Source organism: Panthera pardus, unplaced genomic scaffold, assembly GCF_024362965.1.
Source record: "Panthera pardus isolate Hobbes unplaced genomic scaffold, ASM2436296v1 HiC_scaffold_3, whole genome shotgun sequence".
NCBI lineage: Eukaryota > Metazoa > Chordata > Mammalia > Carnivora > Felidae > Panthera > Panthera pardus.
The window spans coordinates 17786282-17925468 of record NW_026526876.1 but is presented as its reverse complement, the minus strand read 5'-3'; the positions used below and the strand labels follow the sequence as shown (position 1 = coordinate 17925468).

Below are 139187 nucleotides of genomic sequence, written 5' to 3'. Positions count from 1 at the left end.
GGAAATGGCCCAGAATGGGGCCTCCAGCACCGAAGGGCTCCTGACATGAGTCCCCTTGGCCCAGTGGCTTTTCCTATCTGATCCTTCCACAAGTGCTCAGAGGGCTGTCCAGACACTCCTCAGTGGGGACCCTCTGGGGTGACCGACGGTAGCATCACTCAAGATTTAAAGGTAGACATTGTCAAGAGCGTGTAAAGAGGGGGCGCCTGGCTGGCTCAGTAGGTTAAGCGTCCACCTTGGGCTCAGGTCACAATCTCAGGGTTTGTGGGTTCGAGCCCCGCATCGGGTTCTGTGCTGACAGCTCAGGGCCTGGAGCCTGCTTTGGATTCTGTGTCTCCCTCTCTCTCTGCCCCTTCCCACTTGTGCTCTATCTCTCTCTCTTAAAAATAAATAAACATTAACAAAAAATTAAGAGCGTGAAAAGAGAGTGGGAGAAAGTATTTGCAAATCATATGTCACGTAAGAGTCTAGTAGCCTCACCGCCCACGGCCAACTCTGAGAAGGGGCCTGGTTCCTGCCCCTGAAGAGTCTAGAATCCTTACCTGGTCCTGCAGGTAGAGAGAGGCTTCGGAGACTGAATGTTCCATGCTGACCTTGCCCCGCTCTTGGCTCTCCCTGAGCTCGGCCAACTCCTTCTCAATGTCGGCCACGGTGACTCTGAGAGACGGGCAGGAGGGATGGCCTGGCCCCACCGGCCGCCCAAAGGGCCCAGGCCCACCGGGTCCACCAGGGGCAGAGAAAGATGCACACCAGGGCTCTCCCAGCCACCCTGCAGCAGGTTCCGTCTAGGGAGTCCCAGGTGCCGCGTGTCCCGGAGGTGTGTGCCCGCCTGCTGGCCTGAGAGGTTTCTAGGGGGTGAGACCTGACATCACAAAGTGAGGGCTCTTGAGGGGCTCTGGCAAGTGCTCTCCTACAGCCTCCGACTGGGGAGAGAGACTAGCCTCTTTTTTCCTTCCTAGCCCTGGTGCTGAGCTGTTTTAAGAACTTAGGAAATTTTCACCAGTAACTTGAGCTAGACACGGACACCCTGAAGGGCAGACACAGCCCGGGTCAAAGACAGGGCCCAGTTCAGACTGTGAGTGAACCCAAGGCCCCTTGGCTGGGAATACGTGATGCCAGGACACAGGCTGCCCTTGGCAGGGGCGTTTTACCTGAGGATTCCCAGCTGCGTGCTCAGCTGGTCGTCTTTCATTTCTTTTCCGATTTCCTGTTCCCTTTCGCCCTCCAGGAGCCTCTGTATCTTGTCCAGCTACAAACCCAACGGAAGAGGAAGGTCAGGCAGGCTTGAGTTCTTTGCTTTCTGAACATGCTCCTGCAGCCCGAACAAGCCCCTTTCCCCAGTCCCGGTCCTGGTCCTATCCTCTAACAAGAGCCATCCATCAGGGTGTCCCTTCCGGACATCCGTCGATCCATCTATCCGTCCATCCTGGGCATGTGGACAGCTGGCATTAAGAGAGCAGCTGAAGGTCTAGCAGCTCCTTGCCATGACCACTGGCCCCAGACAGTCCCACAAACTTGGCTCCAAGGCTGCTGCAGAGACAGTGGGCTTTGCTGGAAGGGGCCCCATGTGATGCAAGGAGCACAGGCCTCCTTGTTGGCTCGGCTGAATCTTAACAGCTTTGGGCGTCAGGTTTTAGATCCAGGAAATGGACACGGTGATGCTTGAGGTGCGTTTCCTATCTGATGGGTTTGTAAAGATCCGACGAGATGATGTCAGCGAGAGGACTGTGTAATCTATCGAAAGACTAGTGCAAAGTGGGATTGCTGGCTCTCAAAGGCCAAGTGGGTGGACCCTCCCTTACTTACTTTGGCTCTTTCCTGCCGCACTTCTTTGGTCAAGGCCTTTAAGGTCTTCATCTGTTCCTGCAGGTCAGGTGGTATAGTCTTTTTGACTATGAAAATGGAGGCCTTATAGTCAGAAGGGTGGGATCTCCAGCAGGCCCCCCGTCCCAGCCCCCCACAGTGAAACTACCCTGGAAAGCAGCAAGATGTACCTGCTTTTCCTGGTGACTGGGTGGAGGCGATGGGAAGAAAGCAGAGGGGGGTGTTTTCACCCCATAAAAATCCACCTGATGCTTAATATTCTAAAGGGCTTTGGGACTACTGACCCACACTTTCCACCCAGCTCTCAAATCTTAATTATTCTCTGGTCCCACAGCTGTGAACAAAGGTGAAGTTGAATTCTTCCAGGTCCCCCCCCCCCACACACCCCTGGGTGCTACCGCCGCCCTTGCCCGCTGTCCTCAGCTGCTGTCCAGAGAGTCTGATGAGGCATCAGAGCCACCTTACTCTTCTGCTGAGGCTTCTTCACTTCTACTGGTTTAATTCCAGCTTTTGGACCCCCAAGGCTATGGTAGAACCCAGAGTGGCTTTTCAGGAAAGGATATGCTATTGGCAACGACTCAGGAAGAAACTCAGCTGCCAGGAGAGGAGGCCGGGGGGAGGTTACAACACAGTGGTCCCTCCTCCACATAAGTGGTACCTACCCATGAGTGAAAGCATGTACTGTAACTTCTCTAAGTCCGTCTGGCCAGCCTTCTCCTCATCCAGCTCCTTCATGTTCTCCTTGAGCTCTACATAAAGGCCAATGAGCTCTCCCATCAGACGAAATGTTTCCACTGCTATAGGGAAGCTGGGAGACAATTTATCCAGGGAATCATGTCTTTCGCTCTGGACATCGACCCTTTCCGATGAGACTCGGTAGAGATCGTTGAGAAAGACTGTACTCTTGGCAGAGGTGGCTTCTTGGCTTGGGGTAGTCTGGACAGAAATTCCAGCTCGGTCTGAGGTATGTGTTTGTTGTGGATCCACACTGACCTGGAGCTGATCTACCCCAGGAAAGCCTGGGCCCCGAGGGCCAGGGTACGTTAGGTCACGGGATTCTGGGATAGAGTATGACTGGTCGTGCTGGTCTGCACCTGGTTTTATTTGGCCGCCCTGGTCTGTGCCCGGATGTATCACGCCTGGCTGGTAAGTTTCTGATAAACCCTCTTGGTCAGTACCTGGTGGTGCCAAGCCTTGACCGGAGTGGAACGGTGACACCTGGCCATGCTGACCTCTGCTAGGAGGCATTACACCATGCTGATATGGATATGGTGATATAAATCTTAGCGACTCCGGGTGGAATGTTGGAAAGCCACGAAGCTCTGTGCTTGATGGCATTGAGCCTTGCTGATCTCTACCGGGTTGCCTCAAGCCACGCTGATCAGTAAGAGGCTGCATGAAACCACGTGGAAGTGCACCAGGCTGGACCAAACCGCGAGGATAGGCACCAGGTGGAACCAAACCTTGTGGATAGGCACCAGGCTCCACTGAACCGGGAAGATATGCACCTGGCTGTAGCAAACCAGGTGGATAGGCACCAGGTTGAAAAACGCCACGTGGACCTGGGCCAGGCTCTGCCAAACCACGCTGCCCCGCTCCACGTTGCACCAAACCAGGCTGACCTGCACCAGGTTGTACCAAATCGGGCTGACCTGCACCAGGCTGGACCAAACCACCCTGATCAGCACCAGGGTAGACCAAACCACGCCGATCCATTCCGGGTTGCACCAAACCAGGCTGACCTGCACCAGGTTGACCCGCACCAGGCTGGACCAAAGCAGGCTGACCCATTTGAGGTTGCACCAAACCAGGCTGACCTGCTCCAGGTTGGGCCAAACCATACTGACTCACTGCAGGTTGCACCAAACCAGGCTGAGCTGAACCAGGTGGGACCAAACCAGGCTGTGCTGCACCAGGTTGTGCCAAAACACGCTGATCCATTCCAGGTTGGACCAAACCACCCAGATCCATTCCAGGTTGCACCAAGCCAGGTTGACCTGCTCCAGGTTGGACCAAACCAGGCTGAGCTGCTCCTGGTTGCACCAAACCAACCTGAGCTGCTCCAGGTTGCACCAAACCAGGCTGAGCTGCTCCTGGTTGGACCAAACCAGGCTGACCTGCTCCAGGTTGGACCAAACCAGGCTGAGCTGCTCCAGGTTGGACCAAACCAGGCTGACCTGCTCCTGGTTGGACCAAACCAGGCTGACCTGCTCCTGGTTGGACAAAACCAGGCTGAGCTGCTCCAGGTTGGACCAAACCAGGCTGACCTCCTCCAGGTTGGACCAAACCAGGCTGACCTGCTCCAGGTTGCACCAAACCGAGCTGGGCTGCACCAGGTTGGACCAAACCACGCTGAGCTGCACCAGGTTGCACCAAACCACGCTGAGCTGCACCAGGCTGCACCAAACCAGGCTGACCTGCTCCAGGCTGCACCAAACCACGCTGAGCTGCACCAGGCTGCACCAAACCAGGCTGAGCTGCACCAGGTTGCACCAAACCACGCTGAGCTGCACCAGGCTGCACCAAACCAGGCTGAGCTGCACCAGGTTGCACCAAACCAGGCTGAGCTGCACCAGGTTGCACCAAACCAGGCTGAGCTGCACCAGGTTGCACCAAACCAACCTGAGCTGCTCCAGGTCGGACCAAACCACGCTGACCTGCTCCAGGTTGGACCAAACCAGGCTGAGCTGCTCCTGGTTGCACCAAACCAACCTGAGCTGCTCCAGGTTGCATCAAACCAGGCTGGGCTGCTCCTGGTTGGACCAAACCAGGCTGACCTGCTCCAGGTTGGACCAAACCAGGCTGACCTGCTCCTGGTTGCACCAAACCAGGCTGAGCTGCTCCAGGTTGGACCAAACCAGGCTGAGCTGCTCCTGGTTGCACCAAACCAACCTGAGCTGCTCCAGGTTGCACCAACCCAGGCTGAACTATGCCAGGTTGCACTAAACCACGCTGATCCATTCCAAGTTGGACCAAGCCACGTTGATCCATTCCAGGCTGCCCCAAATCGTACTGATCCATTCCAGGTTGGGCTGAATCTTGCTGACCCAATCCAGGTTGCATCAAACCAGGCTGATCTGCACCAAGCTGTACTAAACCAGATGGATATACATCAGGGTATACCAAATCAAGAGGATAGGCACCAGGCTGGACCCAGCCACTGGAATATGCACCAGGTTGAACCCAGTCAGGTAGATAAGCACCAGGCTGAACCAAACCACTTTCATCTACCACAGGCTGCACCAAACCACGCTGATCCATTCCAGGTTGGACCAAACCAGGCTGACCCGCACCAGGCTGGACCAAACCAGGCTGGACTAAAGCATTCTGTTCTGTGCCAGTTGGTCCCAAACCATGCTGATCGATGAGATGTGGAACCAATCCATGCTGATCCATGCCAGGCACTGCCAGTCCTTGCTGATCCATGCCGGCTATTAAAAATCCATGCCGATCCACGTGAGGAGGTACCAATCCACGCTGAGCCACATCAGGCTGTTGGTCTGTGCCAGGAAATATCATGCCGTGCTGATATGTGCTAAATGGAACCATACCAGGCTGATCTGTACTAGGTGGTTGCAAGCCTTGCCGATCTCTGCCAGGTACCAGTGGTGGCATCATACCACGCTGAGCCATGCCCTGCTCATCCATTCCAGGTGGCGTCATACCAAGCTGACCCATGCTGAGGGGTACCACACTGTGTGGGTAAGTGCTATGATGGAGCGATGCAAGCTGATCCATGCCAAGCGGTGCTGTTCCACGTTGGTCTGGCCTCGGATAGATTTGACCGTAGCTAACATGTACCCCCCCGTGCTGATCTGGGTACACATGAGGATGCTGATCTCTGATCGCGGTGGCTGAGGGCAAGTCCTGTTGAACTAGACCGGGGTGTGCCTCTCGTTCATCTTTTCTTAGATATGCTGAGGTGTGTGGCTGCAGCTCTCTAGTCCTGTGACGATCTGACTCTAGTCTGAATTGGGACACAGGTGGGTGATGGGACTTTGCCAAGCCAGCCTCGTCACGGGCCCTTGGGTGCTGTTCTCTACCAGGGGATGCAGTAGCGGGGGTGCTTTTCTTTCGTTCCCTGCCAACTCCTTCGGAGGGGTATCCCGTGGCACTGAGTCCTGATAAGGTCCGATCGGAACCATAACCATCTGCAGAATCCACAGTTGGGTCAGCACTTGAGTGCTTGGTGGAGGCCCCGTCATCTGATGTTAAGGAAGTATGCTTTTTGCGTTTAAGGAGTCCCGTTGTTGTCTCTGAGCCCTGGTTGGAGTGGAAGAAAGAGGTGAGTAAGTGTAAGTAGAAAGTCCTCACTATGAGTCACGAAGGAAAGAAAATCTGGGACGTCTGACAAGGATGACTTAGGGCCTTTGGAGAAACCTCTGGGCCCCAAGACTAAGCTGGACACAAAGACTTTGACGTTCTTGAAGGACAGGTCTCCAAAGCTTTGAGAATCTGCACATTTGCAAGTGGCACCATAAGATGTTATTTTTTAAGTTTCTTTATTTGAGAGAGAGAGTGTGCGTGTGTGTGCGCGTGCGCGCATGAGTGGGGGAGGGGCAGAGGGAGAGGGAGAGAGACGATCCCCGGCAGGCCCTCCACTGTCAGTGTGGAGCCTGACATGGGGCTTGGACTCACGGAACTGTGAGATCATGACCCGAGCTGAAACCAAGAGTCAGATGCTTCTCCCACTGAGCCACCCCGGTGCCCTGCCACCATAATATGTTAATTCCCTTCATAAAGGACAGCGGGAACGCTACCCAATACAAGTGATCCACTCCAACTATTGCTGGGTCTACAAACAAAGGACATGAGTCATTTTATTAAGTTTAAAATATAAGGTCTACCCCATCAGTGGCCCATTGCTGATGGTAAAAGTATACACGGCAGGGCGAGTAAACCATGTCTCCAAAATGTAAGCGCACCAACTCTTGTACTCGGAAATCCCATAGGTAAGATTTTCTCTGTGGACTCTTACAAAGGGCTGCCGGGATATATATACAGAGTCTGCAGCATTGTTTATGAAAACAGATTATCAGTAGGGGGCTGATCTAGTTAGGGGACACACCCATACAGGAGAATACTAAGAATCCGTTAAAAGAAAATAGGGACCGTTTCCATTTCCAGCCCAAATGAAGTGACAGGAACTGGATTTACCCTCCCGTCTGTAATAACCAAAAGTCAAAAACCAAAAGCAACAACAATGAAATAGACACGCTGGAAACCGGCTAGTGGAGGCTACCAACCCCTGAAACATGGGCAGGCCAACTACGTGAGCTCTACTGCCTTAAGAGAGTTTCCAGGCTACAGTGCCAGGAGAGGGACTCCCCGAGTTGAGGAGAGAGAGTTGAGCCTTCAGGGAGACTGAGGCCACAAGGGCTCACAGGACAGAGTATCAGAAAGAAAGGACATGCACCTAGAGAGGACTCCGGAGCTCTGCAGAGGGCCCCCTTTGGGTATCCAGCACAGAAATGATCAGCATGACTATGTGAGGAAGCTACCCAAGGTTGGGAAGGGAGCCATCTGCAAGGCTGGAGGGAACCGTGCCCAGACTCTCCTGGGGTTGGGAACGGTGCCGGTTTCTATCAGCCAGTTTGGAAAAAAACTCCTAATTCGGGGGAGAGTGCTCAGAAAGGTGTTGCCTCAGAAGTGGAGAATAAGCGGCTCTATGCCGAACACTGCCATGAACCCCCTAAGAAAAGAACCCCAAAACATATACAGAAAAAGAAACAAGGGAATGAAAACAGGGCACGAGAATACAATTATGTAACACCAAAGAGACGCGATTGAGGAATGGGGGAATGGAAAAGACCTAAGATATATGGAAAACACATAGCAAATGGAAGACGTAAATCTATTTCATCAGTAATTAAACACCCCATCCAGGAGGCGCCTGGGTGGCTCAGTTGGTTAGGCGTCTGACTCTTGATTTTTGGCTCAGGTCATGATCTCACAGTTCATAAGATTGGGCCCTGCGTTGGACTCCATGCTGATGGTGCACAGCCTGCTTGGGATTCATTCATTCTCTCTCTCTCTCTCTCTCTCCCCCTCCCTCCCTCCCTCCTGCTATGCCCCTCCCCTGTTCATGCACTCTCTTTATCTCCCAAATAAACTAAAAAACAAAAAAAAGGAAAGAAAAAAAGAAGCACTCCAGTCTGAAGTCTCCAATCAGAAGGAGATTTGCAGAATGGATTTAAAAACCTGATCATTGTGGGGCACCTGGGTGGCTCAGTCGGTTGAGCCTCTGACTTCGGCTCAGGTCATGATCTCGCGGTCCGTGGGTTCGAGCCCCGCGTCGGGCTCTGTGCTGACAGCTCAGAGCCTGGAGCCTGTTTTGGATTCTGTGTCTCCCTCTCTCTGCCCTTCCCCTGCTTGTGCTCTCTCTCTCTCTCAAAAATAAACATAAAAAGAAAAAAAAACTGACCACCGTGTGCAGCTTTTTCTTTCTGCATCTGGAGGCACATGAGACCTTGTCCACAGACTAGGCAGCCATGGCCAGGGAGGACACAGCAGCAAGCACCAGCGTGTGTGTCCTGGGCAGGGGTGGTGCCGGCACAGTACGTGTTCACCTTAAAGAGGAACGTGAGGCAGAAGTCCAAGGTCACTGAGATGCCTGTATCCAAGCCCTGCATCTCTGGATGTTGCATATTGTCTATGCTGTTGTTCTAGGACAAGTTTAAGAACAGAACTCGGAGTGCTTTTAAGGACAACTGACTAACCAAGAAATAACTAATAAAAAAATCTGCTGTGTATGTGAAAATGAGGTCAGAATTCCAAAAAAGTTCAGGTCATATCAGGAGCCTTATAAGAAATGATCTGTGGTCTTATCAAAGAAGGACCCTGCCAGCCTTCAGGTAATAATAGACTCTCATAGGACTCTAAGTGGGTTTTCCTAGTTCCTAAAAAGGGAAAAGATGCTCACCATGACAATTATAAGCTGGTGACAAACGGAGGTCCAAAAAAGTTACTTCAACAAAAAGGAAAAGATTATGCTACAAAAATTGATCCTGTTCCTACCATAGAGGAGAAGTACCCCTACTATGGTTGAATGGAACCCTAAATCACAGGGTTTGCTTATTGAACAAGCTCTACCAAGAGCTAAACTGAAAGAAAGAGAAATTGTGGCAGAATCTGATGTATGTTCAAGGAAGGACACAAGAATTTGATATTCTTTGATAGTCTTTGATAAGCTCCAACGACACAGTCTCCCTGTGTTCAAATTTCAGCTGGGTGCTGATGATGTACTGTAGGAAGTTACCCATCAGGCTGGCGTTTATCACCCAAATGTCAGAATCATGGCCGGCTTCATGGATTTTGATGACAACGGGGTGTTCGAAGGACTTAGAGGAGAACCAATTCATGAATTTAACAAACGTGGTGCCTTGAACACCACAGAACATTTTGATCAACTACAAGACAGTAACAACAAAATTCTGGGAGACTCCCAAGGAGGCTTGAGGTTGGCAGATGGACTATGGCCAATGCTGAACACATTCTGGAAACTGGATTTCAAAACGATAGGGTGGGTGAACTCTTAGAAAAGTACATGCACTCTTATGATATTCCTTTAGTAAAAGATGAATCATTGGACATAGCCACCACTGTCTTACAGAAGATTCTATAAACAAGCATTCTTCAAGAAGACCTCTTTCCTCTGGAGGCAACAGATACAAGAACCGCTTGTCCATTCATCTTGCTACAAAACTCTTATTTATAATATATTCTTGCCCTTGAAGGTTTCCTTTGCGCTACTCAAGTATCTTCAGACACACTGAATCTATCGACTGGAAGTTCCTTTTTCTTCACCTCGCTCAATACACTCCTCACCATATTTTTTGACAGATTAAAGAAACAAATAAACCTTAAAGCAAAATTTGAAAAGTAACGCCCAACTTATCCAAAAATTAATTTTGTAGTTCATGTTATCACAAAGTTTTTGAAGACTTTCTTTTTTATACTGGCCAAGTTGGTAGAAGTTAAAACAGAAGTTTTATGAAATGGTGAAATAATGTGCATGATTCTAAGTATTGTTCTTTTTATAATTTGGGTGAATTATGCTGATGCTATATATTATCCTGAAATTGTGTTATGTGTGATTATTTTGTTTTAGGAACATATTTATCAGAAATGATTGGCACTTGGTGTTGAAAAACTCTGGGTGCCCACATGTCACTGCTCTTTACAAAATGTTCTATAGCGGAGGTGCCTGGGTGGCTCAGTCAGTTAAGCGTCTGACTTTTGATTTTGGCTCAGGTCAGGATCTCAGGGTTGTGAGATTCAGCCCCTTGTGGGGCTCTGCACTGGGTGTGGAGCCTGCTTAAGATTCTCTCTCTCCCTCTACCCCTCCCCCCTCACTTGCACTCTGTCTAAAAAAATAAGTAAATAAAATTTAAAAACCCAAAATGTTCTATAATGAAGCACTGATAATACACATGAAATGAAAAGCAAAAACAAAAAAATAAAACTGATTCATGATCCAATTATATGCTGTCTGTAAGAGACATATATTAGAGTCAAAGAAACAAACAAGTAGAAAGTAAAAAGATAGAAAACAATAAACCATGCAAATACTAATCAAAAGAGAGCTGGAGGGATGCCTGGCTGGCTCAGTCAGTGAAGCATGCAACTCTTAATCTTAGGGTTGTGGGTTTGAGCCCCATACTGGGTGTAGAAATTATTCCCCCCACCCCCAAAAGAAAAGAAGAGAGCTGGAGTGACTGTACTAACATCAGACAACATTGTTAATAGAGACAAAGAAAGACATTTTATACTGACACAAGAGTCAATTCATTAGGAAGACCTAATAATTTTTAAAAAATATATGAACTGAGCAACAGAGCTCTAACATACATAAAAAACCGGACAGAATTAAAGGGAGAAATAAACAATTCAACAATAATAGTTGCAGACTTCAATACCCCACTTTCTTTTTTTTTTTTAATTGTTTAATATTGATTTTTGAGAGAGAGAGAGAGAAAGAGTGCAAGTGGAGGAGGGGCAGAGAAAGAGGGAGACACAGAATCTGAAGCAGGCTCCAGGCTCTGAGCTGTCAGCACAGAGCCAGACATGGGGCTCGAACTTATGAACCATGAGATACGCTGGGTGGGACACTTAACCGTTGACTGAGCCACCCAGGCGCCCTGATACCCCACTTTCAATAGGGATAGAACAAATAGGTAGAAGATCAACCAGGAAATAGAAGACTTGAACAACACCATAAACCAACTGGACCAGCAAATATCTGTACAACACTTCACATAACAAGATCTGAATAAACATTTTCCACAATAGACCACATATTAGGCCACTAGAACGCAAACAAAACACAAAACACAGGAAAAAATAAAGATGTTTTCAGTCATATAAATACAAGCTGAAATTCATCAGCAGCAGACTCACACTATAAGAAATGTTAAATGAAACCCATCAGGCAGACAGAAAATGATACCAGATGGAAACCTGGATCTACACAAAGGGACAAAAAGCACTGGAAATGGAAACTACATGGATGAATCTATAAGATGGTTTTCTTATGACTCAAATATCTTTGAAAGATAATTGACTGAACAAAATAAGAACAATGTATTGTAGGGTTTATAACACATGTGGAAGTAAAATGCACGACAACAACAGCACAAAGCATGAGCTGGCAAACAATGGCCACGGGCCAAATCCAGCCCATCATCTGTTTTGTTAATGATAGTTTATTGGGACACAGGCACACTGATTCATTTATGTATTGTTTATGGTTATTTTCACATAATAACAAGAGTTGAGCAATTGTGACAAAGACTATATGACCCACAAAACCTAAAATATTTACTTGCCTCCTCTAGAAAAAGTTTGCTGACCCCAGAAATAAAAGCCCCTGGAAATATGCCATTGTAAAGTCCTTATACTACGTGAAGGTGGACTGTGATTAAGCTAAAGAGGTATAAATCTATAAACCCTAAAGCAACCACTAAAATAACAAAGACTTGGAGCGCCTGAGTGGCTTAGTCAGTTGAGTGTCTGACTTAGGCTCAGGTCATGATCTCACAGTTCATGAGCTGCTGTCAGTGCAGAGCCTGCTTCAGATCCTCTGTCCCTCTCCCCCTCCCCCCACATGCTCTCAAAAAAATAAATAAAACATTAAAAAAATAACATAAAATAACAAAGACTTATAGCTAATAAGCCAACAAAAGAGGTTACAAACAAAAACATTCAAATAATACAAAAGAAGAAGACAAAGAGGGAAAAAGGAACAAAAAGCAGATGGAACGATAGAACACTAATAGCAGGATGATAACTCAACCCTAATGATATCAATAATCACACTAAATATAAATGATCTAAACAGCCGGATTAAAAAGCAGAGATTGTCGGATTGGTTAAAAAAGCAAGAACAACTCCATGTCACTCGTAAGAAAAAACTTCATATAGAGAGACACAAATAGTTTAAAACAAAAAGAATGGGAGAAAGTACACCACACTCACACATGTATAAGAAAAAAAAAAAGCTGGAATCACAGTATTAATATTAGACGAGGTAGATTTCAGAAAGAAAAATATTACTAGGGATAAAAAGGTGATTTCTTCATATAAGGAGATCAATTCATGAAGAGAGCATAACAATCCCAAATATTTGTGCACCTAATAACAGAGCTTCAAAATATGTGACACAAAACCTGACAGAACTACTACAAGGAGATATGGATAAATCCACAATTATAGTCAGATATTTCACTACCTTTCCCTCAGTAATTGACAAGTAGGCAGAAAGTCAGCCAGGACACTGTATTCATTTTCTGGAGCTGTTACAACAAACAGACTGGGTGCCTTGAACAACAGAAATTTGTTGTCTCACAGCTCTGGAGGCGAGGAGGTTGAGATCCAGGTGTGGCAGGGGTGGTTCCTTCTGAAGCTGTGATGGAGAATCTGTTCCATGCTTTCTTCTAGCCTCTGGTGGCCTCAGGCATTCACTGATGGCTATCTTCTCCCAACCATCTCCGGACAATCATCTCTCTATGTGTGTCTCTTTCTGTCCAAGTTTCCCCCTTTTATACAGACTCACTTATATTGGATTATGGCCCACCTTAATGACCTCATCTTAACTTGATCTTCTGCAAAGACCCCATTTCCAAATAAGGTCGCATTTACATGGCAGGGTTAGGACTTCAACACCTTCTGGAGGGGTGGGGGTGGGGGGACACAGAGTTTAACCCAACAGATACAGTAAACCTGAACAAAACTATAACCCATGTGACTTGACTGACATTTATAGGATACTTGCCCCAAGGATAGCAGAGGACACATTGTTCTCAAGTGCACACAAGCATTTACCAAGAGAGACCATGCTCTGGGCCATAAAATATACATCTAACAATTGAAAAGGATCCAGGTTGTGCACATTATATTTCTTGACCACAATGGAATTAGAAATCGGTGACAGAAAGATCCATGGAAAATCCCCAAATATTTAGAAACAAAATAAGACTGCTAAATAGATCATAGATGAAAGAAGAAATCAAAAGGGATATAGAAAGTATCTTGAACTGTATACTAGAATTTGTGGGCTGCTGCTAGAGCAATACTTAGGGACATATTTATATACCACTAAATGCCAATACTGAAATAGAAAAAAGGCTCAGCTTGCACTTCAAGGAACTAGCAAAAGAAGAGATTAAACCCAGAACAAGCAGAAGAAAGGAAACGTTAAAGGTCTGAGCAGAAAGCAGAAAACAACAAAGAAAATCAATAAAATGAAAAAACAAGCTATTTGGGTAAAGCAACGTGATTGATAAACCTCTAGACACACTGATGAGGAATAAGAGAAGACATAAATTACCAACATCAGGAATGTCATCAGGGAAATGCAAGTTAAAACAGGATACCACTACACAACTATGAGTATGGCCAAAATCTGGAACACTGACAACAGCAAATGCTGGCAAGGATACGGAGCAACAGAACTTTCCATTCGTTGTTGGTAGGAATGCAAAATGGCACAGCCACTGTGGAAGACAGTTGGCGGTTTCTTACAAAACGGAACATATTCTTTCTATATCCCAGCAATCACGGTGCTTGGTATTTACCCAAAGGAGTTGAAAACTTACGTCCACACAAAAACCTGCACGCAGATGCTTACAGCAATCTCATTTATAATTGCCAAAACTTGGAAGCAACCAAGATGCCCTTCGAGTAGGTGAATGGATAAACAAATTGTGGTCCAGCCCAGATAATGGAATATTATACAGCGCTAAAAAGAAATGAGCTATATCAAGTCATGAAAAGACATGGAGGAAACTTGGGGCGCTTGGGTGGCTCAGTGGATTGAGTGTCCGACTCTTGATTTCGGCTCAGGTCATGACCCCAGGGTTGTGGGATTGAGCCCTGCGTTGGGCTCCATGGTGAGTGTGGAACCTGCTTAAGATTCTGTCTGCCTCCCTCTGCCCCTCCCCTGCTCATGCTCTGTCTCTCTGTCTCAAAAACAAGTAAACATTAAAAACAACAACAAAAAAACTATGGACTTTGAGTGACATTATGAGTCCATGTAGGTTCACCAGTTGTAACAAACGTACGCTCTGTTGGGGGATGTTAGTGGGGGAGGCTATGCAGGTAGGTGTGGGCAGAAGGCAGATGGGAAATCTTTATACCTTCTTCTCAATTTCTTTCTTTCTCTTTCTTTTCTTTTCTTTCTTCCTTCCTTCCTTCCTTCCTTCCTTCCTTCCTTCCTTCCTTCCTTCCTTTCTTTCTTTTCTTTCCTTCTTTTTTTTTTAAGCAGGCTCCACACCTAATGTGAGGTTTGAATTCACAATCCCGTGATGAAGAGTCACATGTTCCACTGGTGGAGTCAGCCAGGAGCCCTTATGCCTTCCACTCAATTTTGCCATGAACCTAAAACTCTACAAAGTCTAGGGGTGCCTGGGTGGCTCAATCGGTTAAGCATCCGACTTCAGCTCAGGTCATGATCTCCTAGTCCATGAGTTCGAGCCCTGTGTCAGACTCTGTGCTGAGAGCTCAGAGCCTGGAGCCTGCTTCAGATCCTGTGTCTCCCTCTCTCTCTGCCCCTCCCCTGTTCATGCTGTCTCAAAAATAAATAAAAACGTTAAAAAATTTAAAAAAATAAAAAGATAAAGTCTATTTTTTTAAGTCAATTTTTAAACGTGGGGGAAAAACATGCCGTTCCATAAGCCCCACTACCCTCTTTCAGGCACATCTAATCCTGACCAGGGGCTGTGCTGTGATCCCCGTGACTATCATTTTTTAGTCAGGATCCAAGTTCCCGTGATTATAATCTTTATTTTTTTCTCCTTGATTTTTTTCTTTTAAGCAATCTCTACACCCATTGTGGGGCTCGAACTCACAACCCCAAGGTCGAAGAATGGCATGCTCTACGGACTAAGCCAGCCAGGGGCCTCCACCACCGCCCCCTCCCCCCAACCCCCAGTGATAACCTTAAATGTCATTCGCAACTTGTTCCACATCGGTTGAGCAGCATCTGTAAAGCTGCAAAAACGCACAGCTCTCGGTAGGGGACCCTGGCCAGGGTGAGGCTGGCACCGCCCAGGGTTAGTGTGTACTCCTTGGACCCTGGGAGCCCTTAAAACCTTTGCGAAACAATTTCCTACTATTCGAATCACCTACAAGATCCCAGGAAGCACGAAAGATTTACAACGTCTTAGGGCCTCACCTTGGCAGAGCGCAATACTTCCCTCTGAGGTCAGGAGCCTCACTGGTGACACTTGATGGCCCACCTGCAATCCTAGCTCTGGAACTACTCGGTGAGGCCCCAAACCATTTAACAAAAACACCGGTTCAACGACCTGGACTCGTTTTCTCCTGCCGTCTCACAAATTGCCACAGACATAGACACCGAAAACGACACGAGTTTAGAGTCGGTTATCTCACTGTTTCCATGGGTCATGAGTCTGGACATGTTTTATCTGTGTGCTCCATCAGGGCCCTCAGCCTGCAATCTAGGCCAAGCTGCGGCCTTATCTCAGGCTCAGCACTGTTGCCAGAACTCAGCTCCTCGTGCCCGGCTGTAGCTCTTAGCTCCTAGAGGCCACTCTCGATCCCAGCCACTCGGCCCCCTCCACAGGGGCCAGACTCGGGTTTCACTTTCTTGAGAAGGGTTCACCTGATTAGGCCAGGGCCACCCAATCCCTCCTGAGATTAACTCAAAGTCAGTGTATTAGCAGCCTAATTATGGGAGAGGTACCAAATCATATCCACAGGTTCTGCCCACACCCGAGGGGATTATACAGGTGTGCGCAGCAGAGGGCAGGAGTCTTGGCAACCATTTTAGGGTTCTGCCTGTCACCTAGAGAGGCCTACTGGAGTTAAAATCAATCACTACAAACAGCAACAAACAAAAGAGAAAGAGAGGGAGGGAGGGAGGGAAGAAGGAAGGAAGGAAAGGAAAGGAAAGGAAAGGAAAGGAAAGGAGGAAAGGGAAGGAGGGAAGGAGGGAAGGAAGGAAGGAAGGAAGAAAGGAAGGAAGGAAGGAAGGAAAGGAAGGAAGGGAGGGACGGAGGGAGTGAGGGAGGGGAAAGAAAACCGACTGCATGCAAAGATTTTGAAGGCAAATCTTAAGACACCCAGTGTATTAATGTATTGCTCGTGTCAGAAAACCATTCCAGAACCAATTGCTGTGAACTTTGTGTCCGTCCAGGTTGCTGCCTGACATTCGGAAACAATATCGGAAAAGTTCAGCTAAACCTACAAGACTAGACAACCATTCATGAACTGCCCTCAAGAGGAAGAAGGGGACTGTATTACCTGTTCCTGATGGCTGCCATTACAAACTACCCCACAACTTAGTGGCTTCAGAGAGCACAGATTTCTTATCGTACAGGTCGAAAGGGCAGAATTCCAAAGCGAGTTTCACTGGGCTGGAGTCAAGGTGACTGGCAGGTGCTGATTGTACAGGCTCTCGCCTTCTCCAGCTTCTTAGACTTGCTGGCATTCCTTGGCTTGTGCCTGCATGGCTCCAATCTCTGCTTCTGTGGCCACATTTCCTTCCCCTCCTCGGTAGTAGAATCTTCTGCCTCCCTCTCATCAGGACCTTTGTGATCACACCACTGGGCCCACCCAGATGATCCAGAATAAGCCCCCATCTCAAAATCCTTAACTGCTTCACATCTGCCAGGTCCCTTCTGCCATGTAAATCAACGTTATTCAGCTTGCCACAGCGCCTAAAACTAAAGCTACAGTTTACGATCCTGGAAAAATGGATATAACAGTTATGGTGGGGGGATGGAATGGGGTTTTTGAAAAGTTGGTCATTTTGGGGGCGCCTGGGTGGCTCAGTTGGTTGGGCGACTAACTTCGGCTCAGGTCACGATCTCGCGGTTTGTGAGTTCGAGCCCCGCGTCGGGCTCTGTGCTGACAGCTCAGAGCCTGGAGCCTGCTTCGGATTCTGTGCCTCCCCCTCTCTCTCTGCCCCTCCCCTGCTCTCACGCTCTGTGTCAATAATAAATAAACGTTAAAAAAAATCATTGAAAAAAGAGTAAAGTTGGTCGTTTTTGTTACTGGCATCAGATGAGACCCACATCATAGCTGAGGATCACGGGAATTGAAAATAACGGGTGCCAGGCCTGACCTCCTAACATGAACCGCACTTCAGACTCATCTCCTAGATTTCTGAACAACAAACTGTAACTACTCACCCCCCCCTCCAGCTGGGAAAATCTGGAAAACAGCCATCTGTTGCTCTGTCCCTTACACCCTGCGCCAAGTTCAAGGATCTTGGAGGCAGAGATGCCAGGTGCTCTATGTTAAGACAACTTATCAACTCTCACCTTCCAAGATAGTCAATACCATGGGACTTTCCTACCAAAGTGTATCTCGTGCCGGCTCTCCTCCTCACTTCAGCAAGCCTAAGGTGGTGTCGTTTATGATGGACCATCAATTTACGTACCGGTAGAAAAAGGGAAATGCTGCCAATCAATTACAAAATACCATCAACTCAAAGACACAACCTGATTTCAGAGACGCTAAAATGTGAGGGGCGGGGGCGGGGGGAATGTACATCTTGGAATCAATGGGTCTATTTTGAGTCAAAATACATTTCTTTTAAGCCCCTCCTTCCCTGTTAGCCTGTTAGGTTGTGATCTGAACGAGGAGGATGTAAGATGAACTCGTCTCTACACAGGATTCATCTAGCACTCCCTCCCGGACTGGGGCTTTCAGTCCTTCCCGCCTTAAATGAGATCTGCACCCCCAATCCACAGAACCTACCTACTATGTCCTTGACGCCGAGACATTACGACATTTTAATTTCTGTTTCCCCGGGGATGTGCCATTTTGCCCAGGTAGATGAGAGCAGGGTCAGTCTTGGGAAGCCCTTCCTCCCGATTGCGCCACTGTTCTTTGGGTCCTGAAGCAGAAGATATCTAAATGCTGATCCCAACTTCACAGTTGTACTGGAATACAACTTTTAATTTTTGCTTTCTACTCTGTTTAGAGGCCACAAAGCTTTGACGAGAAAATGCCCTTTATCTCGGACAGGCTATCTCTGCAAGAGAACGTCTGTGCTCAGGGTCCGTGGGCCTGGTAAAATGGTTGCTGAAAAATTCTTCCATTGTTAAATGCCCGTCACAAAGGGATCTAGCTGGAAATTCAGATTCAACACTGTGATGACAGGAGAGTGGGGAAGCTTTTTCCTCCCTTAACGAAAGTTTTGATTGGTGGGCTAGAGTAGGCTCTTCTTGGTTCTGACCCCTAGTAGTAGGACAGGAGGAGGGAAGGAGAGGCAGCAGAAGCAACATCATCATTCTTGGGTATATGTGAGAATTAAGGCCACCCACCCAATCAAAGGAGGGAGGCAGAGACTCCGAGCACAGTGAGGCGAGGTGTTGATCACCAAACGTTAATCAACGTCCTTGCAAGAGTGGGCATCTGACTGACGGGCACACTCTGGGCAGTTGCAGCAGACAATTTATCTCCTAGCACGCAAGTCCCTCCCCTGGTTCCTCATTGGCTGAGTGCTACAGAGGTAAGTCCCTCCCCTGATTCCTCACTGGCTGAGTACTACGGAGGTTACAGCCTTACCCGGAAGTCGCCTATACCCATGTAAGGCAAAAAGTAGTCAGACTGGAACAAATGTACATTCTTTGAGGTGACGCAGAGACTTCAGTTTTTTGGCGCATGCTCATTGCAAAGCCCACAAAAATAAGGCCTCGAATCAGAGACGGGGGGGGGGGGGGGGGGGAGAACCAGGAAGTGACGTGTCTAAAGGTTTGGGACTCCATTATGGCGGGGGGGGGGGGGTTCATACATGTTCCAATAGATTGTAAACCTACTGTTAGCATAGCTTTTATCTGGTATTTCTGAAAACGAATCATCTCCCTTACTTCTTATGGTATACAAAGTTGTAAAGAACACCCTGTTGCCCATCAGAATACGCCTTTGGCTGGCACTGGGCTGTGTCCCCAAGTACAGTCAACTCCTGGGACGGGCACCTTCCTCCTCAGTTCTGAGCTCCCATAACCGTAGCTGCTACGTGTGTGCTTGCAGCCTTCCTCCTCCAGATCAAAACACAACTCCTTTCCCATGTCTGGCGTTCCAGATATGATATTGACTCCTCTGTGCTGATCACCCCTGTACTCACCGTCCCCAGTGTGTGTCCTGACCCCCTACTTAGGACACAGGCAGATGCTGTGCCTCGGCATCGCCTCAGAGCTACCGCCCACCGGCCAAAACACATAGTTGACCTTAACGATGCTGAGTTTTGGGGCGCCTGGGTAGCTCGGTCAGTTAAGCATCCAACTCTTGATTTTGGCTCAGGTCATGATCTCGCAGCTCATGGGTTTAAGCCCTGCATCGGACTCTGCGCTGATAGCATGGAGCCTGCTTGGGATTCTTTCTCCCGTTCTGCTTGCTCTCTCTTTCAAAAAGCTTTAAAAAAAAACACGCTGATTTTTGAAATCCTAATTTCATAAAGGGTCCCACCAACAGTGCAAGAACGATGGGGCTCCGGCAGGTCTGTCGTGTTTTCTCAGCCTGACACAGGGACGCTCTCCACGCGTTCATTTTGGTCTGTGCGGCAGGTGGACTCGTCATTACCAGAACTTGTTCTCTTGCGTTCTCAAAGATGTTTTCATGTTTATAATCTATCCTCATTTGCTCCTGGGCTTGTTCACGATTACGAGCAACTGTCAAAACACACACACTTTCTTACCTCCGGAGAAGCGAAAATGTCTAAAGGAGCTTATATTGTGCTTAGTTATAGGTCTGGCAGGTGTCTCCTATGGCACCTTGAGAAAATGCGTAGTTCACTTAAAACAGATACTGGTACGTGCACAAAACCTTTGGCTTAAAACACACACACACACACACACACACACACACACACACACACACACACACAGAGCAAAAGCAGAGGCAACCTTTTTCCAGGCCATTCCTTTCGTTTGCAGGGTCCTCTTCCAACTCCTCTGAAGATGCACCCCCATTCAAAAAGCACCCACGTAATAGTGAACGTGCCCCAGATGGCCACTTGGTGGCGCCAAAAGGTCCATTGTCTCCCTGGTTTGTGTGAGTAGTGGGGTGGGGGGAGAGGGTGCTCCTTTCTGAGTAATCCAGAGGCACAAAGCCAGGAGAAGGGGAATGTCCAGACCAAAAGGGCAACTGATCCTCGTCCTTGAGGGCCATTTGAGAATACCCATTTTATTCAGGCGGAGACAGGGTGGGGATCTAAAAACGATTTGGTTACCCTGTGCACCGCCTGAGGACGGGCAGACGATTGCATGCACCCATGTGTCAAAGTCATCAGCACAGGGCCCCCTAAAGACGTTTTATTTCCAAGGTGGGTCATCTTTGTCCACTAAGAGTGAAGGGACTCAGGCATCTCAGAACAGACTGTAAAGGAACTTTGAAAAGCTACAAAAGCAAATCAAAACTATACTCCGGTACCATTTTCCATCCAACTGGGGACAAAAAGGGTACTGGAAGACAGGGCTGGTGGGGACTCAAGAAACAAGTTCTCTCCCACATTGTTGGTCGGGGGTTAAACTGGAAGCATTTCCGCGGAGGACTGTTTGGCAAAAATCAGCCAAATCACAAACCCACATTCCATTTCTGGGAATCTGCCCTGAGGGTATGTTTGCATGTGTGAAGGTCACATTGGAACGTGGTTTGTTACAAGATAGGAAAAAAACCACATAAAACACCCATAATAGAAAACATGAAATTATGAACATCCACGTAATGGAATATTGTGCAGTAGTAAAAAGGGAGAGAGGTTCAGGGGAGCCCCACCCGAGACCACGGCCCAGCCCCCCCCCCCAATTTGTTCACCGCTTGTGAGGACCTCCAGCCATCAGTAATTGCTTGCTCTAGCTCCTCCCAGGTGACCATGGTGACTTCTTCTCCAACAGGCATCAAACTCAGCTTCCGGCCCACTAGATCCTGACAGTAATCGACAACAAGAAGACAGACACACACACACCCCTAGTTTAGTCCCTGAAAGCTTCAGGAACAGAACTGAGCTAACAGAACCATAGCCCTAGCCCTGAGGACAAGTCACTGTCCTTCATGTGACCAGTGAGTCTTGGGCAGCCAGTTTCCTGTCCCACGAGGGCTCCTTGTGGGACACCCGGACAGGGATGGGAAGGATTTCCCCTCAATCCGGGGGCAGTGCCCAGAGGGCAGAGGGCATCATCGAACCCCAGAGGGACACAGACCTCTGGGGTGGGAGTCTAGACATCTTCCCCTGCTGCCTCCTTGAGGGCCCTTTGTCACAGAGCTTGCCCATATTACCAGGAATTTGTCCCGTTCTCTGATTTTCTTCTCTAGTTCATCCAACCGTTGGAAGGCTTTCTGGAAGAAGAGTTCAGAGACTGAGGATCAAAACAGCTCCTCTTGTGCCGCCCCACCCCACCCCACCCCACGCACAAGGAGAAGAAAGGAGGTGTGCTGATCTAGGAGGGGAGGAGGGTAGAGGTAGGGCTGGTTAAGTCAAGGCTCTTCTTTTCCTTTCCAGCCAACTAGAGGAAGGGAAGTGGGGGGAGGGCAGTGGAGGAGGGACTGGGGGACAGCGGGTCAAGAGCAAATGCTAGGGCAGGAATGGAGCCTTGGGTCCCGGGATTCATTTCATCCTACCCACCAAGGAAACATCCCAGCCCTGCTGACTGAGGCTGATTAAGCCTCTCAAGGACAAAAATTATCAGGCACTTCCAGGGTGTCTGAACGTTTGTGTGGTTGAAAGAGAAAAGCACCCCAAAAGAGCCAAGACAAATTGCTAAAACTTAAGTTGCTCCATAGGACTTCTGCAAACCTCCAGAATGTAGGAATCTCAAGGTAAAACAAGCCTTTAGTCTAAAAACAAAAAAACAAAAAACACAACACCCTACCCCCGCCCCCCCCCCCCCCCCAACACTACATTTCAAAAAGAAAAGCTTCCCAGAGTGAAAATGAGTCCCGCTGGGCGCTCAAGGCCTGGGACCCGAGGTAGAAGGTGGTCACTGGCTCCCACCGCCTTCTTTGAGCTGTTCTGCGCCGCCCCCCGCCCCCCACCCCAGCCTCGGCGGGAGAGGGGGAGGGGGGTGCTTCTTCCTAATTGCCCCTCCTCCTCCTTCCAGCTCCGAGCCCCTGGGTGGCCTCCTGAGGGCCTGAAATAAGAGCACTGCCTCGTGCTTCCGGTCCCTACAGTGCCACTTCCTTCTCCAAGGAAACCGAGACCCAAGTGCAGGAGCCGATGCCCGCGGCGGCTGTGTGACCACGGCGCTCTCTCCATCTCAGGCCCTCCTCTAGGACGGAGATTGGGCTTTCAACACCCACCATCTTACTTTATGCTTGTTTAAAGGAAATTGGCTCAAAGAATATTCTGAGAAGTTGTCAGCTCCCCCCCCCTCCCCCCCCCCCACCATGTCCCACACTGGGCCCGCTCAGGATCCCTAGGTGTCTGAGAACTGGTGGTGGAGCGGCGAGGAAAAGCGCCGCGTGGGAGGGGGCGACTCATCCGCGAGGCGGGGGTCCCCGCCTCCCTCACCAGGGGACCTCACCTCGGAATGCTCCTGCGCCTTTTCCTTGGCTTCTTTCAAGGCTTTCACATCTTCTGCGACATCGTGCAGCAGCACCGTGGCCTGCAAGGTCGAGAAGGGCCGCTCGGTGGCCTGGCGCCCCCGCCGCGCCCGCGCCTCCCTGCCGGGGATCCCCCTCCGCTTGGGGAGAGGCCTGTCGGCCACCCGCGCTCACCTTGGTGGCGCTGGCCCGCTCGCCGTCCTGCTCGCCGTCCTTCCCGATTTTCACCGGCCCTCCTCGAGCCCTGTCCGGCAGCAGCACGGCCATCTCCCCCTCCGGCCAGTCCTGGGAGTCCACGGGCAGCCGGCCCACGGGATAAGTAAGGTGCTGCACGTGGCTCATGATGCCCTGCACCTGGCTTGTGACGGTCTTGAGCTGCTTGCTGAGGTCCTTCACCTGGCTCTCCAGCGCCGGCGGCCTGGCCGAGCTGCTGCGCGGCTTCTCTTTGGGCACAGCCAGCTGCGGGGCGCTGAGCGCGGTCCGCGGGAGCTCGGAGGAGCGACTCGACTCGGGCGACGGCGACTGGAAGTTGATGCGCACCTCCTGCAGGTTGAGGCTCCGGAGCATGGCCACGATGAGCGTGTGCAGGGCCGTGAAGTTGACGGCGCCCACCTCCGGGGTGCCGATGGCCAGGTCGGCCAGCTCCCGGAGGGAGACCGTGGCGGTCGCCGTCGCGGGCGGCATCGTGCGCCTTCTCAGCGGGGGTCCGCGCCCGCCACGTCCCCCTCACTGCCCGCCGCGCCCCTGGCGCTCTCCGGAGCACGAGGAGTCACCGTCTGCAGCGCTCGGAAGACGGAGAGGAAGGGCCCGGCCGCCAGGCTTCCCCCTCTTTGCTCCCAGGGACGGGCGCCCGCCTCCCCGGCGGGGTCCGGCCGCCACCTACCCTGCGCAGTCCGGTCTCCGCTCTCCCGTCTCCCAGCTCCCCGAGCTCGAGCCCTGGGCCGCCCTCCCCTCGCGCAGGGTCGCGGCCGGTGGACGTTTGGAACGGGAGGGACCGCCCCGTTCGCCGTCCGGTTGTGCACGCACGCCGCGCGCGGAGGGTTCTGCCAATGAACAGGCCCCGCCGAGTGCCTTGCGGGACCTCCCCGTACACGAAGCCACCCGCAAACTCGCAAGGGGAGCCCATTCTAGTGGGGTCCGGGGAAGCCTTGGCCGTATCCCCAGCACACCACTAACTCTTATCAGTGAATGCTCCTAAAGGGGCTTCGGGGCTGTGCCAAGGCATCGCTATCGGGAGCACAGCATTTGGGGGAGGGGGAGGCCTCCTAAGGCTCACCTAGATTCGAGCCGTCCCTTAACCGCCCCATTCGTTCACTCAGCCACTGGGAACAAAGATTTAAGGGACACCACGTGTGTCCTTAGCTTGTTCCATTATTCAGGGCAGTGGCACATGTCTAAGGGGTGCAGTCCTGAGACCTTGGCCTCTTGGAGACAGTTCCCATCTCACTGTGCTTCAGCAGAAAGGAGGGGAACTTGGGAGAGACCACCTACTACCCAGGCAGCTCTGACCAGCCACCACATGGCAGGCCTTTACTGTGCCACCCTGGCCTAGTTCATCTCAAAAACGACTCATCTGGTCAAACGCCAGCATTTCAGCTCATTACGAGGCAGGATTAGACAGGACTAGAGGAATTTGGTGCTCTTGGCAATTGGGGCTCGATTTCCCCATACCAGAGTCTTCCAGAAAACAGAAAAATTCAATGTTTAGTATATTCAGGAAGGGAAAACCTGTGTATCTGTACTATTTGAACTACTTTTCAAATCCAGATTTTTAGTCTGAGCTGGTAAAATTTAATTGAAACCCTTCATGCACGCCCCCCACCCCCCAGCCCAAGTGTTCCCTGGGAGAGAGGTGAAACATCAGCCTATAATCTGCAGGAAGGTTAACACCCAAACATTCTTCTTCATTGTCATAGTCCTAGCACCTGACACCCCGTAGGCCTTCACACGGTTGCTGATACTGTCAAAAGAACAAATTCTTGGGGCGCCTGGGTGGCTCAGTTGGTTAAGCAACTGACTTCTGCTCAGGATGTGGTCTCACAGCTCATGGGTTCGAGCCCCACGTCAGGCTCTGTGCTGACAGCTCAGAGCCTGGAGCCTGCTTCGAATTCTGTTTCCCTCTCTCTCTGCCCCTCCCCACTTATACTCTGTCTCTCTCAAAAGTAAACATTAAAAATTTTGGGGACGCCTGGGTGGCTCAGTTGGTTAAGCGTCCAACTTTGGCTCAGGTCATGATCTCCTGGTTCGTGAGTTGGAGCCCCGCATTGGGCTCTGTGCTGACACACAGCTCAGAGCCTGGAGCCTGCTTCAGATTCTGTGTCTCCCCCTCTCTGCCCCTCCCCCACTCATGCTCTCTCTCTCAAAAATAAACATTAAAAAAAATAATAAAAAAGAACAAATTCTTTGTGTACACTTGAGGCCAGATCACAAAGTTAAAGCCTTGCGATAGAGCATCCGCTGTCCTGGAGGGAGTAGAACGTGGGCTTCTCAATTCTAAGTTGGGTGATTTCCAGAAGGATGTTACCCCTTGCTCCTGCTACTACTACATTAGCTCTGGCCAGAGCGTCAGCTCCCCGGGTCCTCATGGTTTCATTTCAGATCCCTGAGACTTGGCATCATGCCAGGCATGTATCAGGACCCACTAAATGGCAACGGAAAGGGCATATATGAATATATTCTAATTCTAATCTGAGGAAATATATTCTACTGAATGCTTCTGCTAAATAAGTACATATAAACACAGGAAAATGAACATTCACTGGACATATAAATGGAATTTTGGAATTGAAAAGGACCTCCCTTAGCTGTTGGATCCAAACCTCCCTTTTTCCAACTGATGACAGAGGCCCAGAAAGGACTAGTCATCTGCCCGACATTATGAATAAGGCCTGGTTTCCTGAGTAATAGTCTACGGTTCCTCCTCTACCATTTCACTATCTGATAATTAAGTTCTTGCTCAAAATGCCCCTACGTGGGACTCTCAACAGAAGGCGACATGTGTGCTGGAAAAAGCTAATGTGCTCAAAGTCTTGACTGTGGTTAGGGAATCTTTCAAGTCATTAGGAAAAGGGATAAAAATGTCAGGGAAACGTCCCTGCAGGGAAATACAATTGTACAACGAAGCAAATTATCTTATTGCCTCATAGGAACAGAACCAACAAGCAATTCCAGCTCGCTGCCCAAAAGACACTGCCCCTTCCTGCTACATTCAGTCCTGCCCTGGATTAGACGGAAGGTTTAAAAGGTCTACCTGGGGCGCCTGGGTGGCGCAGTCGGTTAAGCGTCCGACTTCAGCCAGGTCACGATCTCGCGGTCTGTGAGTTCGAGCCCCGCGTCAGGCTCTGAGCTGATGGCTCGGAGCCTGGAGCCTGTTTCCGATTCTGTGTCTCCATCTCTCTCTGCCCCTCCCCCGTTCATGCTCTGTCTCTCTCTGTCCCAAAAATAAATAAAAAAATGTTGAAAAAATAAAAAAATAAAAAAAAAAATAAAAGGTCTACCTGACATGTGTGCTATAACTAGAATTGTAATTTTATTATTTTTTTAAATGTTTATTTTGAAAGAGAGAATGCACGCACAGGGGAAGGACAGAGAGAGAGAGAGAATCCCAAGCAGATTCTGTTGTCAGCGCAGAGCCCAACGCGGAGCTTGATCTCACAAACCAGATCATGACCTGAGCCAAAATCGAGTCGGACGCTTAACCGCCTGAGCCACCCAGGCGCCCTGTGGCCAGGTAAGTTTAAATGCTGGGTAGAAAGGTCCAGTGCAGCCCTAGGTAATGCAATACATGTGTCACCTACCACCCATGAAAAAGCATGGCGAGTTCTATTTTTTTTTTTTTTTTAACTTAGATTTTTAAATCTACTATTCCGACAAGGACTGGATTCCGTTGCTTAGGAAGGGGATGGAACCTACAGGCGGAGGCTCACGTCTAGGGCTTGAGACCAGCCGTGGACCTGGAACACCTTTTATTTTGTACCCGCTGTCTCCTGCACAGCCTGGACAGAAGTCAGTCACCGGGAAGGCAGGAGAGTGGGCGGCTCTGCAAGGCAGCGAACAGACCGGCAAGAGCACAAATACTTTTATTTGCAGTTGAACAGCAACGCAGGTATCCAGAGACGGGATGCTACTCTCTAATCGGACCTCCTTGCTAGGGGTCGTGCCACACACGCTTCGTTGTTCAGCGGCCGGAGGCCCAGCAGCCTCTCACAGAAAAAGAGGGTTTTCTACGAAAGGCTTCTGTGACGTCGGACGGGGAGAGGACAGCTAGAATGGAAAACGGTGCCGGGCGCTCGGCTCCCCTAACCAAGCTCCACACCGACACACGCAGCTCCCCGCGGTGCCGACCGCCAGTCACGGAGTTAAGACCTTACCTGCCTTCAACTCCTTTCCCATTTCAGTAAGATTCGGAGCTTCTTTTCAGGAAAGCGTAACTTGTGTTTAAGGAACGGGATGAGGACGGCGGACGTTAAGGCCATTTATCCAGGAGCTCTGTCCTCCCCTTGACCAGCTCAATGCCTCCTACCTCCCGAACTTGGCAAGACAGACTACATGGCTCCAGGCTGTTTGCAGTCCTCCCCTGGAAGGAAACGCGGGGATGGACGTCGACGGCCCCGCTTTCCCCACGTTTTCCGCAGGGGCCCCGCGGTCCGGGCGACCGTGGGAGCTAGTCATCCACGGTGATGTTGCGGAAAAGGTAGGCCATGGATTCTCCGTTGTGGATTCTCCGAATCGCTTCAGAAAGGATCAGGCTGATATCCACGGTCTTTATCTTGGGACACTGCAGCTTCTGCACCTCGTGAGGGACGGTATTCGTCACCACCACCTAGTCGTTGCGGCAACGGGGGAGATAAACACGGTTACTGACGTGCGTGCCCCAACGTGGTCACGCGGAAAAGTTGAGCCAGCCGCCTCCCCGAGCTCCAGACTACAAGACCTCATTCCACTGAGTATATAGTTTTTACAAAGCAAACTCAACCGACATTACACAAGAAAAAGGCGACAGAGTCCGGAACAGAAGATTGTGAATGTCACGGTCTGCTTACGCAGGAATGACAGGGCCCGGCGCCTTGCTGAACCTTCCTGTGGTCAGGGAAGAATTCGAGGCTTCAGAGAAATGCCACCAGAGTACCAAATTACACCGCAATACAAACTACATGAAGTACATAAAGCAAAGCCTTATGCCAACAGACACATGTTCCCAACTACACGTCTGGCCCAACAAACGGCCGGCCGGCAAGGCCACTACCTCACAGGCCCTCCAGGGAGCAGCTCGGCAGTATTGATGGAGCCACCTTACTATTCACAGAAAAGAGAGAAGCCAGTTTGGACGCAGGCTCAGTGTGCTAAGAAGCCCCTTAAGAGCAGACGCACCTCGTCAATGGAGGACTCCTCGATCAGGCGGGGGGCCTCTGCAGACAGGATGCCGTGAGTGGCCATGACATAGATCTTGTAAGCGCCTCTCTCTTTCAGGATCTCCGCCGCAGCGACGAAACTTTCCACATCATCGATTATGTCATCCTGACAAGAGAGCAGACTTAGCAGTAAGGAGCCACCCTCTGTCTCTCTGGACACACGCCTCTCTGCTCTTCTCTGCGCTCGGTTTCAGAGGATCTCCAACTGGAGATCAGAGCTGTCCGCCTGGGCCCCAGACCGAACATCCCGCAGTGGCAACAGAAGCGTGTGGACGGTGCTTCGTGTGGCTGTCAGTACTCAGAGTCACATGTGACACGTACAGCTAGACGTCGGGACTGCCAAGGCGCATTTCTGTGTCCCATTTACTTGTTTCCTTTTTTTTTTTTTTCTTCAAGAAAAAGTGAAATGCCAGAACACAGAAATAAAGTGAGCCATTGTAACCAGGCCCAGCAACGGCATTTAGAGCTGGGAGCAAATCGGTCGTGCTAACGTACAAAGAACAAGGCACTTGTTCTCATTCGTAAAAATGGAAGAGCTCATCTTTAGTTCATCTCGTGGCCCTAAAGCTGAAAGTTGAGTCCCAGACCCCTGAAGACAAAGGTTATTTATGGGGTTGAATTCTCTTACGGGAGTTCCTGTGTTCTTTTTACATCTGTAGGTTGTAATAATCCCTGTTCAACTATATAAACATTCCTACTTGTCCTAAGGGAGTGTGGATGAGAAAGGACAGACGAATCCATTTAATAACTCTGTCATCCTCACTAGAAACATACTCCCAGAGTGGACGACCTCTAAGAGGCAGCAGTGTCCTCCCTGCACACGAAGGACGACACACGACCACGACCATACCACTATGATTGCGATGCGCCCGCCAACATCTCCGACTACAGTTATCGGTGGCTTCTCTTTGGCCATCATCACTAGCAAAACAAAACAAATCACAAGTTAGTCATGTGTCACTAAATAAGTATAATCGCAACCTCATTCCCTGGAAGTGGTGGAAAAAACCCCATTATTTAAAAAAAAAAAAAAAAAAAAGAGGAAATTCTCCGAAATGAACCTAGGGTCTCTGAAACAGACTGTCTAGAGCAGTGCTGTCCAGTAGAAACAGGTGAGCCATATGTAATTTTATGTAAAATTTTATGTAAAAAGAGGGGTGCCTGGCTGGCTCAGTTGGTGGAGCACAAGACTCAAGGTTGTGGGTTCGAGCCCCTTGTTGGGTATAGAGATTACTTAAAATCCTTTTTTTTTTTTAATGTTTGTGTGTGTGTGTGTGTGTGTGTGTGTGTGAGTGAGAGAGAGAGAGAGAGAGAGAGAGAGAGAGAGAGAGAGAAAGGGGGTGGGGAGGGGCAGAGAGAGAGGGAGACACTGAATCTGAAGCAGGTTCCAGGCTCTGAGCTGTCAGCACAGAGCCTGACGCGGGACTTGAACCCACAGACTGTGAAATCATGACCTGAGCCGAAGGTGGACGCCTAACCGACTGAGCCACCCAGGCACCCTATAGAGATTACTTTAAATCTTCAGGGGCGCCTGGGTGGCTCAGCCAGGTTAAGTGTCTGACCTCGGAGGTCATGATCTCACAGTTCATGGATCCAAGCCCTACATCCAAGTGTCCAACTTCGTGCTGACAATGCAGAGCCTGCTTGGGATTCTCTCTCTTTGCCTCTCCCTGACTTGTGCTTTCTCTTGCTCTCAAAATAAATAAACTTTAAGTAAAATCTTTAAAAAATAATAAAATCTTTTTTTAAGATTACTGTCGACTACGTTTTTTTAAATGTTTATTTTTTAAAATTTATTCTTTAATTTAAAAAAGAAATTTTTTTTTTTAATGTTTATTTATTTTTGAGACAGAGAGAGACAGAGCATGAACGGGGGAGGGTCAGAGAGAGGGAGACACAGAATCTGAAACAGGCTCCAGGCTCTGAGCTGTCAGCACAGAGCCCGACGCGGGGCTTGAACTCACGGACTGCGAGATCATGACCTGAGCCGAAGTCGGCCGCGTAACCAACTGAGCCACCCAGGCGCCCCTAAAATTTATTCTTTTAAACTTTATTTATTATTGAGAGAGACAGAGAGCGAGCACAAGCAGGGGAGGGGCAGAGAGAAGAGGGGACAGAGGATCTGAGGCAGGCTCCGGCTGATAGCAGAGAGCCCTATGTAGGGCTTGAACCCATGAACCATCAGATCATGACCTGAGCCAAGGTCAGCTGCTTAACCGACTGAGCCACCCAGATACCCCAAAATGTTCATTTATTTTTGAGAGAGAGCACAAGCAGGGGAGGGGCAGAGATGGAGGGAGACAGGATCTGAAGCAGGTTCTGCACTGACAGCACAGAGCCCGAGGTGGGGCTCAAACTACTGAGCCGTGAGATCGTGACCTGAGCTGAAATCAAGAGTCAGACGTTCAACCCGCTGAGCCACCCAGGTGCCCCTAAAATAAAATCTTAAAAAAAAAAAAAAAAAAAAAAAAAGAAAAGAAAAGTAAAATTAATAGATTTTATTTTACCCAGTATATCCAAGATATTATCATTTCAGTATGTAACAGATATGCAATAAATAAATAAGTAAATAAATAAGGGATGTTTTGCTTTTTTTTTTATACTAAGTCTTTGATATTTGGTGTGCAGTGTCCATAAATAGCACTGGCCATGTTTCAAGAGCTTAAGGGCTACACGTCACTAACAGCCACTAAGAAGTCTTCAGACAGCACAGGTCTAAGGACAGAGCGAAAGCGCGAGGAAGATCTTATCGGCAGGAGAAGCCACGCTGTGATGCCACGCAAGCCAGAAATATCTGACTCTAGCTGAGACTGATACAGAAATGTAAACTCAATCCCACTCTGTAGAAAACGAAGCTGGTAAAGGTGCCAGATAAGAGAGCCAGCTTTGCTTCACTGTCTTCCAAAGTGACTTTATTTGGACAATGTAACCTTATTATCAGATTATTATCAGATAACTGGCCTATTGACATCATCAGTTTCCTGAAAATTAGGAACTTGAGGACAATAACCATGACTCCATCATCTCTTCCTGATTTGACCGGTCCTTAAAGGAGAGGCTTCTTATCTCACTGGACAATTTACACGTGGGAAGGCCCATTCAGTACACAAACCTAACTACGGGGTAGAAAAGGGAAACAAGAATTCACCCTCAAACGAAAGTGAGCAAACAAAGAAAAAACAAATTTCAGAAGAACAGGCTAAGTAGTCTACTTTTTAAAGCTTTTCGTTATGCTGAAATATTAAACCAGGAGGGGGAGAGGGACACAAGAATAAAACTCGAGGTAGTCCTATAGGTTAGTAATTATCAGCAAACAGTCCATTTTAATGGATTCCTCTCTACAGGTACGGCGACCCTCAAAGAACAGGCGTGCCTCTCTACCTACCAGCAATCGGCCAAGCTGAAATCCAGCACTATTTTACTGGCCAATTTCAACCAACATTTCCTGATTTCCCATCCCAGAAACAAGGGCAATTTTTTTGAATCCGGGCAGTTAAAGAGGCTCTGCATATACATAGCACCTAAAAGAGGGAGAGAATAAGCCACCGGCATTAGGAAAGGCTTCCCTAAGCTCTGTCTTTAAATTAGACCATGTGAGTAGGTGGTTGTGTTGGCCTACCCGCTTCTTAGAGAGATGTGGTCCCTGTTCTTGACCATTTTCCTCTGTGAAAAAAGAATTGCAAGCCAGTGTCCCTCACCCAAGGCCAATAAAGACTCAGCTCAAGTTTGATGCAGAAAACATGTCACAGTACTCCTGTTTGCTTTTCTGTAATTCTGCTTCTCCCAAAAAACTTCTATCCGTTTGGAATGAAAACCAGGCATGGCTATAGGATGGAGGCTTAAAAGGCTTTTTTTCTTTTGAAAAGCAAGCATCCCTCCTGGTATGCTCATTCCCTGCTCTTAACTGGGTTTGAGATCCGGATAAAACTGAACATACAATATGGTCGCTACGAAAAAACAGAGACTTTAGTATAGAGTCAAGGGAAATGAACAGCACCTCACAAACCCAAATTTCCTAACAGCTTGCCCCAAAAATAAAACACTGAAAATTCAAATTTTTCAGTAAAAATTGTCAGACACTTTCTGTATGTACTGAAGTTTAAGGGTAAAAGATGCTAAAACTACCGTTTAAGATTCTGTTCTCTTGCCTCATTTTCTCCAACAAAACCCAATCTGTTTAAGGATGAGATGAACTGTGGGGTACCTGGGTAGTTCAGTTAAGTCCAACTCTTGATTTAGGCCCAGGTCAGGATCTCACGGTTCGTGGGATCGGACCCCGCGTCGGGCTCTGCACTGACAGCATGGAGCCTACTTGGGATTCTCTTTCTCTCTCTGTCCCTCCCTGGCTCATGCTCTCTCTGTCTCTCTCTCTCAAGGTAAATAAACATTTTTTTAAAGTATTAAAAAATTTTTTAAAGAATAAAATGAATTGTGCACCATCACTTGTGGCCAGAAATCACTATTAAAACTGTATCAACTCACTGCAGTGAAAATGTCAATTTACCAAATGACCTCAATATGAAGAAAGTAGGAAATTATCTTTTGCTTTTAAAATTAGCATTTTGCAAGCCACATTTATAACCATCCTTAAATTTTACATACTCTTTTACTCTTTCCCCAGAGTCAATTAACCAAAACTTCCCCTCTTGAAATATAGAGCAAGAAAGAACCAAGAGGAATTACTCATTCCTTATGCAGTTTGATCTCATTCTATTTTTAGTTCAATGGAAGGTCAAACTTTATCAACAGACTGACAGTAAAAAGAGATATAAGAAATAAAGGTCTCCGGTAGAACTAGAACTGAGGTTATTTTCAAGCTCGTGACTCGGTCCACACGCAAACAAGTCAAAACTTACATTTAATTGAGGCTCATGTCTGTTTTCACTTTAGTGGTGAAAACCACATCTTCACTTGTAAAATTAACAACCCAGGAAAACCAAGCCAGAAAAGGTGACTTTCTCTCCTTTTTGTGATCCAAACTCTTTAATTTTCACCAATGTGGCAAACACAGAGCTGTCTTTCGCAGAACCACTGGCCTATAATCCTTTCAAGTTCATTAGATGCCCTTGCCATCAGGACGGATTCAACTCTATCTTATAAAACAGAAAAATTTATACGACTTCACTTGTTTTTTAAAGTTTATTTTTGAGAGAGAGAGAGAGAGAGAGAGAGAGAGAGAGAAACAGAGTGTGAGCGGGGGAGGGGCGGAGCGCAAGAGGGAGACACAGAATCCAAAGCAGGCTCCAGGCTCCAAGCCGTCAGCACAGAGCCCGACCCGGGGCTCGAACCCACAAACCGTGAGATCGTGACCTGAGCCGAAGTCGGCCGCTTAACCGACTGAGCCGCCCAGGCGCCCCTCTAAGACTTCACTTTTAATAAATGACTCTTCATCCTCATTACCATTAAGCAAAGCCCTTAAGACGTACCGGAAGCATAACGGACATATAAATATAAAGCATATTTAATTTGGAAGGTACAATTACACATACAAAACTAGCATTTTTTTTTTTTAAAGCATCCCCTTGGCTAAATCTGTAAGAAGAAATCAGAAAATGATCCTACGGCAACTGTAAAAAGTGGTCATGTGAACACACCTGCATGTGGATGAAGGAACACACTGCTTCACACCAGCATAGAAAATACTACGATAATTTGGCAATATCTATCAAAATAAACTCTGACCCAGCATTTTGTTTGCCAGTCTCCATCCTGTAAGTACATTCGGTCACTCAAGAAAGAACAGAAGTCAAGGTTAGTCACAGGTAGTAATGTGACCCAAATCTTGGCTAGTAAATACCACTTTCCACCAAAGGAATCGGGGCTCCTTGTTAGGACGGTTGATTCCAGGGCTGAGGAAGTACACGATAAACATGGAACGTCTAGTTGTACCAGACAGTACGGAAGTATCAAAAAATGATACGGACGCGTCAAAAGAACGCGGGAGGTGGCTCGAAGGCGTCCTCTTTGGCCAAGTCTAAGACAATTTGAGCATTACAATAAACAGTAGCGATGGATTAGAGAACATGCTGAACAAAGTAAGATTCCATGAATCCATCCCGATATAAGTGAAGGAACGAACAGGGCAGAAGGGGAGTTGGAAACATCACCATGTGACAACATAGTAACTGATTCAACCTAATGTGAAGAAATACACAAGCCCCAGTGAAGGGATATTCTATAGAACTGGCCTGTACTCTTCAAAAGTGTCAAGGCCATAAGAGACCAAGAACAGAGGAGCCACTGCAGATTAAAGAAGACTAAAGAGAAACATCAACTGAGTCCGATGTATGATCTTATACTGGGTTCTGGGCCAGAAAGAAATGATTTCCCTTCGCTCTAAAGGATCCTGGTGGGACAACTGGTAAAACATGAGTAAGGTCTGCAGATTAGGTAATAGTATTGTAACAATGTCAGTTTCCTGAGTCTGATAACTGCGCAGTGGTTACCTAAGAGAATATCTGTTTTTATGAAATAGGTACCGAAGCATTTAGGAATACAGGGGCACGGTGTCTGTAAATCCCTCTCATACGCTTCAGAAAAAAAGAGTATGTACATAAATGTTAAATCCGGGGCTCTGAGTCAAGAGGAGAGAGGAATTCTGTATTATTCCTTCAACTTTTCTCTCAGACTGCAGTTTGTTCAAAATAAAAAGCTGAAATATGGATCCTGGATCCCGCTGCTTCACTCCAAGCCCTGGCGCCACCAGCTCCGGGCCGGGTCTCCGTGTCCTCACTGGCAGACTAAGGGATAACACGAGCGCTTTCACAAGGTCGTGTGAAGACCACATCTGGAGATCTACTAAAGGGCTTCGAATACCTCTTGACACATAATGAGAGCGCAAAAGATGTTTATTATTACTGGTGCCTTGTTTTTCATAACCAAAGCCTGGGAAAACTCTACATGTTCGACAACAGGGGACTGATTCAATAAATTATGGTATATCCAGGAAACAGGGCACCACGAAACTATCAAAGACCGAGAGATCTGTACAGACTGATAGGCAAGGGACAGAGCAATGTGATATACTACCACTATGTGAAAATGAGAGAACATGAGATGCATATAGTCTCTAAACGGATATAAGAAGCCAACTATCTGCAGGTCAGAGCAGCTGGGGAGGAAAGAGAAAAATCTAGGAGGAAGACAGGGGAGTGGGGTAGGAAAGTTTTTTTTACTGGAAAGAATTTTATACTTTTTGAATTCTGAAGTATTATCAATGTATTGCCTATTCAAGAACTTTAATTATGAAACCTTCAAATAAAGTAAAATGCTACGGTACCAAGAATTTAAATTGACAGAGTATATTGCTTGTTTGTCTTATACAGAAACCTCCAAAGTTGAAAACAAAGCAATGGAAATTCGATGGGGGAAACAAATCAGTTTACACCTTTGACGGGAGTCTAAGTAACCTGGGGTATAACCATTCTGGTATTTTCCCACTCTATTAACCTCTGTATGTTTCTGAGGCATGGCAAATAGATACAGATTTGAAAAAGAAATAATCTTTGGGGTGCCTGGGTGGATCAGATAGTTGAGCATCCGACTCTTGATTTCAGCTCAGATCATGATCTCACCGTTTGTGGGTTGGAGCCCCGCGTCAGGCTCCGCGCTGTCAGCGCGGAGTCTGCTCGGGATTCGCTCTCTCCCTCTCTCTTTCTCTGCTCCTCCTCTGCGCTCTTTCTCTCTCTCTCTCTCAAAATAAATAAGTAAACTTAAACAAAAGAAAGAATCTTCTCCCTCTAAAAAGTATGTTATATATTATAGTCTAGGATGCAGGACATTACCACTCAAAATCCATGGAAAGAAATAGCCTCCACACTGTTGGACTAATTAATAGCAAGTTAGTCAAGTATCAGGTCGAAGGGCTATATTACTAAAGTAAGAGCTAAAAGTCACCTGGGTCACCAAAGACTAGTGCCTGATCAGTGGCTGCTACTGTCGACCTGACCAAAGTATAGAAGCGTAAGATTTCGCACCATTACACATACAGCATTTTCATTAAAGCTAAAGTTATTCCACACTCTCTGAAGGCTAAGTGCCACCCAGATTAGTTCCACTGTCCTCACACATGTCTGCGAATGTAACACAATCTCCTTTTACCAAACGGGAGATCAATGCAATACCATTCAATTACTGGAAATACCAAGATAGCATACATCCATACACGTATTAACTCCTAGCCAGTCACACTACTCCAAACTTTCTTCCGTTTACAAGTGAAATAAAAACACAGAGCTAATCTTACACGGCAACTCCAGGCCCGGGTGGACGGTGGCATTTTTGACCATCGGGGGAGAATGACGACCGTCATCCATGTCCAACTCTGTACACTGGGCTTCTCCGTGGATTACAGCCAACCCCAGACGGAGTCTCTCCGCATATGACTGCGCCCTAAGAGAAAGAGGGAAGCAGCAAAATTCACGGGAAGAAAACCCAAGTGTCACTATCTCATTACTCTATTTATCATAAAACGGAAACATCACTCAGGCTTTTAGGGACACACAAAGGAATTATTTCTACAAATCAGAGGCCTTACTGAGGCCTAGACCAGAACGTTAAGTGCCCTCAAGAGGCCCAGGAGTTGACATGTGGGCCAGCATCTGATTCTGGATAATTTTGGTTCTACTCTTTGTCCAATATTGTAACACTCCTAGGGGCGCTTGGGTGGCTCAGTCAGATAAGCGTATGACTTCGGCTCAGGTCATGATCTCACGGTTCATGGGTTCGAGCCCCGCATCAGGCTCTGTGCTGACAGCTCAGAGCCTAGAGCCCGCTTCGGATTCTCTCTCTCCCTCTCTCTCTCTCTGCCCCTCCCCTCCTCGCACTCTCTTTCTCTCTCAAAAATAAATAAAACATTAAAAAAAACAAAAACAAAAAAACCCCACAGCCTGAAAAATGCTCATATCCCTTTGTTTTCCTTTTCCTGAGAACCTGAAAGGAAGAACTTCCTTTTCTCCCCCAGGAAAACGGAGTAATTCAGAGACTGATCTGTATGGTTGGGAGACTAGAGACAAAGCTGTGGTGGGGACAAGACAACAATGGGAAGGGGGGTGGGGGGCGTGCACTCAAGCCAAGGAGCCTTTCCGGGACACATTATGACAGACCCTAGATTCCAAAACAGCTCATTCTGACTCAGAAGCACCCAAAAGGAATTTTTACAAACGTCTAGCTTCTTTACCTTTTGGCCGCATCAGGAGACTTCGCTACAATGACTGCATTCCTGTAATTTGGGATCTAGATTTGGGGGAAAAATAAGAAAATACTGGAAAGTTATCAAAAATAACACCTGGATGCCGGCATGACACTTTTCCCTCTCCTAACAGGGACCCATTCTAGCAATCGGATACGCTAGGATTTCATTTACACATTTAAAATTCTTTTAACGCTTATCAATGAACATCATTGCCAAAGTACTGCTACGTCAAGAAGATAAATAATTAATTCTTAACACCTTCATTTAAGAAAACACAGGTAAATTGCTAAATATACTTAGAAGGAAATCTATTTTTAATGGCTTTACCAAATATGACCCTCCTTGCCTCTATGCTGACCCTATCCGGCTGCCTGAGGCAGGAAGACTTAAGGGAAAGATCATTCGATGTGCCCTTCCATATTGAAATCTGATACCAGAGGAAAACTACATAGGGTCTCTTTTGAGGAAAATGGGGTGTTTGCTCATGCTCCTCACTTCTTCCTGGATATACTGAAGCAGGAAAGGTGAGGCTCTAAGGTTGTCCACAGGAAAGCTGAAAAAGCCTTGTATTTCCTTTTGATGAAGATCCATAGTGATAATGTGAGTTAAACCTGAAATTTTAAAACAAACAATTACAAAGTTCACCCCTACAAGTTACTGGCTACAGTGGCCACAAACTAGACGCCCACTCCTGTTCCCTAACCGAAGGCTGAAAGCAGGGAACGGATTGCGAACAAACACCGTAAGCTACAGAGACTTTATTTGCGACCTCAACAAAACTGAATGGGCTAAACAATGGGTCAAGCCTCATGTGAAAGAGCCTATGCCTTCCACATAGACAAAGAGCGCCAAAGCAGAGAAAAAAGTGCTCTCCTCTACTATCATAACTAGCTTGGTCCCGAAAATGAAGAAAAACCAGACAGAAGCAAAGATATGAATATGGGATTAATAAATACTAAAGAAGTAATGGGTGTAAAAAAAAAAAAAATAGTAAGGCCTTGACTAAAGAGTCTAGGAAGAAATGTTAAAAGGCCTGTGGCTGAAGCAGAAGGAATAAGAAAACAAATCCAAAGTAACATACCTATTAGAAGAAAAACTCAGATAACACAAAGATAAGACATTGAAGTTAGGAACAAGTTCTAAATGTCACATAAGAATGGGTCAAGAAGTATTCTAGAAAAACAAGATACACTCTTATAGTCAACAGTGCTGATCGAAAAAAGGTACACGTATAAAAACATTACAAATGGCCAAAGGTCACTGCAAAACTTCTAGGGCAGTATTTCTTGTTCCTCCCCAAAACATTACACATTTTTAGAGAATGGAATCCAAATGTTTTTTCTCAGGACTCAAATATATATTAGAGTTTTTAAGTAAACACGCCAGGCAAAAATCCCAGTAACTAGAAAGTGTTTTTACATTTGATTCGTAGGCCAGAAAGCATGTTACCACTACAAAAACACAGAATGAAAGCAATTAAGAACGAGCTGCTAGACAGAGAGACAATCAGGGAGGGGGGAAAAAAAGAGCATTATATAAACTGGAGAAGTAGCAAAAGAAAAACCTGGTTTTAATATTATGCACACGAACGGCATTTAGCTAACCGAGGCAAATACATAAAACCTAGACCTGGAGCTCAAAAGATCCCCTACGGATGCCAAGATCACAGCTAAAGTTTTCATGGTCAGATGAAATGAAAAGAAGTGACAGATGACGGAAAAGCCCAAGATTAGAGAAGAGACGACGTCGCACTCAAGTAAGACAAAGAGAAAAGAAAAAGATGAGAATTTACACCTAAGCTCACATATCCCTAACCGGAACTATCAAAAGGGAACAGAAGAGAGTAATTAGTGAGCAACACTTAAAACCGGTCCCGAATTAGCTCTGAGGGAGGGACTACTCTCAAGCAGGAAGAGTCCTAAGTGAGCACCCCAAGGTCCGCGTCCACACTCACCTGCTTTCGCCAGCATGGACGCCAGGAGCTTGCACACAATGGAGCCCCTCTTCCTCATCTTGCTCTGCTTGCTGTAGGGGAAGTAGGGGATGACTCCGATAATGTTCCTGGCACAGGCCGTCTTCAGCGCATAAGCCATGATCAGTAACTCCATCACGGCGGTATTCACATCTCTGAAACAGGTAAAGTTTGTAATTGGGGGGGGGGGGGGTAGTTTCATTTACTAACCCCTAAAAGAGATCTGAACGTCAGCGATGGCACACGGGCCGCCAAGATGGGCGTCACGGGCATTTTTATCGTCACCTAGCTTATGATGGCACCTTGTGAATACAGGGGAAAGGCTGTTAGCTCTTTGCAGCTGTGGTTGTCACCTGTGGTTAGGTAAATCCATAGCACAGCTACCCACACTCACCTACGCCTGGCTGTTCTGTCAGTGATGTGATCGCTGGGGTGGCATGTGAGGCAGACGTCAACTGCTGGTGGCCAGAGTTAAGCAACACCCGTGGGCACCATCCCACGCACGGGGGACTCAGCCCCTGCGTCCTGCGAACGCCAAGGGAGGGGGGGGCCCACTGTCCTGCTATGTAGCTGCCATCGCCAGGAGGGATTTGGTCTGTTTGTTCTTCCAGGGGTAGCGGGTAGGGTGGAGGATGGGGAGGTCTTGGAACTAAGTTTTCAAAAATCTCATCCCTTTTTTCTCAAGTACACAGATTCCCAACAGAGGTTACTCAGAGAGAGACAAAGAAAGAAGTATGGATCTGAAAGATATTCAAAGGAAAGGCTACTTTCAATTTTAATGAATGTGGATTGCTACTCTTCGCCAAGGCTGATGGCGCCCAAGAAGGGCTCTGCCCTTAAAATAGGTGAGAACCAAAAAACCCAAAACCAGCCAAACACACACACACACACACACACACACACACGAGGTGAAAACCTTAGGGCAGAGGGAAGCTCCGAGCTGAGTCCCTTGTGTCACTCCACTCCAGGTCACCTGGGAAGGTCTGAGACTGGAAGCCAAAAGCGGCCCCGACAGGGTCCTCCCTGAGTTTCGTGGAGGCGAGTTCCCAGAGAATCTGAGACAGGGCCCACTGGGCAGGAGCCTGGGCCGAAGACTCTGCCCTTGGGGAGGGGCCTGGCAGATGCCTCCTTAGCTGTAGCTTGGAACACACTGGGCTAGCAGAGTGAGTTCAGTGGCTGCGGGGAGGTACTCTGCCCTCATAACCCAGTAAGACTACTCTCCCCTGTTCACAAAAAAGAAAAAAAAAAAAAAAAAAAAGAGGTGAGAGCCTTGAAATCCTTCAGGATGTTCTTCCAATGGTCCTTGGATTATTCAAGAATCGTCAAACACCCTCTCTTTGGAGTCAGGAGTGTATCTCCCTTGCCTTCCTGGGAAAGAGGATCATTTCCCACGTCTTAGTTTCTATCCATGTGCGCAGCCGGCCCTCTGGGGGTCAGTTCTTGAACTGTCTGACACACAGCAGTGACGCCCTCATTTATAGCAAAACGGAAAGCCTGCCATCAACACGGTACCGACTTCGTTGAATAAGATACTCATCATGGGGATTGCTTTCTAGCCTGAAGGGCGGTCGGGCCAATTCCTCTCAGTCTCTGAATTTGCGTGTGTCCCTCTCTCTGAGGGTATCCGTCCTCAGAGCATCTGGGAGTGACACGCTGCAAAGACATCCTTGCGTTCCGACAGCGTTTACTTCCACATTCAACTTCTAGAATTTCCGACCTCACCTTCGTAATTTGGATTTTTCGTAAATATTTCAGGGTTCGGTCACACAAGCATTTCTCCCAGAGCGTGGGTATAATGGACTCAGGGCTCAATTTTGAGACAACTCTGACCTTCCTTCCGGACTGCTGACAGGTTACGGTATTTTCCGGTTATTTCCTTCCTCTGAAATAAACTGGAACATTCTTCCTTCTCATGCTCCCAAACTAATACTGTCCCAAGTCGGGCATCACAAGGTTAGAGGACACACAATCTTTTGGCAATAATCAGGACAAAACATTTACCAAACACTTTCAAGGTACTTCGGAATTTGTTAGACCTGGTCAATTTTAGTTCATTCACATATTCAACAAATATTTATTGAGCAACAGGAATCAGGCACTGTGTTAGGTGGGGGAGTTAAAATGGCAAATGGGGCTGACCACAGGGGAAGAAAATGCCAGAGGCCCACACTGGATCACCCTCGTGGTAATCACGGGTCCCAAGAGGGGGCACGTCTAACTCCACGTTCCCCCTCCCAGACTTTTATTTTTTTTTTTATTAAAAAAAAATTTTTTTTTTTTAATGTTTATTTATTTTTGAGACAGAGAGAGACAGAGCATGAGCAGGGAAGGGGCAGAGAGAGAGGGAGACACAGAATGTGAAGCAGGCTCCAAGCTCCGAGCCGTCAGCATAGAGCCCGACGCGGGGCTTGAACTCACGAACCGTGAGATCATGACCTGAGCCGAAGTCGGACGCTTAACCGACTGAGCCACCCAGGTGCCCCTCCCCTCTCAGACTTTTAGACTTCATTCCACAGAGGGGAGAGCTGCTCTTCCCCCACTGGATCACCTGAACCGGTGCCTCGTGGGCTCTGAATGTTATGCTGGAAGGTTACACAGTACCTGGAGGACAGCGTGTAAATAACTCAGGCGTCCACATCTAGACTAAACACCAGGCATCACATCTACTATAGCCAAAGTCCTCTTCCGCATATAGACTGCTTGACAATGTTGGAAATACAATTAGAGCTTTCTTAACCTTCCAGGGGCGTGATACTGGGCGGTGTTGCAAAAGTTCCGCCGGCTGTGGTTTCTTCCATCAGACCTCAATGTCAGCAATATGGTTAGAGTTGAAGCTAATAGATTCCGAAAGAGTATCTGCCCAGGTGGCTGGGCTTTTAGCTGGCTTTGTAACAGCATTTATAACACACAACCATAGGATGCAGTGAGGTTTGGGCAGCACACCTCAAGGCCCGCCCAGATGGTAAGATGTTAACATAACAAAACGAACAATTTTCAAAGAGCCTGGATTTCAGCAAAACTTCCCTTTCACTAATTACTAATTTCTGCCGTGGGATTTCATTTTCTACTTTTTCCTCTTCCTATTGACCTATGCCAAGGGATTCAACATCCTCCAGCCCAAAGCTAAGGAAAGCCTCCCATGCCCCACCCCTTCGGTCAGGAAAGCAACAAAGGAGCCTCTGTCACACTGGCTCTCCCCGTTCCCTGCGGGACACTAGACAAACCGGACAGCAGGCAGTTAATCTGTGGGCTAGCAGGGTGAAGAGAAGCTGGCTGGCAGCCTCTGCTTTGTTTATCTGTTCCCTAAGACTGTTCCAAGTACATCCTGGCTAGTTTTCGTGGTCTTTGTATCTAAGTAGGACAATCTTAATTGTTTACCAACCGACTCGTTTTTCTTTCCCCTAAGATAATCACATCCTATATTAAATCCGACCCTTGTTGCTCTGCCGGTTTTGATAAACAAAGATAAATGAGACACGAGGAAGCAGACATGGTCTGTATACACCAGCCGAACGGCGCAGGACCGCAATGACAGGCCGACACCATAGATGGAAGGAGTGACAACACGCTAACGGGGTGGGATTTACCCCACCTCCGACCCCACGACTTAATCATCTGAAGCAAATAAGGTATAAATGTTCTTCTCTTTTTTAATTTTTAAAGTTGATTTATTTTTAGAGAGAGAGAAAGGCAGGGTGAGCAGGGAAGGGGCAGAGAGAGAGAGAGAGAGAGAGAGAGAGAGAGAGAGAATCCCAAGCAGGCTCTGCACCGTCAGCACAGAGCCCAATGCGGGGCTTGAACTCATGAAACCGTGAGACCGTGACCTGAGCTGAAACCGAGGGTGAGACACCCAACCAACTGAGCCACCCAGGCGCCCCGTAAATGTTCTTTTAATGACTCTTCTTACATTACATCAACACACTAGGCCTTGTAACATAAACACGGAAATTGTCCTTCAAAAAACACTCTGTAAGCTTCACATCCATTTTACTTCCTTCCCTCGCTCAGTATATTTGGAAGCTCCTGGAGTACTGACGTGAAATGTTGGGGTTCGGGAGCAAACGGTCAAGAAAGTATTCTTGAGACGTCTTCAGTGCAAAAAAGGGCTGTTTTATGAAAGCACGGGCACAGGACCTGTGGGCAGAAAGCACTGCACCGGGGTTGTGAGGAGTGGCTGATTATACACTTTCAAGTCGGGAGGGGGGTCAGGGACAGCGCTGAGTCTCGAAGGAACATGGAAGCAAGGTGTCCAGGACCTTGAGGGGCTAGCTCTTATGAGGAAGAGGTCATTTCCTCCAGTAGAACCGCAGTCATGAGACCCTGCAGATGTCTATCAGTAGGCCAAATGCTTGGAGAATGACTGCTAGTCTATATCTTGGGGCTGGGAGGGGGCAGTTAGAGATAAAGGAAGTTTCCAAAGGGATTTTTTATAGGATCCTGGAGGTTGGACGGACGTCAAGCTAAGACTGCCTCTTGCCTCTAGCAAAGTATTAACGTGGAGGCAGCTAAGCTCCCTGAGGAAGGTCACTCTGCGTGTCTCAAATACCTGTCACTGAGCTGTAAGCTGTGAGGAAGTTCAATTTTTTTTTCTTTCGCCTTTGTTCTCCACATCGAGTATCAGACATTTAAATCATGCAACATAGCGGTGCCCGGGTGGCTCAGTCGGTTAAGCGTCTGACTTCAGCTCAGGCCATGATCTCATGGTTTGTGGGTTCGAGCCCCGCATCGGGCTCTGTGCGGACAGCTCGGAGGCTGGAGCCTGCTTCGGATTCTGTGTCTCCCTCTCTCTCTGCCCCTTCCCCGCTCTCTCTCTCCCTCTCAAAAATAAACATTAAAAAAAATTTTTTTTTTAAATCATGCAACATAATCACTTCATTCAGAAAGGCTTTTTGCCATTTCCAAAAAATTGAATCCACCCTCAACAATAAAAAACGTGCGATTACTGGAGCAAAGGGAATATGTTGCAGGCTCTGGAGGGGGGTTTTGGAAGGTGAGCCCCGCCTCCGGGGCTATTGGTCAGCGGCACCACCAACAGGGGTGATGACATTAGTCTCCCCTGGCGAGCACAACACCAGAGGGCAGCCTCGCGGGTGACAGAGCTCCCACGCTCCCGCATTTCGCCCCCAGACAAGACCCTCAGGTCTTCCCCTCATTTAAAAAAAATTTTTTTTAAATATTTATTTTTGAAAGAGGGAGAGGGGAAGAGAGAGAGAGAGAGAGAGAGAGAGAGAGAAAGAGAATGAGCGGGGGAGGGGCAGAGAGAGAGAGACACAGAATCTGAAACAGGCTCCAGGCTCCGAGCTGTCATTGCAAATCCCGATGCGGGGCTCGAACCCACAAATGGTGAGATCATGACCTGAGCCGAGGTCAGGTCAACCGCCTGAACCACCCAGGTGCCCCCTCCCCCTCATTTCTAAGGTGCAGCATCGAACAAAAGCACGAGGCAAAAAGAGTGCCAGGACCGGGAGGAAACCGGCACAAAACCAAAATTGCCGGACGACTAGTGGGCAAAGTTACTATCAAAGTATCTATCAGAGGCGCCTCATCTACCAATACTACAGCGGCATGGATGTTTACACCCAGCAATTCCATTTCTTGGAATCTTCCTATGGAAATACCGGAAACACAAGATGTCCAGGCAGGGTATGTGCTGCAGGCACTCGGGCACAGGCTTCAGAGGACGGATTCACCCCCGTGGGGGAGGGAGGGGCTGAAAGTTCCCACCCTCTATCCTCTGCTGACTTCCCCAGGAGCCCCCCTCTAGTGGTGATCTAGAGGCTTCCCAAAAACCATCTCAATAACGTCAGCGCAGGAGTGGCTGTAAGGGGCTTGCTATGAATAACAAAAGACACCTTCATTGCTCTTATCGCTTAGGAAATTCCACAGGTTTTAGGTTTTAGGAGCTCAGCACTGGGAAAGGAAGACCAAATACACACACACACACACACACACACACACACACACACACACACACACACACACATCTTTTTTTTTTTTTAAGATTTCATTTTTAAGTGATCTCTACACCCTGGGGCTCGAACTTACAACCCTAACCGAGATCAAGAGTCGCATGCTCTACCAACTGAGCCAGCGAGGCGCCCCCAAATATATATTTCTTATTATAAGTCACATTTTCACTGAGGCTAAAAGTAGCTTCCATGTGGGATTTGGGTGAAGGATTAAAGAAGATACATGTAAGAGCCTCACCCCGATGGCCTCCAGCGCCGTTCTCATCTTTTTTTTTTAATGTTTATTTATTTTTGAAAGAGAGACAGAGCATGAGTGGGAGAGGAGCAGAGAGAGAGAGAGAGAGAGAGGAAGACACAGAATCAAGCTGTGAGATCATGACCTGAGCCGAAGTCGGGTGCTTAACCGACTGAGCCACCCAGGCGCCCCAAGGGCCATTCTTACCACGACCACAGTCTCAGGAATCTCAATAAACCAAGACAGGAAGGTCTGCACTTTCCAGAGACATACACAGATACCATCGACACCACAGCAGCTTGAAATGGGCCACTATGCCAAAAAAAAAAAAAAAAAAGTACAAAAACTGCATCCGCAGGGGCCATGCATCGGATTTAACAACAAAAAGCTTTTCGGAGCGCCTGGGTGGCTCAGCCCGCTGCAGATTCTGTGTCTCCCTCTCTCTCTGCCCCTCCCCTGCTCATGCTCTGTCCCTCTGTCTGTCAAAAATAAATAAACATTAAAGAAAAAAAAAGAAAACGGAAGTGTTGCTTCTATGATAACAGAATTCTATCGCTAAGATTTTTAGAGGAAATCTTACCTCTAATGCTAATCTTACCTGGGTATTGTTTGTATAATGAAAATATCTTGGCCACGAACAGATTCTTTTATTTCAACTCTTGTTTCTGAAAAATAAAAAAAAGTCCAATAGTTTAGGGAAAGCACTTCGTGATACACTAATGGGGCAGCACATGGACGGAGTCAAGATGAAATCTAAATCAACACTTCACCTAGCGCACCAAAATAAGTCTGCAAGAGATCTCAGAATGACAAGCACCCATATAAAAATAGTGAAGCTGAAGGGAAAAAAAGACCCAAAAATACGCTAAAAGGCAAAAAAGTAACACAAACAGATCCACATAAAATCTCGGGGTCCAAAAAAGCAAACCCATCACCGAAATAAAGACAGGACGCCTGGGGAAAAGTAAAGAGGTCAAAAGTTAACTGCCTTCTTCCCACAAACGCGGAGGCCTCGGGCCCTGTCCTGAGGTCCCCAAGTGGAAGACCTGGACCAAGTAGGCGAGGACTGATCCAGGAGAGACAACGCAACGCCAAAGGCTGGGAGACTTTTCAGGCTAATGTGACAGAAAGAGACCAAGAGATGGGGCGCCCAGCTGGCTCAGTAGGTAGAACACGCGGCTCTTGATCTCAGGGTCGAGAGTTCGAGCTCCATGTTGAACATGGAGCCTACTTAAAAACAACAACAGCAAAATACAAAGACCCGGAGAGCGAATAGTGGGGTTGGTTAAACCACCTTCTCGTCCTCAGGTGCTTCATCTCAGGAGCTTCCCAGATGCCATCACCATAAATTAAAATTGTCACTGCTAAACAGACTAGCTCGTCTATCTGCTTTCAGCTTTAGGTTTTTGAATACCAGTATCTCCTGACTTGTCTTGACGGTAGATGAAGTTTTTAAAGTCACCAAGTAGAAAGTTACTAAGTGCAGGGGCGCCTGGCTGGCGCAGTCGAGCGCGCGACGCTTGACTTCAGGGTCGTGAGTTTGAGCCCCACGTGGGGCGTTGAGATTACTGAAATAAATAAAACTTTTAAAAAAAGTTACTAAGGGGCACAGTGACTCTTGATCTCAGCTCAGGTCATGATATCACAGTTCATGAGTTCGAGCCCCACGTCAGGTTCCGCGCTGATAAGCACGAAGCCTGCTTAGGATTCTGTCTCTCCCTCTCTCTCTGCCCCTTCCCCACTTGTTCTCTCTCTCAAAATAAATTAATAAACTTAAAAAAAAAACAATAAATTAATAAACTTAAAAAAAAAACCAAGTTTCTAAGTGTGGAAGCGGGATGAAGGATATCTGGGGGTTAACATATTTTTTAAATGCTTATTTATTTTTAAGAGACAGAGAGACAGAGTGCAAGTGAGGGAGGGGCCGAGAAACAGGGAGTCACAGAATCCGAAGCAGGCTCCAGGCTCCGAGCTGTCAGCACAGAGCCCGACGCAGGGCTTGAACTGTGAGATTACGACCTGAGCCGAAGTCAGACGTTTAACCGACTGAGCCACCCAGGCGCCCCGGTTCCAAATTATTTTACGTTAACTTGTCTTCACAGGGCATTGTATGGCCTGAAGTACACAGCCCCACTAGATTTACGATGCAGCACTCCTAGGACACGGGCGATCAACAAAGTGCTTTGAAGCATTATCATTTAATGTCACAATTTTCCACGGAAACTCAGAGGGCAGCAAAAATGGGTTACCAACCCAGGATGAGAGTCTACAAGAGAACTGAGAAAAAAATTTAGGCTGAAAGAACTCAAAGCTGGGTTTGTTTGGTTTGTTTTTTATTTTTATTTATTTATTTTTTTAATTTTTTTTTTTTTTACATGTATTTATTTCTGAGAGACAGAGAGAGAGACAGAGCACAAGTAGGGGAGGGGCAGAGAGAGAGGGAGACACAGAATCCGAAGCAGGCTCCAGGCTCTGAGCCATCAGCACAGAGCCTGATACCGGGCTCGAACTCACGAAAAGTGAAATCATGACCTGAGCTGAAGTTAGACGCTCAACCGACTGAGCCACCCAGGCGCCCCTGGTTTGTTTTTTAATTTTTTTTTTTTTTTTTTACATTTATTCATTTTTGAGAGGCAGAGAGACACTGCACAAGTGGGGAGGGGCAGAGAGAGGAGACAGAACCCAAAGCAGGCTCCAGGCTCTGTGCAGACGGACATGGGGCTCAAACTCAAACCGTGTGAGATCATGACCTGAGCCGAAGTCGGACGTCAAAGCTGGTTTTTTAAAAAAGTCATTACTACCTGGTACCAGATTGCTCTAGATGCCATTTGATGACATAAGGAGACACAGATGTAAAGGGCATTTAGCAAACATAGCCCAATATAGGAGAGAAAACATATTCTTTACATCTCTCCTTTTTTCACTGTGAAATGACAAGACAGTCACATTATCCTGGAAACAGGGGAAGGAGACTTTAAGAAAGAGAACAAAGAAAGAAAGATTTAGAGGCAAGTAGTGAATGATCTTAAAGAAAAATGTTTTCATGTTACACGGGAATAGCATCAGCCTTTTAAAAACATGTCAGTTGAAGGGCTGCTGGGTGGCTCAGTTAAGTGTCCAACACAGGTCATGATCTCACGGTTCGTGAGTTCAAGCCCCACGTCGGGCTCTGTGCTGACAGTGTGGGGCCTGCTTAGCAATCTGTTTTCCTCTCTCTGCTCCTCCCCCACTTACATGTGCTCTTTCTTCCTAAAAAAGGGGAAAAAAAAATAGACCAACGATTGATTTTGGCTCAAGTCATGATCTCATGTTTCCTGAGTTCGAGCCCCATGTGAGACTCTGCACTGAAGCATGAAGCCCGCTTGGAATTCTCTCTCTCTCCCTCTGTTCTTCCCCCTCTTGCTCTCTCTCCAAAGTAAATAAACATTAAAAAAAAAAACCCACGTCAGTTGACTAAACAGTTTAGAGAACAAAGGATGTTTAAGAAATCATTTTCACTTACCTCCATTGGTCTCTTGATAGACCACAGATTTCCCCAATTCCGCACCAAGACGCCTATGGGGGGGGGAGGGGAGGTAAAGGCAATAAGCTCTTTAAAAAAAAAAAAAACTTCAGTTCCTATGTGTATGTTTAACAAAAAGGCTAAAATAACTAGACTAGCATTCTTTCCCCAAAACCCAGAAAAGTTCAGAAAGTTTAATGCATTAAGAACCACACACCCTCCACTGTTCCACAAGCAGCTTCAAGGGCCCACCATTTTGTAACACGCTGCTCTACCGGGGGGGCGGGGGGGGGGGGGGCGGGGAATCCACAGCCAAAGTTTAATGTCTAGTTCATTGTTTTCTGAACAACGGTCTTGGAAAACCATTCCCAAACAGACGCGTGGCTACCGACACCGATTCCAAAACCACGAGTCACAGGTAAATGCAATGGCCGAAAGCGAATAGACTCCAGTGCCATTAACCAAACGCAGTGTGAATGTTGCTTGGCATCCTGATTAGAATAAACTAGGCACAAAAAGCCATTTTTGACACAGGGGAGGGAACTATGAACAAGGGCTTGATACTAAATGATATTAAGGAATTAATGATGTCATAGGTTTTGCTTTTTTTTTTTTAAAGGATTTTTATGTAATCTCTATACCCTCTGTGGGGTTCGAACTCACAGCCCCGAGATCAAGAATTACACGCTCCACTGACTGAGCCAGTCAGGTGCCCCGTCATAGGTTTTCCTGGTTATCAGGTAGCATTACCACTTTAGTGAGTGAAATGCTATGATGTGAGGGGGGAATCTGTTTAGAAATACTCCAGCCGCGCACGCAGGACAGCGAGGAAGGCCGCTGGGTAGAGGAGGTTGTGGCTTTCCGGGGCTTTGAGGAAACGTCAGACGCGAGGCCTTCTGGCCAAGTGTCTGAGAGTTTAGACTGTGGAGGATTCTTACATCCTAGCGGGCTGCAGCCTTCTCTCCAGGTTGCTGCGGCGGAACCAAGAAAGAAGGCATAGGCAAATTTCTACAGAAATTATGATTCCCTGAGAGATTCTGAGGTGAAGACGGCTGGTGCCTCTCGGGGTGCAAAGTGGTTTTGGAATGTAAAGAATTTCTTCGGGTTGGGCTCCATGGAAGTTTGTCACTGACCTGGGTTTCCTAACTATGAAACACGGATATTGGGGTATGAAATAGTTTCTCTTGATAAGCAAAGAACTAACAGATACTGTGCACAGTATAAATAGAATTATTCCAGTCAAGTCTACAATAAGATATTATTCAGCCTTAAAAAGGAATGAAATTCTGATACATGCTATCATATAGATGAACCCTGAAAAAATGATTCTAAGTAAAAGAAGTCAGACACAAAAAGACAAATATTGCATGATTGCATTTATAAGAGGTACTTAAGAAGAGGCAAATTCAGGGGCGCCTGGGTGGCGCAGTCGGTTAAGCGTCCGACTTCAGCCAGGTCACGATCTCGCGGTCCGTGAGTTCGAGCCCCGCGTCAGGCTCTGGGCTGATGGCTCGGAGCCTGGAGCCTGTTTCCGATTCTGTGTCTCCCTCTCTCTCTGCCCCTCCCCCATTCATGCTCTGTCTCTCTCTGTCCCAAAAATAAATAAAAAATGTTGAAAAAAAAAAAAAAAAGAAGAAGAGGCAAATTCAGACACAGAAAGGAGAACAGAAATGACCAGGGATTGGAAGGGAAGGGATCGGGGAGTTAGTGTTTTAAGGGTATGGAGTTTCTGTTCCGGATGATGAAAAAGTTCTGGAAATGGATACTGGTGACAGCTACACAACACTGTAGATGTATTTACTGAGTTGTACTGAGTTGTATGCTTAAAATGGTTAAATGGTGTGGTGCTGGGGTGGCTCAGCTGGTTAAGCGTCTGACCTCAGCTCACATCATGATCTCGTGGTTTGTGGGTTCGAGCCCCGCGTTGGGGCTGACAGCTCAGAGCCTGGAGCCTTCTTTGGATTCTGTGTCTCCCTTGCTCTCTGCCCCTCCCCTGTTCGCACTCTGTCTCCATCTCTCTCTCAAAAACTGAATAAACATTAAAAATATTTTCAAAAAAAGGTTAAATCAATGGTACATTTTAAGTTATGTACATTTTACTGTAATTAAAAAAAAAAATCCTTGGGGGGTACCTGGCTGACTCAGTCGGTACAGCAAGCAACTCTTGACCTCCGGGTCATGAGTTCAAGTCCCACATTGGGTATAGAGCTTAGTTCACATTTTTTTTTTTTTAAGTTTATTTATTTTGAGAGACAGAGAGAGCATGTGTGCAGGAGCAGGGGAGGGGCAGAGAGGGAGAGAATCCCAAGCAGGATCCCTACCATCAGCATGGAGCCTGATGTGGGGCTTGAACTCATGAACCCTGAGATTATTATCTGAGCCAAAATCGAGAGCCAGATGCTTAACCGACTGAGCCACCCAGGCATCCCTAGAGCTTAGTTTAATAAAAAAAGAAAAATCTAGCACCCCCAAAAGTGAGAGATAGGTAAAGTAAATGAAATAAGACTAACAAAAAGTTGTTAAATTGAAGCTAGATGAAGGGGGTTAATTATAACACGTATGTAACTTACACACATCCTGGGAATCGAGCACACCTAACTTTTCTACTGATTCAAGTGTATAACCAAAAGTATTTGAAAATCGCTGCTTGGAAGTTCAGATCCAAAAGCAGTCATGGAAATAAAATATCCTAACGTCAGGGACCTTCACGCTTTGCTCAGTGGTAAAAGCCTTTTTTCTTTTTTTTTAATTTTTTTTTTTTAACGTTTTTATTTATTTTTGAGACAGAGAGAGACAGAGCATGAACGGGGGAGGGTCAGAGAGAGGGAGATACAGATTCTGAAACAGGCTCCAGGCTCTAAGCTGTCAGCACAGAGCCCGACGCGGGGCTCGAACCCACGGACAGTGAGATCGTGACCTGAGCCGAAGTCAGACGCTTAACCGACTGAGCCACCCAGGCGCCCCTAAAAGCCTTTTTTCAAATAAAGTCTTACTCAGAAACTCAACATACGAAACAGATAAAGGAAGTATTTACAAATATTATTTACAGTAATTTAAAACATTTCTGGGGGTGCCTGGGTGTCTTCAGTCGGTTGAGCGTCCGACTTCGGCTCAGGTCATGATCTCGTAGTTGACGAGTTCGAGCCCCGCGTGGGGCTCTGTGCTGACAGCTCAGAGCCTGGAGCCTGCTTTGGATTCTGTCTTCCTCTCTCTCTGCCCCTCCCCCACTCATGTTCTGTCTCTCTCTGTCTCAAAAATAAATATAACCATTAAAAAAAATTTTTTTTGATAAAAAAATAAAAATAAAACACTTCTGGGGGCGCCTGGCTGGCTCAGTCTGAAGAGCATGGGACTCTTGATCCCAATTAGGGTCGTGAGGTTGAGACCCACATTGGGGGTAGTGATTACATGAAAATTAAAATCTTTAAGTATCTCTGGAACAAGGCAGAGAAGAACCTATCATTAAAACAAAAAAGCAAAACCACTGACCTTTTAAATGTGCCCTCCTCCATCTGCTTTCTCTCAGCAAGGTCACTGTGGTGAATTTGACCCAAAACAAACATGAGCTTTATATTTAAAGTTAGCATTTTAGTTGGCCTCAAAAAGCCAACATTTATCAGGGGTTAGAAACAGAAACTAGGAAGTAGAGAGGATTTACTCTTCTAATCTCACTTCAAACCCCCAACTGAAAAGAAAATAGGCATCGCTGAGAAAATAGGACTGAAGTTTCCCTTCGACATTTCCATCTAGAATCCAAAATTATATCCTTGCAATTATTCATCAACTCTGAAAAATCCAGAGAAACTCTAATGTAAAACTGTTTCAAGATATAAAAATGACTTTAAACGTTAAAAAAGCAAGCTATTCATTTTATGCCTTAGGTTTGTAACAAGTTTATCTGGAAAGGGTTCCGAAGGCTCTTCCTTTGCATTAGAGCTCTGGGACTCTCCAAGAGCCAACTAGAAAAGAGTTATTATTCCGAGGGCCACTGTGAGCCTCTGCTCAGCTACAAGCTTTATCTACATGATTTTGTTCCTGCTCGCGATGTTCCTGCCGGGTAGATAACAACACCGTCCCTATCTTACCGATGGAATTCAGGAAAATCAAGTCTCTTGCCCAGGGCCACAGGGTTAGTAAGTGGCAAGACTGGGGAAAGACATCTCAGAGCTGTCAGACCCCAGAAGCCACTTGAGATCACCGGCTTCCTTGGGTTAAAAACACACGGAAAGGCAAAGAGCTCCTTTCAAATGACTGCTCGAATCCAAAGCTCACTTAAGAAAATACGGTTAGACTTATTTCTTTCTTTTTTTTTTTTTTTTTTTTTTTCCGGTTAGACTTATTTTTATCAGCAACTCTGACAAATCTGCTCCCCTGGAGTTGTCCTGTCCTCGCTGCTCTCTCCGCCACCCCGGCTAGGGTTGGTGCACCCGGCGCCTGCCACCTGCAAGGCCCTCCCGCCGTCCCCCGCCCCCGCGCAGCCCCCCTTCCGGGCGCAGCGCCCCCCATCGCCGGGTCAGCGTGTTATAGCCCGGGGACCTGCGGGCCTCGGGCCCACCGAGGAGACCGGGGAGTGGCGACGACCCGGCTCCGAGGTCAACTCCCACTGTGGGGCAGGGGGGCCGCACCCAGGGTCCCCCTCCGGGCCCTCCCAGCGGGGCGACGGCAGCCTCGCCCCTGCCCGGGAAGTGGGAGGGAGTGGGGCGAGCGGTGCCGCGCAGCCGGCGCGGGGAGAAGTCAGAGTCCGCCGATCGCGTCGCGGGTGCAGAATGGTCACCCGCAAGGGTCGGTCCGGCCCGGAACAGGCGGGCCCGCGGCTCCGCGGCCCGGGTGCAGGGCGGCGCCGAGGGGAAGGGGCGTCGGGACGCCCCCCCCCCCCCGGCCCCCGCCACGGCCAGGGGCCCCGCCCCGCCCCCTTACTCGGTTATGCGCTTGGCCAGCTCGGTGCAGGCGGCCGTGGAGTTGGCCGAGAAGACCCGGTAGCCGGTGCGGGCGGCGTTCATGGCCGGGCGGGCGGCGGGGCTGGCTCGCGGGGCGCGGAGAGTCGAGGACGCCGAGAGCGGGGGCAGCAGCAGCAGCTTCTTGGGCATCGTCCGGCCCGAGGCGCGGTTACAGCCGGCCGGCGCGGGGCGGCGCCCGGAGCGGCTGCGGCTGAGGCGGCCGCGAGGCCGGGGATCCGGCTGGGGAAGGGGAGAGGCCCGAGACCCCCCACGTCCACGTACGCGAGGCCACCAAGGGCCGGGGCAGAACCCACGCTCGTGGCGACCGGCGTTGCAGCAGCCTCAGAGCCAGTGGCGAGGCCGCCGCCCCCTCTGGGCATTGGAGAGGCGCCGGCTAGAGCGCCCGCGGAGCCGCCATCTCAGATGAGGGCAGGGCGGTGGGCCACTCTTTGAAAGCTTGTTCTGCCGAGAGGAGGCTCGCGGATCGCCCCGCCGCTTGCCTTTGTCGCTCCCACGGGAGCTCTTTTGCGCTCACGTTCCGGGGCGGTGCGGCCTGACTTGGTAGCGGTCCCCGCCGTTTCCAGCTCTTCTGCCAGGATCCAAAATGTCTGCGTCCGAGGAGGGTGACCATCTAGCTCCGCGCCTCTATGCTAACACAGCCAGAGCGCCCAGCTGGGATTGATTTGAAAAGCGGAGGGCGGGGTTGTTTTCCGCCGGTCGCGGGCACTGCTGAGACGCCCCCGAGGCGGTGTGTGTCCCGGAGCCTGATCTTTATTCCCCAAACGGACCCTAGCCTCGTATCTGCACTTGAGGCAAAGTTCCCTGAGCGGGTCAAAGCTACTCCTGCCAATTAGTGCTTTGCTCTCAAGCGCAAAAGCCCTTCTTCCTCTTCTCCCACATGCTCCGGTCCCTCAAAGACCTACTCCGTGTAGCATGGGCTCCGCGGAGTCTCGCTAGATCACCTCAATCAGAGTCAGCCACCCTCCGCCCCCCGGACTGTACCGTGGACGGAACCATGCATAGTTGCTTGTGTTTTGATTTACCGTTGTGAATTCCCAACTAGGAGGTAAACGCTCTTTGGGCAAGATCGTGTGTCACTTAGCGCTTGGGATTGCCCAGGGTCTAGGGCAGTGCTAGGGCGGTGGGTTCCAGATGCAGGCAATCAGTACGTGTTGAGTAACATCCGAGAAGAAAAGTGAAAATCGAAGGCTTTGAGTCGCTGGTTACCAGCTGCCCCAAGACTAGGGAGGGAGGCAGGTGGAGTGCTGCTCACACGCACAGTACCAGCTTCTGAAAATGCCTCTTAGGGACTCCGCCTGTTGCAACATTGGGCCAGAGGGAACAGTGGATTGTGACTTCTCACCTCAAGAAGCCTCACAATCCTGAAGATTCAGGATTTGGAAATCTGCGGCAGTCTGATCCACATGTGGCTGGCTCTCCAGAATTACTGCCCCACCCACCCCCTCTCTCCTTGGGGTAGGTTAAATTAAAAAAAAAAAAAAAAGTATGTGAGCTAAATAGCCTGGGCCAAATTATGGTTAACCATAAGCCTTGTTATCTTCTAGAACAGAAGGAAATCACTTCCTTTCACATTTTCCTATCTATATCCCCCAGAACCCTTGTACCATCTTCATTTTTTCAGGTCTCCTTGGAACTGTGCTGCTTCCTCTATTCCCGCTGTGACTGATCATAACCTTGAGTTGATTTCCCAGCCAATAAATCCTGGAGTTAACTTTTACCCCTTTCATTCCCCCCCACCTCCCATTTCTACATCTATCCGCTTATCCATACCTTAATGTTTACTGAGCACCTATTTGCCACGCCCTTTTTAGGTGTTTGGGATACTTAAGAAAAAACAAAAAAGCTCCTATCCTGGGGGTACAATCTAGCAGGGGAAGAGAGATAGAAAATGAACAGGGGCTGGGCGCCTGGGTGGCTCAGTCTGTTAAGTGCCTGACTCTTGATTTCGGCTCAGGTACGATCTCCAGGTTTGTGAGTTGGAGCCCCACATCGGGATCTACACTGACAAGGTGAAGCCTGCTTGGGATTCTCTCTGCCCCTCCTCCGCTCTCTCCCTCCTTCCCTCCCTCTTTCTCTCTCTCTCAAAATAAATGAATGAATGATTGAATACATACATAAAATAAGCCTAAAAAAATAAAAGCAATTAGATCTTCAAATTTAAAAAAGAAAAATGAACATTTGGGTTATACTGTTGAAAGTTTTGGGGGCACCTAGGTAGCTCAGCTGGTTGAGCATCTGACTCTTGATTTTGGCTCAGGTCATGATCTCTTGGTTCGTGAGATCAAACCCCACACTAGTCTCCACACTGACAGTGGGGAGCCTGCTTGGGATTCTCTCTCTCTCTCTGTCTCTCTGTCTCTCTCTCTGTCCCTCCCTCCCCCTCACTTGCACATGCCTTCTCTCTCTCAAAATAAATAAACATTTTTTAAAAAAGCTTTCCCCAGTTCTTTTCTTTTTGTAGATTTTTTTTTAAGTAATCTCTACACCCATGTGGGACTCGAACTCACAACCCTGAGATCAAGAGCTCATACCCTACTGACTGAAACAGCCGGGTACCCTCCCCACCCCCCCCCAACTCCCGTTTCTTTTCTTTTCTTTTTTTTTTTTTAACTTTTTAAAATGTTTATTATTGTTGAGAGAGAGACAGAGACAGAAACGGAATGTGAGTGGGGGAGGGGCAGAGAGAGAGAGAGAGGGAGACACAGAATCCAAAACAGGCTCCAGGCTCTGAGCTGTCAGCACAGAACCCGATATGGGGCTTGAACCCACGGACCCACAGACCCCGAGATTATGACCTGAGCCGAAGTCAGAGGCTTAACTGACTGAGCCACCCAGGCGCCCCTCTTCCAGCATTTTTAACCCACGTTCCACATCTGCGCCCCAGATCCCCTGGTTAAAGGTCTCTGGGGCTTTCCACCGCCTGCAAGATGGAACTTCTCAGCCAGATCTGGCCTAGGTCTCCGAGCCCAGCTCCTGTTTCCCACCGTAGGCCACGCGCTGGGTGTGTGGATTCCGGAACAGTTTGCCACTCGTTGAAAATAATGTAGTTTCTCGTGGCTGAGAAACTTTGCAGTTGCCCCTGTGATTTCTTCTTCTTCTTCTTTTTAAGTTTATTTATTTATTTTGAGAGAGACAGAGACACTGTGAGTGGGGAGGGGCACAGAGAAAATCCCAAGGGGGCTCATGAGAGTCACGAAACTCTGAGATGATGACTCTGTCCTATGTGTCTCGTGCTACTTTCTGCTGGGTTACTTGGAGCCTTGCCACGGATATGTACGGTTTAGGAGTCAGTGCAACTGCAAAATAATTTGTTCGCGGAACCGTGCGGTGCAGGCCTCTCCGAGAATTTGCCCCCTGGAGTCCCAGCCACTTTGGTGGCTCAGATTCTGACATCTGTCTCTTCAGCTAAAACTGCTGCTTTCTGCTTGGACTTTGCTGACCCTGGTTCACCCCCGCAGTGTGGACGTGAAGACGCCCTCAGGGCAAAGGCCAAGTGACTGGAAACTTTCTTCAGTGACTTTGCCCCCATTAAGGATCCCAGCTCTCAAGCCTTCTCTTCCCTGGGTGCTCCGTAGTGCTGTCTATTGAACAGGAGTTTCGTATGTTTGTCCAGCTTTTGTTAGGTGGAGAGATTAGTTTGGTACCAGCTTCTCTGTCATGGGTGGAACCAGAAGTCCTGAGTGTCTTTGGACGTGACATCTGGACTCAGAAGGCCCATTCCCAAGATCATGCAACCTGAAAGCTCCTTCTTCTTTTTTTTTTTTTTTTTTTTTAATGTTTATTCACTTTTGAAAGAGAGAGAGAGATGGGGCGCCTGGGTGGCGCAGTCGGTTAAGCGTCCGACTTCAGCCGGGTCACGATCTCGCGGTCCGTGAGTTCGAGCCCCGCGTCAGGCTCTGGGCTGATGGCTCGGAGCCTGGAGCCTGTTTCCGATTCTGTGTCTTCCTCTCTCTCTGCCCCTCCCCTGTTCATGCTCTGTCTCTCTCTGTCCCAAAAAAAAAAAAAAAAAACGTTGAAAAAAAAATTTAAAAAAAAAAAAGAAAGAGAGAGAGAGTGTGTGTGTGTGTCTGAGTGGGGAAAGGGCAGGCGCACAGAATCTGAAGCAGGCCCCAGGCTCTGATCTGTCAGCACAGAGCCCGACGCGGGGCTCGAACTCACGAATCGTGAGATCATGACCTGAGCCGAAGTCAAACGCTCAACCTACTGAGCCACCCAGGCGCCCTTGGAAAGCTCCTTCTTATGCTTGAAGACTCTGCTCCGGCCTTTCTTTTCCTTTCCTTTGCTGGTCCTGGCCTCTTGTCCTCATCCTCCGTCTGACAGGAGGGCTGACCCTGGGGGCTCCCGGATCCCCTGGCTTGCGCCAGCTTCGGCCAATGGGAGGTGCGGGCGGGGGGCTGGAGGTGGAAGGAAGGAAGAAGCCGGGGTATTTCTTCCCTTGGTCTCTGCCCCGCGGGTGTCCCCAGCATCAGTCGCCCCGCCCCCACGGCTCCAGTGCCTATCAGACATGACCTCCAAGCGTTTGGCAGCTACCCTTTGAGTGTCCCCGGGGGGGTCCGGCCCTCATCCCCACCAGCTGTTGTGCCGGGTTGCCTCACTGCCCCCCTGGCTGGTTCCGTGCCTGGGCCCCGCCGCCTTGGCACCTGCTGCACATAAGCGTCCAATAGATGCTTTGTCAGAAAGGGGAGAGCCAGGCCCTCGCAGGGGACCCCTCTCCCGGCACCGCCCGGGCTTTGCAGCAATTCTGGGGTGGCTGCTGCTCCCACCGGGCCCTCCCTGGGGTGTCACGCCTCAGCATCACGTGTGCCTGGTGGTCTTGGCCATGGTCTGGTTTATTGTCCCCTATTTCCCAGGTCTACGTCCTCCTTCCGAGGGGCAGTCATGTTCAAATCACTGTGGAACATTCGTTCTGTTTGGCTCCCGGGCTGATGCTTCCCCGGCAGCATCTCGGGGGCGTCCCTGAGGATAGGAGTGAAGTGCCCCCACGGCCCAGAGAAAGAACACCAGGGCTGAAGGGCAACTACTACTTTTAAGTCTTTTTTTTTAATGCTTATTTTTGAGAGAGAGAGAGAGAGAGAGAGAATCCAAAGCAGACCCCCAGGCTCCAAGCTGTCAGCACAGAGCTCGGCGCGGGGCTCGAACCCACGACCTGTGAGATCACGGGGGGCGCCTGGGTGGCTCAGTCAGTTGAGTGTCGGAATCTCGACTTCAGCTCAGGTCTCGATCCCAGGGTTGTGGGATCGAGCCCCAGGTCGGACTCCATGCTGAGCGTGGATTAAAATTCTCTCTCTCTCCTTCTGCCCCTCCCCAGTTCACTCTCTTGCTCTCTCTAAAAACAAAGTAAAATTAAAAAAATTTACAGAAACCGATCTGTGTGTATTTCTGTGCAAAGTACGAGCTGCCAGGTCTCAAGCACTCAGGCATCCTCACTGCTCACGCAACTGGGGTTTCAGACTGCAACCCCTGCGGGTCACAACCCGGAAAAGCCGGGGAGTGAAAACCCAGCCCCTCACCGCTCCCTGGGGACAACAGTGTCTCCCAGGGCTCCCCGGCTGTCCTCGGCCATAACCTGTGCAGTCACACAGCCCTCCTTTTGCCATCTTCTTTCTCTTCCTGGGTTCCCCCCCCATTGCTGCTTCCTGGCTTTGCTTCCCACGTAAACCACTCACACGTTCTTGTCTCAGTGCCTGCTTCTGGGCGGCCTCAAGCTAAGACAAGGTTGTACCTACAAAGCTTCTGCTCATTTCTTTCTTCCTTGGGCAAATTCCTAAGGGTCTGCAACGGTTCATTTGATGTATCAATTTGGCTGCCCATCCATGGTGCCCAGGATGAACATTTGAATTGATGGATTCTGAGTAGATTACCTTCTGTCATGTGGGTGGGCCACATCTAATCAGCTGAAGGTCTGAAGAGAACACAGATTGACCTCCTGGAGCAAAAGGGAATTCTGCCAGCAGCTGGTCTTTGGACTCAAACTGCACCTCTTTCTTGAGTCTCCAGTTGGCCAGCCTCCCCCCATCAGTCGTGGATGTACATATATATACAATGATATATACACAATGCTTGTACCGTATATAACATTGGCTCTGTTTCTCTGGAGAACTGTCACTAATACAGGGTCTGAAGTTAGGAGAAAGGGGCCCTCTGCTCATTTTGTAAAGAATGTCCTCTTTGGGGGCGCCTGGGTGGCTCAGTCGGTTGAGCGGCCGACTTCAGCTCAGGTCATGATCTCGCGGTCCGTGAGTTCGAGCCCCGCGTCGGGCTCTGTGCTGACAGCTCAGAGCCTGGAGCCTGTTTCGGATTCTGTGTCTCCCTCTCTCTGACCCTCCCCCGTTCATGCTCTGTCTCTCTCTGTCTCAAAAATAAATAAAAGTTTAAAAAAAATTAAAAAAAAAAAATAAAAGCATCGTGATTTAAAAAAAAAAAAAAAAAAAAAAGAATGTCCTCTTTGAAGTTGGAAGGGAGATTTGACCAGTTTCAAGTTTTGTTGGTTTGTTTGTTTCTCTGGCAGACCTGGCTCATCCTTAGGTCCCAGATCTGCTGAACGTTTCCTGCAGGAACAAAACAGCTCTGGTCAGCACAAAATGACGTTCCCCATATTCAGACCAATTTCAATTTTCAAGTCTAAAAACAATGCTGCCGCTGTTGAATGGGCTGCAGGTTCAGCAGGAGCGGTAGAAACGTGATCTCCTCTGTTCTTACAAATGTGTAGACCAAGGGGGCACGGGTTCAGATTGGACGGGAAGACTTGGCCAAGAATGGTCTGGACAAGGCAAAGAGAGGTATGTCTGGGATTGCTCAGCCTTCTCCCCCGAGGGACGGGCAAGGTCATCTCTGCAACCAAAGAGAACATTTCGGGCAACGATGCGGGACTTTTGCCTCCACCTTGCGCCGCTCCAACTTGAACTTGGGAAAAATACGAGGCCTTTCTCTGTTTTCGTTCCACGAGCAGGCCTCAGCAAGCTGAGAAGGAATGATCTTTATTTCTAAAAATAATACCAACTTGGATCTCTGAGCCGAATCTCGCAACGGGGCACCAGAAACCATGCTGGGGCAAGAGCAAAATATTGAGCAGACAGAGCCAAGCACGCAGGGAGTGACCCTTCCCAACTTCTGCAAGGACAGTGGTAGCGCGAGGCTGCTGGGATGGCCGCTGGAAAACCCGAAATGGAATCTCAGTGCAGGGTGTTCAGGAGGACAGAAGCCACCTATCTATGATGGGGTTTCCGTAGCTCTTGGTGGAGGCCTTTGGAGGCACGTACAGGATCTCACAAATACCCATACATCATCGAAGACTTTGGTTCAAGTAGAAACCATCTGGTGCTTTCTAGTGCCTTCTAGAGCTTCTGCAGGAGCTCCTGCCAAACAAGAGAAGATTCCTTGCCCACATCACCAGATTTCTAGCAGCACTGGCAAGATGGGATCAAAGAGAGACATGGAGTGGGGAGAGAAGCCAGGGGCAGAAGAGGCTGAGAGGGTAGGAGATGAACATTAAGGAGACAGGCTATAGCAACCCACGGGCCAAATAACTGAGAAAGTCACAAGGTTCCTGCCTTGAAGAATGCCAAATTCCAGGTTCAAGAGGATCTGGGCTCTACAACAGCTAAAATCTGCAAACAGTACAAATGTCCAAGAGTAGCTACGGTCCATTCACAAACTGGGACTTTGTTGGGGTGGGAGAGAGAAAGAGAGAGAGAGGGAGAGGGAGAGAGAGAGAGAGAGAGTGTGTGTGTGTGTGTGTGTGTGTGTGTGTGTGTAATGCCCCAAGGACTCTCCGCGAGGCCGCCGGTGCACAGAATGGGCATTGTCTTTGGGGAACCAGACTCTGGGAGGCAACTCTTATCAGCTGCGTGACCTGGAGAAAATCATTATGTCTTTGCCTCTGTTTTTCTTCTCTACAGTAGGGATAATAACAATTGCTACCTAGAAGGGCTTTGCGACGGTTAAGCTTGTTAATACATGTCAAGCAGTCAAAACGGGGTCTGGCATATATGAGTCTTTGAGTGAAGAGAGTTGGAAAGTGTTTGCACATACTTATTAGTCAGGAGGCAATCAGGAAAAGGAACCACATTCATTATTTTAACAAAGACTTAACACAGAGAATTGGTGAAATGGATATTGCAGGACGAAAATGGCAGAAAGGAGACGCTGGGGGAAGGGAGAGAGAGTAACGGCAGGGATCAGTGGCCCCACCTCAGCGCCTGGCGACACTGGACTGGAGGAGGAGTGGGACCCTTAGCAGTTGATTTGAAGGTAGGTCTGGGGGCGCTCGGCTGGCTCTGTCGATAGAGCATGCAACCCTTGATCTCAGGGTTGTGAGTTTGAGCCCCGCCTTGGGTGTAGAGATTACTCAAAAGAAATAAAAATCTTTAGAAATAGACGCACCTGGGCGGCTCAGTCGGTTAAGCTTCCGACTCTTGGTTTCAGCTCAAATCACGATCTCACGGTTCATGGGTTCGAGCCCCGCGTTGGGCTCTGCGCTGATGAGCACGGAGCCTGCTTGGGATCCTCTCTCTCCCCTCTCTCTCTCTCTCTCTCTCTCTCTGCCCCTCCCCCACGCATGTGCACTCTCTCTGTGTCGCAAAATAAATAAACACTAAAAAAAAATACTCTGATAAAAAATAATCTTTAAAAATAAAGGTAGGCCCGAATGAAAGTGTGGCGGTAGGTGGGAGGAAACAGGACAGATAGGCACACTGGACTTCGGCATTGGAGAAATGGTGTGGTCCAGCAGCAGCTGTGAGAGTCGGGGCTGAGGGCGAAGAATGTTCTAGGTCAGGGACAGATTGTGGCAGGGGTCCAGTTCCCAGATCCCGGATCCCAAGGTCCTACACATTCTCAGAAGCAGTGGGAGCCGAGAAGATGGTGAGCGAGGACCCGAGATGTCCCAGATGAGGAGAGGGGGAGGCCCTCACCCCCACAGCAGAGCGTCAGAGCAGGGACGGTTTCGCAGGAGGGAGATGGGTGGTTTGGAGGCTGTGTGGGGAGCCGGTGGGGTGAGGCCAGCTCATCCCTGCCTGTCAGGGCAGGAGGCAGGGCACCCTCTGCCCCCATGAGGGGGCAGCTTTAGGGCCCGAGGGGCCTGCCCTCAGGTGTGGTTTCTACTGGTTCACCTGGGCCGGTCTCCAACCCGCGCAACTGTGTTTCTTCCTCTGTAAACCAGTGCCCACAACACTACCCGCCTTAGGGTTACGAGATGCTGTGTGTGTGACAAGGTGGAGGGAGGGGCCCAGTGGGATCTCTCCTGTTCTCCAAGTATTACCAGACTCCACTACCAAGGAGAAAATGCACCCCAGATTTTAAGTTCAGAAGACTCCAGCTGGTGGGCTAGCTGACCCTATAAACCCTGTGTGTAATCAAGAACTTGGCTGGGGGGGTGGGGGGTGCGCCTGGGTGGCTCGGTCGGTTAAGCGTCCGACTTCAGCTCGGGTCACGAACTCGTGGTTCATGAGTTCGAACCCCACGTCGGGCTCTGTGCTGAGCGCCTGGAGCCTGCTTCGGATTCTGTGTCTCCTCTCTCTCTCTCTCTCTCTGCCCCTCCCCTGCTTGTACTCTGTCTCTCTCTCTCCCAAAAAAATAAATAGACATTAAAAAAAGAGATTAAAAAGAAAAGAACTTGGCTGGCCTTCGTCCCCAGGTCCTGAGAGGTCACCTCTAAATCCTTGGAATTTCCCGAGAGATAGGAATGTCTGCTATTCATGCTGGGCTCCCCAATCCCGCCAGAGAGTTTGTGATAAACCGCGTGATACGAGCTCAACCTGCCGGCAGGAGAGGGGGCTGGAGATGGCACTCGGACGAAGGTCAGGAAAGGAATCAAAGTGCCTACGCGACGAAACCCCAATAAAAACTCTTAGGTCGCAAAGCTGGAAGGGCCTTCCCGGTTGGCGTTTCTCTGTAGATGGTCACATGACGACGTACAAGAACGGGTGACTCAGGGGAGCCCTTTGGGAGAGAGTCTCTCGTGGGCCGGCCGGCGGGGCCCCCTCTCGTCCACAGCAAGTCTACAGAGCACTGGGTCTCAACCAGGTTGGTTGCCCCGAGGGACATCTGGCAATGGCTGCAGACATTTTTGGTGGCAAAGCTTGGGAGGAGCTACGGGCATCTAGTGGGCAGAGGTCAGAGGCATTGCTCCACTGTGCACAGGCCAGGCCCCCACGACCAAGAACGATCCAGCCCCCCCAAATGTCAATAGCGCGGAGGATGGGGAATCCTGTTCTAGAACATGAGCTAGATCGGCAGTGATGGCCCAGAGCCCGAGGACGACCACAGCACGGCCGCCGGCCAGTCACCGCAGGGAACACGGGTGGTTTTCCACTTCTCTCCTCTCGGCCTCAGCCTCATAGAAGAGCGCACAGAGGAGGGGACACAGTGGCATCAGAGACATGCATGTCCCTGCTTCCTCACGCTGGGGCCTCAGGCCTGACCCGCGTAGGGAAAGGTGGGGGGTAATCCGAGATAAGTTTTGGGGTTTTTTTTCTTCCACTTATTTTTTGAGACAGAGACAGTGTGAGCAGGGGAAAGGACAGAGAGAGAGAGGGAAACAGAGTATCCCGAGCAGACTAGGTGCTGTTAGCACAGGGCCCGATGCAGGGCTCGAACCCACAAAACCGTGAGATCGTGACCTGAGCCGAAGCCAAGAGTCGGGCGCTCAGACCGACTGAGCCGCCCAGGTGCCCCGAGACGAGTTTAAAGGAACAGATCCTAAACAGCAGAGTCAGGCTGTGTTAGCAAGCAGAAATGACCGGAAAGCAGACTGAGGTGCCTTAAATGGGGAGCCTTCTTCCCCGGGGGGAAAGGGGGATGTTGACAGGGCGCAGCTGGTGGTAGCCATTCGAGTAAGAGCTTTTGCTGATGTGCACCTTCAACCAGACCCATTTCCTTAGTGAAAGTGGCTGCCCGTGAACGCGGCTCCTCGGCGCGAGTTAGCGCACTGCCTGACACAAAATAAAAGCTCGATAAAGGTTAACCACTTGGAGTAACAGAGAAGTGGGAAATCAGCAGCGTCCGGCAGGGAGAGGGGTTTAAAGATGACTGTTGTCACAGCAGAGACAGCTGGTTTCAGTTAAAGCCCGAAGATCAAGGAAGCCGGGACCTTGACCAACAAGGCACCAGGGTTCCTGAAAACATATTTGAAGGAGTCTCCCCTTCTTCTTCTTCTTCTTCTTCTTCTTCTTCTTCTTCTTCTTCTTCTTCAGATTTTTTATTTTTAAGCAATCTCTATATCCAACGTGGGGCTTGAACTTACAACCCCGAGATCAAGAGTCCCATGCTCCACTGACTGAGCCACTCAGGCACCCCTGAAGGGGTCTATTCGTAAGCTGCAAACCAGTTTCCTGAAGGGCAAAGCAATTCTCTAAAGTTGCCCCATTTCTTCCTCCCTGAGGTAAGTTACCAGCTCTCCCAAGATGGCGGCCATCAGTTCCTTCTCTCTCTGTAAGCCAACCCTACTCCTCACACCAAAGGGAAGGGGTCCTAATTCCCTCCCCCTGGGATCTGGGCAGGATTTAGTGATTTGCTTGAGCAGGGGAGGGGCAGAGAGAGAGGGAGACACAGAATCTGAAGCAGGCTCCAGGCTCCGAGCTGTCGGCACAGAGCCCCACGCGGGGCTCGAACTCCCAGACTGTGAGATCATGACCTGAGCTGAAGTCGGACGCTTAACCGGCTGAGCCCCATGTTCTGGGACTTCTGAGGCTGGGGCATGAGAAGCCTCGTAAGTTCTGCCTCGGTCTCTTGGAATGATTGCTCTTGGGACATTCCCTCTTGGAACCCAGCTGCCATGTCACATGGAGAGGCCACAGGGAGTTGCTCTGGCTGACAGCCCCAGCTGAACTCTTCGATGACAGCCAGCCACAACTGTCACCACACGAGAGAGCCATCTCAGACGTTTAGCCCAATGACCCGGTAACCACATGAGTCCCCAAGTGAGAACCACCCATCTGAGCCTAGTCAGCCCAGGGTGAACCCAATAAATGATTGCTTCGAGCCACCAAGTTTTTGGGTGATTTATTACTCAGACACAGATAAGCGGAACACTTCCCTAGGGAGTACTTTCAGACACATATGTTCCTTTCTTGGATGAAAAATTAATTCTTTCTAGTAATTGCCCAGGAGTGGTTCGCACAAGTGGGATATCAGGGCTGATGGAAAGATGTAAGTCAAACACCAACACAAGCCCAAGTTCCAGCTTATGTATAGTACCAGCTCATAAGCCAGGTAACCTCTGATGTAAGAGCATTTCATCGACTCCCTTCCCTTCCCCACCCGACGATTTCTTCTTCCTTTCCATTCCTCCATAAATTTCAAACCGCCGTCCCCAGTCATGATAGAAACATAGTCAGGTGCTTGGAAATCTGATTCTGGAAAGAACGGCGTGGCACGGTGGAGGGGGCTGGACACTTCAAGGCTCACATCTGAGGCTTAGCCACCAGGGTGAAGTCTTTAAAGTCTTCATAAAGGGAAGGTAATCTTTCATTTACACACAAGGGAAAACAGAATCCCCTGGTAATTAAATACTAATTAGACATTAAGAAAGTTGTATTACGATTCAACAGGGAAATAAGACTTAACTGAGCTTTTTTTTAAGTTTTTTTTTTTTTTTAACGTTTACTTATTCTTGGGAGAGAGAGAGAGAGAGAGAGAGAGAGAGACAGAGCACGAGCGGGGGAGGGGCAGAGCAGACACAGAATCCGAAGCAGGTTCCAGGCTCTGAGCTGTCAGCACGGAGCCCGACGCGGTGTTCGAACTCACAACCTGTGAGATCGTGACCCGAGCCGAAGTCGGACATTAACTGAATGAGCCCCCCAGGCGCCACGACTTAACCTAGCTTTTTAAATTCCCCAATGCTCCTTTTTGATCCCACCTAGCCGGATTGACTGTAATAGCTGCCGAGACCCCTGTCCCCTCTACTTGGAGCCTGGCTGGCGGCCAGCTTTGTCACCCTTCCCACGTTCCCACGCTGGTGTCTGAGGGGATGTAGGGAGATTGTGATAAGATGCGTCATTTCTCCACTACGCCTGGTCCATTTCCAAACATGAAATAGTCACTGGGACCATGACAGTTCACGATGCCCTTCAAGAAGTTTTCTGTGGCATTTACAGAAATCTGTGCGTTCTTTGAGCTTGGCCACCTGCTTGGAAAACACGCTAGAAATCCCCCCACACGCCCACTTTCTTTTTAAGTTTCTTTATTTTGAGAGAGAGCACACGTGTGTGAGCACAAGGAAACTTGAGCAGGGGAGGGGCGCAGAGAGAGAGAGAGAGAGAGAGAGAGAGGGAGAGAGAGAATCCCAAGCAGGCTCCACACCATCGGCGTGGAGGCGGACGCAGGGCTCGAACCCACGGATTCATGAAATCATGACCTGAGCTGAACTCAAAGAGTCGGACACTCAATCAACCGAGCCATCCAGGCTCCCCAAGATTCGCTAAGTCGGCAGCTTCCAAATTTGTCTGCGCGCTAGATCTCCAGGGGGTTCCAACGTGCTGCCTCCTTTGGGAGCTACGGTGCTAAGTGACCCTGGAATTAGAAGGGGCCATCAGCAGATCCCGTGGCTATTGTCTGTGGCCTCCTCTCTGCTTCCTACTAGGGATATCCTCAGGCCGGGGCGCCTGGGTGGCTCAGTCGGTTGGGACCCCGCCTTTTGGTAATGGCTCAGGTCAGGATCTCACGGTTGGGTTCATGGGATCGAGCCCTATGTCGGGCTCTACGCTGACAGCTCAGAGCCCGTTTCGGATCCTCTGTCCCCCTCTCTCCCTGCCTCTCCTCCGCTCACGCTCTGTCTGTCTTTCTCGCTCTCTCAAAGATAAGTAAACATTCAAAAAAAATTTTTTTTTAAGAAATGGACATTTTGTGCATCACAAAAGAATGATCCTGAGAGAGGCACTGCCCTTTCCTTCAAGTTCCTTATTTGGAAAAAGAAATTGAGGTGAAACGCACAGGACACAAAATGGACAGCTCAGTGGCATCTCGTGCATTCAGTATTGTGCAAACACCGCCTCTGTCTCGTTCCAAAACATCTTCGTCACCCCCAAAATAAAACCCACGTCCAGTAAGCAACTACTCCCACGCCCCTCTTATCCCAGCCACTAATCTTCTTATCTTGATTGACTTGCTCATTCTGTACACTCCAAACAAATGGAATCACACAACAGGTGGCCTCTTATTTATTATTTCTTTTACTGTTTATTTATTTTTGAGAGAGAGAGACAGACAGAGTGCCAGCGGGGGAGGAACAGAGAGAGAAGGAGACACAGAATCCGAGGCAGGTTCCACACCCCGAGCCGTCAAGCACAGAGCCCGACGCGGGGCTCGAACCCACAGACCGTGAGATCATGACCCGAACTGAAGTCGGACACCCAACCGACTACACAACAGGTGGCCTTTCACACCTAGCTTTTTTCCACGGAACATCCTGGAGACTCGGCCACGTTCGGGCACGTGTCAGCACTTGCTTCCTTTTTGTGGCCAAATAACCACTCCACGATACGGATTTGCTGCTTCTGTCTATTCATGCGTCCACTGACGGACATTTGGGCTGTTTCCGCCTTCGGTTGTTGTGACTAGAGCTGCCGCGAGCATTGCTGCCGAAGTTTTGTGCGGACACGTTTTCGTTTCTCGCGGGTGCACGTAGACCCAGGAGTGCAACTGTTAGGTCACATGTTCAACGTTCCGAGGAACCTCATTTTAAAAGCTATTTCTCTCAAAGGCTGATGGGTAATCCTAGCTTCCTTTCCCACTTTGGTTAGGGCCACGTTTCCACGGTTGACCTGCTAGGCTTTGCTGAGTGCTCTCAACATGGGGGTCTTGGTCTAGAATGGCAGTTTCCAGATGTTTCTCTCAGGGTCTTCAGCATTGCAGAAACGCCCACGACTGGGGGCACCTGGGTGGCTCGGTCTGTTGAGTGTCTGACTCCGGGTGTTGGCTCAGGTCATGAGCTCACAGTTCGGGAGTTCGAGCCCCGAGTTAGGCTCTGTGCTGGCGGCGGGGATCCTGCTTGGGATTCTCTCTCGCCCTCTCTCTCCGCCCCTTCCCTGCTTGCACTCTCTCTGTCTGTCTCAAAATAAATAAGTAAACTTAAAAAAAAGAAAAGAAGAGCCTGGGACTGCAGGGACGTGGCCCTCCGTGTCCTGAGGTTTGCTGTGGCTCCCAGCTCCCGCTCAGCCTTGTCCCGGCCAGTGTGGCTCCCACAACGCTAAGGGCTGCAAATCAGAGTTAAGAGATCCAGCCCCTGAGGATTCAACGGGCTTCTCCCGTTGGGAATATCACTCGTGCCTGCCAGAGCTGAAGGAGGCGGACCCCGTCCCACGCTAATCATATTTTGCAGACATTGGGTGTTTTCCCTCCTCAAGGGCTCAAAGGTGTCCATCTGAGAACCGAGTAGTCACAGACACTTGTCACATGGTGCCTGGAACTCCGCCTAAAACGGTAGGATCTATGTGCTTGCTTGCAAATGCCCAGTTCTGATGCTATGGACTTTCCTAGGCCATCCGAGTCAGGAAGACTCAGATATCATTTTAACTCTGCCTCGGAGCCAACTGGCCGGCTCTCCCGGCCTGCTGTGCCCCGCCCGGAGGAGGTGGGGTGTGGGACCGCGCCCTTTCGGGCCCCCCGGCACCCCCTGGCACCGAGATGTGGCTCTCTCTCCTGGCCTCTCTGCTCCAATTGCTGAGGGGGATGCGGTGGGGAGAGGTCAGTCCGCAAGCATTTCTTGAGGACTTCCGTGGGGAGGACCACAATGACTGCAGTTCTAGGAAGGAGACGAGAAGGAAAAAGACGTGTTTTCCAGCCACCTAGTACACAGGAGCACTCTCCGGGCCCATTCCGTTTTTGGCTTAAAAAAATTTTTTTTAATGTTTATTTTTGAGAGAGAGAGAGAGGGAGAGAGAGAGAAAGAAACAGAGCGTGAGCAGGGGAGGGGCAGAGAGAGAGAGAGCGCCGCGGAATCTGAAGCAGGCTCCAGGCTCTGAGCCGGCAGCACAGAGTTCTACTTGGGGCTTGAACCCATGAACTGTAAGATCGTGACCTGAGCCGAAGTCCCACGCTTAACTGACTGAGCCACCCAGGTGCCCCCCCCCCCAATTTTTGCTTTTAAAAAACAAATTCAGGGGTGGCTGAGTCTGGGTGGCTCAGTCAGTTGAACGTCAGACTCTTTGATTTCAGCTCGGGCCGTGATCCCAGGGTCGTGGGATTGAACCCTGCGTCGGGCTCAGAGCTGAGCGTGAAGCCTGTTTAAGATTTTCTGTCTCGGGGGGCCTGGGTGGCTCAGTAGGTTGGGCTTCCGACTTCAGCTCAGGTCATGATCTCGCAGTCCGTGAGTTTGAGCCCCGCGTCGGGCTCTGCGCTGACAGCTCAGAGCCTGGAGCCAGCTTCTGATTCTGTCTGTCTCCCTCTCTCTCTGCCCCTCCCCTGCTCACATTCTGTCTCTCTCTCTTGAAAATAAACATTAAAAATTTAAAAAAAAAGATTTTTTTCTCTCTCTCTCTCTGTCCCTCTCCCCACATTCCCCTGAGTGTGCACATGTGCGCATTCTCTCTTTAAAACACACACACACACACACACACACACACACACACACAAGTTCACTAGTCTGTAAGCTTTGCCAGGTAATCACTTGTTTCCCCATTTCCTTTTTGAAAGTGAGTTTCAGAGAAGGCTGCTAGGATCATCTGACGGTGCCTTGAAGGAGAAATGACATCTTAACTCATTCTCAAGATGCTAGTCACGTGGCCGCGGCCAGGACTTCAGAGAACAAGGACCTGCTTTTGGAAATGGCTCTCCTGTCGGATCAGCACATCACTCCCCTTGATGCCCAAAGGCTTCGGGGAACACGTGTGCAATTAGGTTACAGTGTCCCTTGCCCCCAGCCCCCCTCCCCGGCCCCAGCTGTCCAGCCCATGCTGTATAATCATGGCTTAAATTACCGGGGCTGTGTCTGGAAAGAATCGAAGGGTTTGACCTTCAAGAGGCAAGCCTCCAGGGAAGAGGAATTTCTATTTTCAGGATGTGGATAATGAGCATCAGGGGTAGGCAAGCCCCGCTCCAGGATCCGTGTCTTTGTGCAGCCGGGCAGAGTAGGGCGCCCACGCCCCTCTTTTGCCCCCAAGCTACCACCCCCCACAGATGGCATCTATGGAGGAAGCCTGAGCAGCCGCAGGGTTCGGATGAAGGAGAAGGACGCATGTCCCAGGTGGCCACCAGGGGTCAGTGGGGTGCCGGGAGCGGGCGTTCCCAGAGGCAGGGCAAGCTTCTCTGGGTCCCGGTGACAAGGGACTTCACCTCCCCGGCAGCAGGCAGGCAGGGTCCACGTCAGGTTGGAGGGAAGGCACCGGACCGCTGGTGCCAATGCACCGCCCACCTCGGCCGGGTCCGGCCCACTCTGTTTGCTTTGGGAACGTCCCAAGGATGCATCTTAGCTTTTGAAAGAGGTGAGAGTGGAAAACATTGCACAACATCAAGCCCCCGGAAAATTGTGTACACACCCATCCCCTTGGCTTGGATCCTGCTTGTCCTGCTGTCCTGCTCCCCAACTTCAGAGCGCCAGGCCTCTCTTCCTGACTCCCAGAAGTTTCCCTTTGGGGAACTGCCGCGGGCGGCCTGACGTGGCTTTCCTTCCCTTGGATCAAGGCTCCTACCAGTTGCCCCCGGTCTCCGAACCAGTATAAATGAGCAAGTAGGCACAGTTGGGTGGGGTGGAGGGCCGGCTGCAGCCTCAGGAAGGGACAATCACGGCAAGCATCCAGGATGTGGGGTTGGCCACTGGCGAGCAGGCCAGAGGCTGCTTTGGGCCCAAACCGGAGCTGATGTCAGCCAGAGCCTCTGGAATGTTCCTAGCCACGATTTTCTGTGTGGCAGAGGCACACAGAGGGGCAGAGGCAGCAGGGCTGTTAGATCACATGATAGGGGCCGAGAGGACCACACGCTTCCTTTTGGTACCCGGGGGGCCCATGGCAAACCTTTCTGGCAAAGCCGAGTGGAGAACTCTGCCAGGCCGAAAAGGGATGGGCTGTTCTGCTTCCCGTCCCTTCCTCAGGTGAAAAGTTGGGGTTTTGGAATCCGGGAATTACTATGTGTAGCCAAGATGCCAATTTTTCTCTTGGGTAATTTTCAAAATTGGAAACCGGTATTCTTTGCAGGGAAGTCGACAGAATCACGTGTGGATACCAGCAAAAGTGTTTTCACCCCCACACGATAGACACTTATTTGGGGGAAAACAACCTCCTGGTGTGTGTTCACTTGGGGGTGCTGGGGGCGGGTGTCGGAAAGTTCTTCAGCCAAGACGCAGTTCCCAGACTTTCCCTAACTCCTCCGTGGTTGGCAGGATAACTGCCCCCCAAATGTCCAGGTCATAATCCCGGACGCGGGCGAACACGTTACCTTATATGGCAAAAGGGCTTTGGAAGAAGCTTAGGAAGCCTTAAATTAAGGCCCTTGAATGGTGAGACTATCCTGGGTTATAGGGGCGGGGCCGATGTAATCGCCGGGTTCCTTTGAGGAAGAAGGAGGTAGGAAGGTCAGAGACGTGACAATAGAAATAAAGGTCAGACGAAGATCTGAAGTCCTGTGCGACTGGCTTCGGAAGGAAGAGAGGGTCTGAGCAGAGCAATGCACATGGCCTCCAGAAGCTGGAACAGGTGAGGCAGGGCAGCCTCGCTGATCCATCTGAAACTTCTGACCTCTGGAGCTGGAAGACAGTAAATCTGGGCAGCAACAGGAACCTAATACGCTGACACAAAACTCAGCTTTGTTCTTCCAAGGGCCGGGGAAACAAACCCATCTTCTTAGGAAGCCAGAGACGCCATAAGTCAAGGTGTAAAGTAAGATCTGAAAGTCGAGGGAACAGTGTGCAAGCCTGGGCGTGCAAGGAAGTGTGGCAGACATCAACAACCCCTCCCAACGGATCGCACCCTGACAACGCCGGGAGAAGGGTGGTTCCGTTTTCCAGACGCCCGCTTTCCTCCAACACGCACGTGGACGCACATTATCTCCCTTTTTCAGGACACCTAGTATTTGTCCATTGAGGAAAAAAATGTTTTTTAAGTTTATTTATCTTGACAGAGACAGAGACCGCGTGGGGGGGGGGAGGGGCAGAGAGCGAGGGAGGGAGAGAATCCCAGTCTCCAGGCTATCAGCGCAGAGCCCAATGTGGGGCTTGAACTCACGAAACTGTGAGATCATGACCTGAGCCGAAACCAAGAGTCAGATGGTTAACCGACTGAGCCACCCAGGCGCTCCTAGTATCTGTACATTTTTATTTTTATTTATTTTATTTTATTTTTTTACATTTATTTATTTTTGAGACAGAGAGAGACAGAGCACAAGTGGGGGAGGGGCAGAGAGAGAAGAAGACACAGAATCCAAAGCAGGCTCCAGGCTCTGAGCTGTCAGCACAGAGCCCGATGCAGGGCTTGAACCCACAAACCGTGAGATCATGACCTAAGCCGGTCAGACGCTTAACTGACTGAGCCACCCAGGCGCCCCTATCTGTACATTTTTTAGAAAGTGTTTATTTATCTTTGAGAGAGAGAGTGTGAGCGAGAGAGGGGCAGAGAGAGAGAGGATCTGAAACCGGCTCTGTGCTGACGGCAGAGAGCCCGAGGTGGAGCTTGAAACTCACAAACCCTGAGATCGTGACCTGAGCTGAAGTCAGACACGCAACCTACGGAGCCACCCAGGCGCCCATTGTATTTGTACATTGTTTTGATCGAAAATGTGATACGCTAAAAAAGCCATACGTTAATTCACCCTAGAGTCCTAATAACTCATTGGTTTTTCCCCGCCCACAGTAATTTGCATTTGAAAAAGAACAAGCCCACAGAACAGAATACAGACCCCAAAGAACAAATCCAGGGGCGCCTGGGTGGCTCAGTGGGTTATGATCTCACAGTTTGTGAGTTTGAGCCCCACGTCCGGCTCAATGCTGTCAGAGCACAGCCCACTTTGGATCCTCTGTCCCCCTCTCTCTCTCTCTGCACCCTCCCCCCTCAACATACTGGTCTCAGACTCGGGACCTCTGGGTCGGTGAAACAGTAGATTTCTGGGAATTCACCCAGTTTGTGGTACTTTGTGACAACGACCCCACGAAACTAGAATTGTCTTCAGACGTTGGGCAGACATTCGAAAGGAGTGGAGTGGGCGTGGCCTGCAGGCCTCCACACTGAGGGCGTTCCAGAAGCTAATCACCGTGTCAGGGAGCTAGAATCAGCAGGCCAGCAGGTGAGGGGTGGAAGGCAGACCCCAGAGGAGACAGGTGTCCCCAGCCTTAGCAAGGAAACCCACGAGGACAAGGAGGCTGCCCGAAGGGTAGAGCTAAGCTGATCCCAACCACGGCAGAAACAGAAACTCTGAACACTCCCTGCGAGCAGCCAAGAATCCCGTGTGACCAGTCCGCCCTCCCGGATCTCCACAGGCGGCACACCCCACGACCCACAACACCCGGCACGGTCACGAGCATCTAGGAAACTCTCAGAACGGAAAGCCACATCTGGGACTGTCCTAGAACACAAGTCTTAAGGGGAGTTTGTAGAGTTGCACACCTCCCCTTCCCTGCCCTTGCGGCCTCTCAGGCGGAAAGGACTCAAGGTCAAGGGAGGCCTCGAGGCTCTGCAATTCAACTTGGGAGCTGCAATGTCCCAGGGAGGATGGAGGGATGGTGGGGATCCTATCCTAATAAAAGCAAGTCATGTGCCATCTGGCGGCCTTGGCCCCACGTTTCCTGAGAGCTGGAGCTGGGCCCAGTGAATGCCTGCTTTCTTTCTCTGAAGCAGAAGAGAGGCTCTCAGGAGTGTCTCCCTGGGGAGGCTGCCTGGGGGAGGAAGAGGTGGCTGGGAGAGATGGAAAGGCAGTCTCTCTGACCTGTGAGACAGGTATTGCCTTCAAGCCGAGCTACCCGGTGGCAATCTGGTCAGATCAAGCCTGGTGGGCCTTGCTGGGCACGGGGGCTGGTTGCTAGGACTAGGCTTGGGGGAGGAAGCCTGGAGAGGGCTTCAAGACGTTTTCTTTCTCTGGTTTTCTTTCTCATTTGGGGCAGGCCACCTACCGGGTCAATCGATAGGATACTCAAACTTTATCAGCAAGAGGCCTGTCTTCCCGGCCGGGAGGCAGGACTCCTGGATTTACTTCTCCGCTCTGTTGGGAATTGGTTTGACAGCTAGGGCAAGACCCTTCACCTCTCGGGGTTTGGGTGCCCCCGATTGTCAAAGGGCCACAAGCATCTTGTGCTTGCCCAATCCTGTCTCTTGGGCCAGGGCTGCTGATGGGTGAGTTTCTGCATCAGATAAGGTTCTTTAGAGAGAGGCTGGGGAGAGGCGGCCTGGGACCGGGAGGTGACTGACAAGAATGAGGGGGGTTACAGCGGGGGCCGTGGAGGTGAGGGGGGCAGGAGAAGAGGCGCCAGGGAGGACAGAGGAGCCATTGTGCAGACTGGAACCCGGGCCAGAGGGCTTTGCCCTTCACCTCCCTCCCACTGGGCCCCCGGAGGCCTGGATGAAGAGCCCAAAAGGCTGCCCCGCCTCCCCTCGCCCGCAAGGTTTCTGGTCAACCCCGCCTCCACCCGACTCCCTGCGACTCCGGCGGGGCTCCAGCCTGGGGCGCCTGGAGGAAGCGCGGGACCCTGTAGCAGGCGAGCTTTCTCACCATGGACTCATGCACAGCCACATCTTCCCTTCCCTGTGCCTCAGTTTCCCACCAGACTCCAAGGTTTAAAGCAGCGGCTCTTCAGGCCTGATGGGGGAAGGGGGAGGCTGGCCTGGCCTTCTCCGTAGCCACCTCCCTCCAAGGCCGAGATCTCAGGGGGAAAAAAGCGCGTCCCGCTTTTTCGAAAGCGCCTAATCCAGACTTAGACCCTAGCCTGCGCCGGAGGGGAAGAGCGGGGACGGAAGGGCGGGAAGGGGAGGAGGGGAGCAGGGGGGAGGGGCGGGTGGGCTGGATCAGGTCCTCAGGCTCCCGCACTGAGCCTCCTCCTCCGCCGCCGCCGCTCGCGTCCCCGCGTCGCGTGACCGCGGCACTGCGGCTGCAGCGCTGCCCTTCCCGTGCCGGTTTCCTGCGGAGTGGGGGTGGCGGGCCCGGAGGTTCAAGACCAGACCGCGGCCGCGGCGCTGCGAGAGGGTGATGGCGCTCCAGCTCCCTCCCCACGTTCTTAGTTTTACGGAGTTTCTCGACCCTCGAGCGCATCGCTGAGTCACTTTCTCGGAACGCGCTCGGGACGCTCGGGACCCAGCCAGGGCCGCCCGGGGGCCGCGCAAGGCGGAAGCGCGCACCGCTGCGACGCGCGCCGAGCCGCGGGTCCCCGGGCCCGCGCCTCCCTCCTGGCCGGCGACCGCGGGCTCCGCCCCCCCCCCCCCCCCCCCCCCCCCAGGTGCCGGGAAACCGGGACCCGCTGCCTGCGTTCCCCGGAAGAGACCCCGCGGAGGCGTGCCCGAGTTGCGACTTTCGGGGGCGTTGAGAAGTGCCAGGTGTGCGTGGGCCGCGTGGCTGCGGGTGCGGGCGCGCGAGCCCGCAGCAGCCTGGGCCCGGACCACCTCCGCCCGCTACAGGCGTTAGGCCTGTCCTAACTTTGGCCTCACCTGGTCAGGGCACCTAGTCGGCTTTGACCCCTTCCTCCTCCGGGTCTCCGCAGATAACCCCCCCGGGGACTCAACTCGAATTGGTCGCGGACACGTTCAGGTCAGACACTTTCTCCTGATGTGTATGTGTATCTCTCACGCACGCACTGACACGCGCTCCCCGCTCTGCCTCCGTCGAAGTGAAGGTTCCCCCGGCGCGCTTGCATCTTCCCACTGAGCCAGGGGAGGCGGCGGGGGACACTCCGCCGCGGTTTGGCTCTCCGATCCCGACGGGGACCCCTAGACCTTGTTCACACCTCACGGCGGGTGAGGGGCGTGGGACTGGATCGCCTGCTGCGGGACAGCTTCTCTCGCCCCGGTGAGCCTCGATGGTTCCCTCTGGGGGAAAAGATCCAAATTTTAAGGTTCTTGACAAGGCCCCCTCCTCCGGACAGCAGCCACCCCACCCCCCCACCCCCACCCCGGCGGGTCCCCTGTCCCCTCCCCCCGCCCCCCGACGGCGCGCCTGACTGCCGTGGGCTCGGTGGCTGCGCGACCGGGCTGTCGCGCCGGGAAGCCAAAAATAATCCTCCGGGGGAGAACGGGCGCGGCAGCAGAGACGCCCCGGCACAGAGGAGGGGTACTCGGTGGGGTCTGGGCCTCGAATTCCGGGGGGCTGCGGTGGGGCGCACGAAGGGGGAAGATCCCGGGACGGGAGGTCGCAGCGTCCAGGGGCAGCCGAGGGTCTGCCCGGAGCCCCAGAGGGGCGGCTCGGACTTCGGGCGGCGCGGCGAGTTCGCGCGGGGCCCGCGCTGCGCGTTCACCCTTGCGCGTCCGGGACTCTGAGCTCGCGGCCGCCGCTCGTGGCCGGACCCCGGGCTCTGCGCCTCGCCGACTCCAGCCGGGCCGCGGCGCCGCCTTCTCGCCGGTCGCCCAGTCTGAGCGGCGGGCGCGCGCGCGCGCGCGCGGCCGGGCCCCGAGATCCGGCCAAGCGTCAGCGCGGGGCCGAGCCGCGGGGGCCGACAGTGCGGGAGGCCGGGGGCGGGCAGGCCCTGGCCGCGCCAGGCGCCGGTTCCACCCCCGGGAGCGCGGGGGAGCGCGGGGTGTGGCCAGGCCGGGCGCAGAGGCACAGCGCCCTCCCAGCGCGGCGGCGCCTGGCGGCGAAGTTGAGCTAAAAGTTTGAGGCCAGAGGCGGCGGGGCCGCGGAGTCCGCGTTAGTCCGGCGCTCCGGTCGTCGCTCAGACGTGAGGCTGAGCCCGGGACGGGCTGAGTTCCGCCCTCGGCCACTGTAGGGAACGGAGGTGGCTCCTCCCCAGCAAACCGGACCGACTGGGTAGGGCCGCCCGCCCTGCCTTCTCGCCGCTCGTGGCTCCTGGGCGCCCACTCGGCGCTCGGCTGAGGGAGGCGACGGCCGGCCGCGGGGCTCGGGCTCGGCCCTCGCGCCACCCCGGCGCGGCTCCCACGAGCAAGGCGCGCGTCCGGGCAGCGTCGCGGGGCCCCGGGAGGCGCGCGCGGCGACCCCCGCCGCTCTGGAGCTCGCGGTTGTGGCCCCGGCCCGCCGGGGGTGGCTCGGGGCGGCGATCGCTCGCGCCCAACTTCGCGCCCCGCGATGCCCGCTCACGTTCTGGGATTTTTACGCAACCGGACTCCCCTCCCTCTGGCAGTCCCCGGGGGGTGAGGAGCTGGTGCGACCGACAGAGCCACGGGGCTGTGCCTCATCGTCGGGCCGGAACCCGAGGCCCCCAGGGAGGAGAGTCCCCAGGAAGAGAGACCCTTCGCCTCTGAGAGTGGAGGGGCGGGGGGGGGGGGGCTCAGTTCTAGGACGGGGGCGCCCTTGGTGGCGCCAGACCTCGGCTCTTTGGACCTCTCGGAGGACTAGGCGATGCCAGAGAGCGCGGCTCCCCGCGCGCGGCCCGAGGATCTAGCTGGGCGCTGCCCATCTCTGGGGGCCGCCCGGGACTCCGCCAGCGCTGTCTCCTCTCCCTCAGATCCCGCAGCCGCAGGGGATGACGCCGGTACCTCCGCGGCCCCGACTCCGGGCGGGAAGGGCGAGCCCCTCAGCCCGCACCGCGTCGCCCGCCTGGGCGGCACCGATAAGGAGCTGAAGGCAGGAGCCGCCGCCGCGGGCAGCCCCCCAACGGCGCTGGGGGCGCCCTGGCAGCTGGAGCCGCGGGACGAGGTTATGGATCCAGGTTTGTGGGGTCCCGGGCGGGGGGCGGGGGGGGGAGGGGCTGAGGGTGGGTGGCCCTTCCGCCCTTGCCAGGAAGAATGGCCAGAGTCAGCTGGGCAAAAAAAAGAAGGGGCTGGCTGGGGGACAGTCGAAACACTTTTCCCGACGAGGCCAGAAGCTGGCCGGGTGTGAGCCAAGAGCCGGGGTGGCAAGGGCACGGTGCTCCCTCCCGCTCCCGGAGCTCCCCCCTGGAAGGCCGCTGCCTCTGGCGGGGATCTGTTGGATCAGTTACCGGGGGAGTTCATCAGGCCCCACGTTTCCACCCCGAGTACCCCTTTTGTGATCCGCGGCCCCCTAGTGGCCGCTTGGGGACGCGGTCTTTTGGGGTTTGTTTTTACAGCGGGCGGCGGCGGGAGCCTGCTGCCCGAGCGGTGCCGCGTGCTGGTCCTGCTAAACCCGCGCGGAGGCAAGGGCAAGGCGCTGCAGCTCTTCTGGAGCCACGTGCAGCCCCTGCTGGCCCAGGCCGGCATCTCCTTCACGCTGATGCTCACTGGTGAGTGCCTCCCCGAGGGGTGGCAGGGAGCAACCCCGGCCACTGTCCCCCATACATACCCTCGGGGCCACCCGGTCTCTCCACAGAGCGTCGGAACCACGCTCGGGAGCTGGTGCAGGGGTTGGAGCTGGGGCGCTGGGACGCGCTGGTGGTCATGTCTGGAGACGGGCTGATGTTCGAGGTGAGGCCCGCCCCAAGAGACTGGGTGTGGGTGGTGGGGGGCGGGGTGCCCCCCAGGCTGAGGCCACCCGTGCTCCAACAGGTGGTGAACGGGCTCATGGAGCGGCCCGACTGGGAGACTGCCATCCGGAAGCCCCTGTGTAGCCTCCCAGCTGGCTCCGGCAACGCACTGGCAGCTTCTTTGAACCATTATGCCGGGTGAGAGCCCAGGGTCCGAGGGGGCCTCAGTTTCTCCTCCATGCCACCCTCCTGCCAGGTTTTCTTTTCTAAGTCCCCGTATCCCAGGGTAACTTCTGTTCCCTCTTCTCGGGAGCCTCCACGCTGTGTTCCGGGGCCCTCTCTCGGTCACTCCAGCTGGCTGCCTCCATCCACCTGCCCCCTCTGTCATTCCTACCGACTAACTCCCTAGGGACCCGGTGTTGCTTTGCCTGCCTCGAGTCCCCAGGCGGCGGAAGGGGAGGATGCGCGAGGGCTCCAGCCTCACTCCCTCCGACCTCTCGCCCCCGCAGCTACGAGCAGGTGACTAACGAGGACCTCTTGACCAACTGCACCCTGCTGCTGTGCCGCCGGCTGCTGGAGCCCATGAACCTCCTGTCACTGCAGACCGCCTCGGGCCTGCGCCTCTTCTCCGTGCTTAGCCTGTCTTGGGGCTTCATCGCTGATGTGGATCTGGAGAGCGAGAAGTTTCGGCGCCTCGGGGAGCTCCGCTTCACTCTGGGCACCTTCCTGCGCCTGGCGGCGCTGCGCGTGTACCGGGGCCGACTGGCCTACCTCCCCGCAGGAAGGGGGGTCCCCGGGGTGCCCGCCTCCCCTGCAGTGGGCCGGCAGGACCAGCAGGGCCCCACGGACGCGCACCTCGTACCCCTGGAGGAGCCGGTGCCCGCGCACTGGACGGTGGTGCCGGAGCAGGACTTCGTGCTGGTGCTGGCGTTGCTGCACTCGCACCTGGGCAGCGAGATGTTCGCCGCCCCGATGGGCCGCTCTGCCGCCGGCACCATGCACCTGTTCTACGTGCGGGCGGGCGTGTCTCGGGCCACGCTGCTGCGCCTCTTCCTGGCCATGGAGAAGGGGAGGCACTTGGAGCAGGCCTGTCCCTACTTGGTGTACGCGCCCGTGGTCGCCTTCCGCCTGGAGCCCAAGGATGGGAAGGGTGTGTTTGCCGCCGACGGGGAGTTGTTGGTCAGCGAGGCTGTGCAGGGCCAGGTGCACGCGAACTGCATCTGGATGGTCAGTGGCTGCGCGGAGCCCCCACCCGGCCAGAAGCCTGGGGGGGGATCCCCTCCAGAAAAGCCCTTATGACTCCACGGGCCTTGTCGTGCCTTAGCCTGCTTGGTCTACTCCGAGCTCAGGATCCTCTCCCCTTCCCCCAGGACCGGAGGGCCTGTCCCCAGCTAGTGTGGTGGTGGGGAGGAGCAAGCAGACCCCTGGAGAAGGTGGGAAGGCGGAGGATGTGCTTTGGAAGGCCGGGCTCTGCCTCCCAAAGGCCAGAATGAGGCTCTGGGCCAGGAGCCCAGCCGGTTGCCCCCCGCCCCTGCCTATGGGAGCCAGTCCCGTTTTGTCCTGGGAGCCCCACCCCATGAATCAAAACACAAATAAAGCGACCCTCCCAGCCTACTGGTGTTATTCCAGGTGTTGGGGGAGGGAGTAGGGTCTAGAACTTAACGTTAGCAATGCCCAGTGGTGCCTCCTGGATTGGACACGGCAGGATACTGACCCCTGCTAATAGTCATTTTGGTGGTGGGCACGGGACCAGGGCTAGTCCGGGTTTTCCTTTTTTTGCGGAGGTTAGGGCCCTGCCCCAATGATCATCCCGCCTTTGGCCTGGGAGAAGCCAGGGAGCTCAGCCAACTGCCTAACCCCATATGGAAGACAGACACTCAGATCTAGTGTCTTACCCAGGGCCACACAGCCAGTCAGTCTCCGCAAAAAGGGAAAATGTCTCCGATTTCGGGGGCATTAGGGAAATTGGCCACAAAGTCAAAATGGGAGGTAGTTACTCCCTTTGGAAAGGAGTCTTATCCCTCCAGTGAGGGCTCTAGGGCTCCCCCAGCCTCCTCCACCTCCTCTACCCTACCCTGCCCCTATCCCCCCATGGGCAGGAGTTAAAAGGAAACAGCAGGAGGGGCACATACCAGGCCCCCAAGCTGGTCACCGTTTTGGCGTATAGCCCAGGCCAGGTGCTCGGATGTCCGCTCCCCCAGCATCTGGAAGGAGTTGACCTGGCCTGGGCCGGTCAATTACGGGCCCCCGGGACCCCAGCCGCTGCTGGCAGACATTGCCCAACACTGGCCCTTGAAGAATGGGACGCGAGCCCTGCCCACGAACAACAGCACTGACCCGCTGAACTAGATCCCGGGCTCCCGGCCCCCGGACGCCAGCGAGTCCTAGGACTGGACGCGCAGAAGGCGCGGAAGCAGAGCGGGTGGGTGCAAGGTGCCGCTGCCGTGAACCTTCCTGGCAACCGGTCTTGCCTTCCCCTGGGGAGGTGTGCGTGAGGTGCCCCAGAGGGGAAGAAAGGCGACAGAGCCCAGATGAATGGCAGAGGCAGGTTTAATGGTGCCACCTTGTCTTTTTTGTACATTGTAATGAGCCAAACGAAAAAAATGCAAGTAAAAAAAAAGTTTAATCACACAGCACTTTATACAGATATCGTAAGCAGTAGGCATTCACATCTCCACATGAACAACGCACCGGGAAGCACAGCCCCACCACTCTAGATGTTTCTCAAACAAGATACCGACTCAGGGCTCCAAATGCCGCGGCCCGGCTCCGTCCTTCCCTGCGGCCGCTGCCCGCCGGGTGGTTACGGCACAGCACAGGTGTGGAGCCAGCGGAAGGCGGACAAGACGCATCATGCTTTGGCTTCTTTTTTTTTTTTTTTGTCTTTTTTTTTCTAATAAGAGTTAATATCTTTGCTTTTGAGATTTATTTTCTTTCAACCTTAAATATTACATACATACACCAAAAATTACATAGCTGCAATGTGCTCAACAGCATCCTCTTAACCTGGAGCTTCACATTATCAAAAGCTTAGAAAACTTGTAAACCTCTGGGCCTGTCTCTGCGAGGGAGGAGAACCCCTGTCGGCCACCTCTCTCTCCCCAGATTGAGCCTGCAGAGTTTGTAAGCAACAGGAGGCCTCATCCTCAACCGAGAAAGAGAGAGAGAGAGAGAGAGAGAGAGAGAGAGAGAGAGAGAGAAAGAGCCGGTTCCTTCTATGTCACCTCCCAGGGTTAGCATGTGATGGTGGGAGGGGCAGAGTCTGCGGGAGGGGCCCCGGCACCTGCCCCGGCCTGGTCTGTGCCGCTGCCCTGCCTCCTAGGGCCCCCGGGGCGGGACGGGGCAGGGAGCAGACCGGCTTCGGCCCAAGCGGTGAGGCCGGCATGCCAGCACTGCGGAGCCCCCAGCCACCTGGGACGCAAGAGCAAGGCACCTACAGCTGTCTTCTTTTCCAGCAGCAACCTGGTCCTCATTCCATGTTATGCGCAAGGGCCACCACCACCTCTCCCGGGTGTCACCCTGAACCCGGCCTGGTCCCAACCTCTCTGAGAGAGCAAGTTCAACAGCCTGAGGGTTATCCTGTGAAAGGTCCAGAGCAGAGCCAGGAGTCGGCGACGGCAGCCACAACTCCCCAGCTGGGGGTGGAGGGGGGTGGGGGGGGTGGGGAGACAAGGGAGGATCCGGTGGCGGTGGCAGCGGGAGGACCCAGGAACGGGGACGCTGTGGGGCACCGAAGAGGTTGAAAGGGACGAGGGGGGAAACGCTGGAGCAACCCACACTTCATGCAAGGCACACCCACTCGTCCTGCGGCTGAGCTGCACGGCTCGTGGGGCAGAGCGAGCCCCCGAGCCAGGCCCTAGGAAGACCCCACCTCCGCCTTGAGACGGGGACGGCGAGGGAGCAAGTGCCGGGACGCCCTGCCTGGGTGACAAGTGGAAAATCAGCAACAGGTTTCAGATTCTCTTTGCCACAGGGCACCGGCCTGTTGGAAGATTGCTTCGGAAAAGAAACGGCAGCATCTCGTGAAACTTCTTGCACTTCAGCATCAAACTCACCTCGGGGAGAGGGCAGCGAGGGGCTTTCGCGTTGGGGACAGAGGAGAAAACGGGAAGATGGAAGGTTCCGGGGGAGGGAGCGAGCGGGCAGCGGCTGGCCTCTCCCCACGCGACGCTTCTTCCTCGAGGGCCGGCGGCTACTGGTCCCCCGCGCTCTCAGGCATGCCCGCCTCTAGCAGAGCGGCCCGGAACTGCGCCAGGACGCCCCGGATGCTCTTGATGAAACCCTTAGAGAGTGGGAAGAGAGGGAAGCCGATGTCAGGGTAGCCGCTCTTCTCGGGCAAGAAGCTCCGGTAGCTCTTCCTCCGCTTCTTTGGTCTGACACTGGGGGGCACCGGGGCGTCGGGCGCTGCCTCCGCAGTCTGGTCTGTGCGGTCCCTGCTGGCCGAGGCCGGGCCCTGGGCGCCGCCCTCCGAGTCTGAGCCCTGGGAGGCCTCTCCGGGGAACAGCCCTCCGTCCTCAGCTTCCTCTCGGCCGTGGTCCGAGAGCTCGGCCACGGCGGGTGGCTCCGGGGAGCCGCCGTCCTTGGGGATCCCGTTGGGCAGCGCCTGGGCCCTCTCCGGCAGGGCGCGGGTTTCCAGCCAGGACTCGATGCGGTTCACCAGCCGCCAGCCACCGGTGCTGAAGTGTTGCCGGATCTCCTGCTCGAAGACCTCGGGCGGCCGCCGCACCAACTGGGTCATGGACTGCACCACGCGGATGAGCGCCATCTCGTTGTAGCAGCGACTGTTCTCATACCCCTCCTGCAGGCCCCGGTCGCTGTCGAAGCCCGCCTCGTTGTAGTACGGTTCATTCACCAGGATTAGACCTGGGGGTGGGGGGGGGGGGTGGGGGGGGGGGTGAGAAGCCCGTCAGGGCCGGCCCGAGAACTCCAGGGCCGGCCAGAGCTACAGGCGGGACGGGGAGGACACGGAGGCCAGCGGCACCGCACCCTCCAGCGGCTCTCCCCACCGGCGCCCCGCACCCTGCCCGCCGTACCTTGGATGGAGATGAGCACCTGGAGGAGGCTGGATTTGCTCGTCCACCTCTCTGTGCCCTGGAATGCACACGCGCACAGCCTCGTCAGCTCCGGCCCCGACACCCCACCCTCCCCCCCCGCCGCCCTCCCCCGTTCCCACCCGGCTCCTGGCACCGTAGTCACCTTTCCGATCCAGGTGCCCAGGAGGCTGACGCACACCTTCCCGTTGTCATACAGGTTGGGGTTCAGGCGGCCACTGCACTGGGAGAGGTAGCAGAAGTGGGGGGGCACGGCTGGGTAGATGTTGGGGAGCTGGATGTCAAACAAGTAGAGGCCGTCCTCGTAGGGGGTGCGAGTGGGGCCCTTGATCAGGGCTGAGAAGAGGTCCTAGAGGGAGGGAGGGAGGGCTGAGGTCGGGGGGGGGGGGGCCTGCAGCGCAGGTGCCCGCGTGGCTCCAGACTCTACCGGCTACGGAGAAGCTAAACGTAAATACCTCTGTGCAGAGCCACGCGGCGTCTTTTAACTCCAGGCGTAAATAGAATTATCCAAAGTTGTGTTTATTTTACCAGGCTTTTTTTTCCGTTAAGTCATTACTTTTATTTTAAAAAATTTTTTTATTAAAAGAAATTTTTTTAATGTTTATTTTTGAGAGAGAGAGAGAGAGAGAGAGAGAGAGAGAGAGAGAGATGGTGCCTGAGCAGGGGCGGGGGCAGAGAGAGAGGGGGAGACACAGAATCCGAAGCAGGCTCCAGGCTCTGAGCTGTCAGCACAGAACCTGATGCGGGGCTCAAACTCACGAACCACAAGATCATGACCTGAGCCAAAGTCGGCCGCTTAACCAACTGAGCCACCCAGGTGCCCCTTATTTTTAAAAATTGTTTTAAATGGATGCTTTTCTTTCTGCCTTTTAAAACGTTTTTTTTATTTATCTATTTTGAGAGAGAGCATGAACGAAGGAGGGGCAGAGGGGGAGGGATGGAGGGATGGGGAGAGGGAGAGGGAGAGGGAGAAGGAGAGAGAGAGAGAGAGAGAGAGAGAGAGAGAGAGAATCCCAAGCAGGCTCTGTGTTGTCAGCGAAGAGCCCGACGGGGCTGGCTCGATCTCACCACTGTGAGATCACGCCCCGAGTCAAAACCAAGAGTCAGACACTTGACCGACTGAGTCACCCAGGGGTCCTTCATTACTTTTATTTTTACTCTTTAAAACACCTGCCCTGACCTCCACCCCCATGAAGACCAACAATAATCACAACCAGTTAGAAAATGAAAGGACATCCTAGGGCGGCAAGGCTCTACCTGCTTTTGGGAACCGGAGGGATAGGGGATCTGGAATTCCAGCAGAAACGGTGGCAGAGTGCCAGAGACTCAGGTCACTAAGTCACCGGGCAGACGCCCCACAGACGCTCAAGATCTGTGCGCATGCCGGCGGAGGGGCGGCATCGGCAGCCAGACCCGCGCTCGGAACACGGGGTGACGGAATGGCGAGGGCGGAGTGCCGACTGGACCGACGGCACCCTCTCCCGCGCTTTCCCACGCGGCCGCCCTGTGGGCCTCAAGAGAAGGCACTACTTCCCCGTCCCTCCGAGTGAGGCGTGGAAAACATGCTAGTCCCTTCTGTCAGCACAGCTGAGACCAGCCGGGAATTTCACAAGTTTTACTAAAATCCAAGAACAAGCCAAAGTGTCGTTAAGAACCCGGAGCAGCACCGACCCTGTGGAGACCCCAGCCCTGCTCTGTGGTTTCCGGCCTGCGGCAAGAAGGTCTGAACAGCGCCTCTCTTCTGTCCTGGGGCCCCTTTCACCAGGGCTGGGCTGGGGCCCGGGTCAGAGTAGGGTTCAGGGTCTCGCACGAGGCCCAGCACACAGCAGGCGCCTGGTAAGCGTGCTGGATAAATGAGGGGCCCGGCGGACCGGGCTGGCCTGCGCCTGGAACGAGGAGGTGCTCACACGGCCTCTGGTGGCAGGACTCAACCCTGGGCCTGAGCCACGAAGACAGGAGTGGAAAACGCAATGCGGCATGGCCGCGTGACGGGACGCTATTCTGTAGCTAAAAAAGAACGAACTGGATCGACATCCATCAACATGGGGGGTGGGTCTAAAAAACTACCCGATTGAGTGAAACAAGCAACCGCAGGTGACATGTACGAGGACGGGCTGTTCACGTAAAACAAATCACACGGAGTGTCTACGGGGACACACGAGAAGGTAAAGACATGAAAAGAGGGTCTCCTATAAGGAGACCCACAAAACTCAGTCGTGACTCCCAGGGGCGGGGTGAGGATTGCTCAAAGGCAACTTTCGCCTTTTCCACAACGTTGTAATATTTCAAGAGAACAGGACTCAGGTAAAGCTCTGTGTTTCAAAACTGACTTTTAACAGGAGGGAGAAAGGGAGGAGCCATGCGATCCGGACACACGTGCGGGGGTCCTGCCCCGTGAGGGGTGCGGACGGCCTCCCAGGTGCTGCCGGGTCCCGCGGCCCCCCGGGTACCAAGCACCCACACGAGCACGTCTGCAGCTGCCAGGCCCACGCCGGGCTACTTGCCATTCTGTCCTCGAAGGTCTTGACCATGATGCCGTCAGGCAGCGAGGTAGCCAGCAACGCCATCTCCTTCCGTACCGTGCTGAAGAACTTCTTGGCTTCCGGAGGCTGGAACTCAATTTTCTTAAAAGAGTGATTTGCTACAAGGCAAGAAAGAGCGGTCAATCGCTACCGGCAAGCCCCTGAGAGCTCTATCTGGAAACACAGCTGCCGCCCTTGGGAAGCCCGGCCCCGAGGGAGCGGCCGGCTGCTGGGTGTGCGCCCCGGACGGGGGGATAACCCCACGCGCTTCGCACCCGCCAGCCTGGCATCGGCACCAGTGACCACACCGGGGACGTGGCCTCCTCCCCTCAGGCGGCAGCTGGCCACCCGGCCTCCAGATCCGGCAAGAAAAACAAGGTGAACTCACAGGGCGCGAACTCCAGCACTGAGAAGACCTCGCCCTTAGCGCTGGTGAAGGTGACTCCGGGCTTGCCGCCGCACTGCTGACAGAGCACCGGGGTCTCGCTGGGCCACTCGGCCTTCACGGGTGACTGCCCCTCCGGCTTCTCCTCCTTGCGCTCCGTGTCTGGCATCGCCTCCATCTTCTCCTCCTCTGCGATGGCCACGTTGTCCAGGGTCTTCTTGAGATTTTCCTGCAGTTTCTTGATGTCATCCAGAAACTTCTTCTCCCGAGTCGGTTTCTCCGGCTCCACTGTGGGGGAGGTGGGCGAGCCTGTCAGGAGCTGCTCCACAGTCATGTTCTTGAGGCTCTCCAGGATCTTGATGGCCTCTTTCAGCTCCCGGAAGCTCTTCGGGGGCCCGTCTTTGCCGGCCTTCTCCATCAGCCCAGCCACGGGGGCAGCCATGGCCACGGCCCCCTGAATGGCGGCCGTGGCAGCCTCTTCGCTGATCACTACCCCCTTGTCCTCCTCGGGGGCCGCCGGCTGCTCAGTGGGCGGGATGGGGGGCTCCTCTATCTTGGGGTGCTCGTCCTCCACCAGCCCGTTGTCCGTCTCCCAGCTGTCACTGTCGTCCTCCCACTCATCCGAGGACGCCCCGCTGGTGCTGCCTTCCACCGAGTCATAGTCCGACTCCTCAATCTCAGACTCGATGTTGTACAAGTGCTGGGGGGCGGGGGGGGTGGCGAAGACAGGCAATTCAGAGAGGCTCTGCTGGGCGCTCCGGGGCCCTCACTCTGGGGCCCGTCCCGACCCTCAGAGCGGATGGTGACTGGGTGCGTCGAGGCCTCGGCAGGCCCCTTCCACCCGTTCCCCCTCTCCTGTTCTCAACTCTGCAGTTGGGTCTCTCTGCACTAGCTGGTCCCCGGGTCTCTAGAAGGCGCCTCTGCCTGCCCCACACCCACTGCGGGGGGGAGGGGGAGCGGAGCTCAAAACCCCAACCAACGGCCAAAGGCTGTTCCAGCCTCCCCTGCCCCTGTGTGCACCCCTTGGCCACCATTTGACCTTGATGGCAAATCCGGCCCCTCCCCTAGAGGATTCAGGTCAGCCACCTCCGTGGGGCTGCACGGGTAGCTGAGAACGTGCAATGGCGGGGGGGAGGTTCAGCAGAGCTGGCCTGTGTCACATCCTGTTCCCGTACCCTGGAATGGCCGCCCGGACGAGGGGGTGAGTGAGTCACTCCCTCCCCTACCCCGTGAAGGTGCCAGGAGAGGGGAGCTGGGGCGTGCAGATCAGCTCACACAAGGGGGGAGGGAAACGGTACTGAGAATAGCTTTGCTGCTCAGAGCCCACCAGCAGGGGCTGGGACTGGGGGCCAGCTCTTCTCCTTTCTCTTGCTGACGTGTGAAGAGTTTTCCTAGGACTGTTGGTGGGAAAGGCTCTATCTCCTATAGGAAGTAACCTGTGTTTCTCAGCACAGTGAGATGGGGACACAGGCAGATCTGGAAAGCTTGTGAAGATCTGCACACACCTGGCAACATGGGGAACCTTCCAGGTGGGACAAGACTACGGGCCAGCTGTGGGCTGCCCCTCTGTTCTCCGGACTGCCCACACCACAGTTTTGCATGGGATAGCTCCTTCCTCTCAGGCGCTCTCTGAGACCCAAACGCCCCAAAGAAGAGACCCTCACCGGGAAGACCCGAGAGCCTGTCTCCCTGTTCCGTGAGCAGCGACAGGAGACGAGCCACGGCTCCCAGCCCAGCTGCCACGGTGACGGTCTGGGCCTCAGCAGGGGCTTACCTGGGGCAGAATGATGGTCTTTGAGTTGTCAGCCCACACCACCTCCACCTTGCTGCTGACGTCCACACGGGCCACCTGGCCAACTGATGGCTGCAGGGCAACGGGACAGGGTCAAGGGAGCATCTCTCTGAAGGGTGAGGGCCAGATCACCTCCAAAAGGGAGCTCCGGCAATGGGTGACAAGGGCGAGGCCGTGAGAAGGGACACGGGTGCCAGCCCGAGGCCGCACACGGTGAGCAGCTCAAGCGTGGGGCCCTCTGGCTCCGGCACCGGCAGCCAGACACCAAGCCCCTGTTAACTCCCTTCCCGCTCAGCATTCCGCCCTCCCTGGGCTTCCTGACCTTCTCGGGACGGGGTTCCTGCCCTTCCTCGGCTCGACCCCACCTGATGTTCCCACCTGCTCGCCAAGGCACGGCTTGGACGCCCCCTCCCCCAGCCTCTCCGGTGCCCCCACGGCACTCAGGACCAGGAGTCGGACTTCCCCGCTAAACAGAACCACTGGGGCTCGGGGAGCAGCTGCGTGCAGTCTGATCCCGACAGGCAGGCAAATCCTTGTGGAGGCGCACGCGAGGGCACGCGGAGCCCGGAGGAGACCTGCAGGTCTGGTCTCCTGGAGCCACCCGGTGGCAACTCCGGGGATCGCAGATGCTGCCTGGGGCGGGGAGCCGGCATGGAGGCCATGAACTGGGGTGGGGGCGGGGCGGGCAGACCTCATCCTCCCTGTGAGGAGCTCCATCCTCAGTATTGCCGATGCGGATGACAATGTCCGTGGTGCGGAACCGGAAGTCAGGGTGGTCAGCAATGTCGTAGACGCTCACGTCCTCCTCTTCTCCAATCAGCTGGAGCACGGGATGGGTTGTCATGAGCCCACGGGCCTTACGGCCAGCCCACCAGAGCCCACCCTGAAGGAAGACGCGGGGGCTGCGCGTACCTCCACGTCATCACCACTGGGCCGCAGCTTGAACCACTTCACCATGCAGGTGCGGCCCACGTGGTCCCCAGACTGCACCACGCCGTAGACGGCGGGGTCTGGACAGGTCTGGACTGGGAAACCGGAGGAGGGAACGTGACTGAGGGCTAAGGAGCCCTGCCGCGCACCCCCCCCCCCCCCCCGCCGCCACTACATCGCAGGGCACAGGGCACAGGACCCGTGTCCTCTGCCAGGCTGGCAGAGGCCAGAGAAGGCTGCCCCAGTCCTTGAAGAAGTTCTTCAAAGGGGGCGTCTCCTCCCTGAGCCCGAGACCTCCGGCCCCTCCCTCCCAAGCGCTGCCCGGGCCCTCGGCTGGGCGGCCTTCTGGGGCCGGCACTACCTCGCTTGTCCACCACAAAGTCTCCGGGGCAGAATTCGTTGTTGTCCAGGTGGTGCACGGGAAAGAGGTCGTTGGAGCGGATGTTGCACTCCACGGAGCCGTCTTGCCACATCACGTCTGCCGAGGTCATGGTGGTCACCACCTCCACCGCCACCCTGCAGGCGCGGTGCATCCGGTCGGCCGGGCCGCACGCAACAGGCAAGGAAAGAAGGAGGAAAGACAGGTCCGTGAATGCTCCCCCGCACGTCCCGTGCCCCGGGACCTCCTCTGAGGCCTCGTTTGGGAGAGCCCGGTGAACGCGGTCCCGGAGGCCAGGCTCGGGGCCCACACGGTGCCTCCACGCCACCTGCCGGCCCCACTCCCAGAGCTCTCCTCTCCACGCAGGCCAAGGCCAGGCACCTACGCGGCCTCAGCTGGGCCCCCCCCCCGAGCCTGCGTGGGGCTCGCAGACTGTGCTCGCGTGTGCGGGAGCCACACGGACAGCCTCGGGCCGGACACTCAGCCAGGAGGGAGAGGGCGCCTCTGGGTTTACCTGTCCCCCGGCTTAAAGTCACGAGTGATTTTATTCTTCTTCCGCTTGTGTTTCCGCTTCAAGTTCTTGATAGACAAGGGGATGCTCTTTTTTCTACTTGTGCCGCTGCCACTCTGGGAGGAGGTGGTGGAGCTGGCAGAGGAGGTCACCGAGCTGGTGTCATCCGTGTCATCGGCGGCCTCGTCGTCCGCGTCCTGCTCTGCCGAGTGCAGCCTGTCGTCGCCACCTTCCTTCAGCAGGAAGGGGGGCAGCTGCTCCCCCGCGTCCTGGGCCTCCTCTGGGCCCTCATCCTGCATCTCCACCGGGCTGGCGGCCCCATCGGGCGTCTCCTCGGGGCTGACGGACCCCGTTTCGCTCTTGGCTTTGGCCGCTCCTTTCTTTCCCGGGTCCTCCATGGAATGGTCTCGGGAGCACTGCGTGTCCGGGGAGCAGGACATGATCCTCACAACCTGCTTCTTCAACAGGCGCTTCACCTATGAGGGCGGAGCAGGAGGCACGGGGACTGTGGAGCAGCAGGGCGCCCCTGGCCCCACCCTGGGCATGTGGGACACCCAGGCAGCTTGGGGGGGAGGGGGGCAGCGATACACATTGAGGTGGCCTGCAAGGTGATCGGGGCTGCCCCCCAAGGCCTAAAGCACAGACCGTCCTTCCCGGCCGTGGAAATAGCTCACGGCCGGCCGGTTCCTCAAACGCCCACCTATCCCAACCCCAAGGACGTACCTTCTTGGCCATAGAGCCCTCCCCCTGGGCGCAGTGTTTTTCTGGACATTCACAGGCAATCTTGGCCGGCTCTACCTTGGCTGGGAAGACATACAGACAGCGCTCCCCAAGCTGCCGCTGAGCATGGTCAAAGCATCCGAGACGCTTCACCCTGGGAGGGAGAGAAGCGAGGGCTGGACCAACGGTGATCTCGGCCCCCCCCACGGCTCTCACTTGGGTCCAGAGACACGAGCAGGGCACGCTACCGGGGTCGCTGGAGTGGGCATGCTGGAGCCACTCACCTGCCTAGGTTTTCCTGGGTAATGACAGAGGGCGGGGGGCTGACGCTGTCCGTGCCCCCTGGACAGAAACTCTTGGTAATCCATGTGACTTTTAGCTCTACGACCTGCACCTGGGGATGGCGGGTGGGACAGGGCCTTAGTCGGCAGCTTGACGGCTTTCTCAGTTAAGCAGCTGCCCGGAGCCCACCTGACCTCCGGAGCAGGAAGCCAGACGGATCTTCCCGGCCTACGACCAAGTAGGACACCCCCAGAGCAGGCCCCGCCTGTAACAACTACAGCTTCACCCCACGGATCCCCACCCTGTCAGGGCCCGGCGGGTCCACCACTCACCGCTGTGCCACCTTGCTGGGTCAGGCTGGGGGACACCTGCCTAGCAGTTACCCCAAGACCACGCCCTGGCTTCCCTCTATCCTTAAAGCCCTTTCAGATCAAGAGGGCTAAGGGGCCTCTTGGTCCTCCGAGCAGACAGCAAGGGAGTGGTAAGAGCTCGGCACCAGGGCGCAGAGGCTGAGGCCCCGGCCCCACCCCAGCCTTACCTCTTCCACCACCACACGGAACTTGCTCTTCGTGCTGAGCACGGGCTTGACCCCAGACAGCCACTGGGCGCTAGAGAAGATCTTGGCGGGGCCGATGAGCACCTGGCCCGGGTAGAAGCCATAGGAGTCATCAAAGAAGAGACCCTGCAGGATGTGGGGCCAGAGAGAAAGTCCTTATGAGTGGCACCTGCCCAGGGGACAGTGCTCTCTGCATCTACGCCTGCCTCACCTCACACCTGCATGCTCCCCAGCCCTCTAAGCTAAGACAGACCCTAGGGCTCCGGAGCAGCACGCATCACATCTAAAATGCACATAAATCACCCAGGGAGCTCACTAGAATGTACCCCTGACTCATTCCAACAAACTCTCAGGCCAGGTCAGTGTTGTCGGTCAAGGGTGACACTTTGAGGGCTCTAGAGGGCAGGAGTCCCCACACCGGCCTGATCATGCGCCCTTCCCATACTTACTTATAAACAGTCATATACTATCGTTCTAAAATATCCGACTGTAACAACACAGCGTACTACTCTAATACTGAAGAGTGGCTATTTGTTAAAGAAAACATACAGTTAACAAAAGGCAAAGAGAAGTTCTAATACTTTCTGTCCAGGTCTAGACTTCTAGACCTTTTGGTACGCACCCACCCCCTTTCTAGGAAACCACTCTGTCTAGAAGCAGCGTCTGCTTAGCCCGGGCCAGCTCGCAGCTCTCTGCTAAGAAGTCCTTCTTCCTGTGCGGCCCAGAGGGCAGAGGAACAAGAGACTCTGTCCCCTCCAAGCCCGCCCCCGGAGAAGCCTGCCTGGGTGGAGCAAACGTACAGAGTCGCTGACGTGGGGACAGACGTCATAGAGCTTGGCGCCATCTTCTGTGTTCATGGAGCACCTGAAACGGCGAACACGGGTTTGGTCTCCACCAGGGCACAATGACGGTCACACCGGCCCAAGTGGTTCCCCCGACACAAACAAGGCCCCGACCCCTGAGTACTGACTACCATTAAAAATTATCGAAAATAAAGCACCAACCCCTAACAGATGCTCTAAATTAGGCCAGGGCGACAGGAGACCAGCCCAGGGGCGGGCCCCCAGAGCCAGCAGCGCGCGTCACCGCAGCCCCACGAGAAGACACCCTCGGCCCTCCCCGGCCCGCGGGTGGCCCCTGCAGAGCGTGGCCCCGTATCACGGGTGAGCCGTGTACCTGGCACCGTTGGACAGCTTCAGGATGATCTGGTTCTTTAAGTCGTAGACCTTCCCCAGCCAGCAGTCATAGGCGATGTAGTCCCCGTACATGAAGGGCTGTGGACCGGGCCGCGGTGTGAGAGGCAGCGGGAGGCACTGGTGTGCAGCCCACCAGCTCCTCTTTGCCCGGAGACGGAGGAGGAGGGATCCGAGGAGCTCGCTGCCTGAGCCGGCCCGCCCCCCCCCCCCCCCGAGTTCTACGCTGCACCCCAGCTCCCCCTCCCAGGTCGGAGGAGGGGGTGGCGGGGGGCAGGGGGGGGGGGTCTGCCTGGCGGCAACGAGAGACCTGCGCCGAGGCCACGGAGCCTCCGAGGACACAGGGCTCCGGGGCAGGAGTGGGCTGTGGAGGTGGCAGGTGGAGGGTGGTTACGTGGACAAGTAAGCGATACGTAAGCAAGTGTCTCCCTGCTGGGAAAGGTTCTCACTCACACAGAAAAGGGGAAAGGAAAGAACGAACCTGAGCTGCTCAAACGGAACTAGAAGTATTGAGACAAAATCACATATTTTCATGTGTGCGTAGAAGAGGTGCTGACAAATTCAGACGTGCCTCCGGGTACACACACAGGCATCTCCTGGTGTGGTCCTGAGAGGCCCTGCTGGCGATCCGTATGCCCTGCACACAGCCAGATTTCTGTTTCAATTGCCATTCCCCTCTGAAAGGAACCAAGGCTCTTGGGAGAAATGGCTGATTCCAGGGCCGGATCAGAAGAGGTAGAGAGTAAGAAGGTGCTTAAAACAAAACAAAACAAAACAAAAACCAAAAACAAGACCCGGGATGGGAAAGTGTCGAAAGGACACAGATATCAGCTTGAAGGGGCGCTTACTGGCCAAATCTGCAATAATTTAAGCAACAAAACACTGGCAGTGATGGACTGCAACCAACCGAACAGAAGGGGACCTCGGAGTCCGTACCGACGTAAAAAGAATTAAACGAACGAGGCTGACAGTGAAGCTCTTCCGTACAGAATGCCAACTAATAAAAAGGACAAGAAGCCACCGTGCCATCAAATCACCACTCGGCAAGCATTAGAGGGCTAGCCGGCTCAGGTGGGAATTGCTAACGGAGGCTAAGGCTGGCGGATCGGGGTCTCAGCAATTATGGACACAACCCCGGAGCACCTCCCCGCAAAGCTGGCCGGCTCGGGTGGGAAGTGCTAACCGAGGCTGGGGCTGGTGGGCCAGGGTTTCAAAAGTAACAGGTTATTGACGCAACCCTGAGGCATCTCTCCCCAGAGCAGAATCCCTTGCAAAGGTGGTGTAAATGGTGACCTTGTGGAGAGGCTGGGCAGACACCAATACTGCCGGGATCACGACGACCACCCCTACTGTGGCCGCTGGATGTCACGGGCCAGGAAGAGCCCTGGGTGTTGCTGGGGCGGTCCTGACAAGGATGCGGGGTCTGAGTCTGGTCAGGAGGCCGATGACACGGCTCCGCGCTCAGGTCAGCCACTGGAAGGTACCAGGGCGTGGACAACAAAGACTGGGGAGCAGTTCCAGATGAGGAATCAAAGAGCTGACAACCGAATGCAAAGTGTGCTTCTGAATGGAGTCCCGGATCGGAGGGGAAAGGCCGTTGGAACAGCCGGATGGGGTCTCTGGGTCGGACAGATGCGTGCTAGTGCCACCTTCCTGAACGGGGGGCTGAAAGACGGGTTCCGGGTTTGGGGAAGTACGCACCGTAGTGCTTCAGGCCCGTGGGGCGCTGTGTCTGTAGCTTGCTCTCCAGCGTGTCAGAGAAAAGACTAGGGAGACAGAAGGAAATGTGGGGAAGGGAGGAGGAAGGTGATGGGGCAAACGGAGGGAAAGGTTCACCGCCAAGGAGCCCAGTGACACAGGGAGCATGGGAATGTACAGCTTTCCCTAAGTTTGAAGTCACTTAAAAAAGAAACTAAGGAAGAAATTTGTTTTTTCAAAACAGAGTGTTAAAGAAGAAAGGGAGCGAGGGAAGGAAAACCCCACCAGCAATGCGTGCCGGAGGCACAGGGAGGTGTCCCGACCTCACGTCTGCACGGCTTCCTCACAAGGAGCGCCACTCAGGCGAGCCCGCCCCGGGAAGGTGCCCGGAAGGTGTGGTGCGCGTGGGGACAACCGGACAGACAGCAGAGGGCGGTCACCGGCGGGCGGGGCCGCTCACCCAGATGTGCTGCAGGTCCTTGCTGTTGACGGGGTAGATGATGCAGTTGGTGCCGATGAGCTTGACGGCACAGTCGATGCTGACGTCGATCACGGTGCCGCACTGGCTGTCCTGGGGAGGAGAAGGCATCCAGGCCCGAGCAGGCGCACGGCACCGGCCGCCAGGGCAGACCCGGCCCAGACACTCCCCAGGCAACCCCCGCGCCAACACTCACGGTGGATCGCATGTGCCGGACCACGTCCCGGGGCACCACAGAGCGGTCCTCTAGCTTCAGCTGAGAAAGAGAACACGGTGTGACAGAACGGCCTCTGATGTCATCACGGGGTGCGTTCCCCCCCAACTTCTGACTACGCTGTGACACACAGACAGCCAAGCACACAAACCCCAAGTGCCGAGCACGGCTTTGGCCAGCGCCACACACCCTCTAACGGCAGCCGGACTGACAGACAGAACTCCAGGCGCTACCTCCCGGAGCTCCAAAGGCAAACAGTATGGTGACCGAAGGTCGTTTCGATCATACCGAGAAGCGTGCCTAAATGACAGATCACATAAGGCCTCCTTCAAATGACAGGTTCAACAGCCCGTCACACAGCAAGACCGCTTTGCTAGGAGTGACATCCTTTTCCTATTTTCTGCGAGTGCCTGCCTGCGCCCCCACCGAGCGCTGAGTTACAGGGGGTGGAGGAGCGGCGTGACACCGGGCCACGTGGGTCACCCTGACGCCCGCTATCGCCTGACACGACCTTGTAATCTGGGCTATCCTTTCCGACCAGCCGCAGCCTGCTCCTTATCTACTGCTCCGCAGAGCCGAGCACAGCACCGCGGGGGAGCCCTCTCGACGGCCGGCTCTGGAGCCCCGCCAACTGCTCGGCGAGCACCGGACCCATCCCTTCACAGCCAGCCAGGCACAGCCTCCTCTGGGCGGACAGCCAGGGCCCCTCGAGGGCTGACCCCCGCCTCTGCCAGGCACGGGATCCCCCTCCAACGGCCCGGCCGCAAGACGGTGGTCGGGGACGCCCCTCGGGAATGCTTCACTGAGTCACGGTACCGGGCGAGTTTCTGACCGCCCCCCTCCTTTGGACGGGCACCTCCGAGACCCCAAACCACAGGGGTGCGAGAGCTATTCTCTCAAACAACACCCAACCTAAGACTCCTCAGGCTCACTCCCCCAGTGCAAGGCCGAGGGCAGGGAAAGGTGAACTCCACGGAAGGAGAACTGAGACACCGGCTCAAGGTCACCGAAATTTTGGCAACGATGGCTGACACAAACCCTGCTATCAGTAGGATGATGTGATTTACAAAAAAGTAAGGGAGGAAGCGACGGGCCCCATTATCGACAAGCGATGGAGATTCTCCTACCTGGGAATATAAGCCCATGATCCAGCTAAGAGTAAGCCCGGGGGTTAAAATCAGGGGTCCCTGAGCCAGACGCTTACACGTGCCAGCTCTGAAACCTCAGGAAAGTCACTTATGTTCACACGTGAGAGCAGCCGTCTGGGAGTGGTGGAGGGGATCACAAAGGCAATGAAAGCACAGACGGTCACAGGGCACCGGGCACACAGTAAGTGCTCAGCTAATGCCAGATCTGCTGTCTCCCAGGGCACAGGCTGAAGGCCCTCTGAGGTCAGGCCCTTCTTCCCTCTGCTCAAAGACCCCAGGAGGCTGTGAGGGGCCACAAGGAGCTCTGCTCAGGGTCGGCCGTGATGATGGTGCCACTTTTCTAACTCAAAGAACTTCTTATCCTGTAACCCTCTGTGCCCAGAGCTCTGGTCTGGGTCATGGTATTTTCGGTGCCGTCCCACCCTATCTCAAACCTCTGCTCCCATTTTAGACTTCAAAAGCCACAATTGCAGGTCTTCCCAAGTTGCCATAGAAACCAAAGTTACAGTGCCAGGAAATCCAATGGGAGAGGGGCTGCGCTGTGTGGGACACAGGGGTGCTACCCTTGGTGTGAGCCCTGGCCGTGGGCACAGGCCGCCTTATCTGCCCGGGGATCCCTGAGGAGAGCCAGCCCCAAGTTCAGTCTGCAGATCACGTCCCCACCGAGGGGTCTGTGTCGGGCCCGACAGAGCTTCAGGGAAGGGACGGGCACAGGCCCAGCTCCCGAATCAGTGTAGTCTGTGATGGCACGCCGCCCGGCCTCGCGGCACCCTGGCCCGAGGGACGCTGCTCCTGAGGGTGGGTGGGTGGGACCGAGGCGACCGTTCCGAGGCCAGAGCGGGAACGGCACGTGGGTGAAGGCTGGCGTCACTGCAAGGCCAGAGGCGGGCTTCCTCCACCCTGCCTTCGTGAGCCCGTGCGGAAGGCGGCAGGGCAGCAGTTCACGGTGTTCTTGGGAGAGGGGAGCTGGGGAGCAAACACCGGCCTCCGGGTATGGCTCTGCCGACCTCCCCACCTGGTCCTCAGGCCCTTCTAACCCTCTGTGACAAGGAGTGACATTTCTCCAAAGCCCTGACAACGCGGGGAGGGGAGCGGAGTGGGAACGGCAGGGAGCAGAAAGGGGTGTGGCGGCCACGGGTCTGGCTACACAGCCTTCCCTCGGGAATTCCAGACGGTGAGAGAAGGGCGTCTGGAAGGGCTTAGATCAACCTGCAAGGCTCTCGCTGATCTTTCACAACCTTCCTCCCAGCTCCCTACGTCCCACCCACACGGGGCACCGCCTGTGTCCACACAAGCCAGTCCTCCCCCTCCTAGGCGCCTCTGCACCGCACAGGTCCTTCCAAACGCTCTCCTTTCCTCGCCCCACTCCCGTCACGTGCTACCTGCATCGCGAAGGCTCTCCATAGCCCCACTCTGGGAGGCACCTCAGTGCTCCCGGGGGCTCGGGAGCTCTGGAGTCCTCGGCCCACGGCACCGCCCAAGTGCGACAAGCAGCTTCCTCGGTGCTTTGTGTGTTGTAACCTGTGAGGTCCTCCAGGGAGCTCCGAAGCACACTACTCCGGCCATTCCCATGTTACAGAGAAGTAAACGGAGACAGAAAGAAAACACAGCTCCACGGAGGTGGACCTTGACTTGAACTCAATCTGGCTCCAGGGGCCATTCTCTTAACCGCACAAAAAGCCCAACCCTCCCTGGAGCCGCAAAAATGAGAAGCGAGTAAAACACGTTCCTGGAAGGTCCATCACAGTGGAAGACAGCGGATCAGCGCTGTATTCATTCCTGGGCCGGGGATGCAGAGATCGGGCACCCAGACGGCGGGCACTGGAGGCCAGCACTAGAGGGCGCTGTGCCCGCTCTAGGAAAATGCCGGGCTCTGGAGCTGAACCAGCCGCGAGGCAAAACCTACCAGTGATTTTCTGGTAGGTACACCCTGACTGCAGTTGCCGAAAACTCGTTACCGGAGTGGGATCTGAGGTGGGGGGTGGACAGGTCTCTAAATTGCTGAACAACCTCTGAGGAGGGGACTATCAACATTTTTTGAGAGTGCAGCTGCCAGAGGCTTCCGAACAGGGGGGAGAAAAAAGATACCACACCAAAATGCTGACCTGTCTCCGAATGAGAAGGGACTGTGGATGGCTTTTAAAGGGAGCGTGCATTACTTCAGACGATTTTGGGACACGACTGTGGGACGTCGTTTGCTCCCCCCCGCCTGCTCTGGAAACAGCGACGCTGGCGCTGCCCTGCGGGAGGAGAGCCAGGCCTCACAGAGGAGGTGACTCATCTGAACAATGATGACTGAGCACCCGCCATGGGCCAGGCGCTGGGGAGACAAGTGCCTGCTCTCACAAAGCTTAAGCTCTAGCGCAAGGAGGAGACGCACGCGTGTGAGTGCACACACGGGTCAGGCGGTGCTAAGTTCCATACAGAAAAAAAAAAGGCAACTCAGGGGCAGGGGTGAGAGACCAGGGAGGGGAGGAAGCAAGAGTGAGTGAGTTATTTTATTTACTTTTTAAAGTAGGCTTCGTGCCCAATGCAGAGCCCAACGTGGGGCTTGAAGTCACGACCCTGAGATCAAGACCTGAGCTGAGATCAACAGTTAGATGCTTAACCAACTGAGCCACCCAGGCACCCCAGTGAGTGAGTTCTTTTCAAGGCTGGTCAGGAAAGGTCACGCCAAGGTGCCATCTGACCGGAGATCTGAGTACAAGAAGGCGGTGAGCTTTCCAAGCAGAGAGAAAGGCTGCCGCAAAGACCCTGTGGGCCTGCGCGTTCTATGACCAGCAAGGAGGGCAGTAAGCAGATGAGGCTGGCGCATTCAGGCCTTGGACAAAGACCCATTCCATCCAGTGCGGGGCTCGGAGCAGAGCGCGTGCATGACAATAACGTTAAAAGGATCCTCTGGCTGCCGGCTGTAAAGAGGGGTAGGGAGACCAGTTAGCCAAGTGGTTCTCAACTGGGGGCAACTTTGCTCCCCAGAGAACATTTGGAGTGTCTGGAGGCATTTTTCATTTCACTGTCACCACTGGGAAAAGGGGTTTCTGGTACACAGTGGGGAGGGATGCTGCTAAACGTCCAAGGAAGCACAGGACAGCCCCCCACCCTATTATCCCTGATGCCATGACAAAGAATGCGCTGGCCCAAAGCATCAGCTGCATTGAGGCTGAGAAGCCCTGAGGCTGCCCCCAGAATGGTGGCAGGAGGGAGACAAGAGCACTGGGGGAAAGGATCGCCCTCCATACAGTCTCATCAGAAGGCAGAGCTCACTGGGGCGCCTGGGTGACTCAGTCGGTTAAGCGTCCGACTTCGGCTCAGGTCATGATCTCACGGTCTGTGAGTTCGAGCCCCGCGTCGGGCTCTGTGCTGACAGCCTGGAGCCTGCTTCGGATTCTGTGTCTCCCTCTCTCTCTGCCCCTCCCCTGCTCATGCTCTCTGTCTCAAAAATAAGTAAAAACATTAAAAAAAAAATTTTTTTTTTTTTAAGAAAGAAGGCAGAGCTCATAGTTGGGGAAGCAACACAGATCACAGGGAAAAGGCAACACGGCAGGGAGGCTAGGCACTTCCATCACCTCCATTTGAGCCCCACGGAGCTCTGCTCTGACCAGGAGGACTACTCTCCTCTCCCTGCCCCCCACCCGAGGTGCACACTGCTTCTGAGCTGGGGTCTCGGGGCCCACCACTGACAACACGACAGAAACACGAGCTGGTCCTGCAATCCTTGGTCTAGACCCTCACTCATAACATTGCTCTTTATTGACCTGGAGGAGCCCAAATTCACGATATCAAACTGTTTCAAGAGTAGAAAAAGGCAAACTGAGGCTGATCAACAGGTTGAAAATGCAAGAAGCTGCTTTCAAGCGGACCGAACGTCACATCCGTAGGACTGGGTGGCCGTAAGGGCTGGCCTGCTCAGTGGAGGCCAAGCACTTGCTCTGGGGAAAAAAAGTGGCTTTGTTCCTGGTCAGGAGCCCGGGCACAGGGGCCCCCAGTGTGAGAGGGGAAGCGGCAGAAAGTCCCCAACAAAAGGCAAAGGAGGGGCCTTAAAGGTACCTGAGCATCTGTGTCAGGGCTGGAACCCGCCCACCAGCCACCGCCATCTCCTGTCAGACTCTGGTGAGGGCCACAACACAAGCGAAGTAGATAGATCTCCTTAAGTACCACCCGAGAAAAACCAACCTGGTCTTTGCTGGGGGGGGGCGGGGGGCAGTGATATTCTCACCACCAGACTCTCAACTTACAACCAGAAAGAGCTTCAAACCCAAAAGGTACGGCATCATGCCAAGCACCCACGGGCACCTAATAAAGTCTCAGATCACAAGGACAAGCTGGCTGCCAGCCCCTCACGGTGCCCTGGTGAGCAAGTGGAAAACCGGGGACAGCCGGCAGCGGGCCCAGCTTGGGTTTATATTCAGAGTGAGGTTTTACTACACTCCCCTCGACTGAGCCAGGCCCGAGACCCCGGGGAGACCGCTCAGGGGCCTCACGGTGCTCAGCAAGGAAACCAGAATCTTCTGAGCTACGCTGCTGCTTTGCCCGGTGACGGGAGGTGGAGGGCAGCGTGGCCCAGCAGACGCACGTAGGAATCAGGCTGTTTACCTAGGCCAGGACTCAAAGAACAGAGTCCTGAAAGGAATATGAGGTCAGACGAGCACTGGAAATTTCTAAAGGCTTATTACTTCCCAAGGGGGTAACAACCCCATACAGCCTGAGCCGAGGCTGAGTCCAAGCCGTACTGGAGAAGGATGAAACAGGTCAACAGGGGCTTCCACTTGTGACGAGGACCCCAGGGCCTCCTAAGCAGACCCCCACCCCTTCAGTGTCACACACACTTTTGATGCTGTCCCCGAGCCTGAAGGGCCTAGCCACACTGCCTGTGGGCCGGGTCCACTGCAAGCACCGCGCCGCACTGGGTGGGGGGGGTGGGGGGGGAACCCAGCAGTAGAGGGGGCATGCTGGTGAGTGCACACACACGTGCTCCGCCGGCTTCCGTTTGGGGAGGTGAGAACAGAGGAAATCATTCACCAGGAACTTTGCTGACACCTAGGATGGAGGCCATTTAATTTCTTTAGAGCTTCCTGTAGGTTCAGGGCTAGAGACAACATCCAAATGTACAAGGAGTGAACACTGCCTTTAAAGAATTTACGAGCACCTGGCACGGAGATGGGTGGGGAGGGGGGATGGTCCAGTGGCCTTAACCCTTTCCCCTCCCCGAGGTGACTGCAACTGGGTGGCCAGAGAAGCTAATTATGCCAGACTGGGAAGTTTGTCCTGCAGTGAGGACTTCTAGAAAAGTTTTGGAAATCCCAGAATGAATGGAATGCTCTCTAGAGCAGTGTTTTCCAAACTGTGGGCTGTGACCCATTAGTCAGGAAATCAATTTAGGGGCACCTGGGCAGCTCAGCTGGTTGAGCGTCCAACTGTTGGTTTGGCTCAGGTCATGATCTCCCAGTTCGTGAGTTCGAGCCCCAAGATGGGCTCTGAGCTGACAGAGCGGAGCCTGCTTGGGATTTCCTCTCTCTGCCTCTCCCCCTGCTCAAGCTCTCTCTCAAAATAAATAAACTTTGAAATCATGATGTAAAATTTAATATTCTACAGTGGGTCGCTTTCAAGAAGCTTGAGAGCCCCCACCCTGCCTACCTATCTGCCCGGTGCCTGTGCCCGGCTCTACTGGTTCTCTCTGGCTATGGTTTTGGCCAGTTGCATCCAGGAGAGAGAAACAGCTCATCAGAAGCTGGTCTGGAGCCAAAAACAAGCAAACAAACAAAAAACCCCAGATCTGTATGTTCACACGTAGACACTGTGGGAGTGGGGAACCTCGAACTCTGTGACATTACTTACAAACGTCAGTATGGTGGCTTTCAGAACCGGAAAACCGGAAGTGAGAGGAAATGGCACGTGAGCCCGAATTCCCCGTTCACACTGGGTCTGGGGATGTGACTGGTCAGGGATTCTAGCATATGCCGGGGTAAGGCCTTTCTCAGAGCAGGTGACCATCATGTGGCCAGCCCCGGACAACCCAGCAATCAGCAAGCTGCCCACCTGAGGACAGAAGGTTTTACCAGCAAAACACAAATGGCCAGAGGGCCTCCCATGCATGGGGAGGAGAGAACAGCTGGAAATGTCTGGGCAGTATGGAAGAAAAGACAAAGGTCAGTGCCCCTAACCAGAAAATCCTATTAATCGTGGAAATTATTCATCGGAAGTTCTGCTAAAGCCAAAGACTGAGGTCAATTAATTCCATAAGTTTTTAGTGTTTTCTATAGATTCAGAATGAGACAAGAATAAAAATCTGTAGGAATATGCACATACATTTAGATGGGGAGAAAAAATGAAAATACGTGCAAACATTTATACACAATACATACACATACACTGCTTAGCTGGGTAGGGAGAAGAAAAACTCCTGTTTCTGGATGGTTGGTGGGGGAAGGTGGGAAGGGCCAGGCTGCACAGGAACTAACCATCAGAGATACAGGCAAGGGATGTCCACCACCTCCTCTGCGTCAGATGAAAACTGGCCAGGCCTCTGTGCTCTCAGCCCCCGGGGGCAGCACTGTCCCCAGGGAGCGCCCTCTTTGATCCCACACCCCAGACACTGCAATCTGGGCCGGGCAATGCGGCATGACTGCATCACTGCCTGGAAAGTGCAGCTGCAGCTTGCCAGCTTGCTGGAATGGCCTGGGAGGCACAGCCTGCCCCAGGGGGCAGAGCAAGGGGACCGAGTCCAACTGCCTGCGAAGTGAGGGGGCAGGACTGGGGAGCTGCGCCCGCGGCAGGCCAGCTGGAGCCTGGGCAGCAGGGCTGGGTCTCTATAGATGCCGTGATGTTTGGGGTGCGGTGCGTGCATTCGGTGGCAAGAGGCCGCAGGGACATACAACAAAACCGCCCATGACTCCTGGATTTGAAGGGAGGGTACAAACAGGAAGCTTTAGGAGGAAACCTCCCTCCTCAAGGAGCACGACTAAAAGGTAGAAAAGGAAACAGTAAACACGACTTCTTCTTCTGTTCTTGGGGCCAGGCTGCTGTCCCAGGGCTGCTGGGCATCCCTGGGGGTAAGCACGCCGCAGGCCAACTGTCCAGGCGCAGAGAGGGCTCATGGCCTCATCGCTGCCTTCCAGACCTCCACCATCTGATGTCAGGTCGGCTCAGGGAACGACAGACCTTTACTGAGCTGGCACAGTGTAGGGAGGAGTGCCACACGCTCTGCCCCTTGCAGACCTCACAGCCTCTACAAGGGGCTCCACCATTACCGGAGTCCGGGGGGCTTGGAGAGGCAGGTGAGCTGCCCAAGACCGCCCTGGCAAGAGCACTCCAGAGCCGGTTTTGCAAACTTGCCCTTCCTCATCTGGCAAGCGTGACCTACGGCGCAGCCCTCGGGCATGGCGCTGGCCAACGAGAACCGTGCTGACGCGGTGTGGCCCCTGACGGCAGCCCCGCCATCTTCCCAGAGCTTACTGAAATGCAGACTCCCAGGTCCCACCCCAGCTCTGCCGCCTGGGAGTCCACATGTTGACAACATCTCTGCTCTCCGGGTGACCCGTGCGCACGGTACGCCGTCTTCACGTAACAGAGGGTCTCGACAGAGAGGGTATCAGGATAGAGGGAGGGACAGCCCTGTCCCAGGTGCACTGCTCAGTCCAAAGCCCCAGGAGGGTATTCTGAGAATAGGCATTCTGAAAACACTACCCCCAAACCTGGCTATTCTAACTAGCACTTTAAAGGCGACAAGGGAGGAGGAGAAATAGCTCAAAGGGACTGTCTCCGGGTCCAGTGGGGTGGGCCAGGCCCACTCTCCAACCGTAAGGGACCCCACGTGGAAGAAACATACCCTCCCTGGACCCACAACCGACCTCTGCTTGTTTCCCAAACACCTGCGGTTACTACCTCCCGGCAGATGAGTACCCTATATCCTGGGGTACTGCGTGCCACTTGGGCACCAGATGGCCCTGCGGCTGGCACACTAGGGGCTGAGCTTACCTCTGGGTCTGATCGTTAAGTCTCAAAAACCCTGAGTGCCCAGCGCTCGCCCATGGCAACTTGCGGTAGGATGACACGGCTCATTGGGCTGGGACTTAAGATACTTGCAGACGAAACGGCAGAGTCGCTGAGACTGGGGTAAGACAGCAATCGTGCTGTCGCATCGAGGTGGCCTGTCTCCCTACCGCACAACCACCAGGCCCGGCAGAGGCTGGTGCTGCACTGGGGACGTCCTCTCACCTCCCCGGGTGTTAGCCGCCTCATCTGGAACAACAGCCCTGGGCCGGGCAAGCTCCGGGCTCTTCCAGCTTGAGCTCATTCCCTGTAACATCGGGGGGGGGGGGGGGGGGGGGGGCAGGGGCAGGTTTCTAGCACCTGCCCGCCGCTGTCACCACGGAGGGGCAGTCTGTTTGGAGCGTGCATCCCTACAGACCTCTCAAGTAGGCAGGCTAAACAGAAAGATGTCCCTGGTCTGCCCGGTCTAAGAAAGCCCCACGCCAGGAGCACCCGGGCCCAGCCTGAAGCAGGCGCCGCCTCTGAGGTACTTACAGAGCCGCTGGAGAAAGCGAACACACACACACACACACACACACACACACACACACACACACGCGCGAGGTAACGTCTACAAAGACTGAAACAAGATGCAACAATTAGCGTAAGGGCACATCTGGATCTAGATATCACTAGGAAAAAGCCTTTTACAAACTGAAGGGATTTTAGGTACAACAGGGGAGCTATTTCAAGAAAACCCACAAGAGGGGAGCCTGGGTGGCTCGGTCAGTTAATCGTCCAACTTCAGCTCAGGTCATGATCTCACGGTCCGTGAGTTCGAGCCCCGTGTCGGGCTCTGTGCTAACAGCTCAGAGCCTGGACCCTGTTTCAGATTCTGTGTCTCCCTCTCTCTCTGCTCCTCCCCTGTTCATGCTCTGTCTCTCTCTGTCTCAAAAATAAATAAATGTTAAAAAAAATTAAAAAAAAAAAAAAAAAAAAAAAAAAGGATGCCTGGGGTGCCTGGGCGGCGGGGGGGAGGTTCGGTCGGTTGAGCATCGACTCTTGGTTTGGCTCAGGTCATGATCTCATGGTTTATGGGTTTGAGACCCGCATCGGGCTCTGTGCTGACAGTGTGGAGCCTCCTCGGGACTCTCCCCTTCCCTCTGCCCCTCCTCCGCGCGGGTGCACACTCTCTTTCTCTCAAAATTAGTAATAAATAAACTTGAAAATAAAATAAAACAAAACAGGTTCTTTATTTAGCTTTTACCCCAAACCTACTGAGTCTCTGGGTGAAGCCAGAAATGTGCTTCTTAACATCCCCCAGGCAAGTCTTGACAAAGAGGCTGGTGAAAACAGTTCTGACCCAGTCAGTAAGTTTCCCTTTCTTCTAAAACAAAATAGAACCCCAACTACTTAGGGACATTTGTTTTTAATTTAAAAATATTTCAGGGGTGCCTGGGTGGCTCAGTCGGTTGAGCGTCCGACTTCGGCTCAGGTCATGATCTCACCGTCTGTGAGTTCAAGCCCCGCGTCGGGCTCTGTGCTGACAGCTCGGAGCCTGGAGCCTGCTTCGGATTCTGTGACTCCCTCTCTCTCTGACCCTCCCCGTTCATGCTCTGTCTCTCTCTGTCTCAAAGATAAATAAACGTCAAAAATAAAATAAAATTTAAAAAAAAAAAGAAAAAAAAGTAAATAAAAATATTTCAGGGCGCCTTGGCGGCTCAGTCGGTTAAGCATCCGACTCTTGAAGTTGGCTCTGGTTGCGATCTCACGGTCGTGAGACGAGGCCCCGCGTCCAGCTCTGCACCGAGCGCGGAACCTGCTCGGGATTCTCTCTCTGCCCCTCTCTTGCAAGCGTGCTCTCTCTCTCCAACGAGATAAACTTTAAGAAATAAAAAATAACTTTTAAAAATATTTTAAAGATATAAACCTGGAGATCAAGGTACAAAAACAAGGTGACTAAAATAACGAACACGGTGAGACCCAACCGATTACCGCCGCTTGCCTCAGTTTTCCCTGATACGCTCGTGGTTCAGCCTCTGACGAGATACACGGGCACCAGGTCGTCAAAGTGATGTGGCCCCAACTGTGACCTCTTTTCAGGTGGTCCAGACCCTGATCTAGGCCAGTTACCAGACCGACGCCAACAACGAAGCCTGAGGCCCTGCGACCGCTTTTAGTGCGAAACCTCTATTGACCAGCTGCTACCGAGGTGGCAGAGAGCAGATTCCGCCGTCCTCAGAAACCTGGGGGACACGGTTTCGCCACCTTAAAGACTTCCAGGCAGAAAGGCAGCTCCTGGGCCCGCACTGTGACCACGAGAGCCCGATTTTTAGAGCTGGGTTTCAGGACGGGTGTGAGCCAGTAAATGAAATGTGGCTCTGCCCACGGGTAAGTGCTCCAAATCTGAGACAGAACTACCCTGGTCTGAAGGGTGTGTCACTGTCTGGCCCAAATCATCCAAGATGGCCACACTGCGTCTTTACAGACGCTCCCGCTCCCTTTCTTCACCTTCCCTCCTGGGAGCCCGCAGAAACATGACATCATCTCCAAGATGACATCATCTTCACTCAGCAAAGAGCTGACACCTCATTTCCACAGTGGCTTGTGACATCCAGCCTCACCTCCACCCACAACACCTGCGTCTCCTTCGGGCCACGCTCCCAAACACTGAGAATCAGCTGCTGATCAATAGCCACTCTCTGCAAAATGCATCCTACCTTCCGTGGCAGACTCAGACTGAAAGGGATCCACTCAGCACCGCTATTTTTAAAAATGCAAATATGGTAGGAAAAGGCAGTAAAAATAACACACCAGGGCCCCGATCCAAGGCAGATTCTTTGCCGAGGGGCCAGGATTTCATTGAAGTAGGGGTGGAGTGTGTGGGGCTCGGGGTGGCTGATCTTCCTACGGAGTTTTGTTTTTTATCACACCTGTGTGCACAGAGCTGCGAAGACCGTACAGACTCCCCCTGCCTCCAACCTCTCCCTGGTGAGCCACCCCACGGCAGGTAAGCTGAACCCATCCCAGAGGGGCGGGCAGGCTTCACGGTCCTTCCCGGAATGACTATGCCAAACACTGACGGTTCTCTGCTTCCCTCAATTCTAAAATGACATCCTTCCAAGACAAACCGAGGTGGGTGTTGCAAACATTCCCCCGCCCCCCAGGGAAGCGGGGGCTTGGTAAAGGCACAGCGAGCCAAGGAGGAGACACACAAGACCCCGGGATGGGAAGCAAGCTGGGGTCCTGCATCATTCAGTGATGGTCCTGACGGCCAGATGGTCCCAAACTGCGGACAGCCTTCCAAACTGGCCGGTCCACACTGCCGATGCTATGGCCACAGAGAGCCCAACAGACAGGCGGATCCCGCTGCTGCGAGTCAGGAGACGTGGCCTCGCCACTGCGGCGCCAACACGATGGCCATGGTGGCTTCCTTTCCCCAGCTCCCCACGTCACTAGAATCAGGTCAGGACAGGAGCAGGTACCCTGCCTCTGAGCAAAGATTTCAAACTAAATGAAACACAAATATTTAGCAGCCCGTTTCTGGGCAGAGTTCATCGTTAACTGGCATGGCTGGGAAAGCGGGAAGGACTCCCCAGCAGCCACCGGAAAAAGAGGTAAGGAGGAAACACCTAATGGTACTGCAGACGGATCTCTAACAGGCCCTCTGGCCCTCTAACAGGGAATGGGAATAATCACGGCTACGACAAGTGCCCCATGGCCGAACCCAAGTGTCGAGAAGGGCCAGAGACTTGCTGGGGTACGGGTTACAGCTTCTATGGAATAAACCTCTCAGCCTTTCTGGGCTGGCCGTCTTCCCTTAATCCCCGGGTCCTGGGAGCCGGCCAACAGGTTGCTGGAGTGGGAGTCTGAAGAAGAACCAGAAGGCGACACCAGACTGGCATCTGAAGAGTCGTCCTACCTCTAGTAGGTTGCACCCAGACCTTCTCAAGGACCACCGATTCTAAGTGGAGGAAGGCGGGGACAGATAAAGACGTCTCAGGGGCTCGGCTATGGTCCTGCGAGGGCCAACCAAGCCACGTGAGGGCAAAGGCAGGCCGTGGCGATGGTTTTGAGCTCTCTGTGTGTAATAAGCCCTGGAAGGCGCCAGGACACGTGTGGCAAACAGTAAGTAATCAAGAACGATTTCCTTCCCGTGCCCCCTGCCCATGCTCTCCCAACCTTTTCCAAGTTTACTTCACTCATCTGCAATCTGAACTGTCCCGACACGGTAGACGACGTACAGAAACTGTTGAATGAAGTACACGGGGAGAGGTATGACGGAGGTGTCTCACATTAACCCACTTTTGTCAGGCTGTAGCTCCAGTCCTGTCTCTCCTCTATCAAGGGCTGGACAGGGACAGAGCCTGCCCTGTAGAGAAGTCTGGGCTCCTGACCGGTTGCTTCCTTTGACATTTATGATACGCCTCTCCCTTGATCGACTACAGACCGACAAACCATCCATCCACTGATGCAATCAACTAAACACCTACAGGATGCCAGATGCTGTGTCTGATGCTCACGAAACATGGGGAAACGAGACAGACTCAGCCGGGGCAGAGCCAAGAAGGGTGCGGAAGACAGGTAGTTCCGTAAGCAATTACGTGCTGACGAGTGCGGGGCTGGGGGAAAGCATGAGCGGCCACACGAACAACCACGGCTTTGGTTTGTCCAGATGGCCGCACTCAGGTCTTTGCTCAGATGTCACCTCCTCAGAAAGGCCTTCTTTGACCGCCCCATCTGGACTCCTCCCTCCTCATTCTCTACATACTCCCACTTTTTCTCCACAGCACCTGCCATCCCCTGCACCCATCACCGTTTGCCCCATTCGACGTGACTGCCCCCCACGAGGGCAGGCACCGCTCACCACCGCATCCCCACCACAGTGCCAGGAACCCTCAGGGTGGAGGAGGATGTGAACATTCGGGCCTGAGAGGGAACCCACTGGGGCAGTCTGCAGCATGGCGTCTACGAAGCCATCTGCATACCGGAGGTACTGCCTACTGTTCGGAAACGCCACTACCTTGAGGAGGCTGGGTTTTCCAAACCGCAAGCCCAGAGTCCATTTCCTGTGACGTCTGCCCTGCCTCCTCTTGGTGGAGGGTGGTGCCGAAGGGCACGCTACCTGTGGTCATAAGCCTGGCCTAGTGGCTCAGCTCCCAACCGCCAACACCAGCAGCCCATGGGTCTAGCGTGACAGTTCTGATGGGTGTCCGCACAAAAGGAACCGCTTCACAGGTAACCGCGATCTGAACAAGCAGCACTCGTGCCGAACAGGCCAAGAGCCACATGAAAAGAAGCACCGCCTGGAAGGGTGAGGCCGCCTTACCACTCGGTTCTCAGTCCGCCAGCCTTTCAACAGTATTTTAAACCCAGTTTTGATTATTACACCCACAGGGTGTAGAGAATTTGGAGAGGATTCAGAGCGGCGCTAGAAACAGGATCTGCGAGGAAAGAGGGAAACACACTCTAGGACAGAAACGAGAAGCCCGGGATCGCTTCTGTCTTCGAGTCTGGAACTTCCATGAAAACACTCAGCAACTCCAAATGTCTGTGGAGAACTTGGAGTAGGGATGGCCGGGATGGCCGGGCGGCTCGGTCAGTTAAGCGTCATGATCTCACAGTGTGAGTTCGAGCCCCGCATTGGGCTTTGCACTGACAGTGCCGAACCCGCTTAGGATTCTCTCTCTCTCTCTCTCTCTCTCTCTCTCTCTGGCCCTCCTCCACTCGTGTGCTCTGGCTCACACACACACTCTCTCTCTCAAGATAAACTTCAAACAAACAAACAAACAAATAAAGTAGGGATGCTTGGGCAAAAGGAAGAAACCAGGGTCAGGTAACTCCCCTCCAGAATGGGCTTCTCCAATGTTCCTGGGTCAGACCTAAACTGTCCAACAGGGAAGCCACTGGCCACATTCGGCCACTGAGCATCTGAAACATGACCAAGTCAGAGAGGAGACGTGCCGGAGCACAGACAGGGCGGCGATGATGCAGCGTGAAGAATGCAAATCATTACTCTTGCCACCTCTGTTGCATATGCTGAAATGATATCCTGGATCTACACTGGCTTGAATACAACATTAAATTCACCTGCTCCCCTTTGCTTTTTTTTTTATGTGGCCACTAAAAACAACCTGAAATTACCTATGTGACTTAGATGGCCTTTCCACTGAACAGTGTTGGTTTAAACCAGTAAATCCTTAACAACACCAACAACAGAGTACCAGAGGCATAAAACATAAGACAGTGCCCAGTTGTACTGTCTCGATAGTGCTCCCGAGAGGCAACCACTTTCTACTTTCTTAGAGGTTAGAATATTCAGCCACATGTAGAAACCATATGCTTGCGTCACTGATTCCTAATTTGTTAACAGCAGACGTTACCTACTGTTTCTCCCCTCCCCCTGACAACCCGTCCCGCGAGCCCATCTTCCCAACAGCTCTACCGCTGTGACTGGAACAACTCGATCGTGTTGTAACGGAGCAAACGGAGCTTGGAGTGAACCAAGGGGCACTCCGTGAACACGTACAACCCGTGCGTCAAACACCTATCCATAACTTTTCCCAACCTGCTCGAACAATTCATCAGGTGTTTTCTAGGTTTTGTGTCTGTCGGAGACTGCCGTTCCACCCTGCCTCTCTTACGTGGACTTCCCTTTGCCGCAGGGCAACAAGGGAGCTCTTGTTTCCCAGACCCCAGAAAACTCCCTCGTTCTGGTGAAGCACACCTTCCTTCAGCTTCCGGGGAAAGGGTTCAAGGGAAGCGTGCTATTTTTCCAGTCCTTGCACGCCTGAACGGAATCACCCGCTGGGTCACCTGGATGTGGGATGGGGGATGTGGGATTCCCACAGAACGTCGAGGGCTTTGCTCTACTGTCTCCCACCCGTCATAACCGGCACGTTCGCTCTGTTTATATTCACCGTGATCGTGCGGATCTCTTTCTGTTACCTTCAGGGCCTTCTATCTTCCAGGCCTTTTCTTTGCTCTCCTTTTTCTAGGAGAACGACCTAGTTTTTAATAACTCCGAGTATCTTCCCTCTATTGGTTGGAAAGCTTTCAGGCCTATTTCTATTTGACGGTTACCCTTACTTAACACGCTGGTTTGTCTACTGGACTCAGGCTGAATCACAGCAAGGCCCTCCGACCCTTCCCAAACGGGTCAAAGGCCTTAGAACGTGTTCATTACAATCGTCCCCTCGCTCTCATTTCCGCTGTTTGTCGGGATTTTCCCTTTAAGCTCCCCTCAAATTAGTAATGCTCACTGTTTTGTGTTCCCCGTGTCCTGGCACGCCGTTCCTTGTTGTCTGTCTCCTTTCTCCTGGGCTTCGTTTCCTTCTCCCCGGAGTATGGAGAAGGTCTGTCGGTGAATAAATTCAGTGTTTTCGTGCTGCGAAAATGCCTTTATTTTGTTCTCACTACTGAGTGGTAATGAGGTGGTTACTGAAAACGAAGGTAGCAACCTATTTTCCCTAGCACCCTGAAGAGTCTCTTCCGTTGTGGTCTGGCCTCCATGTCACTACCTGGACCCCTGCTGACTTACACGGTGAACCCTGGGAGTAATGGGGATTTTTTTTTTTTCCCCTCAAGCTTTTTCCCTTTGGGAGCTCCCATCAGGCACAGGCTGGGCACTCCCGGCCATGCCCCTGGTGTTACTTCTCTCCCTTCCATCCTGTCTCGCTCTCGGCACCGAATCCCTACTCAGCTTCTTCGAGATCTCTTTTCCAGTTCACGTAATTCTCCCTGGGGGTGTATCCACCGGCTATTTAGCACTTCCACTGGGTTTTACATTCCATTAGAATTTTCATTCTGGAGGTTTTTGGGGTTCTTTTAAAACAAAGCCCGTTTAAATGTACTGTCCTAGGCTTTCCTTTGATTTCTTCTCTTTCCTTTAGTTCTTTAGCCCTTCAATCCCTTCAGACATTTATATTATAATCTCTCCTATTACCTGGAATTTTAAAACGCTGGAAGTCCTGTTTGTTCTGACAGCTGATTCTTATCGTTTCTGCATGTTTATCAGTAAACTCCTGGCGTGAGCTCATCATTTTGGTGGAGATGTCAGGGTTCTAGGAGGCCAGCCTTGTGGAAGGGTCATTCAATCCAAGTTATGCTTTTCTTCCTCAAGGGGCTCTGAGGGCATCACCAGCCTGGTGCTGGCGTGGGGATTCCTAAAATAGGAGGCTATTATCAATACAGAAATCAAACGTGGATGTTTCAACTGCTTATAAGAGACCTCCCCCAGCATCTCGGAGCGTGGTGCAGTGATAAAACTTCCCAGCCATTTCTCTAGCCCCACAATGGAGATCTTCTCGAATTCCTTTTATTCCTTTTAGCAGGGAAGAGCCCTTTGAAGGGATCTCGATTTCAACTCTATACATGATCATCGAAATCCAAACCTCTATTACTGTGAGGGCCTGTTTTAAGGTCCAATAAACACCCCCTAAAGATGTCACAATTATCAGTAGGCCTTCTCGGCTCTAGTTTTAAATTCCTTCTCGATTTTGGTTTCTTGTGATCCCCTTTTTTTCTTATAAACTTAGTTACATATTTAAAATCTTCATTATATTCTATATGGCATTTTCTTTTTCTTTTTTTTTTAATTTTTTTTTAACGTTTTATTTATTTTTGAGACAGGGAGAGACAGAGCATGAACAGGGGAGGGTCAGAGAGAGGGAGACACAGAATCTGAAACAGGCTCCAGGCTCTGAACTGTCAGCACAGAGCCTGACGCGGGGCTCGAACTCACGGACCGCGAGATCATGACCGGAGCCGAAGTCGGCCGCTCAACCAACTGAGCCGCCCAGGCGCCCCCTCTATATGGCATTTTCTAAGTGATTGAGTAGGAGTGGTTCTACATTAGCTCAATCTACCATGTTAGACTGGAAATTCACTCCACTGCCTGCTGGCTTCCCACAAGATTGAAGGTTGAAAAACCGGAGCTATCTTCATTCCCAATCTTTTGCATGTAACCTCTTTTCTCTCTTTGGAAGCTTCATCACCACTGTTCTGGAATTACACAATGTGCCGGTCAGAACCTTTTCCATTCACCATCCTCGAACTTTGTGATCATCAATTCTGGAAACATTTCTGATTTCTCTGATACATTTGTGTCCTTAATTTTTCTTTTCTTTATAGATCTCCTAGGTGTTTTCACTCTATTTCCTGGGAGTCTTTGTCAACTCTTTTCTATCCCCTGATACGTTTTTAACACCAAGAACTCTTTATTGTTCTGAGTTTTATACCATTGTTTTATTTCATCAACAAAACATTGGCTCTTATTTCTGAGAAGACATTCACTATGTGTTTTGAGGGTTTCTTTTTTCACGTTTATTTTGAGTGGGAGACACACACACACACACACACACACACAGAGCGGGAGAGAGAGAATCCCAAGCTGAAGAAGGGCTTGATCCCACAAACCTTGAGATCATGACCTGAGCCAAAATCAAGAGTCAGATGCTTAACTGCTGAGCCATCCAGTGCCCTTAGGGTTTCTTCTGATTCACCTCTTGGCTTATTCTAGCTTTACCCTTCATGTTGGAAGCTTTTTGAATATGTTCAGTGACCCCTGGATGTCCATTCCTATTTGAGATGCGGCAACAGGAAATCGTGATGGTGATGGAACAGTTCTGTATCTTGACTGCTGCGACAATTACATGAAACTACACCTGACAGAACGGCACCGAACTGCACATACGTTGTGTACCAGTGTTGATTTCCTGGTTCTGATACCGTCCGTAGTCACGTAAGATGTAGCCATTGGGGGAAATTGGATGAAGGGTCCAGGGGACCTCTCTGTACTATTTTGCAACTTCCTGTGAATCTCTAATTATTTCAAGATAAAAAAAAAAAAAAAAAAGTTGAGAGATAAAAAGACGATGGAAGCTTTGCGAACACAAGCAGGGCTTTGGGCTGGTACGGATCATATTAGCTGGGGTAGAATCTAGCTTCTGCTGAGGGACTGTCAAGCCCCACACACTGCAGGTCTGTCTCTGACGCCATTCTTTTTTTTTCCAGAGAGGAATCCTCCAACCCCACGCCTCGTGCCTGGTGTCGGCACTCGGGGAGCAGGCAGGGAATGCAGCGGAGACGTCCCCTTTTGGTGTACCGACTTCCTGGAATCCCTATTTCATCTCCGTGTTATGCTGCCCTTCGTTACATGGGAGCTGTGTCAATCCACGGTCTCCCTGGTTCGATTTCTCCAGAGCACGAACCTCTGCTCTCGCACGCGGGGTCTGCACGGGCGGAGAGGCGAACCTCTCATCTAATCCCTCCGGCTTTGGGCCCAAACCTCGCTTACGCCTTGGGCAACATCAGGGGCGGCCGATCCCTGAGACCTTCTGCAGTGCTTCTCGGTCTCCATAAGCACCCACATTTCAGTTTCCTCTGCCCTGCCCTGCACGGTCTGGGCTCATCTTCCAGAACTTAAAATCTTTTGTTCTCTGTTCTTGCAGGTTTACACATTCGAAAACTTCATTTACTGGGGCATCCGGCTGGCTCGGTCAGGGAGCACAGGACTCCTGATTTCGGGTCATGAGTTCGAGTCCCACGGTGGGGGTAGAGATGACTTAGAAAAATAAACTTAAAAAATTCATTTACTGCCATTTCAGAAGGGCTTCTGGAGGAAGTGGAAATAAAAGTTCAGTCTACCGTGTTTACCTAAAGGATGCCAACCACAGATCTCTAACCTTAATTCAGCAAAGTACTTACCTACAACCACGGGACAGATTTGAAGATGGAGAGATGGGAAGAAGTTAGTGAAAACAAGAAATCACAAATTCAAAAATCAGAATGCTTTAGTTTCAACATCCACCCACTTAATTTAGAGACCAGTTCATCATTGAGGGGCTCGCCCAGAACTGCTGTTCTAATATGCGAAATGGTGGTGGGGGGGGGTGGGGGGGAGGCACGACTGTGTCAGAAACTCCCCCAGTAACCTGAGGGGGCACCTATCTGTGCGGACAAATGGCTTGCTTTTGTGTTTTTTTTAAATGTTTATTTATTTTGAGAGAGAGAGCGAGCACGCAAGCAGGGGAGGGGCAGAGAGAGGGGAAGAGAGAGAATCCCAAGCAGGCTCCGTACCGTCAGCACAGAGCCCGATGCGGCGGCTCGATCTCCCAAGAACCAAGAAAGAGATCACGACCCGAGCCGAAATCAAGAGTTGGACGCTAACCAACTGAGCCACGCCAGTGCCCGTGGCTTTCTTTCAAACGTTGAAGAAATTTTGAATTCTACGGATTGCAGGGATTCAATCACGACAGTCAGACCTGATCCCAGACAAAGCTGGGCTCTGGGTGGGAGAGACTCACTTCTCTGTGTCTTGCGACAGGCATGGGGAACCGACACTTCACATGCTCACGAAGTTAAATTAGATTCTTAAATGCTAAACTAAAAACAATCACCGAGAAAGTCACAAAACATAAATAGCAGCCCGTGTGCCCCGCAGCAGACAGCCACTCTGCGTAAGGATGGGGGATCTGGGAAGCGGCGGGAGCCAAGACGCACTCGGCCAGCCCGGGGCCTCCGTTACCAGGCACCGTTTGTCACACGCCCGGCACCCCCCACGCGCCTCGCGCAGCCAAAGCCTCAAACCTGCCAAACGGCCACAGAAACGCCTCGGTTACCAACACACATGCGTGTCTGGCAACAAGCACTTCATCACCTACTGCGTAAGACGTATCATAACCCGTACTACAGGGGAGCCGGAGGGGGAAGGAGATGGTGCCGTCTCTGCCTCTGAAAAACTTCAACTGCGACTGCAGGCCGTGCCTCATTCGTGCGACTGGTAAACATCTGCAAGCTTGCCCCTGTGTCAAGGAAGCCCTATTTAGCAACCCCTTTCTTATTCTCGGGGGACTGTGGAGCCCCAGATGCCAAACAATTAAAACTCAGTTCAAGAAGATTTAGAATTTACAGCCCTTTCAGTTCATAAGGATCTCAACTCCTCTAAGGTACATTTAAATAGGAAAGGAAGTTAAATCCGAATGCAGTGCAAGACGCCTGGCAGAGACCCCAGTGACACACACACACACACCGCCTACCGCAGGAAGTGGTCCCCCTGCCAGCCTCTAATGGACAGAGAAGACCCAAAGGCAGGGTCTACTAGGCAAGCCGACAAATGACCCACTTAAAAAGCGCGCAAACGATTCACTGGAAGAGACACTTCTCCAAAGAAGGTTTACAAATGGCTACGGAGCGCGTGAAAAGACGCCCTCGAAGCCGTCAGTCACCGGAGATGCACACCGATCGTGACGCAATAACCACTCCACACCCACGGGGGCGGCTATAATCAGATGGCCAATAACAAGCACTGCTGACGACGTGGAGAAACTGGAACCCTCACGTACTACAGTTGCTCAGAAGGACAAACGCCGAGTCACCGCATGACCCAGCAACCCGCTCCTGGGTATGACACCCCAGAGAACTGAAAATACGTGCCCCACAAAAACGTGTACGTAAACGCTCACGGCGGCATCGTTCAAAATTGCCCCCCAGATGGAGTGTCCATCAACCGATGAACGGACAAAGAAAAGTGACATCCCCATACACCGGACCTGGTCACAGAAGGGGAACGAGGTCCTGATGTGTACTACGACATAAAGGAAACTTGGAAACACGCTCAGTGAAAGAAGCCAGACACAAAAGGCTGCACGGTATGCGTTCTCATAGGACATGTCCAGAAGAGGCAATCCCATAAAGACAAAAACCCAAAGAGACAAACAAAGAAAGGGGTTACCAGGGGCTGAGAAGTATGGGTAGTTCAGGGGGACGGCTTGCTTTCAAGGGTGATGGAAATGAAAAAATATTCTAATTCTATATAGTGAGGGTGGGTGCACAAAGCTCTGAATATACGGAGAGCCATTTGAATTGTAGAACTTAAAAGGGTGAATTTTATGGCATGTAAATTAGATCTCAAAAAAGCTGGGTTTTCCTTTTCTTTCTTTTCTTTTTTAAAGGCAAGCCTAAGGTTAAGCTGCAAGTAGTGACTTTGCCTGCATCTACGATCTCGAGTAGGAAGTTTCTTGAACACGTCTCCTGAGTCTGAGTCACAGTTAAATCCTCTGTATTCTACATTTTATTTAAGTCAAACACAGAACCCATCAACTAGAACCAAATCACCAGAAAACTAAAACCGGCACTAACACCCTCTACTTCTACTCCTAGAAATTAGATGGGTGTCCTTCTGTGAACTTTTCTTTTCTGAAGTCTCAGGGTCTTTGCCCTTTGGTGGCTTCCGTCACCCTTAACCTGAACCAGTGAGCCTCCTGGGGCCTCAGTTCCCTGACTATGAAATAAAGGGGTCAGATCAAATCCTTCCTTCCGGTACCACTGCTGTGGGCCCAGACATACCCTAAAACCCAGTATACGGCCAACGTCATTCATCCCAGGGGCTCAGGGAAAGACCCGCTGGCACTGGGCACCCGATAACCGAAAACTCCCTTGTCCTCTGATGTCACCAGCAAAGGAGAGGCAAGCTTGAGGCACAGGGGGCTACAGGAGAGACAGAGAGGACGGAGACGGCATCACCGTACAGGACACAGTCATCGTCCCGCCATGAGCTGGGTCATCTGACAAGTGCCTCGGTGGAGCCGTGTGCGAGAGACGGGGATTCTGAGCGCTGACTGGGGTTAATGCCTCACCCTGGGGAAAGGAAAAAGGCCCACTTTATGCGACCACGATCTGCATTTGGGTCGTGGAGGGCCCTCTGAGAGTTCGGCCTCCGCAAACGCCAGCCCACGTCTGAGCCACCCTAGCTCCCCTGGCTTTCTCACCGTCCCCCAGTCCAGCCCTCTGTTCGGGGAACACGTGCCCTGAGCCAAAGGCACAACAGGCTGGCCTACCGGTCCTGCAGAGCTCGGGGACACCCCCGGCCACAAGAAGGGCTTGTTTCTTGGCGACAGAAGAGTACAGTCAGAAAAACGCCTAGTCAACTGACCTGAGTTCTAGTCCCCAGATGCTGCCAGCTAGCTGGGGACCCCCACCTAAGTCACCAAAACCTCTCCCCACCAGCTGGGGAGACAGGCACTACAAGATGGAAGTGTATACCCGCATACCACTTTGGGGGACGACTGTTTGGTAACACGAATCCAAAGTCTTAGCAGTGTACTCCTATCCCTTGACTAGTAATTCTGTTTCAGGAATTTATCCTGAGAAACTGGAAGATTTGTTTAAAAAAAAAAAAAAAAAAGTATCAAGTGTAAGACATTAGTTCCATCACTGAAAACTGTGAAAACCTGGAAACGTTTTAGCTGGTCAAAAGCGGACAGGAGTTCAAGAAACTTGGGTTCGTCCACCTGATGGAATTATGGGCGGTCATTAAAAAGCATGCTACCCGGGCGCCTGGGTGGCTCAGTCGGTTAAGCGTCCGACTTCAGCTCAGGTCACGATCTCGCGGTCCGTGAGTTCGAGCCCCGCGTCGGGCTCTGGGCTGACGGCTCAGAGCCTGGAGCCTGCTTCCGATTCTGTGTCTCCCTCTCTCTCTGCCCCTCCCCCGTTCATGCTCTGTCTGTCCCTGTCTCAAAAATAAATTAAAAAAAAAAAAAAAACGTTAAAAAATAAATAAAATAAAAAGCATGCTACCAAAAATCTGTTTTGAAACGGGAAGAAAATGTTATGACACAGAAACACCTCCACCTATGAACATCTAACTTCTAAATACCGTAGGCAGGACCAAAGCCACGTTCCCGAAAAAGAGCGGTCGTAGTTGGCCTTTCTTTTTTTTTTTTTTTTTTTTTTTTTTTTTTTAATTTTTTTTTTCAACGTTTTTATTTATTTTTGGGACAGAGAGAGACAGAGCATGAACAGGGGAGGGGCAGAGAGAGAGGGAGACACAGAATCGGAAACAGGCTCCAGGCTCTGAGCCATCAGCCCAGAGCCTGACGCGGGGCTCGAACTCACCGACCGCGAGATCGTGACCTGGCTGAAGTCGGACGCTTAACCGACTGCGCCACCCAGGTGCCCCCGTAGTTGGCCTTTCTAACACACTTAGCCCGTGTGTGTTTCACGAACGTTACACCTGCAGGGAGCGGAGGCAGTGGCACCGCAAGTGCTGTGCAGGGAAGCCGTTTGACTGCGGAGGTCCCCAGGGCACAGATGACAAATACGATGAAGAGATGAAGGAGAGAACAGGATGAACAATTCAGGAGTGCCCGGGATGCGCTGATTTACAGCAGGAACGACCCTAAGGGCTGAGCGGGTCTCTGTGAGATGCCAGCAGGGCTGCGTCTTCGCCGGGCACAGAGACGGCCAGGCCGCAAAGGCCTGAGCGCTGCCTGACATCTACTGCTGGTTCGCAGAAGGCTCAGAGTTAAGACCCTGAAGCCAAAGCAAGGTCAAGCGGCAAACAAGTTCTCGTTACTGGTGTTCTCTGTTCTTAAAATGCAATCTAGGGGAACAAAACGTAAGAGACTCTTAAACACAGAGAACAAACTGAGGGCTGCTGGAGGGGGTGAGGGTGGGGAATGGGCTACATGGGCAAGGGGGCATTAAGGAGGACACTTGTTGGGAGGAGCACTGGGTGTCATATGTAGGGCATGGATCACTGGATTCTACTCCTGAAATCATTACTGCGCTATACGCTAACTTGGATGTAATTTTTTAAAAAAATAAATTAAGAAACAAATGCAATCCAAGGGGTGCCTGGGTGGCTCAGTCAGTTGAGCATCTGACTCTTGATTTCAGCTCAGGTCACGATCTCACCACTTGTGAGTTCAAGCCCCACGTTGGGCTCTGTGCTGATAGCTTGGAACCTGCTTAGGATTCTGTCTTCCTCTCCCTCTGCCCCTCCCCTGCTTGTGCGCTCTCTCTCTCTCTCTCTCTCAAATAAAGATAAACTTAAAAAACAAAATAAAATAAAATGCAATCCAAGAATGATTCTTTAGGTTTGAGCCCATGAGAATCAGTGTTACATCAAAGTGAGAGAAAATGTCAAGTAGCTCCTGAGGAGTTTCCGGGAACACCTGCACAGGTTGTCAAGAAAGGTTGTCAAGAAAGGGTCACCTGCACAGCAACAGAGCTGATAACGTGCCCCCAGGAAAAACCAACAACAATAAACTCCAGACAAAGAGAATAATCCTACCAATTTTTTTTCAGAGTTGGATCATCAGAGACTGAAAGGGCCCTAAGCCTACCTCCCCTACTTCCCTGACTTCCTCACTCTGCATTCACCTGTCCAGCCGCCACCCTCCTCTCTGGGTACTGCCCATAGTTACGGGTCACTTCCAGACTGCCTCATTTTCAAGGGCATCTTGCTTGACCCCTCTTCTCTGGCATCAAAAGCTGTTAACAAAATTCTTCAGAAAAATAACTCTTAAGGCAGAGGATGAACTGAAGATTAGATCAAGAGAAAGATCAATTAGAAGGTTTTTTCCCAACGTTCAGAAGGCAATTACGCAGGGGCGCCTGGGTGGCTCAGTCAGTTGAGCATCTGACTCTTGGTTTTGGCTCAGGTCATGATCTCAGGGTCGGGGGATAGAGCCCTGAGTTGGGCTCCGTGAACATGGAGCTTGCTTCTTGAGATTCCCTCTCTTCCCCGCCACCCCCACCGCCCCCCACCCCCCGCTCTGACCCTCCCCCACTCACGCTCATTCATGCTCTCTCTCTCTCTCAAAAAAAAAGAAGCAATTATGCAAAATGCAACATAGTATTGTGAACTGGATCCTGAAACAGAAAAAGGACGGTGGTGGAAAACTAATCCAAATAAAAGTGTACAGTCTAGTTTATAATGGAAAACCAATGTTAATTTCTTACTTTTGACAAATATACTGTGTTACGTAGGACGTTAACGTTAGAGGGAGCTGCTGCAGGATATACTAGGATCCTCATAAATTGTCTATAAGTCTAAAAAGTGTTTATTTAAAAAATGCAATTATGGAGGCGCCTGGGTGGCCGGTTGAGCGTCTGACTCTCGATTTCGGTTCAGGTCATGCATGATCTCAAGGTTGGTGGGACCGAGCCCTGAGTCGGACGGCGCAGAGCCTGTTCGGGATTCACTCTCTCCCGCTCTCTGCCCCTCCCCCGCTCACGTGCCTGCTCTCTCAAAATAAATAAACATTTTAAAAAATGCAATTATGAGGGCGTGGAATAGGACAACGATAAGAATCAAAGACAGACGGGACTCAATACGCATTTCCAAGGTAGGGGTCTCTTCACACGGATGATTCCAAGCATCTCCGACACTCAGCTTCCGAAACTCAACCTCCCCCGCGCTTCTGTGTCCACGCTGTTACTGGCGGGACTATCACCTGGGCGCGCACTCCAGAGGCCTGAGTCTCTGCCACGCTTCTTCCCCCGCCTCGCTCCTTGTGTGTCAGGAGACCACATGCCTACAGTGAACGGGTCACCGTTTAATGGGGGCAGAGTCTCAGTCTGGGAAGAGGAAACAGTCCTGGAGATGGGTGGCGGTGATGGCTTCATGACACCGAACTGCACACTTAAAAATGGTACATTCGAGGGGCGCCTGGGTGGCTCAGTGGGTTAAGCGTCCGACTTCGGCTCAGGTCATGATCTCTCAGCTTGTGAGTTCGAGCCCCGCGTCGGGCTCTGTGCTGATGAGCCTGGAGCCTGCTTCAGGTTCTACGTCTCTCTCTCTCTCTCTGTCCCCCCACTCGTGCGTGCTCTCTCTCTCTCACTCTCTTCTCTCTCAAAAATAAACATGAAAAAAAACTTTAAGAAAATGGTACATTTTATTATGTATATTCTACCACAGCAAAAAGCAAACAGGGGCGCCTGGCTGGCTCAGATGGTTGAGTGTCAGACTCTTGGTTTCAGCCCAGGTCATGATCTTGCACCTTCATGGGTTCAAGCCCCATGATGGGCTCTGTGCTGGCACCGTGGAGCCTGCTCAGGATTCTCTCTCTCTCCCTCTCTGCCCATCCCCCACTGTCTTGGTCTCTCTCAAAATAAATGAATAAACTTATAAAAAAAAAAAAAAAAAGAGGATAGCCCTTAAAAAAAAGAAAGAAAGAAAGAAAGACAGAAAGAAAAGAAAGAAAGAAAGAGAAATGTACATAATGGCTCCCCAACTCCCTTCTGATCATCTGAGACCCTGGGCACGTGGACACCCACTGCTCCAGCCCAGTTGTGTTACACAGGCTTTCCCTGCCACTCCCAAATGCCCTTAATGGCTCGTGCCTGCCACCATCTGAGAAATCTGTCCCTGGGGCGCCTGGGTGGCTCAGTCAGATAAGCATCTGACTCTTGATTTCAGCTCAGGTCACAATCTCATGGTTCATAGGTTCAAGCCCTGAGTTAGGCTCCACAGATCCTCCTTGGGATCCTCTCTCTCTCTCTCTCTCTCTCTCTCTCTCAGCCCCTCCCTGCTCACTCGTGCTCGCACTCTCTCTCAAAATAAATAAACTTCAAAGAAAGAAAGAAAGAAAGAAAGAAAGAAAGAAAGAAAGAGCAACCTTCCCCAACCTCCCTCTACCTCTCTATCCCTACTGCTCTAACTCAAAGTGCCCCGGCTGCTCTCCGATTCAATAGTCCTCATTGTACTTGGGAGTCAGGTCCCAAGGTCAAACTGAGCATCATCGAAATTATCCTTAAAAAGCTCCTTAAAGCTATCAGTAAGTCCTCCAACACACCAACTTTCCCTCTGGCACTGGAATAGGTTGCTGCTTTGTTCACTGAATACTGGAGGAAGTTATTGGTTCACACGTAGGGGCCATTTTGTATGAAAGCCGGCACTTTCAAAACTCTGCCGTGTGTGTGTGTGTGTGTGTGTGTGTGTGTGTGTGTGTGAGTGAGGGAGAGAGAGACAGAGAGACAGAGAGACAGACAGAGAGAGAGAAATGCCACGCAAATTAAATGCACAAAAGATAGAACTCGCCAGCACTGCAAAAGCTCCTAACCGGTCCCCAGGCTTCCCAGATCCCACCCCCCTCCCCCGATTCCATCTTAGGAAATGCTGCCACACGATTCACCGCAAACTTTGAAGTGGCTCTTCATCACGTGGAAAAACAGCAACAACACAAAGCCAAACTCCAGAGGCTGTCACCAAAGACCCTTACCCCACAGAAGCCGTGTGCTGCGCAGTCCCGGAGGGGCAGCAGACCTTGTGGCTGTGGGGGCACCTGCCTGGGCTTCACCCAAACTCTTCTTCGCTACACATAAAATAGGAACACCCACGCCACAGGGTTCTCCCGGAGGGGCCTAAGGAGCCCCCCATGTGAAGTGATCGCAACACACCGAGAGCACAACAGGACACGAGAAACGCTGTCACCACCACCGGCGACCGGAGCCAGCCCGGCTAACCGGGGCTCCCTCTCGCCCGCCTCCTCCTTCCACCCCACCGCCAGCTCAGCAGTCAGTCCTGGACGCATGCTCCGGGGGTCCTGAGACCCCCTCGGGAGGTCCCAAGTCAAAACCTTTCTGTGGTCCCATTAAGATGGAATCTGCCTTTGGCACTCTCGTCCTCTCCCGAGTCCACGGTGGAACTTGCCAGAGGCCACGCGGCGTAATGATGTCCCTGCTCTGACGGCCGGAACGAGTGCCTGGGTATTCTTAGGGCTTAAGTTTTGCTTTCACTTTGCACGTGTAAATACTGATACAACCCATATGAATAAAAGCTCCTTGGGATCGTCAATAATTTTTAAGTGTCAAGGAGTTCCAAGGGCCCGAGTGAACTATTTCTCCCAAATGTGCAAACTCGTCCCGCGCCTGTCTTTCTTCACGTTGATCTTCCCGCTCAGGATGCGCTTCCCTCCCACCACTGTTGTTCCAAATTCTTCTCACCTTCCAAGGCCTAGCTCAAAAGCTGCCTGCATGAAAGCTTTTCCTAACGTTCTCCCACCAGTCTCCGCTTCCCCCACTTCCCCTCCCCCCCCCCCCACCCCGCAATGTTGTCTGTGCCTCCAGACGGGACTCAGCAGCCTCTACCTTCCACGTACCCCATTCACCCATTAAACAAGGACCACCGGGCACCGGCTCTGGGCCAGTCTCTGTTCAGGCACGGAGAGCAGGGAACGGTTCGCTTCTGCCCTCTGCCCTTCTGGCTGGGGAGACAGTAAACAAAGAAACGAGGCAATGAAATCTCAAATAACGCTAGATGCTCTGAAGAAAACAAAGCTGAGCAAGGGACGGGAAGGTTTTCTCTCCCACCAGAGCGCCAGCCAACGCGTGAGCCACTGCAGACAGGAGAATGTAAAATGTTTCCTAAGAATTTTTATGCCGATTGCGTATCGATATGGTGTCTTGGTAGAACAGGTCACATAAAATTTATTAAATGTCATGTCACCTGTTTCTGTTTACTTTTTCTTTTCTTTTAAGTAGGCTTCACGCCCAGCACGGAGCCCAATGTAGGGCTTAAACTCACAACCCTGAGATCAAGAGCTGAGCCGAAATCAAGAGCTGGATGCTTAACCAACTGAGCCACCCAGGCGCCCCTCTATTTACTCTTTCAAACGTGGCTCCTGTCGAGTTTAAAATTACAGACGTGGCTCACACTGTATTTCCATCAGTCAGGTCTCTTCTAGAGCAGAGATCGGCAAACTATGGCCTCTAGGCCAAATCCAGCCTGCTGCCTGTTTGAAATAAGATTTTACTGGAACACAGCCATGCCCACTCGCTCCCTTATTGTCTCTGGATGTTTTCACGCTACAATGGCAAAGTTGACCAGTCGTGAAGGAGACAGTATAGCCCGCTAAGCCTAAAATATTTACTATCTGGCCCTTTACAGAAAGAACGCTGGTCCCTGATCTAGAGTGCAGGGCCTGTGTAGGGGTGTTCTCTGTACTCCCACAGCACCCAGCCGGCAAAAAGGGCCTGTGCTCTGGCAGCACAGACACCCAGGCTCTGCCCCTCACTAGCCGTGTGGCTTTGGGCGAGTTACAGGCATTCTCTAGGTTTTAGGCTCTCCCTCTCTAACATGGGGACACTGGCCACTTTAGGGAAGATGATGATATGTGTAAAGCATTTGTTACACCGCCTGGCACATGGCAGGAATCCACTGCTACTGGATGGATATATATATATATATTAAAAAAAAGCAAGTTTCAATCATTTTCCTCTTGGACTGGTTGCATTCTTCTCGTAACAACAATCATATGTGCATCCTAAGAAGAAATGAAATCCAGCAAAACCCTTAGCGGCAACTGTGCATTAATACCGGTCAGTAGGCAATGGGGGGAGGGGGAGGGAGAAGCAGGTGTTTCCAACAGGAACACTAGGCTCTGAAAGCACTGCCTGGTTATTAGAGGTACTTAACGTCTCTTCCCTCCTGCCGCCCCCCTTTCGATAATTTCTGGCATTACCGCTGCTACCAGAAGACTAAGGCAGAGGGGAGACAAAAACCTCAAACCAGTTACACGCACACAGTTTGAGGGCGGGGTGACGGGGGTCACACCTGAACCTACAGACATCAACAGGGTTTCTGAAGGACCTACACTGTCAGTTCAATTCCGAGGACAGTCCCAACCAGCAGAATCAGCGTCCCAGGGGGCAGGTTAGACGTGCACACTCTCAGGTGCACCCCGGGCCATTTCAGAAGACTGCATTAGCAAGAGCCCCAGGCAAGGCCACACACATTAGCCTTCCCGAAGTGCTGCTCTGGATTCCATGGATCCACGCTCTCTCCATACTCCCGGCACCCCTGGTGAGCCGTGTTAACAGATGGTGCCTGATTCCTTCAGAGTAACAGGCCGGGCACAGGCACGCCAACTCCAGGCTGCGCTCTCTAGGATGCCCCAGAGCACCGAGGCGGGCAGAGCACAGAGCCCAAGCTGCGCTCCCAGGCAATGCACCGCCGGGGCCCTGTCCTGTTTCCGGCAAAAGCAGGCTCCCACTAAAGACCCAAAACCATCTCCTAAGGTGAGGGCTGCTGGGCTGCTCTCCGTTCATGACCTCACACGTGTGAACGTAGGTCTCGCAAGTGTCTTCTTCGGCTGGGTTGTTACAGCTGCCCCTCACGACAGCCTTGAGACGGGCATCGTCCCCATTTCGTAAGCTGAGAAACTGAGGCTCAGAGACGGTGAAGGCTTCCACCAAAGTCTTGAAGTTACTGTGGGCGCTAGAACTTGGGCGGCTTCTAAATGTTGAACTGGTGCTTTTTCCAGATCGTTCAGAGCTTGCACGAGGACCTAAAGGAGACCCAGAATGGCACCAACCAGGGAGAGTCTCTACTGGCTTCGTGAGGCACAGCCTCTTAGTTCTCATCCCAGGCCATGCTCCTAGGGAGCCTGTGGCCAGGAGAGTGTCTCAATTCCTGCTAGGTTTTAATCCCAGACACAGCTGCATTTCGGCCATAGCTGACACCAGCTCTGGCTAGCTTTATCCTAGCCCACTGGGCTCATGCTCTGCCTGGGGAGCTTCTGATGGAAGTTGCTGAAACAGTCAACTACAACACGGGGTATTTTTGATTAATCTGCTCTTCCTGGTGTTAGGATACCCACATGTCTCAGTCTGGAGCAATTATTCATAGTGCTCTCGAAAGAGCCCAGCTTGGACGATAAATTACATGGGCAACCTACCTAGTACCCTAAGGGGACGTGTCAGCTGGCGAGGTGCCCGCATAGCTCCAGCACAGATCATGAAGCGTCTGGAAAAAGGCTAAGAATACTCTTCGTAGGTGAATGGGAAGGATCTGGTCATTAACTCAAGCAAACGCCTCCCACGAAACTAGACGTGAGCCATTCAAAATATAAGCTTTCACAGCATATCAGGAGTCACTGTCTTTGTCTCTCAAGAAGCTTCCAATCCAGGGAGAGAGACCTCAAGTGTGTCACGTTAAGTGCCATGGGGCATCAGTGGAAGAGAACGGCACAAGTGAACTGGGAAACAGATTAGATGCAGTCTACTGAAGGGGCAGAAGATTAAGCCCGAAATGCAGGCGAGGAGCCTCGAGTGACAAGCTAAGGTGTGTCAGGAGGCTGGGTCCCGACACAATCCAACAGTCATTCAGAAGGTCAGCCTGTGGCACTGCGCGCTGGGCTGCAGAGGGCTAGAGGCAGGGAGACCAGGCGAGATCAGTCCAGGCGCGACACGGTCAGAGTGAGCTCGTGTTGCAGAAAGGAAATGCAGAGGAGGCAAGAGGCATTTCGAACAAAGATTTGATGACAAATTGGAATGGGAGGCTGACACCAGAGGCACGGGCAATGAAAGAACAGACGAACTGGATTCATGAAAATTTAAAAAAAACATATTATAACGCATTAAAAGACAGTATCAACTGAATAAAAAAGGCAACCCACAGAATGGGAAAAAATATTCGCAAGTCATAGATCTGATAAGGGATTAATATCCAGAATACATACAGAACTCCTACGACCCAACAACAGAAAACCGCCAAATAACCCCATTCAAAAACGGGCAAACGATTTGAATAAACGCTTCCTCAAAGATATTTAAGTGACCAAGAAGCATGTGAAAGGATGCCCAACATCACCCATCCGTAGGGAAACGCAAATCAAAACTACAGTGAGACACTACCTTCCACCCATTACGATGGCCGAAATAAAACAGAGAGAGAGAGAGAGAGAGAGAGAGAGAGAGAGAGAGGAGAGAGCGCGCACAAGTGACAAACGCTGGCCAGAGTGTAGAGAAGCCGGGATCCTTGCACACAGCTGGGGGGAACGTGAGAGGAGGCAGCTGCTGTGGAGCACAGTAGGCCAGTTCTTCAAGAAAGTACGCATAAAACTACCGCATGGCCCAGCAACCCCACCTCTGGGGCCACCCCCAAAAGAAGCGGAAGTGGGGTCTCGAAGAGGTATTTGCACGCCTGTGTTCGTGAGCGGCGTTACTCGGGACGGCTACAGCAGGAAAGCAACCCGAGTGTCCGCCGACAGATGAAGAGCCAGGCTGAAAGCTGGGATACATACAGTGGACTCTCATTCAGCCTTTAGAACGAAGGAAATTCTGCCGTCTGCTACAGCACGGATGAACCTTAGGGACATTATTCTAAGCGAAGTGACAGTTCACAGCAGAAAGGAGAACGAGGGTAGCCAGGGGCTGGCGTGGGGAGAAACAGGGGGTTATTGTTCGGTGGGCACCAAGTTTCAGTCTTACAGAATGAAAAGAGGTCTGGAGATGGATGACGGGGGTGGCTGCACGTTACGAATGCATTCAATACCACTGAATCGCACACTTAAATTAGAATGGGCGCCCAAGAAGGTAAATTTCAAATGATCCCAAACGTCTGAATTTTAGAAGACGCAAGCTTAAGTATTCAGAGCTGTCCGCTGTCACGTCTGCTTCTGACTTATCACATGACTCAGGAGAACATATATTTACATACACAGGTAAAGCACAGAGAACAGAATGTTAACTGCTAACTCACGATCATTGGTAATTAATACTCTTTGGCCTAGTCTTTGGGCTCCTCTGTATATTTGAAGATTTTTCATGATCAAAAGTTGGAACTGGGGGTGGGAAGGGCAGTTACACTTATAAAACTTTACACCCACAAAGTCTGAAGTTCTAGATGACAGGAGGGAGCCGTCAGGTCCACGGCGGGGACCGCGGAGCGGGTGTGGAAGCTGAGTGCGAGAGCCAGCTGCAGCCCCAAGAGTGAACAAAAGTACCGGAGGTAGGAAGGTGGTGACGGGAGTGAGAACGTGGTATGTGGAGAAGTCTCACTGAGATAAGAGGAAAAAGCCAAAGAGAAGGGGCACCCGGGAGGCTCAGTCGGTTAAGCATCCGAGTCTTGATCTCGGCTCAGGTCATGATCTCACAGTTCAGGAGATCGAGGCCCGCGTCGGGCTCCACTGACAGTGTGGAGCCTGCTTGGGTTTCTCTCTCTCCCTCTCTCTTTCTCAAAATAAATAAATAACCCTTAAAACAAAACAAAACAAAACAAAAACCACAAAGGCTAAAGGGAAAAATTCAGTATGGTTGGGTATATGGAACCCAACGAAAGTAAGTTTCCAGTCAGAGGGCAGGACCGACCACAATCAACAAGGCTGATGGACCAAAAGGACAAGGACTAGGGAGAAGTCAGCAAATACAGTGACCAGGAATCCGTCAGTCCTTTGTGACCTTCAGAAGAGCCATTCACATCCAGTGGTGAGAGGCCAGAGGAAGGCTAAGAGGTCGTGAGGAAATGGAGGCAGATACCTCCTGCAGCATACTGGAGGTAGGGAGAGCAGCTTTCTTCTTTGGCTTGAAGATGATATCATCAACCTTCGGGGCCCTCAAACTCCCTTAAGTAATTGAACAGTCAGAGCAGACAAATAAGGGAATGCTTTCAGCACAGACTCTGTTCCTGATCCTCCTGGAAGCCACACAAGACACAGATGCGTGTGTGTGTCCCTTCCTACCTGCACTTAAGGGGCTAGCAAGAAGTGCCGTGGACGTGCCTGTCACAACAGCTTCACCGACCGTCATCACAGCAGCGTCTCCCACAAAAAAAAAAGATCAAAATGAAAACAACACGAAGCACCTCATCAGAGCTGCTGAGTGTCAAAGACCAGCTCTCACTTGCAGGATGTAAATGAAGAACATGTTCTTTTTTAATTTTATTTTAATGTTTATTTTTGAGAGAGACAGAGACACAGTGCGAGCTGGGGAGGGGCAGAGAGGGGGGGGACACAGAATCCGAAGCAGGCTCCGGGCTCTGAGCTGTCATATCAGCCCAGGGCCCAGCGCGGGACTTGAACTCACCAACTGCAACCTGAGCCGAAGTCAGCAGCTTAACCACTGAGTGTCATCACCCAGGCACCCCAGAACACTCTTTTTAAGACGGCAGAAAATCCCTCCTGCTTGCTGGGGGTTTTCATTTTATCATTGGATAGAATCAAGTATGTTTTCCTTTCTATTTTTTTTTTAAGCAATATACAGTATCTTAAATTCAAAAAAATTTTAAATTATCATAGCTAGAATGAATCCTCACTGGACATAGCTAGGTTAGTTTGATCTTTTTTTTTTTTTTTTTAGATTTTTATTTATTTATTTTTTTTTTAACTAATGGCTACATCCAACTGGGGCTCGAACTTAAAGCTCCAAGATCAAGACTGCATGCTCGGGAGGCCTGGGTTTCTCAGTCGGTTAAGCGTCCGACTTCGGCTCAGGTCATGAGCTTACAGTTCGTGGGTTCAAGCCCCGCATCAGGCTCCCTGCTGACAGCTAGGAGCCTGGAGCCTGCTTCCCTCTCTCCCTCCCCAGTACGTGCTCTGTCTCTCTCTCTCTCTCTCTCAAATAAATATAAACATTAAAAAAATTTTTTTTAATAAAAAAAAAAAAAAAAAAAAAAGAGTTGCATGAGCCAGCTGGGCACCCCTATGCTATTGATTTAAACCCAAAGTGATCTGATAAGTGTCGTATTCCTTCGACCCAGCTACAAAAAATTGTTTCAGTCTCAAAATAGGCAAATCCCAAGGCCAACCAATCAACCAGATTTAACCCCAAAAGGCCATTTGTTCCAGTACATGCTGCCTAGCTGAATACTTCTGAACAGTGTATCATCTGCCTCAATGTTTAAGTCAAAAACTTGTTTTTCACAATCTTGCTTCAGAAGAACACAGTATATCTGCAGGCAAAACTGACCAAAAGATCCATTCGACAAGGTCGGCCCTGGGTTGAAGGCTCAACCTCAGAGTGCAACTCAAGAGCAAAACGAGGGCGAACAACCCCGGAGTAGACAGACTTCAGAGGGCCATCCGTGAACATGACTCAATTTGATTCCAAAGTACAAAAATTCCCAGTAAGCGTTTTGCTCTTCCCTGTCTGTGACCACACACATGTCAGGTGGTTCCTACTAGAGCCCCCTGAGGCCAGCAGAAATGTCAGCAACGGAAGCAATTCGGAATGTGCACCCCGCTCACTAGAGCCGTGAGTGTTGGGGACCCAACAGCCTTGAAAGCACCACCTTCTCAGTGGCACCCGGCCACCGGGCAGGTGGAGTCTCAGAAGGAGCTACAGTTAAAAACACCCAAATCCTAGTAAGTGTAAGCGAGAGCATCTTGTAAATGAAAAAGCACGTTTCCCTCTTTCGATTATCCATGTGAATCAGCACCCTCCCATCCAGAAGCAGGCTAAGCTCTGGGCAGGGAAACTCCGAAAGCTTCCATCAATCGGAATAGGAGCACAGATCACGTCCTCCTCCCAGTTAAAACTGCAGAATGGCTCTTTAAAAAGACATCACCCTAAATCGAGCTGTGAGGGGACCACCGGGGGCAGCTGACACTGATCATGGGCCCAGCGCTGTTGTGATGCTGATTCATGTTACGCACGATAACCGATAACCGCATCCCTTTTGTAAAGTACTGGCCCCACAGAGGTTCCACTGGATTCCATGAGGCCCCTGGGTAAAACGGTAAAAAAGAGAGCAAGATTTCTCTTGATGAAACAGGAAAACGAAAAGAAAAAAAAAAAAAACAAGAGCAGGGATAACAGTGAAGTGGGAACGGGAAGGGTGCAACAGAACCTTTAATGTCCTAAAACAAGAAGAAGGCCGAGAGCACAGTCAGGTTCAGGGCGACTGAAGGAGAAGGAACTCAGCCTCTCTCCAAGGAGCCCTTCTGAACCCGTCTCATGACTCAGCATTCCCAGCGGGAGGGTGACAACAGCAGCAAGAGGGCGGACAGGTCTTTGGGGGCAGGAGGTCAAGCTGGATTTCCTAAGGCTGACCATTTCTAAGGCAACACAGAAACGCCCGTTCCCCGGACTTCTGGTCCAGGAGGTGCGGAGGGGACTAAACCAGCACTGGAATGAATCACACAGAGCTTGCTTTCATTCAACATCTAGGGGCGCTCACAGGTTCTCCAGAAATAAAATATATGTTTTGACAATTATTTCGAGAATGACGGCGGGGCCAGGGAATGAAACATGCAGAACAGGAGCACAGCACAAGGGCCAACCTGGCGCCTCCTCCCATCCTGTCCCCGGAGTGATCTCGCTCTCCCCTGGCCACTGGTACACCTTCCACCCATCCCAACACCCTGCTCCTTCCTCTCTCCTTACCTGGGGTTACCTCCTCTCCACTAAGACTTTCAAGTGTTTAATGACTGGATGATTAATACCAACCACAGGATCTGTGACTCATGTTTAACCAGGGCACTTGATGCGGTAATGATCGATGAATGCTGAACTTCAACATTCTCAGGTGAGAACTACATTTACTTCAATTTGTATTCAGGTTCCTCCACTTATTAGCAGTGTGACATCGGACAAGCTACTTAACCTCTCTGCCCCTCAGTTTCCTCCTCTGAAACGTGCAGATAATAGCAGGACCTAATTCACAGGGTTGTTGGGAGCACGGAGCGATACGCAGAAAGCACCGAGAGTGCCTGGCACATAGTAACACTACATGATGCTTATCCATATTATTTTAAAATACACAAGCAATAATCTAGCATCCTTGTAATTCATTCTTTTGGAAATTTCAAAAGATATCCTCCAGATTCTGGAAAATACGCACACATACATGTTCATTCCATCCCTCTCCTGGAGGTTGGTGGACTTTTGGGCAGGTGTTACTTTAATTTTTTTTATTCTTTATTTTGGAGACAGTAGGGAGGGACAGAGGGAGGGACGGAGAGAGGGAGAGGGAGAGACAGAGGAGGGAAAGGGGAGAGGGGGGAGAGAGGGGGAGGAGTGGGAGAGGAAGGGGCGGTGAGGGAGAGGGAGCAGGGGGGGAGAGGGAGGGAAAGAGAGAGAGAGAGAGAAAGAGAGAGAGAGAAAGAGAGAGAGAGAGAAAATATGTTAAGCAGGCTCCACGCTCAGCACAGAGCATGATGTAGGGCTTGATCCCATGAGCCTGGGATCATGACCCGGGCAGAAATCAAGAGTCTCAACGCACCGAGCCACCCAGGCGCCTCAGGCAGGTGTTACTTTAAAGGCGCATAAAGTTCATGAGCATCTATAGAAGAGTCTTAAAAAGAAGTCCAATCTATAACCCACCAGGTCAAGAGCAACAACATGATCAACGAGGAACTCCTACACCACCGAAACAAACCCCTGTGGCGCACACTTTGCCTCCCAAGGTGCCTCCTGGGTGCAGCGCCACTCTGTGATGCATGGAAGTGATCTCCTGAAGGGACGGGGCAGGGGTGGCTGGCTCTGTCCGACGGACATCAGGATGGTGTCTGCTAACAGCCAAGTGGCCACACCACTCAGCTACGCTTCCGGTTCAGGCTCATTTCAGGGGCTAGGAAGACAGATCTTGTATTTTATTGCAGAGAGAAAACGAGGCAGTGACTAGGCCAAGGTCATTCAGAGTAGGTGACAGCCGGGAAGAGCACCCAAGGGTTTTGACTTCCAATCACAGGACACAAACACACACCCTTCTTCTGGTGAAAGCGCCCTTGAGCAAGGCGGCAGGTCAGACAGAGGCACCATCACGGCACCGAGTCCCAGAAGTCAGAAGGGGGGAAACCAAAGGACAAAGAACAAAAGCACGGGGTCGCTGAGCGAGTCTACAAGTGCTGCGATCCCCTCTGAGTCAAGTGCAACGAGATGCACTCAGTCCTGCATCTTGGTTAACCTTCCATAACTCCTTCCTATCACATCACTAAGAACAATGACTTTTAATGGGTCCAGCACCCGGACGAGTGAAGCAAAGCCAGCTTCACATGCCATGATGCTACACCTAAACAGTTTTCCCAGTGGAAATGCTGGCCTGAGTAGAAGCCAAAAATAAACCGAAAAGCCAATTCCTGAGGGATGTGTCATGAGGGATGCTACACACACACACACACACACGGCCTTCGAAAAGCAGCGTGATCACAGAGACCGCTTAATTTTGAGACATCAAATCTCAAACCAGGAGAGACTCTGAACGTTGCGGTCACTCAAAGCAAGGGACAGCGCACAAGAGATGGGAAAGCCAAAGCCTAAACAGGAAGCCCCCAAACTTGGACTGACAGACAGCAGTCTGTTCTCTTCTTTACAGGGGCCATTGTGTCCAACCATAACTGCTGGAGACCAGAAAGACCCGCCGGGTCTAGCCAGTGCTCGAGAAGGCAAAGAGACTAGCGGCATTTGGCTTTATTCCAAAAGTTTACTCAAGGATGGTCGCTGATGGGGAAGGGGTCAGTCACAAAGGAGACCCATGGCCAAACGGGGAAGTCTCAAGGAGTACCATGCTGGAGGGGTCAGAAGATTGAGGGAAGAAAGGAGCACAAACGTCGTGTTTAAGTCCTAAAGAAGCTCAACGTTGGCTGCTGGGAGCCTCAGGAACTGGACCATAAATTCTGCAGTTTCCAAGGAAGAGCTACTTATTTGATTTCTGTTGATAATTTTCACTGAAGGGGCCAGGAGGGGGCAGAACTTGTCGGCCAGCCTCTTCATGTCTCATCATGAATTTGTTCCTTTCAAGCTTGCATCAAGAGACTAATATTACCCCTTTACTCATTGCCCAACAAATTAACCCGAAAACGACAGAAATACTCCACAGCCTGCTGAACGCTCCACATTAAAAGGGTACTATTTTAAAAGATGCCAAGAGGTGGCAGCTTTAAAAAGAAATACGTTTCTCCACACCGTCAACCACGTTATTCTATCAGTAAGTGGGTTCTCAGCTCTCATAACCAAATCGGATGGAGTAGGCAGCAGAACCTAAATGTTCAGCCTTGGTCTGAGAGTCTTTCCTTTCCAACCTCTACGGATTTCCAAGGAGAAGTGAGAAGAAGAGAAAAAAACAAAACTCTTCCTAAACCACTTCCGAAAAGTGCAAGGTCCCAGGCCCCACCCTACCGCCCCAGTCCGGGTCATCTGTGCCTAGGGTTCCTGGGACCCTAGAGCTACTTATCGGGTATACAACTCCCCCCCCCCCCCCCCCAACAAACCTACTCTCAAAGAACCTGGGTCTTGCCATCCACAAATGGATGCTACGTGCCACCATTTCCTAAGGTTCCCGGGCCCCTAAGCTCAGAAGCCACAGGCGCTCCGGTGGCAAAGAAAACACCACCACTGGAGCTGCGATGGACTTCAACAAATTCAAAGCAAATCACCAGAGGCCACCTTCAAGACATATCCAAGCCGGTGCCTTACCTTATGGTTATTTTCTGCTTAATTCCTAAATAGGTATTTTAAGTCCAACTCTGTAGATAATTACACATGGTGGCAGGAGGCGGGCAGAACATAACCGTAAACAAAGTTAACCACCAAAGTCAAGATGAACGGGAACCGACAACTGATAAACATGGCCCGGTAGTGAGCTTGGCCGGGCAGCCTGAGTCCCGGGGCAGGAGGCCATGACACGGTGAAACGAGCTGCCTTCCGAAAGTCACAAACCTCTGGAGAAGATGGTCAGGGAAAAACATTTTTTGTTTAAAGGACCAAAAAAAAAAAAAAAAAAAAAAAAAAAACCCGCAGAAAGACATTAGCAACCATGTGCTAGTAAGACAATGCAGAAACACGGCATAAAGACCGAAAAAAAAATCATCTTCCCGACGTAACAACACCGATGGGAATTGGTAACGAGCATTCCGCTATAGAAAGTAGTATTTCCCACATACTTTTGTGTTTGTTTGTTTGTTTTTGCACACGAACTTGTCATTTTCTTTCAGTCGGGGCGGCCACTGCCTGATTGGCATTTCTCCGAGGGGAAGCCAGGGGACCCGCGTGCGTGCGGACTTCGGGGTCTTGGGGAGGCATGCGCACCGGCCAGCAGAAAGACTCGGCTGGTACCTAGGGTCACTTCTGCCCCGGGGAAGTGGTTCGCAGGCTCTTCCTGGGAGAGGGGCCTTTTCCCCTGCCAGAGCTGTTATCGCAGACCCCCTTGGTAGGGTGGCCTTTGTCTCCCAGCGTGTGAGAAACCCAGATGAACTTCTCAAGCGCCCTCCCTTGAAATCACACCTGTCAACAGCACAGGCCTGATTCCTGCTTAGAAACGTTTTCTGGCAGGGGAGGAAGAGGACGAGATGAAGAAGGGGTGAAAGATACAGGGGTGTGTGCCTGGGTGGGAATCGCCGATAGGAGTTCACACTCAGGAAAACAAGACACAGGAAGCCACCAGGCCAACCTGGGTTCAAGGTTTCGGGTTTAAGACGATACACCCCTTCGCTGGTGAAGACTGCGATATTCACCAGCCTCACCCCAATACCGTATGGGAGTCTGAGGTGTGCCTCCAGCCTCAGGTCAGGAGAAACCCTTCGGGCTTCCGAACGGGTGGCTCTTTTCCATCCGTGGTTCTGTAGTATTTTTTTCAAGAAGTCCAACTGCACTTGGGAGTCATCAATTCCAGTCGCAGCTGTCACATCCCCCCCTTCCCGTACTATTAATATCACGGCTCTGATTGTTAATGATTTTACTCACAAAGTTCCCCGCAGCAATTACAATGAGCCAACAAGGTTGGGTTTTTTGGGGGGGGTTTTTTGTTTTTGTTTTTGTTTTTTTTTTTAAAAGAGGGGTTCGGGTTTCTTTACCCATAATAACGCATTCTGTCATTTGGGGAACTTCTCGGGCTTATCCGTCGCCCGAGATTTTCACCTCTACCTTTGTTTTGGACCGCCCACAACCCTTCCCTGCACGGACCCGGCACGGCCTTCCTTTCGGGATGCACAATGCAGTATGTAGCTCCTTGGGGGTCAGCAAAACGCCGCACTGGTGTCATGCCGAGCGTGCCTCAGAGTCTGAGAAGTTCCCCCACGGTAGTGGGTCCACATAATCTTGAGGCCGACACCACAGCACGGCCAGGCGCGGAAGCCCCTTCGCGGGCGGAGGGGGGGGGGGGTGGAAGCGCGGCGCCCGGTGGCCCGGGGCTGGTGCAATGACTTTGCACCGGAGCGTCCCCTCCGCGGAGGCTTGTCCTCCCACCTCGGCCCACTGCGGTTGCACCACGCCGGCCAGCGCCTCGCGCGCCTCCCCTCCCCGGCCTAGGGCTCCTGCAGCAACTCCCGTCCCCGCGTCGGCCCCGGCCCCCGGCCCCCCGGCCCGCCCGCCGCACCTTGGTCTCCTTCACGTGCTGCTTGACGCCCTCCGGGTACCACTGGACGCGCACGTAGCCGCGGCGCAGCGGGCTGGCCCGGCCCTCCTCGTGGCCCGCGCCCCCCGCCTCGGAGCAGCCCGAGCTCCCGCGGCCCTCCTCCTCGCCCTCCGAGTCCGAGTCCTCTCCGTGGATGAGGCGCACCAGCCCGAAGTGCACCGAGCCGCGGTAACGGCCCGACACCAGGTCGTGAGAGAAGAGCAGCCGCTGCGAGCCGGCTTCGGGACCGGAGTCCGAGGACGGCCCTGAGGCCGAGTCCGGGGCGGGCGCCGGCGCCGGGGCCGGGGCGGGGGCCGCGTCCGGGGTCGGCGCCGCGTCCGGAGCCGCGGCCGGGGCCTGGGCGGGAGCCGGAGCTGCGGGCGCGGGCGCTGCGGGATCCGCCATAACTGCTCTGCGCGAGTCTCGGGCGGCGGCGGCGGCGGCGGCGGCGGCAGCGGCGGCGGCGGCGGCGGCGAACGCGGCACGGGGAGGCGGGGCCAGCCGGCGCGGGGGCGGGGCCACGGCGCGCTGACGTGGCCCTACGTGCCGCCGTCGTCTGGGAATCGAGATGCGGTTGCTAGGAGCTCCTGCCTCGTCGCTAGGGGACGCTGGAGATGCTGCCCGGGGCGGGGGGGAGGGGGTGGATTTCCCGGAGGGAGGGGCGGGGCCAGAGGGGGGAAAGTAATGGGAGCGGGACTGGGTGGGGACCCCGGAGGAGGAAGTGGAGTGGTCAACGAGGAAAAGGGGAGTGGCCGAGGTGGGGCGGAGAGGATGGTCCCGAGACTGTCAACAACATTTGAGGAGCCTCCTTGGCGTCCCCAGCCCTAGTCCTACGCACTGGGAGGGGTGGGAAAGAGCTAGATACCGTCCCTGTCCTCTAGGCGTTTACAATCTGGTTGGAGAGACAAAACATACACATATTAAATAGCTACAAAAGCAACTCCAAGGTAGCTTGTAAGCAAGGCTATAAAAGATATGTATAGAGTGTATCTAGGGTGAAATTCCACACGAAGCTTGGA

At 52.3% G+C, this 139187-nt stretch overlaps 5 protein-coding genes, 1 long non-coding RNA gene and 1 pseudogene across 11 annotated transcripts in view; 3 read left to right on the top strand and 4 right to left on the bottom strand.

Moving 5' to 3' along the window:
• QRICH2 (glutamine rich 2) overlaps positions 1–26774 on the bottom strand; it is a 35717-nt gene extending 8943 nt beyond the window's left edge. For 3 of the 4 annotated variants that reach the window (XM_053893219.1, XM_053893221.1, XM_053893222.1), the window contains exons 1-9: positions 26331–26774; positions 23008–26083; positions 22815–22895; positions 21571–21630; positions 21109–21219; positions 2487–6087; positions 1807–1892; positions 1152–1249; positions 543–657 (exon numbers count right to left, since the gene is read on the bottom strand). In XM_053893219.1, the coding sequence (XP_053749194.1) occupies positions 543–657; positions 1152–1249; positions 1807–1892; positions 2487–6087; positions 21109–21219; positions 21571–21630; positions 22815–22895; positions 23008–23517 (4662 nt within the window). In that variant the 5' untranslated portion in view covers positions 23518–26083; positions 26331–26774. The remainder of the gene's footprint in view (positions 1–542; positions 658–1151; positions 1250–1806; positions 1893–2486; positions 6088–21108; positions 21220–21570; positions 21631–22814; positions 22896–23007; positions 26084–26330) is intronic. The other variant, XM_053893220.1, reaches the window with a different exon arrangement.
• LOC109277129 (cytosolic 5'-nucleotidase 3A-like) lies at positions 7235–9708 on the top strand (annotated as a pseudogene).
• A 122-nt stretch (positions 26775–26896) lies between the features above and the next one.
• On the bottom strand, positions 26897–54677 carry PRPSAP1 (phosphoribosyl pyrophosphate synthetase associated protein 1). 2 transcript variants are annotated; one of them, XM_053893223.1, is made up of 10 exons: positions 54033–54677; positions 49116–49168; positions 46212–46278; positions 39392–39564; positions 37933–38048; positions 37423–37478; positions 36490–36635; positions 29095–29165; positions 28204–28350; positions 26897–27655 (listed from the first exon to the last, which is right to left on the bottom strand). In XM_053893223.1, the coding sequence occupies exons 1-10, from the start codon at positions 54200–54202 to the stop codon at positions 27497–27499; spliced, it is 1158 nt and encodes a 385-aa protein (XP_053749198.1). In that variant the 5' UTR covers positions 54203–54677; the 3' UTR covers positions 26897–27496. The 2 variants fall into 2 exon arrangements, with proteins under 2 accessions (XP_053749198.1, XP_053749199.1); XM_053893224.1 differs by lacking the exon at positions 49116–49168 and having other exon boundaries at positions 54033–54145.
• On the top strand, positions 42566–47929 carry LOC109276899 (uncharacterized). The gene is made up of 2 exons (XR_002084901.2): positions 42566–43038; positions 47716–47929. It is a non-coding gene; the product is annotated as an uncharacterized LOC109276899 (long non-coding RNA).
• A 21735-nt stretch (positions 54678–76412) lies between the features above and the next one.
• Positions 76413–78324, bottom strand: LOC109277145 (translation initiation factor IF-2-like). Its single transcript, XM_053893073.1, has 3 exons — positions 78298–78324; positions 77430–78000; positions 76413–77004 (listed from the first exon to the last, which is right to left on the bottom strand). The coding sequence occupies exons 1-3, from the start codon at positions 78322–78324 to the stop codon at positions 76697–76699; spliced, it is 906 nt and encodes a 301-aa protein (XP_053749048.1). The 3' UTR covers positions 76413–76696.
• SPHK1 (sphingosine kinase 1) lies at positions 77967–81122 on the top strand. 2 transcript variants are annotated; one of them, XM_019466122.2, is made up of 6 exons: positions 77967–78279; positions 78594–78797; positions 79176–79328; positions 79415–79509; positions 79591–79706; positions 80018–81122. In XM_019466122.2, exons 2-6 carry the CDS (start codon positions 78788–78790, stop codon positions 80805–80807), a joined length of 1164 nt encoding a protein of 387 aa, XP_019321667.2. In that variant the 5' UTR covers positions 77967–78279; positions 78594–78787; the 3' UTR covers positions 80808–81122. The 2 variants fall into 2 exon arrangements, with proteins under 2 accessions (XP_019321667.2, XP_019321665.2); XM_019466120.2 differs by lacking the exon at positions 77967–78279 and having other exon boundaries at positions 78324–78797.
• Positions 81123–82040: 918 nt separating this feature from the next.
• UBE2O (ubiquitin conjugating enzyme E2 O) lies at positions 82041–138639 on the bottom strand. Its single transcript, XM_053893492.1, has 18 exons — positions 138151–138639; positions 96202–96261; positions 95988–96098; positions 93813–93910; positions 93437–93500; positions 92619–92762; positions 92083–92192; positions 91802–91952; positions 91082–91554; positions 90550–90704; positions 90171–90283; positions 89950–90078; positions 89241–89330; positions 87470–88166; positions 87064–87200; positions 84705–84908; positions 84542–84599; positions 82041–84371 (listed from the first exon to the last, which is right to left on the bottom strand). The coding sequence occupies exons 1-18, from the start codon at positions 138571–138573 to the stop codon at positions 83701–83703; spliced, it is 3888 nt and encodes a 1295-aa protein (XP_053749467.1). The 5' UTR covers positions 138574–138639; the 3' UTR covers positions 82041–83700.
• Between the last annotated feature and the right edge of the window lie 548 nt (positions 138640–139187).

Coding starts and splice junctions, on each gene's coding strand:
- UBE2O (XM_053893492.1), bottom strand. CDS start 138,573: ATGGCGGATCCCGCAGCGCCCGCGCCCGCAGCTCCGGCTCCCGCCCAG. Junction 96,262..138,150: donor AGCACGTGAAGGAGACCAAG/GTGCGGCGGGCG, acceptor TCTCTTTCTCAG/CTGAAGCTAGAGGACCGCTC. Junction 84,600..84,704: donor TGGGCACCTGGATCGGAAAG/GTGACTACGGTG, acceptor TGTGCATTCCAG/GGCACAGAGAGGTGGACGAG.
- LOC109277145 (XM_053893073.1), bottom strand. CDS start 78,324: ATGAGGCACAGCCCCGTGGCTCTGTCG. Junction 78,001..78,297: donor ACAGCCCCGTGGCTCTGTCG/GTCGCACCAGCT, acceptor CGCCTCCCTCAG/CCGAGCGCCGAGTGGGCGCC. Junction 77,005..77,429: donor AGAGTCCCGGACGCGCAAGG/GTGAACGCGCAG, acceptor CTTTTCCCCCAG/AGGGAACCATCGAGGCTCAC.
- PRPSAP1 (XM_053893223.1), bottom strand. CDS start 54,202: ATGCCCAAGAAGCTGCTGCTGCTGCCCCCGCTCTCGGCGTCCTCGACT. Junction 46,279..49,115: donor CTATCAAGAGACCAATGGAG/GTAAGTGAAAAT, acceptor TTTATTTTTCAG/AAACAAGAGTTGAAATAAAA. Junction 37,479..37,932: donor TTCAGTATATCCAGGAAGAA/GTGAGGAGCATG, acceptor CCCCAAATCTAG/ATCCCAAATTACAGGAATGC.
- SPHK1 (XM_019466120.2), top strand. CDS start 78,488: ATGCCAGAGAGCGCGGCTCCCCGCGCGCGGCCCGAGGATCTAGCTGGG. Junction 79,329..79,414: donor CTTCACGCTGATGCTCACTG/GTGAGTGCCTCC, acceptor GTCTCTCCACAG/AGCGTCGGAACCACGCTCGG. Junction 79,707..80,017: donor TCTTTGAACCATTATGCCGG/GTGAGAGCCCAG, acceptor TCGCCCCCGCAG/CTACGAGCAGGTGACTAACG.